Source organism: Mobula birostris, chromosome 7 (assembly GCF_030028105.1).
Source record: "Mobula birostris isolate sMobBir1 chromosome 7, sMobBir1.hap1, whole genome shotgun sequence".
Classification (NCBI taxonomy): domain Eukaryota; kingdom Metazoa; phylum Chordata; class Chondrichthyes; order Myliobatiformes; family Myliobatidae; genus Mobula; species Mobula birostris.
In genome coordinates this window covers 120,270,608-120,414,786 of record NC_092376.1, presented here as the reverse complement: position 1 = coordinate 120,414,786, position 144,179 = coordinate 120,270,608, and the positions used below count along the sequence as shown (strand labels likewise).

At 38.5% G+C, this 144,179-nt stretch overlaps 2 protein-coding genes across 4 annotated transcripts; one reads left to right on the top strand and one right to left on the bottom strand.

Annotated features, from left to right (window-relative positions):
* The first annotated feature begins 22,850 nt into the window (after positions 1–22,850).
* Positions 22,851–141,863, top strand: ctnna1 (catenin (cadherin-associated protein), alpha 1). 3 transcript variants are annotated; one of them, XM_072263675.1, is made up of 18 exons: positions 22,851–23,201; positions 32,457–32,571; positions 33,162–33,357; positions 47,850–48,016; positions 51,054–51,173; positions 51,864–52,133; positions 56,068–56,271; positions 113,605–113,685; positions 117,311–117,463; positions 117,918–118,010; positions 118,554–118,710; positions 119,299–119,499; positions 122,847–122,998; positions 127,260–127,370; positions 129,917–130,098; positions 131,524–131,629; positions 136,629–136,763; positions 140,645–141,863. In XM_072263675.1, exons 2-18 carry the CDS (start codon positions 32,467–32,469, stop codon positions 140,927–140,929), a joined length of 2,718 nt encoding a protein of 905 aa, XP_072119776.1. In that variant the 5' UTR covers positions 22,851–23,201; positions 32,457–32,466; the 3' UTR covers positions 140,930–141,863. The 3 variants fall into 3 exon arrangements, with proteins under 3 accessions (XP_072119776.1, XP_072119777.1, XP_072119778.1); XM_072263676.1 differs by lacking the exon at positions 22,851–23,201 and adding an exon at positions 23,222–24,216; XM_072263677.1 differs by lacking the exon at positions 22,851–23,201 and adding an exon at positions 24,738–24,885.
* lrrtm2 (leucine rich repeat transmembrane neuronal 2) lies at positions 90,783–93,041 on the bottom strand. The gene is made up of 2 exons (XM_072264414.1): positions 92,643–93,041; positions 90,783–92,370 (listed from the first exon to the last, which is right to left on the bottom strand). The coding sequence occupies exons 1-2, from the start codon at positions 92,644–92,646 to the stop codon at positions 90,818–90,820; spliced, it is 1,557 nt and encodes a 518-aa protein (XP_072120515.1). The 5' UTR covers positions 92,647–93,041; the 3' UTR covers positions 90,783–90,817.
* Positions 141,864–144,179: the final 2,316 nt, after the last annotated feature.

Here is a 144,179-nt window from a genome sequence, read left to right as displayed (position 1 = left end):
GAAGGCATTGAGCTTATCAGGAATTCCTGCTGTTGCCTATGTCACTTGATTTAACTTTATAAGAGATGATAGTGTTCAAGCCCTGTACAGCATCCTTGGTTGATTCAAGCAATTATGCAATATCTCAGAAATAAAAAGTGAAATCTGTTTTAACATTTTAGCTGTATAAGTAACTTTTGCTTTATTGAGAGTTTGTGTTCCCAGTAAACCATCTGCATCATGATTTTTTATAATGCAAAACACCATTTTCCATTGAATCCCATATGATAAGTGGAGATGCATTCTTATGTGATGTGTTTCTCTCAGCAGTAATGACAGTAACATAGTTGCTGGTTCACTGCATGGGGTCACATGAGAGACGGCCATATCAGATTCCAAAGCAAATCTCTTAAGTGGCCTGCAGTTACCTTTGAAGACACAAGTGATTGCAGATGTTCCAGGGTTGAGTGAAAATCCAGTGAGGTGGCATGTGCTGTGAACCTGTTGCTTTAGTCAGCAAATTGCAGTGGATTCAAGTCACTTCTCAGGCAGGAGTTAAAATGTTACATCACCAACCTCTCAAAACATTTCACCGTTGTGGATTTAGGTGCTACTGGTCAATAGTCATTGAGGCAGGTCACCGGGTTCTTCTTCACCTCCCAACCTTCAGTATGAATGGAGACATACCTATATTTGACATGTATTCAAAAGTATAAGTTAATTTAATAAGAGGGAAGGAAGAGAAGATGGCAGCACGACGCAGTGCACGCGGCCGTTCCGAATGAATATCGTATGCGTAACTGGGGGGGCAGTGCACAATCCGGATTTGATGGAGACAGCCGTGAGAGTACGGAGGAACACCTGGAGTAACTTCTGAAATGCCTGCTTCGCTGCTGCTGCTACTGCGAGATCAAGAATCTCCGGAGGCGAAGGCCCCAAATCCTCGGCTTTGCCTATTGCTTGTTGCCGGGGCCGGAGTCGGAACGCTCGGCAGAGATGGTGCTCGGTGTCGGAGAGGCAGCCGAAGGCTCGGAGTTTTCGGACGGACTCGGAGTTGGACTGTGGTCGGATGCTTCCAGGACGCTGCCTCGGCAAGTTGGCGGCGCTGGAGGTTTACCGTCTGCGTGAGATGATGGGACTTTCCAGAGACTCTGAGACTTCACCGTGCCATGGTCTGTTCTTATCAAATTACAGTACTGCTTTGCACTGTTGTAACTGTATGTTATAATTATGTTGTTTTTGTTAGTTTTTAAGTCGGCTTGTCATGTGTTTTCGTGATATCATTCTGGAAAAACATTGTATCATTTCTTAATGCATGCATCACTAAATGACAATAAAAAGAGGACTGCGTGTCATCATAATCTAATAATCTAATCTAACTCATAACAAGTAACAATAGTTGTTGCAGTTTACAACTTGCACAAATTTGCTGACCCTAATTTAGATATTATGAGGATAAATAATATGGAAAATTATGAGAGGAAAAAAAGAGAACAACATAGAAAATACATTATCCACACATTATCTACTCCTGTATTAAAAATACACATTGGAAATAAAAATACAAAGCAAAAAAACCATTTTTTTTTGTGTTTATTTTTCTCGACATGAATTCTGTGAGAGCAAGTTTTATTCTGTATCTTGGCTCTTTGGAAGTGATTTTTGAATATCTTAAGGGTAATTTTCCATAATCCAAATACTGTAACCTGTGGTTCACCTGCAGTTGTTGAAGGGAAAATGTTGGTTAGAATACAAGGAGTGTATCTTTCTCTTTATCAGCTAACGCTAAAGGATTTGAACTTCCAGATCAGGTGTATCTAAATGCATAGATTGACCTTAGATCTGGTGTTTAAATATTGTTTCCACTTTTGTCCAAACATGTCTAATAAGATGTTTCCTTATCACTCAGCTAACTCAAAACCTGTGAAAAGGCAAACCATACCTGGTGTTGAATACAGGTTTCCCCCGTCATTCGAAGGTGGAGCGTTCCAATGAAATGGTTCATAAGCTGAAATGCCGTAAAGCGAAGAAGCACTTACCATTTATTTATATGGGAAAATTTTGTGAGCATTCGCAGACCCAGAAATAATCTACCAAATCATGCCAAATAACACATAAAACCGAAAATAACAGTAACATATAGTAAAAGCAGGAATAATATGATAAATACACAGCCTATATAAAGTAGAAATACTTTTCCACAGTCATTGCCGCACTGTTCGCCGAAGCGAAAATCTCACGCAAGCGCTCTCGGCAGAAAATCTCACGCAAGCGCTGTTGGAAGAAACACAGCGCAAGCCCTCTCCAGTAACCTTTAAACTATGAAGCTGCCAAATCATACCAAATAACACGTAAAAATACACAGCCTATATAAAGTAGAAATAATGTATGTACGGTGTAGTATCACTTACGGGAATTGGGAAGACAGCGCAGAGCACACTGATGATGGTGTGTTAGACTGAGTCGTCACAGGTTGGCTGGTGCAGTGGCCCCCACCCTCCAGGCTGCCGATCGATACATTGCCGCGAAACATGCAGGGGTCCAGCGGTAGCCAGAAGGCACCCAGCACATCGTTAAGAAAAAAGTCGAAATAAACATGCTAATTAATTAGGTGCCGCCCGACTTGTAATTGTCGGCCCAGATCAGTGCTGATTGCCGATTGCATCTCCTCTGATCTGGGCCGACATTTACGTGTGGGGTGGCACCTAATTAATTAGCATATTTATTTCGGCTTTTTTCTTAAAGATGTGCTGTGTGCCTCCCGGCTACCGCTGCATTCTCCGCGAATTGGTATCTGTCTGTGGCCCGGGGGTTGGGGTGGTGGGACACTGGGGTGTCATCTCGTCGTCTGTTTACATGACAGTAGGCAGCTCATCTTCTCCTACATCATGAAGACCTCCCACCTCCCACATCATGAAGACCCTGGAGAGACTTGTTCTGGAGCTGCTCTGGCCTAAGGTCAGGCCACACTTAGATCCCCTCCAGTTCGCCTACCAGCCCCGACTAGGAGTTGAGGAGGCCATCGTCTACCTGCTGAACCGTGTCTACGCCCACCTGGACAAGCCAGCGAGCACTGTGAGGGTCATGTTTTTTGACTTCTCCAGTGCGTTCAACACCATCCGCCCTGCTCTGCTGTGGGAGAAGCTGACAGTGATGCAGGTGGATGCTTTCCTGGTATCATGGATCCTTGATTACCTGACTGGCAGACCACAGTACATGTGCTTGCAACACTGTGTGTTCGACAGAGTGATCAGCAGCACTGGGGCTCCACAGGGGACTGTCTTGTCTCCCTTTCTCTTCACCATTTACACCTCGGACTTCAACTACTGCACAGAGTCTTGTCATCTTCAGAAGTTTTCTGATGACTCTGCCATAGTTGGATGCATCAGCAAGGGAGATGAGGCTGAGTACAGAACTACAGTAGGAAACTTTGTCACATGGTGTGAGCAGAATTATCTGCAGCTTAATGTGAAAAAGACTAAGGAGCTGGTGGTAGACCTGAGGAGAGCTAAGGTACCGGTGACCCCTGTTTCCATCCAGGGGGTCAGTGTGGACATGGTGGAGGATTACAGATACCTGGGGATCCGAATTGACAATAAACTGGACTGGTCAAAGAACACTCAGGCTGTCTACAAGAAGGGTCAGAGCCGTCTCATGATCATGTTTGCTGTTGCGTGCTGGGGCAGCAGGCTGATGGTAGCAGACACCAACAGAATCAACAAACTCATCCGTAAGGCCAGTGATGTTATGGGGATGGAACTGGACTCTCTCACAGTGGTGTCTAAAAAGAGGATGCCGTCTAAGTTGCATGCCATCTTGGTCGATGTTTCCCATCCACTACATAATGTGCTGGGTGAGCACAGGAGTACATTCAGCCAGAGACTCATTCCACCGAGGTGCAGCACAGAGTGTCATAGGAAGTCATTCCTGCCTGTGGCCATCAAACTTTACAACTCCTCCCTTGGAGGGTCAGACACCCTGAGCCAATAGGCTGATCCTGGACTAATTTCATAATTTACTGGCATAATTTACATATTACTATTTAACTATTTATGGTTCTATTACTATTTATTATTTATAGTGCAACTGTAATGAAAACCAGTTTCTCCCGGGATCAATAAAATATGACTATGACTATGATTCTCCTGTGACTGCCCGCCTCAATGTTGAAGGTCAAGGTTCGTCATCTGCTGTGACTGATGTGGAAGGCTTGCTTGACTGCTGAGCCTCGTGCGTTTTTCTATCATATAGTTCTTTGTAAGGACTCAAAGCATCTTGCAAATATCCCCTAAACCTACGTACCCTTTCAAAATTAAAGTCGTAATTTATCATTGCAACGAAAATCTTACGCAGTTGCTTCACGTTCATTTCGCTGCTGCATTCGGTTTCGATTGTTATCCTTTCCTCTTCCAATTGCATCAGCTCTTCATCTATCAGTTCTTGGCCATGGGATGCCAAGACCTCTTCAACTTCATCTTCATCAGCTTCCACAAGCCAAACTCACGTTTGTCCTTACTTCGTTCATCACGATTAAAATGCTTAATTATGTCTAGTTTTACGCTGAGTGTAACACCCTTACGAGCTCTTTCAGGCTTTTCCAATATCTCAGAACTTATCTTGCAAACGGCTGCTCACAGGCACATGTTAAAGCAATGCCGTTCCGAATCTGGGGGAGAGCGACTGCTCGGGGCGCGCGCTGCCTTTTATCGCGCGCTGATTTTTTTCGTAACAGTGAAAACACCTTCTGTTAGCGAAAACAGGGTACTAATGTAGATCTTTCGTAACAGTGAGGCTTCGTAAAGCGAACATTCGAAAAGCGGGGGACACCTGTATCTTCCTCTATTTTTATATTTTACCCATCTCCATGCTTAATTTTCAAGTTGTGCAAAACATAAATTGGATAATTTATCAGCAATCTGAATTGAATAAATCGATTAACATAGTAAAACACCTCAAGTACCCAGCTCATTGTACAACATTGGGAAAATATTATGAATTAGAGAGGTTATAAAGTGTTCTTCTCTTGATTCTTTTGTTGCTGAAAAGTATATTGTATACTTTTCACTGGAGAAGTAGCAAATTTATTTGACGCTGCTTAACTGGGATAGATTAATTCCTTTTTTGGTCTTCTGATAAATACTGGGTAGAAATTATATTTATGTGTGCTAAGTATACAATATAGTTGCTCATATTCATTTTATCTCATTTCTGAAATCTCATTCGCTTCAAATTTTGCAACCAGAAGAGAATATATTGTATTTATTCATTTGTCAATGAACACAAATTTAAATCCCTATGTTTTTTGAAGACTTGTGTGAAAATCTTCCCATAAGTATGACAGATACAAGTAGTTTGGCTGTGGAACAGCTGAACAGCTTTATAACAGAAATTATTTTCATACCTATTGAAATAGAGGTTAGAAAGGACGCGTAGCAATTAAAACTATCCTTACTCAGTAAATATTCCTGTTATTCTATACCCATTGTTAATCTCTCTACTAAAAGAATATATTGACAAGCAAACTAGTTCACATGTTCATGCTTACAAACACATCTGTCAATTGCTTATTGAATAATTTAAAGGGGGGGGATTTATGGCGGAAGTTAAAGAAAAATATATTAAATATTAATGGTAACTAGGCTTGGAATGATACAAATCCAATCTAGTCAAAGAATCCAAACACTTACAGAAAAATTCTGTTCATGTCACACAACATACAGGATCAGATTCCAGGAAAGTAAGCACAAAAGTTAACAAGTAGAATAGGAGAAATCATTGATGAATGATAATTAACTGTCATTTGGTGGAGGATAGAGGCTCAATTGCTGCTTCCTAATATGTAAAACTATAGATCACACTTTGAATTGGACGTTGGAAAAGTATGATAATGATATTCAGTAAATATGTTCCCAAAAGTGGACACTATTCTGCTAGTATGAAGGAATCAAATATAGGTGATCTACAGAGATGTTGTCAATTGTGACTGTGGAGTTTACAATGAGGCCACATATAAACATGACTACTCATCATCTGTTATGAATTCTGCAAATACTTTCTGAATTCTAAACTTCAGTTGAGAAAATGTTTTCAAAACACTAATTCCAAAGCCCAATTTCTGTCCAAACATTATACTCTCTTCTCATGTTCCCACAAATAAAAAGACATTATGAAGGTAAATGCTACTCTTGGAGAACATAAGCACTGAGCAAATGATTGACGGAAAATTTGGTAGCCATATGGTGCGTCATTTTATGATGCAATAGACACAGAAAATGGAATCACAACGTAATAACAACAGGTATCTCAGATATTTAGCAGATCCATTAAAATTGATTGCAATGTTATGAAGGCATTGCAAATTGTAACAAAACCAACATCTAATGGTATTCCAAATTGGGAAACACTTGTAAGTAGGCAGATCCACAGTCAAACAGATGTTCATCACACTACTTCCAGACAATATAACAAATGAGCCCTCTTGTTCCAAAAATGCACCTCATGGCATTTTTTAAAACCCAATTCATATGACTGATGATTTAACTTAACTTAATCTACAGTGAGTCATGCCTGTAACCACTTCCTGGTTGAATAACATCAATTGAAATTTGACCAGACATTTTTCTACTAATGGCTCACTTATGTAATTTCATTGCCCTTTCTATATCAGTAATACACAACATCAATTCTCAAGCTTTTCATAGGAATTTGAGTTCTAAATATTTGACTTTGCAATGCCCCATGATAAACTGAGCTTAATCTCACACTGCCAACCCAGTACTAAGTGAAAAACTGATATAAACTGTTGCCCCAACCCCTATGCACCGGCAATTGTGTATAGGGGTGGGAGCAACAATAGGTAGAGCTTCATTCTACTCCTCAACTATCAACTGCAGTGCAATCTCCTAATAACACTTGTCCTGATTCTAATTTCCCCCTTCAAAGGTGCTGGCAGTGTTTTAGATTCACTCTTATCTGTTGTGGTTTGTCTTCCATCTCCAGTATCCAAGGATGTCCTGATACTAGTGCACATATTGCACTCTCAGTCATCCAAATGCAATTTTACTCCAAACAGAGACTGGACAAGGCCTGTAGGGACTGTGGAGAGGAATATTTTCTGGCATGTTTTTGTGTACTTTGGCATAAGTGAATTTTAAGGTCCAGGGACAGCAACCAAAGCAATGCATTAATGCGATTAGAGAGCATTGGAATTCATAGGAATACATATATAAATATTTTAGAATATTATCTTCCAATCTGCCACTATTTCAACCTGAGCAAAATAAGATATCATGAGGAAGTTCCATAATTATCTGACGATAAAGCTCATATGAATGATGAACGCATGAGTAGAGAACTAATTCATAATTCTCAGCAAATATGCATTCATATTGGAAATATGATGTAACTGTCATTAACTAGAAAAGTTAAGGATGGTTTAGATTAAAAGGGTCTCAAAAATTGTCAAAATAATCAGTGAAGGACAACTATGATTGACAAATGGGGAAAACAAAATGAATAATCTGGCATGGAATGTTAAAACTGGGTTTAAGAGTCTGAATAAGAAATAAAAATTGCAAGAGTGCATTTGTACTTTTAAACTGCAAGAATGTAGGCATCACTGGCAATGCTATCAGCTGTTCCCCATCCTCAAGGCCCTTTACGATACAGACTGGAGAAACTATAATGGCGAAATAAAGAAAGGACAGAGATAAATATAATTTATCCGTCTTCACTGTACAAGACAAAGAAAAAAAGCAGAAACAGTGGGAATTAAATGTCCAATGAATATGCAGAATTTAACAGTATTAATAGAGAAAAGTACTGTAGAAATGAATGATACTAAGAGACAACTACAGCTTATCATTTTTAATGATCTGGTAGTAGACATAGTGAATGCTTTCAAACCATAATATTGCTCAGATTTCAGTTCTCATCTTAAGGGATTGGGAGAGTGGTGGGACAGAAGAGAAAGAAAATGTGGAAAAATCAACTACATAGTTTGACATTAATAAGAGGTAAAACAGTACACTCTACTATTAGAAATGCAAGTATAGACACTGAAGATCATAATATTTTGTTCAAGGGTCAATATTACTTGATAATATTGTTTTTGAATAAACTATTAGGAACTTTCTTAAGGATGCAACTAATAGGGAAAATGAAGAATATATTCAATATATATGGAAATTCCAAAGGCGTTTAATACAATTCCACTGATACAGGGTACATAGGATATTGGGTGAAATATTAGCATGGATTGAGGATTGGTCATAAATAGAAGACAGAAGTAAACAGCATTTTTTACACTCAGTGACCACTTAATTAAGTAGAGGAGAGGAACCCAATGTGGTCTTCTGCTGCTGTTTAGGCCACCTACTTCAAGCTTCAACATGCTGTGCCTTCAGAGATGCTCTTATGTACACCATGTTTGTAATATGTGGATGTTTGAGTTAATGTCACCTTCTTGTCAGTTTGAACAGACTGGCCATTCTTCTCTGACCTTCGTCATTAACAAGGCATTTTTGCCCCCAGAAACAGCGCTCACTGCATGTTTTTCTTTTGGTTTTTATACCATTATCTGTAAACTCCAGTGACTATTATGCATGAAAATCCCAAGAGATCGTCGTTTCTGAGATACTCAAACCATACCCCACCCCCCAAATGGCACAACAATCAGTCCATGGTCAAAGTCGTTTTGATCATATTTCTTTCCCATTCTGTTATTTTGTGTAAACAACACCTGAACTTCCTGACTATGTCTGCATGCATTTATACATTGAGTTGCTGCCGCATGATTGGCTGATTAGATATTTGCATTAATGAACAAGTGTACAGGTGTACCTAAAGTGGCTACTGAATGTATTTCAGTGATTTAAAGGTTAGTGTATTGAAGCTTGCTGAAAGTGCAAAGTTAAATGAAATGATAAGCTATGAAGAAGGTTCAGAAATGGTACAAAGGGACAGAGACAGTTTTAGTCGACGTTTCAGGCCAAGACCCTTCGTCAGGACTAAATAAAGAAAGAGTTAGTAAGAGATTTGAAACCTCCTATCCAAGATCCACAAAGCTGCCTGTCCTGGCAGACCTATTGTCTCAGCTTGCTCCTGTCCCACCAAACTTCTTTCTGCATACCTCGACACAGTTTTATCCCCACTTGTTCAATCCATTCCTACTTACGTTCGTGACACTTCTCACGCTCTTAAACTTTTCATGATTTTAAGTTCCCTGGCCCCCACCGCTTTATTTCCACCATGGATGTCCAGTCCCTATATACTTCCATCCCCCATCAGCAAGGTCTCAAAGCTCTCCGCTTCTTTTTCGATTCCAGACCTAATCAGTTCCCCTCTACCACCACTCTGCTCCGTCTAGCGGAGTTAGTCCTTACTCTTAATAATTTCTCCTTTGGCTCCTCCCACTTCCTCCAAACTAAAGGTGTAGCTATGGGCACCCATATGGGTCCTAGCTATGCCTGCCTTTTTGTTGGCTTTGTGGAACAATCCATGTTCTGTGCCTATTCTGGTATCTGTCCTCCACTTTTCCTTTGCTACATCGATGACTGCATTGGCGCTGCTTCCTGCACGCATGCAGAGCTCATTGACTTTATTAACTTTGCCTCCAACTTTCACCCTGCCCTCAAGTTTACCTGGTCCATTTCCGACACCTCCCTCCCCTTTCTAGATCTTTCTGTCTCTGTCTCTGGAGATAGCTTATCCACTGATGTCTACTATAAGCCTACTGACTCTCACAGCTATCTGGACTATACCTCTTCTCACCCTGTCTCTTGCAAAAATGCCATCCCCTTCTTGGAATTCCTCCGTCTCTGCCGCATCTGCTCTCAGGATGAGGCTTTTCATTCTAGGACGAGGGAGATGTCCTCTTTTTTTAAAGAAAGGGGCTTCCCTTCCTCCACCATCAACTCTGCTCTCAAACGCATCTCCCCCATTTCACGCACATTTGCTCTCACTCCATCCTCCCGCCACCCCACTAGGAATAGGGTTCCCCTGGTCCTCACCTACCACCCCACCAGCCTCCGGGTCCAGCATATTATTCTCCATAACTTCCGCCACCTCCAACGGGATCCCACCACTAAGCACATCTTTCCCTCCCCTCTCTCTCTGTTTTCCGCAGGGATCGCCCCCTACGCGACTCCCTTGTCCATTCGTCCCCGTCCCCCCCATACCTCCCCACTGTTCTCCCTCCTGGCAGTTATCCTTGTAAGCGGAACAAGTGCTACACATGCCCTTACACTTCCTCCCTTACCACCATTCAGGGCCCCAGACAGTCCTTCCAGGTGAGGCGACACTTCATCTGTGAGTCGGCTGGAGTGATATACTGCGTCCGGTGCTCCCGATGTGGCCTTCTATATATTGGCAAGACCCGACGCAGACTGGGACACCGTTTTGCTGAACACCTATGCTCTGTCCGCCAGAGAAAGCAGGATCTCCCAGTGGCCACACATTTTAATTCCACATCCCATTCCCATTCTGACATGTCTATCCACGGCCTCCTCTATTGTAAAGATGAAGCCACACTCAGGTTGGAGGAACAACACCTTATATTCCATCTGGGTAGCCTCCAACCTGATGGCATGAACTTTGACTTCTCTAACTTCCGCTAATGCCCCACCTCCCCCCGTACCCCATCCGTTATTTATTTTTATACACACATTCTTTCTCTCACTCTTTTTTTCCCTCTGTCCCTCTGACTATACCCCTTGCCCATCCTCTGGGTTCCCCCCTCCCCCTTTTCCTTCTCCCTGGGCCTCCTATCCCATGATCCTCTCATATCCCCTTTGCCAATCACCTGTCCAGTTCTTGGCTCCATCCCTCCCCTTCCTGTCTTCTCCTATCATTTTGGATCTCCCCCTCCCCCTCCCACTTTCAAATCTCTTACTAACGCTTCCTTCAGTTAGTCCTGACGAAGGGTCTCGGCCTGAAACGTCGGCTGTACCTCTTCCTAGAGATGCTGCCTGGCCTGCTGCGTTCACCAGCAACTTTGATGTGTGTTGCTTGAATTTCCAGCATCTGCAGAATTCCTCGTGACAGTTTTAGTGATCAGGAAAGAAAGTAGCAAATTGAACTTAATGTTGGAGAATAATCTATACTGGTAGGAATAATAGAAAAATGTGATGGATTTTAAAAGGCTGGTGACTAGAAATATTGATTTTGGGCTCATTTTAAATAAGTACAAAAAGGGTAACATGTATATACATGAAGCAATTAGGAGATTAACCTTTATTGCCAGAAGATTGGAGAATAAGAGTAATTGCATAGGAATTTGGTAATAGTACAAACAAAGTGACAAGTATTTGACATGGTACCCTTAATTAAAGGAGCATATAATTGATTTAGAGAGGGTGCAGGGAATATCCAACATATTGACTTTTAGATTGAGAATTTATCAAGAGGAGAGTGAATAGAACAGCAGCAAATATTGAATTTAGGAGAATAAGAAGTCATCACATTAATATGTATACAATTCTCAAACTCTTGATAGTTTTGTTTTACTCATTTACTGAATATGGGTGCTCTTGGCAAGGCCAATGATTTATTATCCAGTGTAATTCCCACTTGAAAATGTAGTGGTGAGCAGCTGCAGTTCATGTGAAATACCCCCAGAGTGTGAAGTGCTATATTTCTAAATCAATGTGATATATTACTCAGAGCTGATGGTGCTTCCATGTGCCTGCATTCCCAGTATTCTTGGAAATAGAGGTCATGGGTCAGGAAAGTATTGTTGACAAAGTGCTGACAAACTGTCAATCCAGCTTGTGATACTACGTTGGGCAGCATTTCAGAATAATGTATGGAGAGTAAATCGCATAGGCATTTGCCCTGGATGGCATCCAGTTTCTTGACAGATGTTGAAGCTTATCCAGGCAATTGGAATGTCTTCGCGTGCCTCGTAAAGGACCAAAAGACTCTGAAATTTCCATGGTGAGTTAGCTGCCACAGAATGCATATTTTAATTTGCTCTTGTTGCTGCAATACAGGCTGTACTGTTAAACCCCGGGCAAATATTGCACTGGGATAATATGGGGCACTAATGCTGATGGTGATGAATTGGAGTATAATGCCATTGAATGTCAAAGGGAAGTGATTAATCTGTTTCTTTAAGGAGAGGATAATTGCTTGGCACCTTTTTGACAACAATATTTTTTACTCTTTATCATCTCAAGCTTTATGTAATCTTGAACTTATAAATGTGGACGTGGGAAAGAAACTCAACACAGCAATCATTTGTAAAGCTCCCACCTTAAGATAGGGTGAAGGTAATCAGATGAAAATTAATTATTTATGAAAGTGCCTTAAATAATTTAAGGCTAACTACTAACTTTGCTTTTCTTCTTTGTTGCATCAAGGTACCACTGACACTGATTGTTTTTCTAGATAACACAAAAGGTACTGGAGGAATTCAGTGAGTCAGGCAGCATTTATGGAGGGAAATGTATTGTTGATGACTGGGTCAAGACCCCTTATCTGTCCAGATGAAGGGTCCTGGCTCAAAATATCAACTGTCCATTTCCCTCTATAGATGCCGCCTGGCCCACTGACTTCTTCTAGAGCATTTTCTGTTCTCTGGATTCCAGAATCTGCAGTCTCTAAATTTCTTTTTTCCCTGATTCCTACTGTTTTCAGTTTTGGCTTGGGCTCTCTAATATAAGTCTTCATGCAATTAAGTCCTTGATAATAAATGTCTTAATGTTCTTGCCTCACCTCTTGAACTCAGCTCCTTTTTTGTTTATCATGCATTAAAGCCTGGAGCACAGTAGTCTACCAAGTACCTAAGCCCAACATCAATGAGCTGGCTCAATGTGTAGGCAATTTTGATAATAACATCTTCCATCACATTGATGATTGAAAAAAGTCTTGTGGATCTTATCAGCTGGATTAGATTTGTTCCATGTTTTTTGTGACTGAAAATTTTATCATAGTCACCATTACAGTTACAAGTAGTTTTATTCTCCATTGCTTTAATTAACTGAGTTGAAATTCCCCAGATGATATGATGGGAATTGCACTTACATGCAATTTGACCTCTTGTCTGCTGTTCATTAGTACAGTAATGTAATCTCTATACATTGCAGTCTCACATTTGCTCTGCGGCAGTTTCTCTTAATTAGAAGGAATGCCTGGACTTTATGGGCTATAGTCACAGAATGAAGGCTTAACAATTTAAGACTAAAATAAGCAAGTGTAAAACATTTTAAGTCTTTGGAATAATCTACTTTAATGGAATTATGGCACTTAGTTGTGAGTATATTTAATGTGATCAATAGATCTGGAGAGATAAATTTGGACCAAGCAGCTGAAGCTGAAGTAAAAAAACAACAATGATGTTATAAAGGCTAAATAAGGTTGATGACATATTCCTACTTCTGTTCTACTATACCAATAGTAACATCTACTTCAGTAGTATCTACATATTTTCTTGATTTCGCCATATTAATTTTTAGCTACATCACAGAAGTATTAGTTTGTGCTCTTGTTCCATTTATTCAATCTGAATTTAGGGCAATGATGGCTTCACCACTGAGTTGCTGAGCTCAGTAACTTGTAGGAAACTATCCTTTTGTCAAAACAACTTGCAGCACAAAATTTGGCAAGTGTACTTGTATAAAATGATAATTGATTTTATTTATAACTTTGATAGTAATTTGTCATAATTAGAAAATAATTTGCTGTATGAGAATGAGATATACTTGGCAAGTAAGCTTGAAAGATTTCAGCAGGAACTTGTGAATGAAATAACCTAAACATATGGAATTTATATAATTCGAAAAAAGATTAAAAGGACATTTAAGAATTTTTTTTAAATCCAGAAGTGGTAGGGTCTTGAGCGGTGGAGGAAGAAAATCACATCAAAAGATAACTTATTTATAGTTTATGGGACTATGGATTGAGAACTGGGGAAGTGGAGTTAGTCTGAACAATGATTTTATTCAATTTGCTTTAACATATGGACTGAATAAATTACTCCCAGGTCAGAAATTTCTGGTTTTAAGAATGAAAGTTTAGTAAGCTTTGCAAAGTTAAAATATTACTTCATATAAATGCAGGAATTAGTCTTTTCTTCATTAATACCGTACTTCAGAATCTGCAAGGGGAGCTGCTAATGTTTCTCTAAAAGCTATATCTCATTTTTCTTAGAACTGAAGTGTGCAGTTTAGTGATAATTGCATACAACACATAATAAAGCACAGATTTCCATGGAGTTGAGCCAAATCAGGCCAACAATGTCAGCAATTGCATGCCATTCATTCCTGTCCTCCCATGAAATCTATCAGTTCAGTATTTTTGTATGTAGCTCCTTCAGCCAAGCAAGTTCATTCACTCTTAACTAATGATACCCTGCAGGATATTCAACAACTAATCTATCAAAGTGCGATTACAATGGGTTACTAACGGTACTACCTTCAGAAGTATAGCTTCTATGTAGCTAATGTTACAGCCAAATAAACTTAACAAGCAAACAGAAGCTAACAGCTGAGAAATCTTGTTTTAAGGATTTCCTGTGTCTTGATTTTGAGAGAATCCAGGAAGTTCACTTTGGGCTTATGTTGAGATCACAGCACTGGAATGAGTTTCAGCTCTAATCTGCATTTGCTTGTTCAATATTTTCCTTAACTTCAGACACTAGGTACTAAGGGAAGTAATCTGAAGACTATTTCATTCCATTTAGGAGAGGAAATTTTTGTGATTTTAGCAGTCTTGTTTTTGAAGCTGTAACCAGCTAGAGGACTGAAACCACCAAAGGTGGTGTCCTCATCAAATCCTTCATATCCCACATCCCTCCCAATTTGTATTGTTATTTACAATCAGCAGATGACATGAGCAAATTTCTTCTATCTGACAAATTTATCTGTACCTCTTTTTCATTTTGGCTCAGGAAGTGTTCTCCAGCTAGGAAGTGGCAAGAGTACACTTGTATAGTTTCACAATCCCAAACTGTTACTGCACATAATTTGGTGGTAGGTTGTAGTCAGTATTTGCAAATGAAATACAAGGTATGTGTAATCTATTTTTAGGGCAGTAGATAAACAGATAATATTGGTAAATTGTTTTAGTAATATCACATGTACCAAGGTACAGTGAAAAACTTTGTTTTGGATCCCATCCATATAGATTATTTCATCACATTTATATATCAAAAAATTGTAAGAGAAAAGCAATAACTGGATGCAGGATGCAGATTGTTCTATTATAGAGGTCAGTATGACTTGAGGCAAGTCATAGTAAAAGGCAGAAATGAAAAAGATTTCAGATATTGTAAATCTAATATAGAAAATTTGGAAATGCCTCAGGCAGTATCTGTAAAGGGAAAAACAGCCAACACTTCATCAGAACTTGGAAAGAGAAAATAATTTAGTTTTTAGTTGCAGAAGGCTGGCTAGACAAGGGGAGCCTCTCTGATACAGTGAGACAAAATGAAGTAAAGTTGGAGAAACCAAATAGACATATTGAGTGACCATTTTGAAGGTCAGTTCATGGAGTGACTCTGAGCTTCTGGCTGCCTGCCACTTTAATTTTCTATCACATACCCATTCTGAACCATCTGTCTGTGGCCACCTGCACTGTTACAACACAGTCTAACACAAGCGAGAAGAACAATACTTCATCTGTCTGGACATATTAGACTCTACTGAGTTCTTCAATTCTAAGTAACTCACTCTTTATTTCTAATTGTATGAGAGCTAGACATTCCTGCCAGCCTTCCATCTGTGATATTGGCTCGTTTCTCTTTCTGATAACATTGCCTGGCCTTCTGCTCTTAGCAACAGATAAAACATGCAAAGAATCATAGTCTTTCTGTAACTGCCATATCAACTCTAGTGGCTGAAAATCAATACTGAAATACGCGTCATTAAGTGTAGGTTCTCGTCCATAGGAATTTGGGTAATGGTATTTTTACCATTGTCTTTCAAATCATGCTATTGATTGTGAGATAATGGACAAAAAGAAAAATTAATTCAAGGAATGACCATGAGTCCCAGGACTGAAACAAAATTCTCTTTCTCTTCAATTGACACTGCCCAGCTTGCTGAGTGTTTCCTGCATTGATGTTTTTATTTCAGATTTTCAGTTGTTGCAGTTTTTTTCATTTTCGTAAAGGTATGGGACAATTTTATGGGTTCAAAAGCTGCATCATATTATACATTGAACTCCAGGCTTAGACTAATAAACCGAAGTTCAAATCTCACAGTAGTTGTTTGTGATTCGATATATCAACTCCGCAATTAAAAAGTAACAGGGGCGATAGTGACAACTGTGAAAATATCTGGTTCATTACTCACGGTTGTTCGTTAGGAAAGGGAATGTGATGTTTTTACCCAACCTGGGCTTTATTCAAAACCCAACCAACCAAATCTGATTCTTAGCTGACTTCCCCTCCATCACTCCTTAATATTGAACCATAGAACACTACAGCACAGAAAACAGGCCATTCGGCCCTTCTAGTCTGTGCCGAAACATTATTCCGCTAGTCCCATTGACCTGCATCCAGCCCATAACCCTCCAGACCTCTCCCATCCATGTACCTATCCAATTTATTCTTAAAACTTAAGAGTGAGCCCACATTTACCACGTCAGATGGCAGCTCGTTTCACGCTCCCACCACTCTCTGAGTGAAGAAGTTCCCCCTAATGTTCCCCTTAAACCTTTCGCCTTTCACCCTAAAGCCATGTCCTCTCGTATTTATCTCTCCTAATCTAAGTGGAAAGAGCCTATTCACATTTACTCTGTCTATACCCCTCATAATTTTGTAAACCTCTATTAAATCTCCCCTCATTCTTCTATGCCCCAATGAATGAAGTCCTAACCTGTTCAATCTTTCCCTGTAACTCAACTCCTGAAGACCCGGAAACATCCTGGTAAATCTTCTCTGCACTCTTTCAACCTTACTGATATCCTTCCTATAGTTAGGTGACCAGAACTGTACACAATACTCCAAATTTGGCCTTACCAATGTCTTATTCAACCTCCCCATAACATTCCAACTCCAATACTCAATACTTTGATTTATGAATGCCAGGATGCCAAAAGCCTTCTTTACAAACCTGTCTACCTGTGATGCCACTTTAAGGGAATTATATATCTGAACTCCCAGATCTCTTTGTTCCTCTGCACTCCTCAGTGCCCTACAATTTACAGTGTATGTCCTACCTTGATTTGTCCTTCCAAAATGCAACACCTCACCCTTGTCTGTATTAAATTCCATCTGCCATTTTCTGGCCCATTTTTCCAGTTGCATAAGCAAAAAATACAGCGCTAGACTGAAAATGGGTCAATTGTTCTATTAGTAAAACTAGAAATGTCCACCATTTTCCTAAAGCCACTTTGAATTTGGAGAGAAATCTGTGTATTATGATAAAATATCAATACTAGTAAATTACAAAACCTTTAATAACTGCTTTAAGTATGCGGTTATTTGTAGATTATGTGTGCAAATTGAAAAATACCATAAAATTAGCACACATTATAAAAATCTGCAAGGAAAGGAAAATTGGAGAAATGTTTAAAATGAACTAGTATGGACAGTGTAGATGGAGAGTCTTCCTTTTACTTTGTATTCTCCTGACCCTAAAAAATATATATGTTGATTTCTTTTAAATAAAATTCCTGATTCTATTGTCTATCCAACAACGAAGGCTGGGAAAGCATTTCTATGAATAAGATGCAGTGTTGTTCACATCATATCCCATTTTTAAATAGTTACTAACCAGAATTATTGTAATTTGAGAATTCCCAGTTATGAGATGTCCTAGACAATGTCTATAGCATATTTAGGACTTATGTTGTTCAGTTTTGATTTATATTAACTGGGGGAAAAGTAAATCATCCATCAATGTCTACCTAGCAAAAATTAAGTTTTTACTTATCCCAATGAAATATTGATTTGACAATAATTTTGTACTGTCAACTAAGTACATTGTTTTAAGAGCATGGCTTTCAAAAACGTGTATTATTGTTAAGCGGTCACAAATCAATCACATGTATTTTTAAATGTAATAGAAACCTATACCCAGTGTTGTTACAAAGGTAACATGGGGGTGAGTGGAGTTGATAGGTGGCATTACAAAGGAACAATCCAGAATACTATACATCAAATGTCCGTGAATCATTTAGAATAAGCAGGTATTTTTATTGCTAATGCAGTTTATTATAGACCTATTCAGTTTATTATAGACCTAGAAAATGGCTGAATTTGCCCAATTTTTTTGTCTCAATATTGCCAAACAATAAGCAAATAAAAAGCACTCATACATGAATAATTCAACCCTCAAAACAGAGATATATCCCAGCATAAGCCAATGTATTCAGGAGTGGGGCAGGAGAGATTGTACAACAGCAAAAAAATGCTCTTCTTACCAATATTGATTGTAAAGACATTAAAGTAGAAGTCAATTATTGATTTGTGGATCAAGCATAAATCTTCGGATATTGCAATACCCATATGCAGTTATTTTCCAGAAATCACTGGTGAAAGACCTGAGAGACATTCCAACTCATGTAAATACTTCACAATTTTGATTAAGGTTAGTCATTTTGACTGAGAACTAAATATTTATGCTTTTCGGGTCTTTATTTAGGGAAGGTGGTAGATGGAGGGTGGGAAAGAGCCAAGTAGAAGCTCTAAATTAAGGCAAATTGTCGTAAATTCGAAAGGAAATATTTTATCCCAATGATTCAGGTTCACAATAGGCAGTATTAAACAACAAAGCCTATGCACATCACATTGAATCTGATTACTTGTGAATCAGAACTACTACTTTGTTTAGAAGCATTGCCTATTATTGGCATGTTTCAAAGAAAATGGAAAAAGCCAAGTAGCAGTATTTGCATGCACTAATTTTAAAGTGAAGTACAGTAATCTCAAAAATATAATTAGATAGTCATGAAATTTATTAGATCTTTGTATATGGTTATCTTACAATAGTGAATGCCTTAATGTTTTTAAATTATCTGTAGTAACTTCACATGTAATACTCTAATACAGTGGTTGGTACCTCTTTAAGAATTGCTTCACGTGACCAGTGCTCAGTACTTTAGAAAGACAATTGACCTTGCTAAAAGTCAGTCTATCTCTAGAGTATGTCACAGTGAGAAAATTTTACCTTGACAAGTTTACACTTGTATTTTATTTAGAAGTACACTTATTGTTGATCAAAAGTAACTAATTTTCTTGGGATTTAATCAGCCAGCATTTCTGAAAAAAAATTTAGAAACCTTGTCTGATTCGCAAAGCAGTATCAAATGCCAGGTATGATAACTCTATGATGAGGCAACATGTGATATGCATCAAGAGACTTGCGGTCAATAATTCAATTAAGAGAGAACATTACTAAAGACAACCAGCTGAGCCACTTGATTTCCTGGAAAGTAATTTGTCTGAAGAATGAGACATTACATGGAAGAGTTCATATTGTAAACTGAGCTGGCCATAGGAGATAAAACTGGAGAAGTTGAAAGTGTTTCATTAGTTACAAGAAGAGGAAATTGTACCATTTAAGCTCTCTTCTGAGACCCAGGAGAATGCATTAGATGCATTGCATTAAAGCACATTACAACTTGCCCAGATACGGATGATCGTTACTGGTTCTTTATACTCAAGAGAGGTACAGGGAAGGTCTTTTAATGCTTCTTAACCAACTTAAGATTATTAGCAGGAAGTTGGAGGTTTGAAGGATTTGTTGATTATACATAGGATCTGGGAATTCATCTTGAATGAAGGCTACATTGCTGGACAGTCAATTTTGTACAAGTATTCAAACATGCAGTTACACAAAGCCAGGCTGAAAATAGACAACAGGAGAAAGTGCATTCAGTGAAAAGGGAGACAAAATGCAACTTTGGAAGTATGCTAATATTGCTCTCATGTATAAAGCAATATGAGTAGCTGCAAAAACATTCCTTGCTTTATACCAACGACCGCGAGGCTAAGTACAGCTCCAATGCTATATTTAAGTTTACTGATAACACCACTGTCGTTGGCCGAATCAAAGGTGGTGATGAATCAGCGTATAGGAGGGAGAGTGACAATCTGGCTGAATGGTGCCACAACATCAACCTCTCCATCAATGTCAGCAAAACCGAAGAGCTGATTATTGACTAAAGGAGGAGGAAACTGGAGGTCCATAAGGCAACTCAACAAAAGGTTAATGGTGGGGAGGGTCAACAACTTTAAATTCTTCGGTGTTATCATTGCAGGGGATCTGGCATGTAATTGCCATTACAAAGAAGGCACAGCAATGCTTCTACTTTCTTAGACGTTTGCAAAAATTCAGAATGTCATCTAAAACTTTGACAAACTTATGTAGATGTGTGGTGGAGAGTATGGATACACCATTGCTCTTGAATGGAAAAGCCTAGTTCAAGCCAATAAAAAGTAGCCCAGTCCATCATGGATAAAGCCCTTCCCACCACTGAGCACATCTACAAGAAGCACTGTTGCAGGAGAACAGCATCCATCATCAAAGAACTCCACCATCCAGGCCATGCTCTTTTCTCGCTGCTGTTATCAGGAAAGAGGTACAGAAGCCTCAGAACCCACACTATCAGGTTCAGTAATTTCTCCCCAATCAGGCTCTTGAATTAGAGGGGATAACTTCCCTCATCTTCACTCACTCCAGTGCTGAACTGATTCCACAACCTATGGGCTCACTTTCAAGAACTCTACAATTCATGTTCTCGATATTTATTGCTTATTTAGTTTTCTTAAATCTCTGATATTTGCAGTTTGTTGTCTTTTGCATATTGGTTGTTTATCTGTCTTTGTTGAGTGTGGTTTTTCATTGACTCTACTATGTTTCTTTGTACTTATCTGAATACTCACAAGAAAATGAATGTCAGGGTAGTATATGGCGACATGTACGCACTTTGATAATAAATTTACTTTGCATATGGGCAAGTCGGGGTGGAAAGGAATGTGTACAATGTGATCTTAAAAATCATTAAAAACAGGGCAGAGCAATGGCAAGATTATTCTGATATTGTAAGTACTGTATAATTGATGACAACATGAGCATCTGATAAAGAAATGTTTGGGTAAAGCATGGAGTGAATGAGATGAGCCATGTAGGGAAGCAGTCATGCTCAGATTCAGAATACCATTTTAAAAACAAAGTAGCTGGCTCCAAAGGTGATAATTCTGAGTAAAGAATCCCAACAGCCATGATGTTGGTGCAAATCAACCAGATTTGGGAGCAGCAAGTGATTCTCCCTAATGTCATCCATACTAAGGTAGTACAATTAAAAAGAGACAAGTGCTCTCAGTGTTTGGGAGATATTTTCTGAAAGAGATGAGCCCAAAGAATTAAGAGATGATATACATGGCAACTGTTCTACCCAAAAGCAAATCAAATTGGAGTGTTGTGGATACAACTCATGTCTATCACAAAAACCTGTTGCCCTTCCATGGACTACCTACACTTTCTGCAACTTTGGGAAAGCAGCCAAAACAATCGAAGGCTCCATCCAACCTGGATATTCTCTGGTTTTCCTCCTTCCATCAGGTAGAAGGCACAAAAGCATGAAAACACACAGTACTAGGCTAAAGGACAGCTTCTATCCTGCTGTTATTAAACTCCTGAATGGTCCTCTTGTAGATTAAAGATGAACTCTTGACATGATATACGTCATTATATTCCTTGTACCTTATTATCTTCCTGCATGTCCTCTTCTCTGTAAATGTACACTACAGTGCTCTCCCTGTAGCTGTAACTCTACATTGTTAGTTTTTTTCCCCTTTGTATTACACTACCTTGATGTAATTATGTTTTGAGATCTCTGGATGGCATGCAAAGTTTTTCACTGTATCTCAGTATGTGACAATAATAAACCAATTACAGCAGAAAGATATCATGCCTACCTTGTAAGTAGTACAGCAGATCAGACTGAAAAGATCACTCAGATTGTTTTGTGAAAAGCAACCACTTAAGTGGCACAATTCTCAGATAGATATGCTGGTGCTTTTCAGCAGGAAAAGCAGAAGTGCAAGTGTAGGTACATGATTGGGAGGTTTTGCCAAAATGGAACACTTTGAGATGGTATGTTTATGTAGGAGTATTTTGTTCATTAAAAAGAGGGCAACAAACATAACCTACTATTTGGTTGATCCCACTTTTATAATTATGTGGCCAACTGCTGTGTGTTTTTGCTGAAATATATAGTGTGAAACTTCCTACAGATCTGTTCATTTCTGTGAAGAAAGCCAGAGTAGGAAAATGGTGTCTTAACAGTATGCTTTTATCTAATAAAAGCTTGAATTACCATGTCACAAAATCTTTGTGATAGGCAATGGTACAGAATATCTGAGCATCTCCCCCCAACATTAATATACAATTTATGAAATTGAGAGCGTTTTAATTACAGAATACAAATTTAAAAACTAACTGTAAAAAGTATACTGTATTTAATAAGTCTTACTAGAAAAACATCCCATTCTCTTCAGTTTCCTTTCAAAAAGAATCCAGTTTAGTTTACAATCCTGCTCCCGTGTTCAGTATTGGGAGTATATCGGAGTTTGCAGCACGGAGAATAGTTTGATTAGTTCTACCAATAATTTTCTCTTCTGTCTCACTCTCTCTCAAATGTAGAAAGTCCAGTTTTGACTGGTCAACGGCCATAGGCCATGAAGCGAGGGAATGAAGGTGCAATTTGCACTTGGTTGTTTATCATAAGCCATGCAGTGTAAAGTCTAGGAATTAAAAAAAGTCAAAACTGAAGTGGAATTTAAGGGTGTGGGGTGGGGGATTGGGCTGTAATAGCCGTGGGTTTTAAGAAGTAACATCTGGCCGTTGACAGGGTGGCGAAACGCTTGGTGTGTGTTCCCTTGCTGCTCTGTGGCCGCGCACACCTGACCTGACTCCATGACATAGCTGCTCTGGGTGTGGCGCTGAGCTCTGCTCCAACTCTTCCTAGTTCTGCGCTGCCCTCCCTGTTGTCGCCGCTGTTCACCCGGCGCCCACCTCACAGTCTGATCAGCGTCTCGCTGCCCGAACTCGGGGAGGAAAAAAAAGGGAGTGGGGTCTGCCCGATTTGCTTGCCTGCTCCGCATTTCCGACCGCCGCCTTTGGTGCGGCCACTTTACTCGGAAGCGCTTGCAACCACCCCCTCCCTCGTCAGCTCACTCGGCTGCTAAACTAGTGTCGGAAGAGGAGGAAATCGGCGGCGAGGAGTTCATCGGAGCACTTGGAAAGGGGCGGGCAGCCTAAAACTTGAACCAAGTAAGTGCTGCTGAGGTGAGGGAGGGGAGTTGGCGCCGCCGGGTCGAGCCGGGCCGGGCCGGGCCGGAGGCTCGCGCGTCGCCGCGACCAACGGAAAGTTCCGTTTGGAACTCTTTGGAAGTTTAAATGGCCGCCCAGCGGCTCGGGACGCCTCGAGCCCCGCTCTTCGGGATTTGGTTTCAATGAGCTGGAGAGTTTCCTTTTTGCGGTCGGGCAGCTGCACAGATTTTAACTTCTCTTCCGCCCGCGGTTTTGCGAGGAACCCGACGACTCCGGGCCCCCCCGGCTGCCAACGTTAGGCCGCGTCTTCCTTGTTATTGTTGTCGGGACACCGGAGACGGAGGGGGTCGGGCCTGTCCCTTTCCTCGGAAGGCAACGCCCGCGATCCGGCTGCTTTCGGCCCCTACGCACGTAATCCGAACACAAATCTAAAGTCTCTTCCACCCTTCCGTTCCAGAACTATTAATTTAAAGTATTTCTGGAATGTCTAAATGGCTAGTTAGCGCAGTGATTAAAAATAGTTTTTCTTCAAAAAAGTTTTGCTGTAGACTTTTGAGCCTCTTTCAGGGGAAAGAAATCAGTTCGAAAACAATCTACTCCGCAAATACGGCTTTATGTCGTGATAACTGAAAGTTGGGAGAAGTATGGTGAACTATTTTCTCATTGTTGTGAACCTGTGGGGTCGCATTGTTTGTACTCAGTTACGTGTGCTACCACCTCATTTACTCCCGGGATTGAAGCTTCCTGAAACTGACGTCCATTGTAAAAAAAAAGTTCATGATGTTTTGGGAAATCAGTTAAATGCCTAATTTATAATTTTGGCAACGTGCGAGAAGAAATATTTTGAAGAATAGCTGTAGAAGGAGATAAATTTACAATTTCACTAGGTTCTATTGGCATTTAAAATCTTAAACATTTTTGAATCTTAAACATTATAACCTGCGTGGATCGTCAAAATTGTACGGCAGACTCCAGTTGCTTGAAAATATAGGAACAAAAGTCATTGTTTGTGCAGGTAATAATCAACCAGTAGAGGTGGATTCTATGCTATTAGCAAACTATAAGGAATGCTTAGCTTGGGGAGTATTTGTGGGTAGTTATATTTCTAAATCTCCCTGTACATTGGTATATTTGTTATTTCAAATGTTTTAATGCTGTTTGGTTTGTCTAAGGGTGGGTGATGAAGTTTCATTCAACAAAATGGACATGACTTGGTAGTAATATAATACCTAGTTGGTGGTCGTTTCGATGTTCACCCCACCCTTTACTGGAGACAGGTGTATTTAGGCTGTCTGGAGGCCTGGAATTTTGTCTGATGAAATTTTTTTTAGCCTCCTCCCCCGCCTCACTCCCTCACTAATCTGGTGATGTAATGGGCCATATGCTACTTTTGAAACAAGCAAGCAGTATGGGTGTGTCCAATCCAAGCACAAAATGTTCAGGGAAACATGATGCATACATGGATCTAAACCTTTATTTACAACTGCTTAAAACGGAGCAAGAGTACAAGAGTTCTGGTCATTGTATGATGGAAATAAAGCATTCAAAAATGCCTTGGAGACTAATGAGATTAAGTAGTTTGAAAGTTTTAATTTTGAGGCATGGGGCCAAAGTTTGATTTGTTGCCCTTTGAAACGAGTTGAGGTGAGATTTAATCAAAACAAGAATATAAGGATTTGGTAAGGTAAGCAAAAAGGTAGATATCAGACAAAAACAATATCAGAAATATTTGAATACATTCAGCAGCTGACTGGGGGGTGCTTGATCTGACTATTGGAAAAGATTTTCTCAAATGCTGCCCTTCAATACATTGCCAGCATTTTGTATTTTATTTCAGATTTCCAGCATCTAATGTTTTTATTATTATTTACGAGATTTAAGATGATTAGTAGAAGGGAGAAAAGGAAAAAATTAATTCATCCAAAAACTAATGGGAGCTCAAAACTTAATACTTGAAAATATGGCAGAGGCAGAAACCTACCACTTGTTCTCAGAAACATTCCAAATCATAAGTGGATGGGGGAGTAGTTGAACTAGATTAGCTTTTCCCAGCATTGAAATACATGGCCTATTCTTGTTCCGTAAGTTTATTTTTGTGGGCTATATTTTATCATTTAATCAATAAAGGGGATAATAAATGTCTACAATTGGTTACTCATTAATGTTTGTGGTATATTCTCTACATATATTGTTCCTTGTGTATTTGGTCAATATCTATATTTCAAGTACTTAATTGTCCTGTAACTTTGAAGGCAGTTATGAAAAGAAATTCTTCTATATTGGTAACACATAAAATTACAGAATATTAATTTCTGTTCAAGATGGCACTGAGCTGCAGTCTCTGTCGCTGCCATGGCTGAGACTTTATTTTTGGGTTCATTGGTATGATTTTGGGGACAGAGGTAGATGTTAGGGGTCAGGGTAAGGATTAGGAACAGATATTTGGGGGGAAGTTAGTGATCAAGGACTCTGGTCCACGGATGAAAGCCACTAAGGATGAGGCCTGTAGGACGACGAGTCAGTGAGCCCAGAATTTGAGGCATGATATTCAGGGTCCCATCGCCAGAGTCCTGGGTCCATACTGAAGATTGAAGAGTAAAGACTGAAGTCTGCTATTTAGGAAGCTAAGGTCCGATGGCAGAAGCCCTGGGTCTGCGGGGTTGCAAATCCAATACTGAAGTTGGTGGTCTGATGTCTGGGAGTCCTGGGGTTAGCAACCTGGCTGTCTGTGGGAGAGAGGAAGGAAGCTTGTTTTACTGTTGCTTGTTCTACTGAACAAGGTGGGCATGTTAAGTTAGCGCCAAATTGTGTGCCGATACTTGTGGGCTACTCCCAGCACATTCTTGAGTTGTATTTGTTGGTAATTCAAAGGACATATTACACTGTATGTTTCAATGTGCATGTGATAAATATATAAATGAATATGAATAAGAGAAGTTATTTCTTTATAAATAAAATATGGCACATTTAGTGATTTAAAAAAAATGTTGGTTTTTTTTTGCATCAAGAGTTTGTTACATTAAATCTTGCCATTTATTGGTGGGTAAATTTGAGAAAGAGCCTGGATGTACAAGTCATAGAGTAGGCCGAGCTGGTCCATGCTGACCAATTTAGTCCCATTTGCCATGAATTTGGCGTACAATTTTCTAAACTTTTTCTTGTACCTGTTGAACTGTCTTAGACCGTAAAACATATGAGCAGAATTGATCCAATTGACCCATCGAGTCTACTCCATTAATTATTATCCCTCTCAACCACAATTTCCCTGCTTTCTCCTCATACCTTTGACTCTCATACTAATCAAGAATCTATCAGCCTCTGCTTTAAATAGACCAGTGACTTGGCTGCCATGGCCATTTGTGGCAATGAATTCCACAGATTCATCATCCTCTGACTAAAAATTCCTCCTCAATTCTGTTATAAAGGAATGTTCTTCTATTCTGAGGCTGTGTCCTATGGTCCTTAACTCACCTTTTACGGGAAACATCCTCTCTACATCGACTCTATTCAAACCTTTCAATATTCAATAGATTTCGATTTCCACTCCTCCCCCCCCCCTTTCTTCTAAACATCAGCAAGTATAGGCCCACAGCCATCAAATGCTCCTCATACATTAACCCCCTCATTCCTGCAATCTCTTCTGGAAGCTCTCTGATGCCAGCATATCCTTTCTTAGATAAGGGGCCCAAAACTGCTCTCAGTACAGTGCAGCCTGATCAATGCCGTATAAAGCCTCAGCATTACATCCTTGTTTTTGTATTCTAGTCTTGAAATTAATGCTAAGATTGTATTTTACTTCCTTACCACTTACTCAATCTGCAACTTAACCCTTAGGGAATCCTGCATGAGGAATTCCAAGTCCCTCAGCACCTGTGATTTTTGAATTTTCTCCCATTTGCAAAATAATCCACACCTTTATTCCTTCTACCAAAGAGCATGACCATGTACCTCCCTACACTATATTATATCTGCTGCTGCTTTGCTCATTCTTCAAATCTGTTTAAGTCCTTCTGCAGACACCATGCATTCTCAACACTACCTGCCCTTTCCCCTACCTTCAGATCATCTGCAAACTTGGCCACAAAGCTATCAATTCCTTTATCCATCATTGACATACAACTTGAAAAGAGGTGGTCCCAACACAGACTCCTGCAGCACACCACTAATCACCGACAGACAACCAGAAAAGGGCCCATTTATTTCCACTCTTTGCCTACTACCAGTCAGCCAAAGTTCTAGTGCCTTTGCCATAATATCATGGGCTCTTATTTTGTTAAGCAGCCTCCAGTAGAACATCTTTTCAAAGGCCTTCTGAAAATTCAAATAAGCAACATCCACTGACTCTCCTTTGTCTATCCTGCCTGTAATATTCTCAAAGAATTCCAACAGTTTTGTCAGGCATGATTTCACCTATAGAAAACCATGCTGACTTTGGCCTATTTTATCAAGTACCCCAAAACTTTGTCAGGTCTCGGCCTGAAACGTCGACTGTACCTCTTCCTAGAGATGCTGCCTGGCCTGCTGCGTTCACCAGCAATTTTGATGTGTGTTGCTTGAATTTCCAGCATCTGCAGAATTCCTCGTGTTTGTGTTAGATTGCACATTGCCTTTGTGCACCGACTCTTCCGATGCCTTTCTGAAGCAGACAGTAGTACGATCGACCAAGTCCAGCTCCTTCAGTTTCTCTGCCAATGAGCAATTTGCTGATGGGGTATACCTGTAGTACTGAACTTAAAGTCCAGCACGGTCTTACGATCACTAAAAATATGTTTAAAAAAAATACAATAGTACATTTTGGTTGGTCCCTGCAACTAAGTGTGCTGCCAAAAAACTACTACCTGACTATTGCTTCTTCAGCATCTTTTTCTAGTGGTTAGATATTCACTCTTGCATCTCTTTTAGTCTTTATATATCTGAGAAAAACTTTCTGTGAACTTGCCTTCATATTTCATCATTTCTCTCCTTGTTGCATTTGCAGTTGCCTGTGTATTAATTTCCATAGATGCTGCTTGACCTGCTGAGTTCCTCCAGCATTTTGTGTGTGTTGCTCTGGGTTTCTAGCATCCTCCCTTTACAATGCCATTCCTTTGGGATGAACTGATCCTTCACCTTCCCATTACTCCCAGAAACTCCAGCCATTGCTGTTCTGCTGTAATCCTTGCTAGTGTCTCCTCCCCTTCAAATTTGGCCAGGTACTCTCTCATGCCTCTAATTCCCTTTACTCCAGTTTAATACTGATACATCTGATTTTAGCTTTTCCCTCTCAAACTGCAGAATGAATTCTATCATATTATGGTGACTGCATCCTCAGGATTTCTTTACTTTAAGCTTGCTCCCTAATCAAATTTGGTTCATTATGACAGCACTCAATCCAGAATAGCCTTTTCCCTAGTGGAGCTCAACCACAGGCTGCTCAAAAAGCCAGCTCGTAGGCATACTTCAAATTCCTTCTCTTGGGATCCAGCATCAATGTGATTTTTTTTCCAATCTACCAGCATACTGAAATCCCCCATGACCATTGTTTTGTTGCCGTTTATACATGCCTTTTATATCTCCCATTATCATTTGTACCCCACATCCTGGCTACTGTTCAGAGGCCTGTTTATAACTCCCATCGGGATCTTTTTTACCTGTGCATTTTCTTCACTCTACCCACAAGGATTATGCATCTTCTGATTCTATGTCACTTTCTAATGATTTGATTTAAATTTTTTGCCAACAGAGCCTCCTATTTACCTTTCTATTACTGACTTTGTTGTTACCTCACTTGACCTCCCATCTTTTTTCCAGTCCTGATGAAGGGTCTTAGCTTGAAACATCAACTGTTTATTCTTATTTTTTGTGGATGCTGCCTGGCTACCTGAGTTGCTGCAGTATTTTGGGTGTGTTGCGTAGGTTAGAATAAATGTTGCTTGGTTGCAGAGTGCATGGGAGAGACATAATCATGGCTTTCAGAAGCTGTTAAGCATTGCCATAAGCCCCTTTTCCTGCCCTTTCAATCTATCATCAATGCAAAGGTTTGGTAGATTATGTTAGTGAAATTGATGCTATCTAATTGGCTGTTGTGCTATTTCTCAACCACTTTGTTCCCACCAAACTGCTGATTTTACAGCATCCCTCTGAGGCACAATAGTAGTTCAGGTTAAAAACAGTTCCCTCTTTTTCCAGGCATTGTAATCAAGTTTGCAAAGTCACAGTTGTCATCTTTGTTGGGAGATTATTGGGAAATTATTCTTAGTCCATTTACCTTGTAAACTACCATTCACATTCGTCTTGTGCTGTTAAACTTGATCCTGTCTTGAATTTGTCCCAGTTTATCCCTTAATCCTATATCTTGATCTCTAATTTTCTATTATATTGAAAGTCATAGTGAATTATATGACACAGTCTCAGACTGTAATGGAATCATATTTTCCAAAATTGACCTCTATTAAACTCTTGGTTGTTACTTTATTATTTTTCATTGCCATTTTTCCTTTTTTAGGTTAATGGAAATGTTGTTGCATAGTTCCACATTACTCATTCAGTCGTAATTGGTATGTTCAATAATAGGTTTACTTTGTGCCCCTGTTTATCTTGTCTTTAAGACATGAAAGATTGCCAACACTATAGTCTGGAGTTCCAGATAAAATAATACTTAGCTCTACCTTCCCACTTACTGGTAATGATGGATTTCTTTTCCAATGTCTAATCTTACGGTTTGTAATTTCCTTTGTTTAAATTGGGGAGCATGCCTTATGAGAATAGGTTGAGTAAAATGGGTCTTTTTTCCTTGGAGCGACGGATGTTGAGAGGTGACCTGATAGGGGTGTACAAGATGATGAAAGGCATTGATTGTGTGGATAGTCAGAGGCTTTTCCCCAGGGCTGAAATGGCTAGCAGGAGAGGGCATAGTTTTAAGGTGCTTGGAAGTAGGTACAGAAGAGATGTCAGGGGTAAGTTTTTTACTCAGAGAGTGGTGAATGTGTGGAATGGGCTGCCGGTGGTGCTGGTGGAGGCGGATACGATAGGGTCTTTTAAGAGACTCCTGGATCGGTACATGGAGCTGAGAAAAATAGAGGGCTATGTAATTTCTAGGTAATTTCTAAGGTAAGGACATGTTCGGCACAGCTTTGTGGGCCGAAGGGCCTGTATTGTGCTGTAGGTTTTCTACGTTTCTTCTATGTTTCTAAATGTTGGTAGAATGGAAAATTTAAGCCTTGTGCTGCAAACACTGCTTAATATTCATTAAGCGTGTTTTTTTTATCTTAGCTACTGTAGATCTTTCACAGCCTCACAGCTGTCTTTCTGTCCATTTTGTAACCGATTTGTCCATTTTCACCTTTATTATATTCTTTTGTTGAACTCTCACCTGTGCTTTTGTCAGTTTTGAAAAGGACAACTCCAGTATTCCCTTGGTTTCCTGACATACCCTTTATCAGGTGTTGAGTTCAATCATCAGCACAGTTTTGCAAACTGTTATTAGGTGGACCTATCCAAAAGCAGTATTGGAAGAAAGGAAGGCTGGAGGTCTCCAGGGGTAGAAATGAGGAAATGGGAAGAAAACCTTTCCCTTTTTGTGTTTGAGTAGGGAAGAGTGAAATTAGTCGATGACAGAGCTTCTTGGCTGGTAATAGAAGACTGGGTTGAAGAAGAATGCTGTGATCAGCATTAATGGCTGCAGATAACAAGAATTATGAAGAGGAATAGCTGTGGTTAGATCTTTGTGGTGTCATAGCTGATATAGAAGCCTTCAAAGGCTTTAATATAGAAGCGACACAGTGACCTTGGTAAAAGACCATTGGAAATGGTTATGTTTGCCATGTAGGTTTGTTGGTACTTTTTTTTTTGGCAATATCTCTAATCAGTTGACCTTACAGTTACATGCATCCATTTGTTCAGCATTTTTTGGCAGGGCTATCGACTTACTTTTTCTTATATTCCATAATTGGGATGTTTTTAAAAAAGGAATTTAAGTGCCGTTATCCAGAATATTTGTTGGTACTTCAGAGAAAAATGCAACTGTAGAATGCTAAAATTAAATATCATAATATTGTGCAACTTCAGATATTTTTAAATATTCATGTGGCTTGTCTAGCCTAGTTATATTTGCTTTACTGCAGATTTGATCATCAGTAAAACTGATGATTTGCTATCTGATTGCTGAGCCATTAGGATTTCTAAACATCTGATTCCTCTTTCCTCCTGCTACCTCTAAACTCATTGGGTTCCCTGAAAAATGTTGTTATACCACTGTCTAACATATAAAAGAAAAGTGAATTAAAAGTTTAGAGGATGCTGGATCATCAGAGTTGCACTGTATTTAGCAAATTGCTAGAGAGTATAAAGTGCATAATTAATCTTAAACTTATATTGCCATCTTTTTGCTCTGTGCTACTCATTTTATATTAGTCTCCAAAAATATTACTGTTTGTTTTTGCACCTTTGCAGTTGTGCCATTGTTCTTGTGGTATGAATACACAGTTAATTTCTAATCGAAAACATTACTTTGTTTCATTATAGCAGAGGTCCCCAACCTTTTTTGGACTGCAGACTGGTTTAATGGGGGGGGGGGGTGCTGTTCAGGTCGGGTTGCCAACTTTCTCACTCCCAAATAAGGGACACAAGTAGCAGTCAAATACAAGACACTTGTGTTTACCCCGAGAAAGACTACCATGACCATGAAGACTTGCGTGGGCACCTGTGTGCGCATGCGTGTACATGCTGGTTTTTTTTCTACAAATCGGTTTTGGCTTAATCTTCCTGATTCTGTTAAGTGAAACTACACTGTACATATATTATTTCTACTTTATATAGGCTGTGTATTTATCATATCATATTCTTGCTTTTACTATATGTTAGTGTTATTTTAGGTTTTATGTGTTATTTGGTATGATTTGGTAGGTTATTTTTTGGGTCTGGGAGCGCTGAAAAATTTTTCCCGTATAAATTAATGGTAATTGCTTCTTCGCCTTACGCCATTTCCGCTTACGAACGGTTTCATAGGAACGCTCTACCTTAACGGGGGAAATACGGGACATATGGGACAAACCAATTTAGCCCAATATACAGGATGTCCCGGCTAATACGGGACTGTTGACAACCCTATGTTCAAGTGTGTGACAGGGAATGAGGAAAGGTGCAGCTGACTCATATCGTTTCATATCACCAAATCATATTGTTTCCTCGCGGCCTGGTGGTTGGGGACCACTGCATTATAGCTTTGACTGATTCCTTCAAGTTTTAAGTTTTACATGTTAACTTTTGATCTGACAGGCAAGGAAGCATGACAACTATAAACACTCAGAATATTAGTTTCAAATGGGATCCGAAAAATCTGGAAATAAGGACACTGGCAGTGGAGCGTTTATTAGAACCATTGGTCACACAGGTAAGTGACTCTGGAAAGGATAAGTAAATCTTTAAATTCGTTATCTAACTGGGTAAGGGGGGAGTTTGGTTATGGAAATTGAAATGGTATGTTAAAATTATGCTAACCATCTGGCATTTGTTACTCTCCATGCCTTGTGGTGCATTGGGTGGCAACCTTACTGTTTCTTTAGCATTTGTCTGTTTATTACGAGGCCCAATTGCTAGCTCGAAGCGCAATCTAGCATGCATGGAAAGCGTGTATTGGAGCCTGTAGGATTTAAACTCGAGACCACTTGCCTCGAAGTCAAGTGCAGCAGTGGTTATTCTAAAGGTTTTGGCTTGTAGATTTTCCTTTGCTGATATCACATAAAGAAGTTGGGAATCTTTCATTTCGTGAATTCATTCAACCCTTTTAAATTTGAATTTGCTGTTCCTATGTGCTGGCTTTTTTGCATGACATCTCTTTGCTGTAGCCATACATTGCCATTTGCTGCTACAACTCAGACTTCTTAAAGATATCATCACCCTTTAGCATCAATTCTATATGAATGTGAGTTCTGTCAAAAGATCTTTCAATATTTGTCAAGGTCTTTTACTTTCACTTTTCAGGTGACTACCTTGGTTAATACAAGCAATAGGGGACCATCTAACAAAAAGAAAGGGCGTTCTAAGAAAGCACATGTTTTGGCTGCCTCTGTGGAACAGGCCACACAGAACTTCCTCGAGAAGGGTGAGAAAATTGCTCATGAGAGCCAATACCTGAAGGAAGAACTGACTGCAGCTGTGGAAGATGTACGCAAGCAAGGTATGTGTAACTAGCTTATACAAGAAAAATGTAGTTTGGGCATATTACCTGGACAGTATGAAACCACCTTAGCCAAGCCTCATTTCTGTAACACTAGCACTGTATTCTTCCAGTTTCTACAATCCTATTAGTACATAGTACTCAGTTGGGTTGAGGAAAAAAATCCACTTAGTACATTGCCTGAACAGCTTAAATTTCTATATTACTATTCTTTACCTCTTATGATCCTTCTCCGAGGATTGTCATCTTGTTGTGGAGGAGAGACTTGTAAGTTCCCGGGCTCCCGAGAGTGATGCCGCCAGGGCATTAGCTTCTGCTAAGATCACCTATTGCAGTAAGTCAATGGGGATGTTCCTGACAAAGAGCAATCCAACCATGACCCCAAAGTTGGAGCTGGTGGGATATCATAACAGCAGTGAAGGCAGAGGAATGCTTCAGCAGTGAATGCTTCTCCAGTCATCCTGCACTTCACGCCACTCGACTCTAACCTTGATCTGCCAAGGCTGCCCATGCATCAGCCTCCCCAATTAAACAAAGTCATGCATAGGTGTTCTCCATTAAGGGAATCCACCCTAACATCTTTGATTAAGTCCTGTGGCGACCAGCAAGTGGCAAAGGGGGCAGAATTGTGAGATCTGGAAGCCCCAAGTTACCAGCTGGGATATTGGGCAATGGGTGTTTGATTCATTTGCTGGGCTCTTACACTGAGGCAGAAAGAGCACTTCAGCAGCTGCACCCACGACTGAGCAGCCTATGTAGGGACCACTCTGTTCACCCTACTCGGGGAAGGGGCTGAAAAAGAAACGTGACCTTTGGAGGCTGGAATGTGCATACTCTGATAGATAGTACAACCAGTGATCAACCAGAGAGGAAAACTGTGATCATTGCCAGAGAACTGAGGGAATGCCAGATTGACCTAACTGTTCATTTTGAAACACATCTGGCAGATGAAGGGCAACTGAGGAGGGAGAAAGATTGGTTACACCTTCTCCTGGAAAATGAAAGGCAGCTGATGAGCCCAGGATCCATGGTGTTGGGTTTGTAATAAAGAACTAGCTTATCAGTCAACTTTCTGAACTGCCCATGGTGATCAGTGAAAGTCTCATGATGATCAGTTTGGTGCTTGCCAATAACCAGATTGTAACTGTTGTGAGTGCTTATACATCAACTCTGGACTCAACGTGAGCATGAAAAAGTGCCCTTCTATGCTTGTCTATACATGACTGTCGAACGTTTGACAAAGGCATTTGATACAGTAGACCAGCAAGTTCTCTGGTGTATACTATCAAAATATGGTTGCCGTGACCTGTACTTAGGAATACAGGGGCTACTGCATGATGGTAGGCCAGCCATAGTACTCAGCAATAGTGGTACTGAATCAGAGTCCTTCACAGTCAAGATGGGAGCCAAACAGGGCTGCATCATTGCACCTACTTTTTTTGCCATCTCTATTGCCGCTGTCCTTCACCACATTGGCCAAGACCTGCCACAGGGAATCCCAGTAGAATGGTCAACAGGCTCTTCAACCTCAACTGATTGAAGGCCAAGAACAAGGTCAGCAACACCACTATCATGGAGCTTCAGTATGTTGATCATAACACCATCATAGCAAACTCTGAAGAAGACCTTCAATATATCCTTTGCCAATGTATATAGAGCCCTCGATCTTGTTTTCAATATAAAAATGACATCGATCCTATTTCAGTCACAACCCAACCAGCCATTTATCCAGCTTTCCATAAATGTTGATGTTATCTCCCTTGAAAATATAGACCACTTTCCCTACATTGGCAGCATTCTCTCCTCAAAAGCAAATACCAAAGGTTTCAAAGGTACATTTAATGTCAGAGAAGTATATAGAATATACATCCTGAAATGCTTTTTCTTCACAACCATCCACAAAAACAGAAGTACCTCAAAGAATGAAGGACAGTTAAATGTTAGAAACCCAATTCTCCCCCCCCCCCCCCAGCTCCCCCTACCGGGTGTCAGCGGTAGCAAGCAACAGTCCCTCCTCCTCCCACCAGCAAAAACAAAAGCATTGACACCCGCCACCGAGTACGCAAGCGTGAGCAAAGCAACAGCAAAGAAACAGACTTGCAGTTACCCCAAAGACTTCGCGTTTCACCCGGTATTCGACATACCACAGGCTCTCTCTCCCCCTAATAAAGAAGAAAGAGGTATCTCTGTTTTCACAGTGAGCAGGGAGGCATAACAAACAACTCACTGGTTTACGATGTTGAAAGTTTGCCATGTTGCTTTTTTCAAGCTCTGTGCCCAAAGATCATGTGATTTTTGGACACACAGCCGGAGATAGCGACTCGAGGATCAACCACTGCCTAGATAGTGCTAGTGGTGCCTATGCAAGATTAATGAAAAGAGTCTTTGAAAATGCGAACTATAGGTCCAAACAAAACTTTTGGTCTATAGAACAATTGTTTTTCCTATATTACCCTGTGGAGCTGAATCATGAACCGCATAGAGTCGTGTCATGAAAGCTCTAGAATAATACCACTAAAGAACCTTACGAAATATTTTGAAGATAGGTGGATGGACAGATGCTCTAACACCATCTTACTGGAGGATGCCAACATGAACAGCATTTTTACTATGATAAAGCAACACCAAGGTCATGTCATTCAGATGCCTAACTCTTGTCTCCCCAAATGGATCCCTTACTCTCAATGCAGGAAGATCAGTAACCCCCTGGTGGGCTAATGAAATGCTTCAAAGATAGCATCAAAATCAGGGAGTGAACAACCAGGGAACCCAATACTAATGACAGCCACCGCTTGTGCATATCCACAGTGCACCAGAATATGTCGATCCAGATCAGCCAATGCAACCACCTGTCAATCCATCATTAGGCAACCCCTTAGGAGAGCATCTTACTTGGTTTGAGTGATCGATACCATATAATTGGTGAGATGGCCAGAATTCCAATCAAAAGTAGGTTGTCTGTGCTTTATTCTGACTTGGTACTGTGGGCTCTTACAGCTCCTGGTTACTTGTTGCTCAGGTTGAATCCGCTTGTAAATAGATTGCCCTGAATTATAGCAAGGTCAAAGTATGATTTATTATCAGAGTGCACACATGTCACCATATGCAACCCTGAGATTCTTTATCTGTGGGCATACTCAGCAAATCTATAGAACAGTAACTGTAAACAGGACCAATGGACAACAAACTATGCAAAATTAGATGTTAGTAAATAGCAATAAATAATGAGCATGAAATAATAAGATAGTCCTTAAAAGAGTATAGTTATCCCCTTTTGTTCAAAAGTCTGATGGCTGAGGGGCAGTAAGTAGAGGTGCTGTCCTGTTTTCTTTGCAATTATATTTTTATGATGGATCCAGGGTAGGTTCTCTGAGATAGTCGCACCTGGCATATTAAATTATTGACGCTCTCCACCCCTGATGATTACTGGCTCATGGACCTCTGGTTTCCATCTCCTGAAGTCTGTAATCAGTTCCTTGGTCATATTGAGTGAGAAATTGTTATTATTACATCACTCAGCCAAATTTTCAATCTCCCTACTGTATACTGATTCATCACCACCTTTGATGTAGCTCAACAGTGGTGTTATCAGCAAATTTGTATATAGTGTTGGAGCTGTACTTAGCCACTCAGTCATAGGGGTAAAGTGAGTAGAGCAGGGGCTAAGTACACATCCCTGTGGTGCTCCTGTGCTGATAGAGATTGTGGAGGAGCTGTTTTTGCCAATCCGGACAGACTGGGGTCCACAGGTGAGGAAATTCAGGATCCAATTGCACAAGGGGATATTGAGGCCCAGGTCTTGGAGTTTACTGGTGAGTTTTGAAGGGATGATGGTGAGGGGGTTTACTGGTAAGTTTTGAGGGGATAATGCTGAGCTGTAATCGATAAAGAGCATCCTGATGTATGCATCTTTGCTGTCTAGATGTTTTGTGAAGAGCCAACGAGATAGTATCTGCTGTAGACCTGTTGCTTCAGTAGGCAAATTAGAGTGGATCCAAGTTGCCATTCAGACAGGAGCTGATATGTTTCAACACCAGCCTCTCAAAACACTTCATCACTGTGGATGTAAGTGCCACTGGGTGGTAGTTATTTAGACAGGTTACCATGCTCTTCTTGGGCACCTGTACTATTGAAGTAGATGGGTACCTCACAGTGCTAGAGCGAGTGGTTGAAGTTGTCTGAATACACCAGTCAACTTGTCAGCACAGGTACTCTGTCCGGACCAGATGCTTTCCCTAGATTCACTCTTGAAGGCAGCCTGCATGTCATCTTTAGGTACTGAGACCAAAGTATCATCGGGAGATATGGGGATGCACATTGGTTCCTCCCTGTGCTGATGACCAAAGGGAGCATGGAAGGCATTGATCTCATATGGAAGTGAAGCTCTGCTGTTCCCTCTGTTGCCAGATTTAACTGTGTGGGATTCAAACCCTGCCACAGCTGTCGAGTATCTCTTGATTCCATTCTAGTCTGGAATCTCCACTTCACCTGTGAGATGGTTTTCCAGAGATCATACCTGCACCTCTTGTAGCATTCTTCATCTCCAGACTTGAATTCCTCTGGTCTGGCTCTCAGTAGGTTCCAGAGTCCATTGCTTATTCAGGGCTTCTTATTGGGGAAACCATGAACGACTTTGTGGGGACGCACTTATCCACAGCTGTTTTGTTAAAGTCTGTAACAGCCCTGGTTTAGTCATTCAGATCCTCAGATGTGTTATTGAACACAGCCCAGTCCACTGACTGAAGACAATCTTCCTCTTAGTTGCCTTGATCTCTGGAGCCTTGCTTTTTAGGTTCTGTCTGTATGCAGGTAGTGGGGGTGCAGTCAAATGTTCCGACTTGCCAAAATGTGGTTTTGGGAAGAAACAATAGGCATTTCTTATCGTCGTGTAGCAGTGGTCTTGTGTGGTGGGACCTCTGGTGCAACAGGTTACATGCTGGTGATAATTGTGTAGGGATTTTTTCAAACAGGCCAGGTTAAAGTGTTGATTATAATTTGAAATGCATTGGTATGGGCTTTTTCTTGTTTACAGACAGCATGGTGCAGTTTTACGAGCGCTTGCTTAGAATTGGCCACTGGTGGTATGTAAACTGATGTCAGGTTCATGGATGAGAACTCCTGAGGCAAATAGAATGGTCTACATCAGTTGCTCTGGGCAGATGGGGTTTGTTAACCACGAATGGTAGCTCCTCTAGGAGAGGGAAACCTCTGATTTCAAACCTCTGCTGCCTTGCGGCTATACCTGCTCACAGGAATGGCTTTGGCAGTAAATCCCAAGGAAAAATCCTAAGTCGGAGTTCCGAAGGCAGCTGACTGCTGTACCCAGCACCGGCACGGCATCTCCTGCAATGCTGCTGGCACCAAACTGTACTGACTTTCGTCTTTCCTTTGGACCTGTCATCAGCATGGAGGGGGGGTCCCACTGCATGGGCAACAGACAGATCTCCATATCAACTCTGCCCTGCCTTGCACCCAGCTTCGACCAGAGGCGCAGTACCCATGGTCAACCACAAGCGACGGAGGACACACACACACACACACACACACACACACACACACACACACACCAGTGATTCCCAAAGGGGATGGTGCTGCCCTCCAAGGGGGTGGTTACATGTCCCAAGGGGGTATTAGGGGAAAAAGAAGTTGGGTGGTGTTCAAGATTTTTTGGGGGAGGGGTAGGGGCTGGCCGTGAGTAGCACCCATTCTTGAGGCACGAGATCTGACTGACCGTGTCTACTCTCTGCTACGATAGGCATTCCACATTTGTTATAATTTTATATTTTAATTTAGCCCCGTTAATGATGTATAAATATGTATGGTACAATCTCTATGAGTCTTAAAGCGGTGAAGCCTTGAATTCTAATCCTGCTAAGAAACAGAAAGTGCGTTACATACCTGGAATGTGGTTTTGTTCTGTTCCCATCAGATCAGCGATGCCCAAGTGTCTTATTTGTAATACTGTACTGTTTAAGGAAGCCTTGAAACCATCAAGATTGCAGGAACACTTCAATAAAAGACATCCTGAAAAGGCCTCTTGTGGTATTTCTCAGTTCCAGAAGATGAAAGAAGCATTTGAAAAGCGATGCACATTTGGGTCATTTTCCGAAAAAGCTAAAAATGCCCTTGATAGTGGTCTCATTGCTTCTTATAACATTTCCAAAATGATAGCAAAGTGTGGAAAATCTCATACAGTTGGTGAAAGATTAACAATGCCTGCTGTATCAGAAGTGTTCACCACTGTTCTCAAAATGGATACCAGTATTTTAAAGTCAGTTCCCCTGAGTAATAACTGCAGCTCATTGTATTGATGAAATGCATGAAAACATTGAGTATCAACTATGCACAGAGCTACAAAAAAACAGAATTTGGTTTACAACTAGATAAGTCAACTGTGCATGACAACAAGGTACTTCTAATGATATATGCATGATTTATCAAAAATTGAAAAGATTATGAAGATACTCTCTTTTGTAAAAAGTTAAAAACAAATAATGGGGAATCAATCTATGACAAGCTGAAAATGAATATTGAGGATAAAAGTATTCCTATTAGGAACATGATTTCCTGTGCAACAATTGGAGCACTATATATAACAGGTTGCCATGTTGGTTTTGCAGCATTTATGAAAAAAGAAATTCCAAGTCTGTTTGCAATCCATTGTGTAATTCATTGTCAACATTGGGCAGCCAAAAAATCCTCAGCCAGTGACTCTTTTCAAGCATGACTCTTGTAATATCTGCTATCAACAAAATTAAAGTTCATCCATTAAATAGAATATTTTGCGAGTTATGCCAAGATAACGATGAAGAGTTTTAATGCTTGCTTCTCACATTGGTTGTCAAAAGGCTGCTGCTTAAAACATTTCTTTGATCTTTTTGACACAATTTTTGCTCAGTTGACGAACTTGGGAAATAAGATTGAATTTCTATGTGGAGTTGCGACACAACTGGCCGATATGTATGACAAAATGAACATTCTAAGTATGAAACTGAAGGGTGAGAATTTCAGTTTAATCCAGGCGAAAAGTGCAATGTCCACTTTTATCAGAAAATTGGAAATATGTAAGAAAACATTGGAAGACGAATGTTCTCACAATTTCCCTGCTGGAAAGTATAACACTCTCTTTTACAGATGATGATTTACAAGAGTACAGTTTATACCTGCAGTAACTGAACAAGGATTTTCAGAATCGATTCGAGGAATTGAACGATCTGGAAATTCTTTACTGGGTAATTAACCCATTTCTTTGCAAGGTGGAAGAACAGGAACACAGTTTACAAGCAGAAATTGTTGAAATTCAGAATGGTGAAGAAGCAAAAATGCTTTTCAAAAATGTTGGCTTTTGTGGTATGTGGCTGCATTGTCATGTGAAGTTTCCTGGTCTTTGGAGAAAAGCCAGACTGCTCTGCATTACATTTCCATCCTCCAATCTTGTTGAAAGAGGCTCAGTGCAGTGAACCACATACTCACATAAACAGCAGCTGTTTGGACATGTTACATGTGGGTCTTAAGGCTTTTGCTGTCCCAACTTAAACCAGGTATTTCAACTCTTGCTGAAAACCATCAAGCTTAAGGATCACATTGATACTGGAGCTGCTGTGCAGCATACAGGTACTGTGTAAGCTAGGTTTGAAGACAAATAAGAATTTAAAGTAGAATTATTTTTTTCATGTTACCATATGGTAGACATGTTTTTATATTGTGGGGGTGCAGGAAAGTATATTGTGCCTAAGAGGGATGTTGGCAAGTATGTAGGTGCTTTAGTGGGGTGTTGGCAAGCATGAAAGTGTTTGGGGGGAGGACATTGAGCTAAAAAAGGTTTGGAAACACTGGTCTACATTTAATGGTTAGTTCTATGTCAGGAGAACAAGAAGCCAACATAACCCTAATGTCTATGCACTGAGGAGAATTGACCAAAAAGCACACAATTTTACCATACCAGAGTTTGTGGTTTGATCTAAACATCAAGTCCTCGTAGCTCTACTGAAAATTGTAAAACCTTCTGATTATACCATGGCATCTGGTGTATCCGCATTTAACCATCGAATGTGAGATCTGAAGATCATTGTTGAGAGGAAATTTACATGCTGCAGATTGCAGCAGAAGTCATTCAAAAGGGGTATATTTAAGAGGAAAACGGGTACAATTTCCTGTAATCTGCTGAGTCGCCGATGTATGCTGGCACCATCTTGACATGTGACAACAAGGATTGGCAATAACAATTGTTCCCATAAAGAAGGGAAGGGGGGAATTGTGGGGCCAGAAACAAGAACAGTGACTAACAAGCAAATTCAGAGTTGCATGGGTACCCAGGAGACCTAGTGTAGGATTCCCTAAAAGTTAACGTACCTGTTGAGTTGGTATTAAGGAAGGCAAATGCAATGTTAATATTCATTTCAAGGGGGCTAGAATATAAAGGCAGGGATGTAATGCTGAGGCTTTGTAAGAAATTAGTCAGACCACACTTGGAATATGGTAAGTAGTTTAGGGTTCCTTTTCTAAGAAAGGATGTGCTGACATTGGAGAGGGCCCAGAGAAGGTTCACAAAAATAATCTTGGGAATGAAGGGGTTCACATATAGCACCTGATGGCTTTAGGCTTGTGCTTGCTAAAGAAAAATGAGGGACGATCTTACTGAAACCTATTTGAATATTGTAAGGCCTAGATAAAGTGGATATGGAAAAGATGATTCTTGTAGTGAGGGAGTCTAGGACCAGAGGGCAAGGACATCACTTTAAAACAGTTGAGTATTTCTTTAGCCAGAGGGTGGTGAAACTGGAATTCATTGTCACAGACTGCTGTGGAGCCCAAATCATTGGATATTTTTAAATTGGATTTTGGTAGGTTCTTCATTAGTACTTAGCAAAGGTTCTTGGGAGAAGGTGGGTGAATGGGGTTGAGGGGGATAATAATCGGCCATGATGGAATGGCAGTGCAGACACGAGAAGCCAAGTGGCCTAATTCTGCTCCTCTTTCTTATGGCTTAAGACAGTTGGACGATATGTGGTGAAGAACATGGCTGTTTCTGAAAGTCACTGGGTTCAAAAACCCTAACTGAAAAAGAATAAGTTGCAAGAGTAATCTTAATTGAAGCATAATGGTATAATGCTCAATTTGCACAATATATAAATGAGTCTAAAGCAATTTCAAGACTAAATATTTTGCCTCGTTACATGAATTATTTAATAAACTCACTAGCAGAGTTTCTGGTCATTGTTAAGGTATTCTAGCCAGGATACAGGGAGAATTTCCTCTTGTTTATGAAACAATTGTTTGCATTCATTAAATTAAACCAGACCCGGATTTAATGTCTGAGTCAAGACTGATTTTGCAAGTCTTTTCTGCTGCATAATAAGCAGATTATTTCAGGTGTACGGTTCCGTGGCAGAAATGGGCATAGGATCATTGTTAAGTTGAGCGAGTCTTTTTGCAGTAGGTTCTAATGTGTAAGTGATGTTATCTTACACCACTGTGAAAAGTGGGTGAGGATGTTTTCTGCTTTCCATAAAAGGCAAGATCAAGCTTGTGGAATTTGCAGCTGAGTCATTTCCTTACTGTGGAATTCTACTGACAAATAACCTTTCAGTGTCATTTTTAAAAACTTATTTTTTAATATTAAAGAACATATTTTGATACCATAATTTTTTCATTGTTTTTAAATATTGTGATTAAGTAGTTTTAAAAAAATATATTCCTTTATTGCACTGTATCCAGAGATATATTTAATAAAAATCATACTTTCTGAGAAAGATATCAGTTTGCATTTGTGTGGAAAGGAAAATATTCTTATTAAATATGGTGGAGTTAAAATATTCTTAATTATAGCCTTTCCTGTGTTTTTATCTTTGTGCTATTTTAACTTCCTCTTTCCACTCCACTCATAGTATGCAATATATGACGTTGAAATGAATTTATCAATGAAGTTGCATCTGAATCAGTGTATAAATATTACAACACAATGCTGGAGGAACTCGGCAAGCCAGCCAGCATTTATGGAGGGGAATAAACAGTCGACATTTCAGGCTGAGACCCTTTATCAGGACTGGGAAGGAAGGGAACAATAGCCAGGAAAAGACAGGAGGAGGGGGAAGCAGTAGAAACTGCTAGTTGATAGATGAGACCAGGTGAGGGAGAAGGTTGGTGTTGGGGGTGTGATGAAGTAAGAAGCTGGAAAGGGATAGATGGAAGAGGTAAAGGGCACAGCTGGTAGAAAATTTTTTCATAGCACTTGGATGAGTCAGCTATTGTATGACTACAGCAGTGATCATTTCCATTCCACTTGTTGCTGGTAGCTTCCTGCTGCATGCTGTGCTGTCTTTGTTTAGTTCCCTGCACTGTGTGATCTCAAAGCTAGTCACTGCTTCTAAATATCAGTAAATTCGATGGAATTAGTTTGTTAGCTAATTTTATAGAATTTAAAGAATTTAGTGCTTTGATTATTGTGCAAAGACTTTTAAAACACCAGGGCATTTATATTTATTTGGTGGGTACCTCCGGTCCAAACCTTAGTAATGTCTGCATATTTTATTACCTCTGGCAAGTTTATGCCTTTGTCCCTTGTGTTTGATAAGTACTTTGTGTGACTAAATGGGGGTAGTGGGGTGAGAGGAAGGAGTGGAGAGGAGAGAGTGAGCAGTTTTAAGTTCCTGGGTGTCAAAATCTCATTGAGAATCTAACCTGGTCCCAACATATCGATGCAGTTATAAAGAAGGCAAGACAGTGACTATACTTCATTAGGAGTTTGAAGAAATTTGGTATGTCAAAAAAGTACACTCAAAAACTGCTGTAGATGTACCACGGAAAGCATTCTGACAGGCTGCATCACTGTCTGGTATTGGTGGGGGGTGGGGAGGGCTACTGCAGAGGGTTGTAAATATAGTCGGCTCCATCTTAGGTACTAGCTTACAAAGTACCCAGGACATCTTCAGGGAGCGGTGTCTCAGAAAGGCAGCGTCCATTATTAAGGACCTCCAGCACCCAGGGCATGCCTTTTTCTCACTGTTACCATCAGGTGGGAGATGCAGAAGCCTGAAGGCACACACTCAGCTATTCAGAAATAGCTTCTTCCCCTCTGCCATCCAATCCCTAAATGGACATTTTTAATGTGTATTTCACTTTTTTAATATATATTTCTGTTTTTTGCACTATCTTAAATCTATTCAATATATGTATATTGTAATTGAGTTACTTTATTTATTATTATTTTGTTTATTTCTTTTATGTTATGTATTGCATTGAACTGCTGCTGCTAAGTTAACAAATTTCATGACAGATGCTGGTGATAATAAACTTTGATTCTGAGTTAGTTGAAGGTTCTGAAGGTGAAGAGTCAGATCATTCAGAGCATCGTAGTCGAAAGTATATAGTAGCAAAGAATTCAGGTCCACAGCAGTAGACTACAATTCAATGTAACTTAACTGTTTCGCCTCTAACGAGCTTTTGTTTAACCATTTTTGAATAAAATTCCTATAATTATACTTGATAAATGTATTTATAAGAACATGGGAGGAAGTAGTCAGTCAGTTCCTTATGCTTGATCCACCACTCAAACGTAATCACAGCTAATGTATCTTAGTTCAACTATCTTACATAAGTTCCTTATCCCTTATCTAAAAAATCTATTGATAACTGTAATAAGCGCAATGGCTGAAGGCTTGGTCTCTTTCCATTATGAATTCTGAAAATTCACCACCTTGTAACTGAAAATATTTCTGAAATTTTGTCCTTTGTTCTGACTATAAATCTTACTACCAGCCAGTGGGGAAAAGAAATGTATGTATCCTGATAAGCACTATAAAAATTTTGTACATTTCATTAACATCACCTGTCGTTCTTGTAAGCTCGATACACAGTACTTAGTGTGTTTGATCTCACCTTATATAACAAACCTGCCTCCTCAAATCAATTTGAACTTTTTGTTGCACTCTCTACACTTTACAAATTGCTGGTTCTTGTGGAATATATGGAATAAAGGTTACTTAATCTACATTCCACATCAAGATATTGCCACCAAAATATTGGCACTTGAATTTTGTTGAATAATGACTTTTATGTTCCATCTCACTAAAGGCCTACTGAAAGTCCAAATTTACCAGTCAGCTGGTTATAGCCTCTGTTGTAACAGAATTGTCAAACATGAGATCCTTTTCAGAAATGGTTTTCATTGTTCTCCTTTATTTTCCAAGTACCTTGTAACAACTTCCTTAAAATACACTCCAGCACTTTTTCTATGACTGATATTAAACTAGTTAGTCTGTAGTTTCCAGTTTTCTGTAAGTAGGCCAGTAACAGTTGATAACTTTGTCTATGGGATTGCAATAAAATCTATAGAGTTTTAGAAGATGGTAGTGCATCCATTTTCTCTTTAACTACCATCTTTGGAACCCAAATATTGCAAGTTATGAGACTAAAACTTAATAAAATTGGTATTAATTTCACCAGTGCTAATTTCTTGGAGCTTATTTCTGCTAAGCCCTTTATCCACCATATTTCTTTAAAGTTTTCAGTGAAAATGGTACAAAATATTTAAAGTTGTCTGTCAGTTCTCTTTTCCCTAATATGACGTCTGCTGCTGTCCATAACGAGAACTGCATTAACTTTTGCTTTTATTTTTTTTTCCTTTTTTCCACATCTATAGACGTTACACTTATCCTCTCCATTATCGATGTCTTGGGCTTTCTTTGCTAAAATAATAACACGTTATTAGAGTTTTATTCAATACAGACCACACATTGCGTACATATGGAGATAATCTTAAAAAAATAGATTAGAGTAAAACAGTCTTCTAACGAAACTATATTCTTTGAGACGATTTATTTTAGCACTTTGAATTCTTTCAGTGCTGGAACCATTTTGCAAATGTGCTGTATGAAGTTCAGATATTTAGACAAGAGTCTGGGCCTAGAAGTTACAGTATAGCATATGATAGCTAGGGAGGAAAATGCAGTGAAAATCAAAAAACAGATTTTGGAAATTTAAAATAAAAATAGAAAATTATGGAACTACTCAGGTGAGGCTGCATCTCTGAGAAGAGAAATGGTTAACATTTTGGCTTTGCCAGAACTGGAAAGGAGACAAAAAGTTTGTTAAGCTAGAATGATTGTGAGATACCTCTGAAAGGTTAAAACTAGGATGTTGATTAGCTGTAAAAAGGGTAGGGAGAGAACATAGAACAGAGACAAAATTTACTTAAAGTATTAGGATTCAATATGGAATCCAGAAGCTGCATGATGCTCAAACAGGAAATGTGTTGTTGTTTGCAAGATTGTGGACTCATAATAGTACAGGAGGACAGGAGGCCACAGACCAATAGGGGAATGAAAGTAGTGGTTAATAGGAGGCTTGGCATCACACCTTTGGACTGAGTACGTGTTCCTCAAAGTGATTACCCAATTTCTATTTGATTTCTCTACTGTAGAGGAAACCACATGTGGAACATTGAATGTGGTATACTAGGTTGGAAGAAGTATGTGAATTGCAGGTGGATGAAAAGCTGATCAAGTTTAATATGGAGAAATAAGAAAATACATTTTTGTTGAAAGATTGACAGTGCATGATTTTTTTTTAAAAGGTCCCAAAGGAGAACAGGTACAGAGGATGAGATATTTATGCATAACTCATTGAAAGTGGCAGGGCAGGTTGAGCAAATGGTTAATAATGCATATGTAGCTTGAGGCGCTGTTAATAAGACATGTAAAATAAAAACAATAAAGATTTGGTGAACTGTTATAAAGGACTGGCCCAGTGCCCAGCCTTAGCTAGAGAATTGTTTTCAGTTCTGGTAGCCAGTGAAGGAATCAGAGTCCTGACATCGTAGAATGGCTCTTGGGATAAGAGGTTACTATTTGAAAGGTAGATTAGAGCAGGTTAGTTTTGTTTTCCTTGGAGAAGACAAGCTTGTGGGGCTCTAGTGGTGCGTAGTGACATGCTGCCCCATAGCTGCTGAGGATAAGAGGTTAGAGATATAAAAGAAAAGAAAATAAAGATGAATGTCAGGCAACATGTTTTAGCAGAGTGTAGTTGGAATTGGGAAGGCTCTGCCTGCAGATTTAGTGCAGGAAAATTCCATTCTGGCTTTCACAAGGGAGCTGGATCAATACCTGCAATGTATGGTCGGGTAAATCTGCAGGTCTCTCGAAAAAGGGTCATTGGATGGAGCTAGAGCACTGTGCTGGTAGAGAACCAGGGGGATGTAATGGACTGAATGGTGGCTAATTAAGCTGTGATTCTAAATTGTTTTGATACATGTGAAAATATCTTGTACTAGATTAGATTTGGAGCTTAAGGTGAATGCTTTGAGTAATTTGCACACAAGATCCCACAAATCCTATTCCTCCTCCTAATCATACTTGGCATAATTGGTTATCAGTTTGAAGCTTGGTTCTGTATTTTTATTTTATGTTTACAAAATGTGGTAGAGTGACTTTTAGCAATATTTGTATTAATAATCCAATTTCCAACTTTTCCCTTTCAACTTAATGAAAATGCAGGTGAAACAATGAGAGGTGCTTCCTCTGAATTTGCGGAGGATCCTTGTTCCGCCATGAAGCGAGGCAACATGGTTCGAGCTGCACGAGCATTGCTGTCTGCAGTTACTCGCCTTCTTATCCTGGCTGACATGGCAGATGTTTACAAACTGCTGGTACAACTGAAAGTTGTAAGTTCTGTGCTGAACTTTTCCTTAATCAGAACTATTGATCTTGATTTAAAATTTGTATTGTTGTTTTCATTGTTTACCTAAAGCGGTAATGTGGCCACTGTTCTGATGTAACTTTTGGTAGTGGAAGAATAATACAGTATGGAACACTTGAGAGATACTAAATTTCAGCTGATCTTCTTCGGCTGTCTATCGATTTTCGATGTTGACTGAGGCAAGGTTGTATGGAAGACCAGCAGTTGCCCATGCTGCAAGTCTCCCCTCTCCACGTTACCGATGTTGTCCAAGGGAAGGGCACTAGGACCCATACAGCTTGGCACCAGTGTCATCGCAGAGCAATGTGTGGTTAAGTGCCTTGCTCAAGGACGCAACACACTGCCTCAGCTGAAGCTCGAACTAGCGACCTTCAGATCACTAGACCGACACCTTAACCACTTGGCCACGTGCCGCACTGTCAGTAGTAAAAGTTTTTCAACAGGTTAGTCTTGAGTAACAGGTTAGCCTAATTCATGAAAATATTTATTTTTGTTCAATTTGCTTTTTACGTTCAAAGCATTGGATGTGTCCTGGGTTCTTACTGACTTTTTGCCATAGACACCAATGCTTATGTCCGATTTGGAGGTTAAAGCTAAAATTTTAATTCTTAGATTCTTCTAAAGTACATAGAATAAAACTGAGCAAACAAGACATCCCCATCTATTTGAAAACTCTTATGAGTAGTTTGCAGATAATCCTATGTTTAGAGTTATGGACTCTTCATTATACGGCACATATCCAGGTCCACGCTGACTAATTCCTTTTGTACCATCCATTTACCTACCAGCTCTTGCTCCTTGGCCTTCTATGTGATGTATTACTGTTGTGTAACTACTTGCCTCCGCTGATCCCTCTGGTTGGAAGAAGTGCTTTTTCAGGCTTTACATTTCTAATCTCTTACTTTAAACCCATGTCCTCGAGTTTTAGACTGCTGTGGGGAAAAGAATCCTATTATCCATCCTTTTCACTATTTAAATTTGAATACTTCTAGTAGGTCCCCCTTATCCTTCCCTGCTCTAAAGAATATAAATCTAGTCTAACCAGTTCCTCCTCAGACAGAAATACTCCATACTATGTAATATGCTGATAAATCTCATTTGCACACTTTCTAGTACAATTGTGTGACATTTGATACTTCAGCTGTGACTAATGCTTGTGTTGCTCCCTCTGCGATTGTATGCCAAAGGTCCTTCTGTTTCTTGATACATTCAGAACTCTTATCATTCTGTATATTCTAACCTTATTAATCCTTCTAAAATAGATCACTTTGCACTTAGGTGTAAATTTAATTTGCCATTCACTCCACATCTTGCCTGTTGATCAATATAATCTAGTAAACCAAGACTATTTTCCTTATTATCAATGCCACCAACAGTTTTCATATCATCTGAGAACCAACTAATATTACTGCATGTATAATAAACATCAAGGTTTCCAGCATTGATCTCTGCGGTACACCACTGATCATAGGCATCCAATCACAAAATTTACTCTCCACCTTCGCTTCCTACCTGATATGACGGAATCAAGTTTGTCAAATTGTTTTAGATTGCACAGGTTCTACCTTTTTGGGCCAATTTCCCATGTGGGACCGAATTAAGGACTGGGCTGAAGTACATGCAAACTGCATCAACTACAGTGTTCTCAGCAATACATTTTATTGGCTGTACAAAAAGAGATTCAATCATATTGGTTAAACAGGATATGTGATTCTTCTAAATTTGCACAGCGGTTAGAGTAACTATTACAGCGTCAGTCACTCCAAATCGAATTCCCCCACTGTCGGTAAGGAGATTGTATGTTCTCTCCATGACTGTGTGGATTCCACTGGGTGCTCCACTTTCCTCCCAAAACTTACAGGTTATTAGCTTAGTTGGTCACATATGTGTAATTGGGGAGGACGGGATTGTTAAGCTGGAAGGGCCTGCTGCTGTGGCATAAATAAAAATAATAAATAAGTTTGACACCTTTTTTTAAAAAACATTAGTGTATTAGGCATTGAAAGGGTTATTGTAGGAACATTAGCCCAACTGTGGGCTGGGTAGTTCTGTACAAGGTAATTTAAATATGCTGATTGTGAAAAATGTTTGACTTCAGTCTTAAATGCCATGTTTCTTTATAGTTTATATTTTTTTGGAGTGGAGAATGATTGGCATATTCAAGTGATTTTTACACAGAACATGAAAATTACAAAATCTTCTTGCATGACCTAGTAATTTGTAGATAATCTAATGCTCCTTGATATGGTTATTTATAAATCTGATTTACATAAGCTAATTTTTTCATTATTCAGACTATTGTAATACTGGACATTGGAAGGGATGGAAAGATTAGGGTATTTTTTTTGGTATTAAGTCGTATGTGGTTCAATTTCCAGTATTCATAAAACATTCATTGCTGTCATATCAATAGAAAGATTCCTTGAGTGTTGTTGTACAAAAGTGTATTCTATGTTTGAATAAACTCTGTTCAGCTTTTGCTGTGTTGTGTTTGTGAAAGAAGTGACTGCAAAAGGAAGTATAAACCTGATACTCTATTGGGTTGGAAGGACAAGTTGAGAGCATATTTAAAGGCACTCAATGAACAAGAGTCGTATGTCAACATTTTATTTCTCCTACGTTAACTTTGTTGCACTAAAATTACTATCAAGATATTTTAAATCAGTAGAAGATGACACCTTACACCCAGCCAGTCTGCAGCTAGTACAGTATCTCCTCTGTACCATCTACCTCCACTGAGGAGAGTTAGTGTGACTTTAATGCATATTGACTCGTCAACTTATTGCTGGGCATCGGGAGAGTTCAGTAACTGAGAATTGAGGAATTATGAGATATGTGGGGCAGACAATCAAGGAAGGATGGTACTCTGTGAATTATATAGTTTGCAGAAGACTCTTGAGCATGATTAATCCAGTGTGTGGAATTTCTTGTCTAGCCACTTTTGTATTGCATTGATTTATTTTGATTTTTAAATGTATAGGTAATGGATTTGGTTTTTCTAGGTTGAAGAAACCCTTGTAAAAGTGCGGAATGCTAACAATGAGCAAGAGCTTGGGATACAGTTTAAGGCACTGAAACCAGAGGTGGACAAACTGAATCTAATGGCAGCTAAAAGACAGCAAGTATGAACCTATATATTTGAGTTTTAGTAATAATTATTTGTATGAATAAGCAATGGAATTAAAGAAAATTTCTTTCCTTCAGCCCAGGTGAGAGGATTGTTTGTAAACCTGGGGTACTAAGTAATTTAGTAATGTAGATGTATGGTTAAGATATTGCAAATGCTCTCTGCTCTCTTTTAATATTTCTATTTGCTTTTTTTTGGGGGGGAAGCTCTTAATTTTGGCTTGATTATCATTTTGAAACGTATGTTTTATTATAGCAATTTTAACAAAGAAAACAAGTTTGTAACCCATTAATATTTTTTTCAGGCAGTTTAATCTGTGACTATCTCAACAATATGCTGTTATGTTTTTGATTAAACTCTGTTATGAAGTTTGCTTGAATGTTCAGTTTATTGATAATTTAGTAGAAAGGTGGCAAAGCCAGCCATCTGAAGCAAGTTTAATGCTGGGTGAGAGCAGCAGAAACGTGTTGTATATCATCATAATCAATACTAATGCCAGCAGAAAACAGCACAGACTATTTTAGCTTTAGATCTATGTGAAATAACAAGAACTTGACTGTCCATAGTAGAAAATAATGAATATTAAAATATACTGTAAATTTAATAACTCATCACAGCCATATTTATTAATACACAAAGCAACCATGGAGCAAGATTAAATAAATATTTGTATGGTATTTTAAAGGAATTGAAGGATATTCATCATAGAGACCAAATGGCTGCTGCACGAGGAGTTCTGCAGAAAAATATCCCTATGCTGTACACTGCTTCACAGGCTTGTCTTCAGCACCCAGATGTGGCTGCTTACAAAGCCAACCGGGATTTAATCTATAAGCAGTTGACACAAGCAGTTACTGGGATTTCAAATGCAGCTCAGGCAACTGCATCAGAGGATGTCAACCTAAGTCAGCAAAGCAGTGCTGGAGAGCTGGCAGATGCTCTGAATCGATTTGATGTAAGTGCATATCTATTTTCTTTAAGTAGATGCTGATCTTTAGAATTAAGCAAGTCCATTATAATAACCCAGTTATGTGAGAGGTCTTTATGGCTTGTGCAGGATCATATGAACTTGTTTGTGCTCATTGGCAGGCAACACTAAGCACAATGAATTGTCCAGCACAATGTTCAGCCAATTCTACAAGATGACTTACAGGCTGATGCTGATAATTTTAAAGTTAGGCTGATCTATTTTTAAACTTGAGTTCAATTTCTGGTTATAATATCCAACTACAAAAAGACCACATAATGGTAGGTAAACTTAGATTAATTAGAACTACTATTCAGACTTGGGGAAAATTCAGTTCTTTGCATCTGGAACATGTTAAGCTGCTGAGTAAAATAACTAAGTTTATTAATTATCAAATTCCTGCTGAATAACACCTCTCTAAACTTGCCAAATTAGCCAGCTGGTGGCATAGTGGCATCAGCACCAGACTTAAGAGCAAAGGCTCCCAAGTTTGAAGGCAGCCGACCTTGCACGCTTTCCATTGGTACTGGGTTGAGCATCGAACTAACAACTCGGCCTCATAAAAATAAGAAAGGCTGCTTAAAAAAAACAGTCACGACGGCATCCAGATGACTCCACTGGGAGTTAAGGGTTGTCGCCTCCCCCTCCCCTCCCCCCCCCATCCTCGTCCTCCCCCTCCCCCCTCCTCCTCCACCCCCCACCCTCCCATAATTCTTACTATCCAAGACTTCAGGAAATCTAAATCCTATTTTGAAAGCTTTGCCATGCTCTGAAGTCTTGGATAGTAAGAATTATGTTAGAGAAGATTTTAAGAAAAGTTTTATTTTTAAAAAGGCCATACTGTCAATTTTACTTTTCATTTATTGGCTGAATAGATCATTTAACATGTCTGTTAAGTCGTTTGGGCTTGTACTGATCTATGCCGTTCCAGATGCCCATCCAAGCTTGTTCCATTTTCCTGTGTTTAACACATATCCCTCTAAACCTTTCCTATCCATGTACCTGTCAAAGTGTGAAGCTAAGTACATACTAATGCCATACGTAAGTTTGCTGACGAAGCCATTGTTGTTGGCTGAATCAAAGATGGTGACAAATCAGCGTATAGGAGGAAGATTGAAAATCTAGTTGAATGGTGCCACAATGGCATCCTCTCAGTCAATATCAGCAAAACCAGAGAGTTGATTATTGACTACTGGAGGAGGAAACCGGAGATTTGTGAGCCAAGTCCTCCTAGGTGATCAGAGGGTCAGTAACTTTAAGCTCCTTGGCATTATGATTTCACGAGTTCTGTCCAGGGTCCAACATGTAAGTGCCGTTACGAAGAAGGCACAGCGGTGGTTCTATAGATTTTGGCCATTTGGCTCATTGAATTTGCTCCGCTACTCCATCATGACTGATTTATTATCCCTGTCAACCCCATTCTTCTGTCTTTCCCCCTTGTAACCTTTGACACCCTGGCTAATCAAGAACTTATTAACCTCTACTTTAAATGTGAGTAATGACTAGGTCTCCACAGCTGTCTATGGCAATGAATTCTACAGATTCACCACTCTCTGTATAAAAATATTTCTCCTCATTTTCTTTTCTAGCTGGATCTCATTCTATTCTGAGGCTGTGCCCTCTGGTCCTAGACTCGCCCACTATAGGAAGCATCCTTTAGTGCTGACTCCCTGCTTCCTCAATACTCCATCCCCCCCCCCCATGTATTTTCGTATTTTCCGCAAACCTGGTCTATCCTGACTGTTTTTCCTCAGTTACAACACATTTGTCAAGCAAGATTTTTCCTTAAAGAAACAATGTTGACTTTGGCCTATTTGCCTCCAAGTATATCAGAACCCCATCCTTAATAATAGACTCCAGCGTCTTCCTAACTAAAGTCAGGCTAACTGGCCTTTCATTTCCTTTCTGCCTTCCTCCCTTCTTAAAGAGTAAGTGACATTTTCAATCCTCTGGAACCATTCCAGTATTGAGTTATTCTTGAAAGAACTTTACTCGTGCCTCCACAATCTATTTAGCTACCGCTTTCAGAACCTTGGAATGTAGTCCATCTGGTTATGGTGATTTATCTACCTTCAGACCTTTCAGCTTCCCAAGCACCTTAACCTTAGTAGTAGCAAGTACACTCTCTTCTGCCTCCTGACACTTGAATTTCTGGCATACTGCTAGTGTCTTCCACAGTAAAGAGTGACACAAACTACTTATTAAGTTTGTAAGCCATTTCATTGACCCTCAATACTACCTCTCCAGCATCACAGCCTGTTACGGAATTATCAATACCCTTGAACAGAAAAGCCTACAAAAAGTAATAGACACAGCCCAGTCTATCACAGGCAAAGCCCTTCCCACCATTGAACACAAACATTGCTGTTGTAGGATATCATCTATCATCAACGACTCCCACCATCCAGGCCATGCTCTCTTCTCACTGTTGCCCTCACGAAGCATGTGCAGGAGTCTATGGTTTCACACCATCAGGTTCATGAACAGTTATTACCCCTCAGTGATCAAGCTCCTGAACCAGAATGGATAACTTCACTTACCCCAACACTTAGATTCCAAGTGATTCTACAATCTATGGACTCATTTTCTGGGAGTCCAGAACTTATGTTCTTAATATTATCTATTATTTAATTATTATTATTATTTTGTTTGCACAATTTGGTGTTATTTGAATATTGGTTGTTTGTCCATGTTTGTGTGTAGTTTTTCATTGATTCTGCTGAACATTCCTAGACTGTTTCAATGACTCTGTGGTTTGATTTATATTCTGCGCTTTTCCCTCATTTTTGCCGTTTGTATGATTTTGGGTTTTTTTTTTGCATCTTGTTTGATATTTTCTTTGAATGGGCTCATTGGGTTTTTGTTTTATGCCTGGAAAGACAAATTTCAGGGTTGTGTACTGCATATATACTTTGATAATAAATGTACTTTAAATCTTGGTTTCTTTGTATTTCTTGTGAATGCCTGCAAGAAAATGCATCTCAGTAATATATGATAATATATGTACTTTGATAATAAATTTAGTTTTAAATTTGAACATTGAATGTTATTAATGTTTCTGCCGCCACAATATCCTCTGGCAGCTCATTTAATGTATGCTGGGTTCTTCATGTGAATGTTGTCCCTCAGGTTTCTAGTAATCTCTTCACTCTCACCTTAAACTAATCCCTCTAATTCTTGATTCCCCAGTTGCAGGGGAAAAAGACTCTCTGTAACATAGTTTGTTGTGATGGCAACATCCTTGTAAATCTTTTCTGCATTCTTTTCAGAATAATAGTATCTTTCCTACAACAGGCCTACCAAAATGCAATACCATACTACATATATGGCCGCACCAATGCTGTGCACAGCTGCAGTGTAAAATCCCGTCATTTGCATGGCTCAATGCCATAAATATTTCAGAGAGGCTTAGAATGTAACCTCCAGGATCTGATAACCTGATCATTCATCATGCCACTTGTGAGACGCATTCTATCATTATTCTGTAAATTTGCAGATGTAGAAAGTGTCATTGCTTGTTAAAAATTGAATTGGTAAATGAAGATTTGTTAATTTAGGTGATTTTGAACATGTGCAAGTTTCTGAACCTATATTTTAATGTGTGTTCCTTGACTTCAAAGATTCATGAGGACGATTCAGCCAAATTGAAGCTTGCAGATGGTGGCATAATATGTTAATAATACTGAGATAAAGGATAAAGAACTGTTTTACAAATGTGTGGTGGTGCTTTTCAAATGGGAATATTGCCTACATGATATGGGATGCATTGTTAGAATTTACTTATTTCTTCCTTCTTTACAATTGTATAATACACTTTTAGTGCAACCATTATAGTGAAACTTGTTGTCTTGTAACTTGTATTTTCTGACATTTTTTCAAAAAAGATTAACTTTAAGTAAATCATTTATCTTTGCTCCTAAAGAAACAAATAATTGTGGATCCATTGAACTTCAGTGAGGAACGCTTCAGGCCATCTCTGGAAGAACGACTTGAGAGTATCATTAGTGGAGCTGCACTGATGGCAGATTCTTCTTGCACACGTGATGATCGACGTGAGCGCATTGTGGCTGAGTGTAATGCTGTACGACAGGCTTTGCAGGATCTACTTTCTGAATATATGGGCAATGTAAGTCAAATGGAATTCCATTTCAATACATTACTGTTTTCAAATTGAGTTCTTATGCTTGCTGCAGCTTTTTCCAAAATGTACAACAGAATATTAGGAGCCTGGGAATCCAGTTATTTCATTGTGCAGAACCCAGCTTGGAAGTTATAGCTGTTAAAGTATGGAGTAGTAATAGGAATAAAATTGTTGGTGGTGTTGAAACTAGCGGTGACACTTTGTCCATAATCAGTGGAGTCATTATTTTGGGTAATGTAGGAGTGATATAATGATCGATGAAACGCAGAATGCAGTGGCTTCTGACAAAGCCATGAACACATATTGAAAATGTAGTCTGATCGTGTTCCCAGTAATTCCCTGCTCCTTTTCAAGATGAGTTGGTGTTTTAAGCCAGCCAATACAGAATTACTGAAGTTCTACTTTTTATATATTATTCTTTATAATAGTAAACTTTAAATATTTTTGACTGAGCTGTAACTGGATTTTAAACTGTCTTCTGAGCAATTTTTACTCTGATCAACCTTCCTCAGAGAAAAACAAAACTTTCTGGACACAACTTCTAATGGAATTGTTTTTTTTAATGCTTGATATCTTACTGATGTTTTTATCCAGTTGTGTGTTTCCTGTGTTTTTTTATTAGTCTCCTAATACTAGTCTGGTTAATACCTCTTGGTTTGCTCCCTGTATGAATTCTTCACTCTGACTACTCAGCTAGTTTTATATCATAAATCTTCCAAAGCAGTTTTCTTGATGGCAGCTTGCATCTGGAAAGAAGAAATTGACATTAGAACTGTTCGTAGCTCTGTGTTTAGTGCTAGCCCTTTGGAATTGACTGGGAAATATCGGCTATAATCAATGGACTCATTTCTGTTAAATAATACAAATGTAGTATGCTTAAATGAAATCTTGTATAATCCCAGGAAACAGTATACAGGTTTCCCCTGCCATCCGAAGGTAGAACATTCCCATGAAACGGTTCGTAAGCCGGAATAATGTAAAGTGAAGAAGCAATCACCATTTATTTATATGGGAAAAATTTGTGAGCGTTCGCAGACCCAAAAAATAACCTACCAAATCATGTCAAATAACACATAAAACATAAAATAACAGTAACATATAGTAAAAGCAGGAATGATATGATAAATACACAGCCTATGTAAAGTAGAAATACTTCTTTACGATCATTGCCGCACTGTTCTCCGTAGCGAAAATCTCATGCAAGTGCTCTCGGCAGTAACACTCTCCAGTAACCTTTAAGCTATGAAGCTGCCAAATCATAGCAAATACTGCATAAAAATACAGAGCCTATATAAAGTAGAAATAATGTATGTCCAGTGTAGTATCACTTACCGAAATCAGGAAGACAGCGAGCACACTGATGATGGTATGTTAGGCTTAGTCGTCGGAGGTTGGGGTGGTGCAGTGGTCACCAACCTCCAGGCAGCGAACCGATACCAGTCTGCAGAGAATGCAGCAGTAGCCAGGACCCACCCAGCACATCTTTAAGAAAAAAGCCGAAATAAACAAGCTAATTAATTAGGTGCCGCCTGGCACTTAAATGTTGGCCCAGATCAGAGGCGACACAATCAGCAATCGCCTCTGATCTGGGCCGACGTTTACATGCCGGGCGGCACCTGATTAATTAGCTTGTTTATTTCAGCTTTTTCCTTAAAGATGTGTTGAGTGCATCCCGGCTACCGCTGCATTCTCCACGGCAGTGTATCGGTTCGCAGCTCGGGGGTTGGGGTGGTAGGACACTGGGGTGTCATCTCATCGTTGTCTGTTTCCATCAGGGCAGGCAGATCATCTTCTATATCTGCCTGCCTCGATGTCAAAGGTCAAGGTTCGTCGTCTGCTGTGGCTGATGTGAAAGGCTTGAAAATCGACAGTGTGCTTGACTGCTGAGCCTCGTGCATTTTTCTATCATACAGTTCTTTGTAAGCACTCAAACCATCCTGCAAATGTGCCCTAAACCTATGTACCCTTTCAAAATTAAAGTCATACTTTTCTGCAATCATTGCAGTGAAAATCTCATGCAGTTGCTTCACATTCAGTTCCTGGACGACTTCACTTTCGGTCCGTTCGCTACTGCATTCGGTTTCCATTGGTATCCTTTCTTCTTCCATTTGCATCAGCTCTTCATCTATCAGTTCTTGGTTATGGGATGCCAGAACCTCTTCAACATCACCTTCATCGACTTCCACAAGCCAAACTCACTTTGTCTTTACTTCGTTCACCACGATCGAAACGCTTAATTATGTTTAGTTTTACGCTAAGTGTAATACCTTTATGAGCTCTTTTAGGCTTTTCCGATACCTTAGAACTCATACTGCTAACAGCTGCTCACAGGCACGTGTTTAAGCAATGCCAGCTAGAATGCAGTTCCGGGGGAGGAGCTTGGCTGCTTGGGGCGCGCTGCCTTTTTTCGTAACAGTGAAAACACCTTCTGTTAGCGAAAACGGGTAACTAATGTAGGTCTTTCGTAACAGCGAGGTTTTGTAAAGCGAACATTCGAAAAGCGGGAGACACCTGTATTGAAATTAAAGGTGGTTGTGTTATGATCTGAAGTATAGTGTAAAACAGCTGGTGTACCTTATAAATGTTACCATGCAGTTATGTTGCTTTGTCTTCACATGCAATTTAACATTAGTATTAACACCAATGTAGTACTAAACTGAAGAACAGAGCGTAACTTCTGTGGCATCCTTCAGTTGTTTGGTGTGGAAGGCAAATTTCTTTAATGCAAGAGCAGGAAACAGTGATGGCCCTTGGTCTCCAAGACAATATTGAATGAGGCAGTAACAACAACAAATGCCAGAAGCACTCGGTGGATCAAATACCATCAGTGGAAAGAGAACCCTGGAAATGTGCAAAAACCTGTTAGCTTTAAGTTGTAGGTAGGTTGGAGGAAGGATGTATAGGACAAAGGGAGTAATTTGAGGCAGGACTATTGAAGTGACTACATTGTTTATGAAGCTGTTGTGTTCATAGATTAGTGAGGGAAGTTAGAAAAACAAAAGAACAAGTAAAAACTAAGAAATGCAGGTCAGGGCTATTCAGGACTGAAACCTAAAGGAAAATCGTAGAAAAGCCCAGCGGATTAGGCAATGTCTGCTGAGCGAAAAACAGTTAATACAGTAGGCGGAAAAACTTGAGCTTTGTTGGAACAGTGCAAGATGTGACAAGTCAAGTTAGGAGTGGGATGGAGAACTAAATTAGTAGTGAAGGGTCCTGATATACCTGTCTATTTTAATTGTTATGTAATCAGCTCCAGAACTCATCAAATTTCAGGCTTGTATACCTCATAATTGTGGAGCTGAAGTTGTACTATGCATACTGTCATTGCGTCCTGTTAGTTTAATTGATAATGAAAAACGTTGCTTCAAAGAAACCTCTTGCTACTTACTATCTGTCCAGTAAACCATGCTGATTGAATTGATGATTAAGAAATCAAAAATAACACTGATTTAAATCTTGCTTTAAGAATTATTCATTAGAAATCTACTGATGAGCATTTATCAATAATCAAAAAGCCAACAGATGAGATTAAGGTAATATTTGTTGTCCTTTTTGCAATGTGTATATATATTAGAAGTGCTAAGATATGAATTTTCCAAGTTAAAGATATCTTTTTATTTTAATTTTGTAATGAATGTACAGTATTTCTTTCCTAATAACCTATAGACGGTATAATGATCAAAAGGTAACATCAGATTTATGCTTAATCCTGTTTTGGGAACAATATAATTATCGATAATCTATAGATTGGGACTTCAGACAATTGAAGCATTGAGGGAAAGTGTAAAAATTAGGAATGTTGCATAGTTTTAACTATGTGGGTGGTAAATGTGGTTAATGCTTTTCATGCCGAACTTAGAAGGAGCAAAACAGAAGAGCTAAGAGACAAGTTCAAGACAGCAAAGAAGTATCTCTTTGCCACCTACGACCGACTGAAGGAAGAGGAACTAGCTGAGAGGATTAGAGAGATAGAAGCTGCTCATGAAGACATGCAGCATGGAGAAGCATGGCGCCTAGTCAATGAGATCAGTAGTCGGAAGAAGTCCCCATTAGGTCAAATAAGTGGTAAAACAGCAGAGGACTGTGTCCTGACGTGGTTTACCCACTTTAAGAACCTGCTGGGAAGCTCTCCAATGATCACGGAAGAAGAAGAGGACGTACCGATGATACTAGTGCAAGTCAAGTTAGAGAGGAGAGACATGTTAACTGTCCCTAATCAATCACTGTCTATCCAAATACTTATATATCCAGTCCCTTAGAATCCCTTCCAGTAAATTTTCCATTATTGGTGTGAGGCTCACCAGCTTATAATTTCCTGGCTTTTTCTTTGAGCCTTTCTTAAACAACGGAATAACATTTGCTGTCCTCCAATCCTCTAGCACCTCAACTGAGGCTAAGGATATATCAAATATCTCTGTCTATACCTGATATGCACCCCTTTCTTAACCAGGGCCTCAATATCTCTCAATTACCAAGGTTCCATAAGCCAGTTAACCCAGCCATTTATTCTGATAGGAACATACAAACTCTGTACTCTGAAAATTTCACTTTTTAAGGCCTCCCATTTACCAAGTACACCTTTGCCAGAAAACAACCTGTTCCAGTCCACACTTTCCAGATCCTTTCTGATACATAAAACTGACATCCCAAGTACCATCTTGATGGTATCTCTCATCTGCTGCACTCAATTTCTGTAGCTGACCACTGCGTTTCTCGTCCTCAACCTTGCCTGTTTCTTTGTGCTTGTTCAGAACTTGGACAGCACATCTTGAAAACAAGTAAGTTCTGCTTAAGAGAGATCTTGCTGATGCAGGATGACTATCTTTTGTCTGGTTGCTATGCTCACTCTTGCCATGGTGTAAGAGCTGATTTGAAGGTTAACTGTCACATCTGCCACACCCTCACCTTTTAGTTTGGTTGTCCTTCGCCCAATTTGATTCCTTCTACACCCGTTTCTGTTTCAATTAATCAGTTTAGTTTATTTAATTCATTACATCATTGATCATTAGCATCCTGTTTGTTATTTTTGTTTATTTATGCACTGGGCTATATACTTACAAAGTTATCAAGTTTTTATTTGAAAAGTGATCTATTAATATATCACTTTCTATAATGAAAAACAAAAAAATCCCTGTAACATTTAAGTTTTTGGTAAAATGAATGTTTGGAAATCTAAAATTTGCTCTTCTACTGACACATTAATGCAGAAGGCAAAAAATAAATAAAATGAAATTCGTATAAAAATATCTCTTTAATACTATATAATCCCATTAACGTGGTCATATCTTCCTTTTTTCTACCCATACAGACTCACTGGATGAGCCTCCCAGTCTGTCCTGTGTGAGCACTGCTGAGACATTTGCCCTGACTAGTAATGCCACCCTTCTGCTCTATCATGGCTAAAACAACAGAACCCCAGAACACTGGGCTGCCCTCCTGCAACCAAGTCTCACTAATGGCTACAGTGTCATAATTCCAGGTGCTGATCCATGCTAAGCTCATCTGACTTTCCTATGGTACTCCTTGCATTGAAATATACACAGCTCAGAACGTTAGTCCCACCATGATCAACCTTTTCATTCCTGATGTATGTAGGCTTCACAATATCTTTCTCCACAACTACTTAACTATCTGTTCTGGCTGCTTGGTTCCCATTCCCCTGCCTTCCATTCTTTGCTTTCACTGCAGCTGTGACCAGGCTAAGCACGTTGGACTTCAATTAAGTTGCAATGAAGAACAAATAACCAAAACAAAAAAAGTGCACAGATGACCCAATGTACTTGGCAGATTAATAAGGTGATTTATAGACCTGGTGTTTTTTGTACATTATAAGTTAAATTCTCATGTCTGGCCTTTTATTCAGAATTAAAAGGTATGGTTTTCTTTAAGCAGTTTTAGAATTGCTCTGTTGAACTTTTTAATTGGAAATGATATAAAGGTTAAAAACCAAGGATTTTCTTAATAGGCAACAGTGATGCACATATGTGATGCCAATTGTAGCCATTTTGGCTTTTCCTGCTAAAGCTGCATTTTTCAGGGCCTGATCGGTTCAAGGGTACCTTCAGTTAAAGTTGTCAATTAGTCATTGAGGAAATGACTGCTCAATAACTGGTGACTTGAAAATAGTTGATTTAAACCCCTATATTAGCACCAAATAATACTTGGATTTTTTTTCCCATGTAATCCGGTTTCCCAGATGACATTTTTTTGTAAACAATCTTCTAATACTGTTAAAGTACATTGAATTTTGATTTGAAGACCCTAAGATAGAATATGCATAGAACAGTGCAGCACTGGGCATGCCAACTGATAAGACCTTATCATTTTTATTCTGTTCATTGATTGTTGCTAAAGTTGAAAAAAATAGTTGAAAACATTAACACTGAGATCGTTTTATAAGTAAAAGGTAACATTCAACATCAATAATTATTTTCCACACTTCAACACTTAGATATTGGCATAAATTTGTGTGTTTCTAAGGGGAGTGGGTTTCAAAAAAAAAGTTATTAACTTCTGTTTGGATTTGTTCAGTGGAGCTTTGCAGGTTACAATAGCAAATTCACTTAGGATTGTAATGAACTGCAAGTTAGAAAAATGTGTTTTTCTCCCTTTCTAAACATAGATATTTTAGAAACTATTGGAATTAATTATTGGGTATTGATCAATTTTCATGTTAAACTGATTCTTATTGAAGATGGGAATATTTTTAATACTGTTCTTGGTGGTTTGCATTTGCACAGCCTGAAATTATCTGAATATTTATACCTTTAAATTTAGAGCAATGCTAAATTTTAATGAAGCATAGGACATATTTAAACTATTTACTGGATAAATAATTGAATGTTTGATTGAGCATGGATCTCATGGACGATTGTGAAAAAGGAAGAGAAAACTTCTTTAAATGCATTATTGAAGAATTAGAAGCTTAAATGGCCAAATGGAAGGCCTTCATTGGTGTGGATAATGGAGAATTTCAGGTTGAATGTAAGATCTCTATTGGAGAGAGAGGGTGTTGATCACTGGTGCTTGTTATGGAGTGGAATCAGACAGCTGAGTTTTAGGTGACCTGAATCTTTTATTAATTCTTTATCATTATGGATATCACTGAAAAAGATAGAATTTATCTCCCGAACCCAGTTGATATTAAGATTATTGAGCTGCTTAGGATCATTATATTCTGAAAGTGTTATCATAGTATTTGCAGAACGCTGTAACCTTGCAATTCAGTATCTCTTTGAATTTGGCGTTTTCTTGGTGACGATGATGAAACAGTAATATACCTTATGTTTAAATGTGTTTGCTGCTCTTGTAGTTCTGGATTCCAAAGAGTTATTGGTGACTTGTTGCACTACATCCTGTAGCTCCTGTAACATAGCTGTGGTGATCTATGACAGAGGTAAATTCAAGATGTAAATTGAGACACTACCTGAAAAATATTATTTGCACTTATCTATTTCAAAGTCATGAATGTGTGTATTTGAGTGTATTAGTAGCTTCTGGAAACAAATTATATTCTATATAGAGAGAAAAGACTCAGTTTTGATGAGAAGGTTGACTTGGAAACTCTCTAGGGTGCATTTAGATATCAAGGCTCTGAAACTTGATTCAAAGTGGCATTGCCACAGGAGGTGAACAGAATTTCAACTGTAGAAGTCTTCTTGGAAAAACAGCTAATACCAAATGACCTAATAATTAGTTTGTGTGGTACAGTTGAAAATAATTTGATCTTGTATAAGTTTCATGAATTTTCACATTGCATTGATTGTATGCAAGATCAGGGTTGGTTATTAAGGAGAAATAACATAAGACATTGCTATTTGAAAGTAATGTCACTCCTCACATTTAATTTGGCACTGGTAAAATTCCATTTGTCATTTTCTGCTGCCCAAGGTGGTGGGATTGATTTGGTTCAGTCATTATTCACTGCACTGGTTATGGTCAGCTTCATTTGTTATTTCCAAATACAGTACAAATTGAGTTTTGAGGATGAATGGTTGACAAGTGAAAGATTTTAGGGTTGCACAACAAAGTGCCATATCTGTACAGTGAAGCTCTCTGCAGGAGGATTGGTTGACTGGTCAAGTTCCATTTTAAATACGACCAAATACTTGAAAATAATGTTTCAACATGCTAAGATTGATTGCACTGTCTGTGTGCTTTTGGACGCTGGAAATTCTTCTCATTCTATTGTTAAGAATTGCTAAATATGTTTGGTAGTAAAAAAAGATATTTTGCTGATGGGGAATGGGTTTAAGTTCTTCCTAGTAAGTATTTTCTTTATTTATTGATTAATGGTAATGAATGCTAATGTACTGATGCTGCTGCCTTAATCCTCTTGTCTCCTTGGACTTTCTAAACCAATGATAGACTCTTGCTACAGTGAACAGAAATTATTGTTCACTCAAGTGGTGCTATTTTTGTTTAAGGTAAATTAGCAACTCATTTTTTGAAGTTATTAATTTCAGGCTCAAAAAAGATCTTTAGCACTCTTCAAAATCTGCTAAAGATTTCTATGGGAAATTGAATATAGTGACAATATCAAGTTGCAACTGTATAGTGCTCACTCTGATTAGTACACTTTGGTCTCTTAATTCAATATAAAGTACATTGTTTCTTTTGAGGAATTTTGGCCTTTAACAGAATTTGTATTTAATGGTATTTAAACATGGTCCAAGATTCATCAGATAAAAACTTGCATCAGGCTAAATTAAATGAAAGATTGTTAAAATGTTTCAGTTGCCTTTCAAAGAGGCTTTAAATGGAAAGGGGCAAAATGTTTCCTGACAGTCACTGGTGTCAGAAGTCAAAAGAGAAAGTATGGAATTCTGATTTTTAAAAAGGTAACTGATTTATTCCCATTTGTTAATCTGTTTGTCCCACTCCCATCATGGAGAAGGCTACGTAGCATCTACACCAGGACCACCAGACTCAAAAGCAATTACTTTCGCCAAGCAACAAGGCTGATCAACACCACCCTCTAACCCACCCTTTCACCACCACTACTTCATCATTTCCTGTCAGAGTCACCCTTATATGCCTAGTGTCACTTTATATACACATACATTGATTGAAAATGTAAGTTAATTATGTATTTATATTTATTGTGTTTTTATTATTATTGTGTTCTTTACCTTGTGTTCTGTTTGTGCTGCATTGGATCCAGTGTAACAATTATTTCACATGTGCACTGGAAGTCACTTTAAACAATCTTTTGTCTTGAATCTTGAAATTTTATAAATCTCTAGCACTTATAAGTTCTTTAATATTTCAAGTTATTTCAATAGCTTTTAATTTGGATTATAGATATGTAAATATAGGGAGCGTTAAAAAAGCCAGTGTTCTAGGGTGGTGCCTTGGGATCTGCCACTTTACAAATGGCCATTTACAACTTGCTGTAACTTGTGGGACAACAGTGGCATCTCTTTCAGTACTGCACAGATTGTCAAAGTTTTTTCTGCCTGTTGGATGAGCAGAAAACCATGCAGTAAGTCAGTCTTGCTGTTTGGTTAAAGTTGTCTTGGTTCAGGGAGATTTTCAAAGTTATTGACTAATCATAAATGACTTGCTGCTATTAGTGAAATTCCACTGTGTTGAACCGAGCCTGATTTTTTTTTTTTGGATGAGGAGGATGAAAATTCAAGTTAACATTTTGCTACATAACTTATCAAACTTTATCAAAATCTATCTTTGTGCATTCTGCTTTCTTCAACCTGGTATTCTTTGTACCCCATATTATCTGCTTTGATTTCTTAACCACCAGTACACTTTATGATTATAAGAGTTGTTTTTGTATAATGAATTGATTTAAGACAAAAACGTGATAAGAACAGAACATTTTAAAAAAACAGAATCAAATACAGGTCATTGAGGCTCTCAAAGCCCACTCTGCTATTTAGTAAGATTATGGCTGATTCATTCATGGCTTAACCTTGTTTTCCTATGCTCTCCCCATATTCTTTCACTACTGCCCTTGCAGTGAATACATACAAAGCTATGCAGCAAGTTAAACACCTCAAAAATCACCTGAGACGGAAGCTTTCTTCATTGTTTTTAAAGAGATCTTTCTTGTGAAAAGTTATTACTGCTTCAAGGGCAAATAAAGAGAGGATGGAGATGGATGTCTGTCCACTGGGTGCTTCAAATTGAATCCTAATTAATCCACACAGTAAATGATACAAAAAGCAGCTTATGTACAGGAAGTGATGTTCATACAAAATGAACTGTGCCTGTAGAGGCCAGAACACTCCCCACCTGGCACCTATGGGATGTCAGGCTTATCTACTGAAACTAAAAATCAAATGATCTTTTCACTATGTCTTTGGTAAAAGAAGGATAATCTCGGAGACTGGCCTTGAAAACAGTCTTACTGTGCAGTTCTGGCTTCAAAAATTTTGGCCTTGATGATGATCCTGGTGGGAATCAGCAATAGGTGCTGGGCCAGTTTACCATGAGGAGAGGGCGAACTGATTAGCTTGAATCCCTCTTGTGGCATGATCAGCCAGGTTGAGATCAGTAGGAACATGGTTCCACTGGCTCCTCTGTGTTGATCGGCTGATAGGTTGGAACTGTAATATACATAAACATAGAATCTAGTTGTTTCATTGAATATATAACCAAGCACAACTTTGCTGTTGGTAAAGAACTTGATATCATCCTGTTCTGTGTCTAGCTTTTTGGTTACCATCTCTTGGTATTGTGAGATCTGGTTTGGGACCGAGCCTTGCCTTGTCCAGGATGAATTCAGCTTCACTATATCCAGCAGCCTTGGCGTAAATACACGTGGACAGCTCCTCATGGTAAAACCAGGAACCAGATTGATTATATACTCACCAACAAGAGATGGAAATCAAATATTCTGAAATGCAGGACATATCTTGCACTGCATTGTCTGTTCCATCTGGAAGACTGGCAAATGACCAACAGACTGGTGCAAATCTGTCTACATTCCAATTCCCAAGAAAAGGGACCTCTTGCAGTGCAGTAATTACAGAACATTTGCATTGATATCACACACCAGCAAGGTTCTATTCATAATCATCTCTGAGAGACTAAAGAACTACGTAGATAGAGAAATGGCACTTGGAACAGGCTGGCTTCAGGAGTGGCCAAGGTACCAGGGACCAGCTCTTCAACATGCACCTAATAATGGAGAAAATGAGAGAGATCAATACTCCCCTGTACATCTGCTTCATAGACTACTCAAAGGCGTTTGGCTGTGTCCAGTACACAAAACTGTGGACGACAATGGTTCAGCTGGGCGTGGCACCACACCTAGTGGCTCTTCTAGAACCACTGTATGCTACACAATCCTCCAGCCTTCGGACCACATCTGGTGAGATTGAATCATTCTGCAGTGGGAAAGGAGTCCATCAAGGCTGCATCCTTTCTCCACACCTTTTTAACATCTACACTGAGATGATCATAAGACTGGCAATTCCAGACAACACTGGCATTAAAATAGGAGGAAGAACCATCAGTAACTTGAGATATGCAGATGACACAGCCCTGCTAGCCACAACAGAAGAAGACCTACAAGCACTACTCAATAGTGTTGCGCAAGTCTGCTGAATTTGGATTGCTGATAGATGGCAAAAAGACCAAAGTTATGGTGATAAGCAGCACTGCAATTCAAGCTGACAGCTACATCGGAAGCGACAAGCTGGAACAAGTGTCCCCTTTATATACCTTTGTGCAGAACTAAATGACACAAATGAATGCAGCAAGGAAACACAGCGAAGGCTAGCAATGGCACGCACAAACACTACCAAACTCTGGAACATCTGGAGAGATAGATCTGTGAGCACTGACACCAAGATGCGCCTCCTCAAGAGTCTCATCTGGCCAGTAATCCTATGGCTGTGAAACATGGACCCTAAAAGCAGCTGATGAAAAGAAGTTGACAGCATTTGAGATGTGGACATATAGACAGATCCTCAGGGTATCATACATTGAAAGGAGATCCAACAATTTCATCCTAGAAGAGATTGGCAGGAAACCAATACTTCTGGAAACCATTATCCAAAGGAAACTTCGCTATTTTGGATACATCTCAAGAACTGATGACACACTGGAACACACTGTGTTTGAAGGCAGAGTAGAAGGAAGCCACTTCCAAGGCAGACAGAGGACAACCTCGATCGACAACATCAAGAAGTGGACCGGCCTCACTGCCAGAGGTGCAAGAGGTTTGACTGCCGACAGTTCGCAGTGGAAGAAAGTGGTCACCGAGTCTCTGGCAGAGTATGGCACATGATGATGATATCCAGCAGCATCTGTGACTATCAGGTATGCAACAGCAGCAATACCTTTAGCTGACGCATCATAAAAAAGGCAAGACCTCTTTCTTTTGAGCTGAAAAAAGTGAATTGTGTAGGTTCTCAGAATCTTCAAACCTTTAAGATCCTGAAGGGAAGAACGCCATGGATGCCACTGTTCATGTTTCTCGTCAGGGAGTGGGAGATGCCATCCACAAGTGTCGGAGATTAACTCTCTTAACATGAAGCGTCACTGGATACTGATTGGAACAGCACATTTAAGAGCATCAAATAGGCTGTTGGTAATCCATAGCACGCCATAAAGGGTCTTTGGGTACAGCGGCATGCAAAAGTTTGCGTACCCCTGGTCAAAATTTCTGTCTCTGTGGATAGCTAAGTGAGTAAAAGATGAACTGATTTCCAAAAGGCATAAAGTTAAAGATGACAGATTTCTTTAATATTTTAAGCAAGAAAACATTTTTATTTCCATCTTTTACAGTTTCAAAATTACAAAAAAGGAAAAGGGTCCGAAGCAAACTTTGGGCACCCTATATGGCAGTACTTAGTAACATCCCCTTTGGCAAGTATCACAGCTTGTAAACGCTTTCTGAAGCCAGCTAAGAGTCTTTCAATTCTTGTTTGGGGGATTGTCACCCATTCTTCCTTGCAAAAGGCTTCTAGTTCTGTATAATTCTTGGGCTGTCTTGCATGCACTGCTCTTTTGAGGTCTATCCACAGATTCTCGATGATGTTTAGGTCAGAGGACTGTGAGGGTCATGGCAAAACCTTCAGCTTGCGCCTCTTGAAGTAGCCCATTGTGGAGGTGTGTTTAGGATCATTATCCTGTTCTAGAAGCCTTTCTCTTTTCATCTTCGACTTTTTTACAGACAGTGTGATGTTTCCTTCCAGAATTTGCTGGTATTTAATTGAATTCATTCTTCCCTCTACCAGTAAATGTTCCCCGTGCGACTGGCTGCAACACGAGCCCAAAGCATGATCGATCCACCCCCGTGCTTAACAGCTGGAGAGGGGTTTTCTTGCCTAAAATATTAAAGAAATGTGTCATCTTTAACTTTATGCCTTTTGGAAATCAGTTCATCTTTTACTCGCACAGTAACAGAAATTTTGACCAGAGGCGCCCAAACTTTTGCATGCCACTGTATCTGCGATCTTGAAAAAGGTGTTGGTGTCGGTAGCTTCCGCGTGAGAAAATGACTTAAGACCATCATCCATATAGAAATGCCAAATACGTAAACTCTCATGTGATAGTCCAGAAACTTGTCCAGCTAGTGAACTTGAAACCACAAGAATCTGAGGTCGTCTTGATGATCCTCTTTCACTAGGAAGCTTTGAACCACTTCTTTGATGTCAGCCATTATTGCCGCAGACTCGGTTCTGAAGTGCATGAGGACCTAGAGCAGACTATTATTGAGATCTGGAGCCCACAAGAGCACATCTTTCAGTGATATGCCTTTGAACTGCACACTTGAATCAAAATCAATTCATATTTGGGCAGCACTTTGGTGGTGGTAAACACTGACGTTGGGCAAATACCAGTTTTCTTTGTTGAGATCTAGTGGAAGCATTAACTCAGCATGATTGGTCCTGAAGAGTCTCTCCATGAACTCTGTGTAATGATCTTTTAAAATGATATTGCTGTTTTAAGGGCAATTAAAGAGAGGGTGGAGATGGATGTCTTTCCACCGTGCACTTCAAATCGAATCCAATTTAACCCATGTGGGAAATGGAAGAAGTGAATTTGATACAAAATGAACTGTGCCTGTAGAGGCCAGAACATTGATTTTCTTTTAGTCTAAATGTGTCTCAAGCACAGTCCTAAAAATATTAAATGATACCTGGGCTAGAGAATTCCAAGGTTTCTCTGTCTCGTAAGAGAGAAAAAAATCCTTCCATTTGTCTGTAAGGGTAAGCTTTATTCTGAAGCAGCTGTTTGAGAGTGGTGATAAATATATCCATTGTCTAATATGTGTTTCATTGAACTGGTGCCTCCAGATGGCATGACCTGTGGTTCACACTGGTGTGTTTACTATTTCGAATTTACTGTCTTGTTGCTAACCCATTAGTTTCTTGCCCCTCTCCCCCTTCAAAATAAAAGATGCTGGAGGTCTGTGTCACTGCCTTGATAAACAGTTAATTAATCTCACACTCTACCATGGAACACGTAAATAATATAGGAATGGGGAAGTTTGCTGGAATACTCTTAATAATTTAATCTCAAAAATTGGCCCATGTTTTTCTGAGGTAGCCTTGACTTTACTGGAATGTGCACTGGAATCTGTTTCATTATACTTTTTGTAGCCATGGAGCAATTGTAATGGCAAAATAATTTATTTGGATTTCATTTAAATACATAAACTTCATGCTTTTGAAATTTGCATCCAGATTTAAAAATGCTGTTTTACATGCCCTGTTAATATGTTGATAATCTACATTTTTTTAAAAAGGTGTAACTTTGCAGCACTAATTTGAAATGTACTTCTCACTAAGAGTTTGTGTTGCACTGTAAACTTTGGAAAATCTTGTTGCTGTCTGGGATATGAGATCAGAGATTTGTATTAAATATTATGAATTAATGTTGCAAAGATAGTATGTATTGTCTTGTATAAATACAAAACTCTCAACTACAAACTAATTTAAAAACACATTTTAGGAGCTTACAGGAGCTTTGTAACAGTAAATTTTCATATTGCAAGTATTGAAACAGAATTTTACAGCATAAACAGTACAAACTTGTGGATTTTACTAATGCTTGTTACAAAACAGTGGGGCATATTGGTACTTTCTGCATCATAGCTTATAATCAATCTCCATAAAAATCCCTCAGATGTATCATCTCATCAGCTAGGAAGTGGCTTGGGTTTAGGAAAGCCAATCAATTTTCCCTGAAGAATTTCCCCCGCCAGGATTCTTTTTCCCATTGCTTCAGCTGCTTCTTAAATGAACACCCTTCCACCAAAAAGACTTGGGGGGGATGTTTTCCACATAAGTGATGGTGGTTTTATGGGAGCAAACTGCCAGAGGAAGTGGTGAAATCAGATACAATTATAATATTTAAAAGACAATTGGACAGTAATTCAGAAATACCTTAAATAAGTAATTCAGAGATACCTTAAATAACTATAAAACTTATATTGCGGATTGGGAACCACAGGCCCCTGTGCTATTGATCATTAACACACTGTTTCATGCAATGTAAATGTGTATTTAATGGCATCCTAAATTGTAATAATTTCATAGCAATGTCTCTGACTTTAAAGCAAATGATTGTCTTATAACTTAGAACCAAAATAGTATGGCCTTGCATTTGGGAGATTGAGAACCAGACTTGCCCATAAAATAAGGTATAATAATTACAGCCACAGAGCTATACTCATCAATCTTTAGACGTCTTTGATGTTTCAAAGCATTTGGATATTAAGCAATAAAACTTAAATCACTTTGAATACTTTAATAATCAACTTAAATCAAGCACTATTGTTTTAAAACAAAACCTGCCCTTGTACCTGTTTACCATTCTTTTCCGTTGACCGATGGGCAGAGGGGGTGGGGTGGCTCTGTTGATGAGGAATGATATTCAGTCCCTTGCGAGGGGGGGACATAGAATCAGGAGACGTAGAGTTAGTATGGATAGAACTGAGAAATTCTAAGGGTAGAAAGACCCTAATGGGAGTCATCTACAGGCCCCCAAACAGTAGGCTGGATGTAGGGTGTAAGTTTATTCAAGAGTTAAAATTGGCATGTCGCAAAGGTAATGCTACAGGAACACTCACAATGCGCTGGAGGAACTCAGCAGGTCAGTCAGCATCAGTTGAAAAGATTAGTCGACGTTTCAGGCCGAAACACTTCGTCTAATCTTTTCAACTGATGCTGACTGACCTGCTGAGTTCCTGCAGTGCATTGTGAGTGTTCCTTTGACAGCGGCATCTGCAGATTATTTTGCGTTTAAGGTAATGCTACAGTTGTTATGGGGGACTTCAACATGCAGGTAGACTGGAGGAATCAGGTTGGTACTGGACCCCAAGAAAGGGAGTTTGTGGAGTCCCTCCGAGATGGATTCTTAGAACAGCTTGTACTGGAGCCTAACAGAGAGAACGCAATTCTATATTTAGTGTTGTGCAATGAACCAGATTCGATCAGGGACCTCGAGGTAAAGGAGCCATTAGGAGGTAGTGACCATAATATGATAAGTTTTAATCTACAATTTGAGAGGGAGAAGGGAAGTGTCAGTGTTACAGTTGAACAAAGGGAACTATGGTGCTATGAGGGAGGAGCTGGCCAAAGTTCAATGGAACAATACCCTAGCAGGGATGACAGTGGAACAGCAATGACAAGTGTTTCTGGGAATAACGCGGAAGGTGCAGGATCAGTTCATTCCAAAGAGGAAGAAAGATCCTAAGGGGAGTAAGGGAAGGCCGTGGCCGACGAGAGAAGTAATGGACAGTATAAAAATAAAAGAGAAGAAGTATAACATAGCAAAGACGAGTGAGAAGCTGGAGGATTGGGAAACTTTTAAAGAGCAACAGAAGGTAACTAAAGAGGCAATACGCAGAGAAAAAATGAGGTACAAAGGTAAACTAGCCAAGAATATAAAGGAGGATAGTAAAAGCTTCTTTAGGTATGTGAAAAGGAAAAAAATAATTAAGACCAAAATTGGGCCCTTGAAGTCTGAAGGGAGTGAATTTATTATAGAGAACAAGGAAATGGCAGACAAGTTGAACAGGTACTTTGGATCTGGCTTCACTAGGGAAGACACAAACAATCTCCCAGATATAATAGTGGCCAAACGACCTAGGGTAATGGATGAACTGAAGGAAATTTATATTCGGCAGGAAATGGTGTTGGATAGGCTGTTGGGTCTGAAGGCTGATAAGTCCCTGGGACCTGATGGTCTGCATCCCAGGGTACTTAAGTAGGTGGCTTTAGAAATCGTGGACACATTGGTAATTATTTTCCAATGTTCTATAGATTCAGGATCAGTTCCTGTGGATTGGAGGGTGGCTAATGTTGTCCTTCTCTTCAAGAAGGGAGGAAGAGAGAAAACAGGGAATTATAGACCGGTTAGCCTGACGTCAGTGGTGGGAAAGATACTGGAGTCAATTATAAAAGATGAAATTATGACACATCTGGATAGCAGTAACAGGATCGGTCCGAGTCAGCATGGATTTACGAAGGGGAAATCGTGCTTGACAAATCTTCTGGAATTTTTTGAGGATGTAACTATGAAAATGGACAAGGGAGAGCCAGTAGATGTAGTGTACCTGGACTTTCAGAAAGCCTTTGATAAAGTCCCACATAGGAGATTAGTGGGCAAAATTAGGGCACATAGTATTGGGGACAGAGTACTGACATGGATTGAAAATTGGCTGGCTGACAAAAAACAAAGAGTAGCGATTAATGGGTCCCTTTCGGAATGGCAGGCGGTGACCAGTGGGGTACCGCAGGGTTCAGTGCTGGGACCGCAGTTGTTTACAATATAAATGATTTAGATGAGGGAATTAAAAGTAACAATAGCAAATTTTCTGATGACACAAAGCTGGGTGGCAGTGTGAAATGTGAGGAGGATGTTAGAATGCAGGGTGACTTAGACAGGCTGGGTGAGTGGGCAGATGCATGGCAGATGCAGTTTAATGTGGATAAATGTGAAGTTATCCATTTTGGTGGTAAGAACAGGAAGTCAGATTATTACCTAAACGGAGTCAAGTTAGGAAAAGGGGAAGTACAACAAGATCTAGGTGTTCTTGCACATCAGTCACTGAAAGCAAGCATGCAAGTACAGCAGGCAGTGAAGAAAGCTAATGGCATGCTGGCCGTCATAACAAGGGGAATTGAGTATAAGAGCAAAGAGGTCCTTCTGCAGCTGTACAGGGCCTTGGTGAAACCACACCTGGAGTACTGTGTGCAGTTTTGGTCTCCAAATTTGAGGAAGGACATTCTTGCTATTGAGGGAGTGCAGCGTAGGTTCACAGGGTTCATTCTCGGGATGGTGGGGCTGTCATATGTCGAAAGATTGGAGCGACTGGACTTGTATACTCTGGAATTTAGAAGGCTGAGAGGGGATCTTATTGAAACATATAAGATTATTAAGGGATTGGACACGCTGGAGGCAGGAAGTATGTTCCCGCTGATGGGTGAGTCCAGAACCATAGGCCACAGTTTAAGAATAAGGGGTAGGCCATTTAGAACGGGGTTGAGGAAAAACTTTTTCACCCAGAGAGTGGTGGATGTATGGAATGCTGTGCCCCAAGCAGGCTGTGGCCAAATCTCTGGATGCTTTCAAGAAAGAGATGGATAGAGCTCTTAAAGATAGTGGAATCAAAGGTTATGGGGATAAGGCAGGAACTGGATACTGATAGTGGATGATCAGCCATGACCAATGACATAGGCAGAAAAAGAGAGGAGGTCCTGAAGAGAGATTACTGGGAGCTAGGAAGAAAATTGAAAAGCCGGACCTCCAGAGTAATAATATCAGGAATGCTGCCTGAGCTGCGCGCTAATGATGGTAAGAATAGCAGAATTAAGCAGATGAATGTGTGGCTAAGTAACTCGTGCAGGGGGCAGGGCTTCAAATTCTTGAATCATTGGGATCTTTTTTGGGGAAGGTATGACTTATACAAAAAAGATGGATTACACCTGAACCCGAAAGGTACTAATATCCTGGCGGGATTGTTTAATATAGCTGTTAGGGAGGGTTTAAACTAAGTTGGCAAGGGGAAGGAAACCAAGGTGTTAGGGTCGAGGAAGAGGAAAATAGAAATAAGTCAAAAATACTGTGCGGCAAAGATCGCAAGAAGGACAGGCTGGTGAATATATGTGATAATTTGCTGCAAAATAGAAATATAGCAAAATCGACAACAGATACTGATCTAAATGTACTGTATTTAAATGCACGCAGCATTAGAAATAAAGTGGATGACCTTGCTGCACAGCTGTCACCGAGTCATGGCTAAATGATGGATGTGATTGGGAGCTGAATATCCAAGGATACACAGTGTATAGGAAAGATAGGAAGGTTGGTAAAGGTAGCGGCGTGGCCCTGATGGTAAGTAATGATATCAAATCAATAGAAAGAAGGGGCATAGGATCAGAAGAGGTAGAATCCTTATGGGTAGAATTAAGAAATGGCAAGGGTAAAAAGACACTAATAGCAGTTATATACAGGTCTCCAAACAGCAGCCGGGGTGTGGACTACAAGTTGCAGCTGGAAATAGAAAAAGCATGTCAGAAGGAAAATGTCAAGATAATTATGGGGGATTTTAATATGAAAGTGGATTGGGAAAGTCAGGAAGGTAATGGATCTCAGGAGAGGGAGTTTGTAGAATGCCTACAGGATGGCTTTTTGGAGCAGCTTGTCCAGAAGCCCACCAGGGGACTGGCTGTTTTGGATTGGGTGCTGTGTAACAAACCTGAGGCAATTAGGGAGCTGGAGGTAAAGGAACCCCTTGGAAGTAGTGATCATAATATGATTGAGTTCATTTTCAAATTTGAAAAGGAGAAGCTGGTATCAGGTGTATCGATATTTCAGTGGAACAGGGGAAATTACAGCGGTATGAGAGAGGAACTGGCCCAAGTCGAATGGAAAAGTAAGCTAAATGGAGGGACGGCAGAGCAGAATTGGATGAAATTCCTACAAGAAATAAGGAAAATACAAGAAAAATATATTCCAAGAAAAGAGAAAATCATGAATGGAAAAATGGCACAAATGTGGCTCACGAGAGAGGTTAAGGCAAAAATAAAAACAAAAGGGACGGTGTACAAGGAAGCAAAAATTAGTGGGAAAAATGAGGACTGGAGGACTTTTAAAACTTACAGAAGGAAACTAAGAAAGTCATTAGGAAAGAAAAGATGAATTATGAAAGGAAGTTGGCGATTAACATAAAAAAGGATACTAAGAGTTTTTTTAAATATATGAAGAGTAAAAGAGTGACAAGGGTAGATACGGGACCGATTGAAAATGATGCTGGAGAAATTATAATGGATGACAAAGAGATGGTGGAGGAACTGAATGAGTATTTTGCATTAGTCTTCACAGTGGAAGACATGAGCAATATACCTGATAGCCAGAGGTATCAGGGAATAGAATTAGTTACGCTCAAGATTACTAGAGAGAAAATGCTTGGGAAGCTAAGTGGACTAAGAATAGATAGGTCTCCCGGTCCGGATGAGGTGCACCCAAGGGTTCTGAAGGAGATGGCCTTGGAGATTGTGGAAGCATTGGAAATGATCTTCCAGGAATCAATAGATTCTGGCATGGTTCCGGAGGACTGGAAGGTCGCAAATGTAGTTCTATTATTTATGAAAGGAAGGAGGCAGCAAAAAGAAAATTACAGACCTATTAGTCTGACATCGGTAGTTGGAAAGATATTGGAGTCAATCCTCAAGGACGAGGTTATGAAATACCTCGAGGTGCATGGCAAGATAGGCCGAAGCCAATGTGGTTTCATGAAGGGAAGATCCTGTCTCACCAACCTATTGGAATTTTTTGAGGTAATCTTGAAAAAGGTTGACAAGGGAGAGGCTGTGGACGTTGTGTATTTGGATTTTCAAAAGGCCTTCGATAAGGTGCCGCATATAAGGCTACTTAATAAGATGAGAGCCCATGGAATTACAGGAAAGGTATTGAAATGGGTGGAGCATTGGCTGATAGGCAGAAAGCAAAGGGTGAGAATAAAGGGATCCTATTCTGATTGGTTGCAGGTTACTAGTGGTGTTCCGCAGGGGTCGGTGTTGGGGCCGCTTCTTTTTACGATGTATATCGATGGTTTGCATTATGGATTAAATGGTTTGGTGGCTAAGTTTGTGGATGACACCAAGATAGGTGGAAGAGCAGGAAATGTTGAAGAAGTGGAAAGGTTGCAGAGAGACTTAGTCAGTTTAGGAGAGTGGGCAAAGAAATGACAGATGAGATATAACGTTGACAAATGTACGGTTGTACATTTCGGAAGAAGAAATAGTCGGGCAGATAATTCAAAAATTGGAAGTGCAAAGGGACTTGGGGGTCCTCGTGCAGGATACCCTAAAGGTTAACCACCAAGTTGGATCGCTGGTAAGGAAAGCGAATGCTATGTTGGCATTCGTTTCAAGAGGAATAGTGTATAAAAGTAAGGAGGTGTTGATGAGGCTCTATGGGGCATTAGTGAGACCTCATTTGGAATACTGTGTGCAGTTTTGGGCCCCCTATCTTAGAAAGGACATACTGATGTCGGAGAGAGTTCAGAGAAGATTTACGAGAATGATTCCTGGAATGCAGGGGCTAACGTATGAGGGACGTCTGTCGGCTCTTGGATTGTATTCATTAGAGTATAGATGAATGAGAGGGGATCTCAAAGAAACATTTCAAATGTTGAAAGGGTTGGACAGAGTAGATGTGGAAAGGTTGTTTCCCTTGGTGGGTGAGTCCAGGACATGAGGCCATAGTCTTAGATTTAGAGGGTACCCAGTTAAAACAGCTGAGGAGAAATTTTTTTAGCCAGAGGGTCATAGATTTGTGGAATTCGTTGCCACATACAGCTGTGGAGGCCAGATCGTTGAGGGTGTTTAAGGAGGAGATTGACAGGTATCTAATTAGTAAGGGTATCAAGGGATATGGGGAAAAAGCCGGAAATTGGAACTAGATGGGTGAATAGTTTAGCTCATGGGGGAGCTGCAGAGCAGACTTGGTGGGCCGAATGGCCTACTTCTCCTTTGTCTTGTGATCACAGTGAATGGCGGTGCTGGCTTGAAGGGCCGAATAGCCTACTCCTGCACCTATTGACTAAATTGGGACAGGCTCAATGCACAACTTCCTCAGCATGTGTCCAGGGAGATAACTGCTTTGTGTTCCACCATTAATGCAGGTTTCAGGTAGGAAATTGTCAGCCAGTGGGGATGACTTTGCTGGTGTGAAAGTCCAGAATGTGTTTGCACAGAAATGTAATGTAGGGTAGTTTTTTTAAATTTTAAAAAGCAATCATTTTTCATGGAAGATGGCATTATTTCCATTTTATGTAGTCTAAATTGTAAGGAAAAATGAGTGGTGACCTTATTCAGACACATATGTTTCTAAGAGAGCTTCACATGGTCAAAGTTGAAATGTTTTCATGAGTGGGAGAATCATAAATTAGGGAATATGGCTGCAGAATGAGGTGGTGGCTATTTAAAACATTGATACACAAAAATGTCTTCCGAGATGGCGACTCTCTGGAACTTTGTCCCCAAGGATGGTGAGGACATTAGATGTGTTTAAGATGGAGATAGGTGAATTTTTGAAAAATTGAGAAATTAGGGGTTACGGAGAGCTTGGTCAGAAGAGTATTTAACGCCAGCTTAAATCAGCCATTGTCATACTGAGTGGTGGGACAGATTTGAGGGGTTTGGTTATGTACTCCTATTCTGAATGTTAATAAGTTCCTCTAAAATTCTAAAATACTTATTTCTTAAATAATCCTATTTCATTAGGTTTATCATTTGAGTGACTTCAATCTTGTTTAGAAATGTTTTTTTTATTTCCTGTCTGGTAATTTTGCCAGAAAATTCTGTCCCTTCCACTCCAACCCAAAAATTAAACTGAGATATAGTGCAGAAACGTTGAGTAGCTCAGACATTAGATGTGAAGTCCATGTTCATGTGTAGTTTTCATCAGAATTAGTAGATTACCTCTGGGCACAGAGTCTCAGTGCATGGAGCTACGGCAAAAGTTGGCATGGTAAGTTGCTGTGCTAAATTTCATAGTCCGAGTTAGTGCAGATTTGAATCCACCATTGAAACTGGGAAGCTACAAAGAATTAAAGTAAACCTAAAGCCACAAACTCGTATCTGTAATGACATCCATGAAGCTGTCACATTGCTGCAAAACTTATCTGATCCATTGATCAGGAAAATGAAATCTTATTGTCTTTTTATTTTATTTTAATATATCCCCATAGAAATCTGTTTCTCAAATGCCCTCAGAAAAGACATAGCATAACAGTTAGAGGGTGACAGTGCTGGCCAAGTCAGTCATGCTCATACCCCATTAACAAATGGAAGCTTAAAAGGATGTCCAAAGTACCACTGAGCAGCTGTAGCAGTTTGTGAAGGTGATGCACTATGCCCACCTTGAGGCAAGTTGGGGATAAATTATAGGACGGTTAGTCTGATTTCGGTGTTCCATTATTAAGGATGAAGTTTTAGGGTACTTGGAGGTACAAGATAAAATAGGCCAAAGTCAGAAAGGTTTCATTAAGGGGAAATCTTGCCTGACAAATTTGTTGGAATTCTTTGAGGAGCAGCAGGCAAGACAGTGGATGTTGTTTATTTGGATTTTTGGAATTCCTTTGACAAGATGCCACACATGAGTTGCTAAACAAGATAAGAGCCCATGGTATTACAGGAAAGATATTAGCATGGACAGAAGATTGGCTGATTGGCAGGAAGAAAAGAAGGAGAATAAAGAGGGCCTTTTCTGTTTGGCTGCCGGTAACTACTGGTGTTCCGCAAGCGTACGTGTTTGGACCACTTCTTTTCACATTATATGTCAATGATTTGGATTCTGGAATTGATGGCTTTGTGACCAAATTTGCAGATGATATGAAGATAGGTGGAGGGGCAGGTATTGTTGAGGAAGCAGGGTGTCTGCAGAAAGAATTGGATAAATTAGGAGAATGGGCAAAGATGTGGCAGATGGAATATAGAATAGGGAAGTAATGGTCATGCACTTTGGCAGAAGCAATTAAAGTGTAAACTGTTTTCTAAATGGGGAGAACATTCAGAGATCAGAGGTGTAAAGGGGCTTGGGAGTCATTGTCCTGGATTCACTAGAGGTTAATTTGCAGGTTGAGCTGGTGAGATGGAAGGCAAATGCAATGTTAGCATTCATTTCAAGAGGACTAGAGTATAAAAGCAAGGATGGAATGCTGAGGCTGTGAGGCATTGGTGAGACCACATTTGAGTATTGTGAGCAGTTTTGGACCCCCTTTTTAAGAAAGGGTGTGCTGACATTGGGGATGGTACAGAGGAAGCTCATGAGAATGATCCTGGGAATGAAGGGGTTAACATATGAGGAGCATTTGATACCTTTGGGCCAGTGCTCGCTGGAGTCAGAAGAATGAGGGATCTCATTAAAACCTCTCAAATATTGAATGGCCTAGATAGAGTAACAAAGAGAGGCTGTTTCCTGTCATGAAGGAGTTTAGGACAAGAATTCACAGTCTCAGAGTACAAGGATGTCCCTTTTGAGCAAAGATGAGGAATTTCTTTATCTGTGAAATTCATTGCCACAGACACCTTTATAGGCCCAATCATTGGGTATATTTAAAATGGAGGTTGATAGGTTCTTGATTTGTCAGGGCATCAAAGGTTACAGGGAGAAGGCAGGAGAATAGGGGTGAGAGTCATTAAATCAGCCATGGTAGAATGATGAGCAGACTCAGTGGGCCAAAAGGCCTAATTCTGCTACTATGTCTTACAGTCTTAAGATCTTAAATATTAAATGATAACTTTAACAGTAACACCTGCCATCAAGATTTATTTCTGTGTATTTCATTTTCCAGGGGTAATTACATTCATCCATATGCTTGCACTATTCATTATGGATTCTTCTGTAGCACAGTCATGGGATGGTATATTTTGCCTTGTATTGCATGTTTTATTTAATTAAATCAAAGTTTATTTTAATTTCAACTGCGTTAACCTTAGTATTAATTTCTGCTATGCTTACTCTATTTATGGTGCTCAAATTCTACCACCAGAGGATGCTAATGAGTTTTATAGCTCTTTTAAATGTGTTGTTCAAACCAGTAATTTTGTGAATTTGCTTAGGAATGAGCAATAACTAAGAGCAGAAACTAAGTGAAGGTCTGTAATTTTGAAGTATTGCAGGATGTTTACTATTGCCATTTCATTAAAATTGTGAAAAGGAATAAATAAAACTTACTGATACAAATGTGTAAAGAGATATGGGCCTATTAAATGGATGAATAAAAATATAAGGGTCAGAATCCTTGAATGTATTGGTGTGTCAATTGTTGGAATAAAAGGCTACATTACAAGCATGAGAAGGGTAAGTTCTTTTTCACAAATGTGTGGGATAAATTGAGGGATGCAGGGGGAAAAATTGTCATTTAAGTAGTAACCACATTGGCCATTGGACATCGATAAATGCTTAACAGCTAAAGTTGAAGTAAAATTTATGTTTCCATATTCCACCTTAAGATTCATTTTGTTGCAGCTATTTACAGGAAAATAAAGGAATAAAAGGGAATTTATGAAAAGCTGTACATAAAGAAAGACAAGCAATGTGCAAAAGAAGACAAATTGCAAATAAAAAAAAACAAAAATTACAGGGAATGTAAGTTGTTAGTCTGTCGGTTGTAGAATCAGTTCAGTGTTGTGAGTAAAGTTATCCATGCAAGTTCAAAAGTATGATGGTTGTAGGGTAATAACTGTTCCTGAAACTGGTGGTGTGGGACCTACCTCCTGCCCAGTGGTGGTTGTGAGAAGAGTATTTGGCCTATAGTGCATGTTTAGTTGCTATTTTATTGAATTAGGTCATGTCAGATGAACCAAGAGTAAAATGAGAACACTGCATTCAGTATAATGATTTAGAATTCACTGTTAGGTTGGTGAAGAAAGATTAGTAAAGACAAATGAATAATCTTGAGGGGAAATAATTTGCAATGCAGCATCAAAATAAATGCTATTTGAAAAACACCACGCAAGTACAGTGGTCTGAGTGGTTTGTCTTGAACCATGAATTAATTGGTGTAAAATATCTCATGGGTGATCAGATATATTTCTAGGCCCCACGCCAAGATTTTGGTTCATTTGAAATGATTTTTGCATTCTTTTATGAATAGCTGATCTTGTGGAAAGCACTCAAAATTTCAGGAATAGCTAGCAGAAGTGAGCTAATTAATTATTTAGCCAATAGGAGAGACATTTTCAAGAATGCAGAACTTGGATATCTGGTCATTTTATGTGAACGTAAGTAAAATGGATTTTATGCAAAGCTTAGTAAAGCTCTTCCATTTTGAACTGTTCCTGTCCAGTTTCTAAGTTGTAGTTTATGATACTTTTACAATTAAAAGTATTAAAACTCACCAGTGAAACTGAAGGATCAAAACGAATAGATGCACACCGACAATAATCTTGAATGGAATTGTTTCAGCCCATCATGTTGGTACCAATTTTGAGTGCTGTTCACTGTTGATGCATCATGCTCTTTTATTTGTTATCATCTTGTTTGTATTTTGTCAACGAGCAAAAATACTCCAGCTGAGGCTTAACAAGTCCTTTGCAATTCTTTCCCATGATTTCCTTGGTTTTGTATTCAATTATGTAATTTATTAAATAATGTGTTTTGTGCGCTTTTCTGTTTGCCGGTTTCAATGATTAAAGTGCAGCCATGAGTCTTTATTGTGCATTGACTTGTAATAGGCTTAGAATATAGTTTCAGTAATTGCATTGGTATCCAATATGATGTTAATTAGATGCTTCTGTATTAAATTAGTTATTTAAAATAATTTATTATTTCCCATCAGTACTTTTATTATTTCCTGTCGGTCGTCTTATGTACAGCCTAGCATCACTTTATGGACTTAAAGTCAATCTTATGTATTTATATTTATTGTGTGTGTGTTTTATTATTTTTATTTCATTCTTCATCTTTTGTGTTTTTGTGTTACATCAGATCTGGAGTAGCAATTATTTTGTTCTCCTTGTGTACAGGAAATGACATGAAACAGTCTGAATCCTGAAGTTTGAACTGCTACACTGACTATGACCCTGCACCACCACTCTCTCTATCTAGGTGGCACTCATGGATAAACTTCGAAAGATGTGGTTAGGGATGGTCACAAAGTTAGATGCTTATTTCTCCATTATAAATTTAAAGTACTATTTTCAGTACCACTTTTATCTTAGAGGGCAAATCTGCATATTTTCTTTCAGTCACACTTCTCGATGATAGTGCTAAATCTTTGCTGCTGACTACTTAACCGAGGTTCTAAGTAATAATTTTGGATTGGTAATTAGAGATTAGAAGGCAACAAACATCCCAATTTAACTAATTTAAAATAATCTCTATCACTGGGTCAGTGGGGGAAATGGTGTCCAGCCCTTGCTCCTATTTCCCATGTCCAATAGATCTTAAAGGAAAATTGCTACAGCCATGGTGAATGTGTCTGTTGTCATCTACTAACATTATCTTGATACTGAAGAGAACCAAACTGCAAATATAACACTACTTTTCAAGGAAGGAGGGAGATAGATGGCAGGAAACTATAGGCCATTTAATCCTAATATTTGCCATTCGGAAATTACAGGAGGCCATTAAAAATGCTAAAGCAAGAAATTTGGAAAACCATAAATCAGCATGGTTTTGTGAAAGGGTTATCTGTTAAAATTCTGACTCTTAACAAGTAGTATGGATATGGGATAGACATATAATGTTTGGGTTTTCAGAAAGCAATTGATATCATGCTACAAAAGTTACATGCATAAGATAAAAGGATTTGGAGTAATAGATTAGATTGCAATGGCTATGTAACAGAAAACAGAATAAGTATAAGTTGGTGATTATGTTTGGATTGTTAATTAGTAGCTATTGGGGATTCATAGGGGTTAAGGACTAAGTCCTTAGCTATTTACATATAAATCTATGCTGATGAAGGGACTAAATACTGTAGACAGAGTTGCTGTTTGATACAAAGATAAGTAGGCTGGTGAGATGAGGTCAAGGATACAAAAACAAAGTGAAATGAAAAGTCCCGTTCTTTAAAGAATGGCCACAAAATGTTGTGGTACAAAGAAACCTGGAAATCTCACCACATATCACAAGGTTAGCATGCAGATACAATGAGTTATTAGAAAGTGTAGTGGAATGTTAACCTTTATTGCAAGGGGTATGGAGTATAAAAGTAGGGACCTTTTGATGCAACTTTATAATGACCCAGTGAGGCTGCACCTGGATTAATGCATACTTTGGTTTCCATGCTCAAGGATGTGTTTCCGTTGGAGTTAGTGCAGAAAAGATACATTTGACTGATTCTTGTGGTGAAGGGTTGAGTAGGTTGGGTCTGTGGACTGCAGATGCTGGAATCTGGAGCAACAGTTTGCTGGAGGAACTCCGTAGGTTGAACAGCATCTGTAGGATGAAAGGAATTGTCTCTGTTTTGGATTAAACCCTGCATCAGGACTTTGGAATTCTGTCTTGGAAGTGTGGATCTAATACAGTTAATATTTTTGTGGGAATTGGCATGTATTTATAATTTTTGTGTTAGATGAGTGGCAATGCATCATTTGATTTTTGTCATTGTTGCACGTGCAAGAAAGTTCAGTGAATATACTGCTATAACTCATTATAGTACCTGGAGCTCCAACACGTTCAGTATCCCTAGAAGTCTTGAATTTTCGTCTTTGAGCTTCATGCTTGGGACTAGAAATTCTTACTTAATAATGCTGTCAGACCAGCTTCACGTAATTTGCAACTGTTTCAGGAAGGCTTTCTTTAAGCATTTGTGAATTAAGTCATAATTTCAGAATTCCCTTGGAACTGCTAATTTACTTAAATGATGTAACTAGATTATTGATGAATATGTTCTACTAATATCACCAATGAGGAATTAAAGTTACGAAGAAGGATCAAAGACGCTTGAATTAGCCTCCCTCTGACAAAGGTGGTTGAAGGACAGCATTAATTGTGGCATTCAAAATTGATGCATTATATTGGTGGATGGAAAAGAAGATTTCTACCGGTAGGGGGCTCAATAACACTAAGGCAAAGATTAGAAAAAAATAGTTTTTGCTACAAAGCTGTTAATAATATGTAGTATGTATTACGGTAGCTTTCCTCAACTTATGGTTGGAAATATACAATGCACTTAGGTACAAATTATTTTTAGAGTTTGGTGTTTTTCAAAATTCACTTGCCAATTGAACATCAATGTTTTAATTTGATAGGATACCTCTAACTGATGAAGTAGTCATCAATTATTGCTTTTTTGTGCGATAATTTTAGCCAGTATTATAAAATCGTATTTTGGAATTGAGATTATAGTTGTGTTAAAGTATTTCAGTGGCTTTGTCAACATGGATTAAAGAGACTGTCTAGTATTCAACTGAAAGCATGTTCCAGCATTATTGAAATTTCTATCAAATTCCTTGGCCAGCTTCTGTAGGAAAGCTGCCCGTGTAAACTTGTTACAATTACTATACTTATCTGCCACTGAGATGCTATAGAATAGAAAACTAGTAGGAGCTTGTAATTACAAGCAGCTCCCATTATAAATACAGAAATGTGAATTTATTATGGAAAACCTGACACTGTGCAAATGTGTATGTTAAATTTTGCAACACGAGTAAATAGTATACTTCAATAAAATGTTCTACAAAGAAATATTTTAAATACAGTTTCTGGGGGAAATAGCCATGGTATTGTGATCCTTCCCAGGAAAGGTTTTTAAAGTTTTAATTTTTTGTCAGTCTGTTATTTGCTGCTTTTGTACTATGCAACTCAACAGTTATGCTCCCATCATTAATATTTCCTATTTGTACAGCTGTACAGAATTACCAATAATTTGATTTTTAAATATTCTAATCAGGTATAGCTTTGTACAAATCAATAATGACAAATGAGCTTGCCTACTTGGCTGGGCTGGAATTTCAGAACGTACTTGCTTTAGATTAGAATGATGGATATGGCATGCCTGTGTGCTGCAAGGAGAAGCCATTCAATTTTCCTCATGACATCCAAGCAAATCTTTTGACCCAAAAGAACTTCATTTAGTCTAGTAACAAACATGGTATTTGCACCATGATATTGACTCCAACATAATTAGATCAACAGTAAGATGTAAGTGGGTCACCAACTGGGAAGCTTTAGGATGGTCCCAGCAGTTTCCCATGTGTTTTTTCCTAACCAGCCATTTCAGAAAGCTTGTGACAAAATTGAGCTGACAGAATTACCTAAGTTGGAAGATAGTAAATTTTCAGTTCTGTTCCTGCTTGAAACTGTATTTTGTGCTTCCAGATACTGTGGATGCCAGTTAATTGGGCCATTGGTTCATCGGGGCAGATATTTATTTGGGACAACTCTTAACAAAAACTAGCCGTGATTTCCTTTGTTATATTTGGGACACGATGGCACTTAATTGGGGCAGGAGACTGTTGCCAAACAGTTTCTAACTAGTGTTAGTACTGTGCACTTGCATGATTATTATACTTTGCTTAGAGTGAACAGTATTTAAATAGCATATATGTTTGCTTTCAAAAAGCAATGATTTTTGTCACTGTTGATGAGAAATAAGCGTAAGACAATTGCAGATTTGGACATGCCAGAAATAGCCGAGAGTGAAAATGAAACAATTTCACTATTTCAGTAAGTTAGGAACTACAAAGAATTTGAAGGTATTTACAATATCTTGAATGTTACAATAAAAGTGAAAATTTTGAGTATGCAGTCGTTGAAAGCATTTTATGAAGGCAGTTCATGTTCTGCACTAGGATCATTTACAGTCAATCAAAAGGAACACAGCAGCATACAGTGGATGAATTCCTCCGATAACTATTAGGAACTAATAGAGTTTTATAGTACTGTAGTTTTCTAATTTGTTCTGTTTCATTTAAATACATAATTTGTCACTTAGTTTGTCTTTTTTTTGTACCTTTTTAACTATTTCCATGAAACCTCAGCTAATTGGGGCAGTTGCTTAGTTGGGCCAAAATGTACTGGTCCCAAGTAACCGGAATCCACTGTATATAATTGGTCCTTACTCAGTGGTTAAAAGCATTTAAAATATGATTTTTAATTTGTAATACACTATTTGATTAATTCTTGATAAATCAAGGATATTTAATTTATCAATTTGCTTAAAAAGTTCACACTCAAAAAAAAATTTCCAAAGTAATTTTAATGAACTCCATGTTTTGTTTTTAGCTGAACGAATTGCATTTTTCTTGAATACACATTAATTTTGTCTGATTTATGTCCTCTTGAAGCCCCTCTACATCCTTACACAACTTACACTGGCATACTATGAAGAATGAATTTCTGCCCCCACCACCTCGGATGGTATATTAATGTGTTTACCCTCTGTCCATTTGTCTGATGTAGTTGGACTTTAATGATTCAAACAGTGAATTATTTTGTTTTAAAAGTAGGCATTGGCAACCTCATCATTTTCTCTAACCTTTTCCTAAACCCTTTTTCTTTATGTTCATTAAAATAGTCGTTTGCATATTGTTAGGTTGATCCTATTAGTGATGTGCGTGTACAGATGGCTTGGGTCTCTACAAGCTCTCTTCATTCATTGCCATATAGAAGCTTCCAGCAGAGGTCACTGAACAGCAGTGAGGCTGTGGAATACCAACCATTTTTTGCCCAGTTCTAGCTCGAGGCTACATGAATCAGTCCATAGTGCACCAGTTCCCCTGACGAGATTAACTATCTCAAGGCAGACCAGTAATTAACTCCTGCTTTTGTTTTGGTTTATTTTGTTTTAGTTCACTGGTCAAGAGATCTAATACTGTTTTCTTTAAATTTTAAAATACAAGCTCAAAAGCTTGAGAAAGGGTTTTAATTTATTTCTTACAAATTTTACTACAGCATCTAAGGAATCATTGAGTATAGTTTTTATTGATGTATTTTAACCTTTGAGTATGATCAGCAAAGTGTAAGATTGATAGCTATTTATCTAGTTTCTTTTGAACATTGCTATCATGTTAGCTGGGCAGATATTTTATTTCTCCAGAAGAATTAAAAAGAGATACAGTGCTCCTTCCACCACCTGCAGTTTTTAAGCTTTCTGGATTTTAAATTGTGCTGCATTTCAATCAACATATTTAATGTATTAAGAAAATTGCAGCCTAACTTAAGAGCGTGAGTAAGAACTAAAATAAAATTAGTATTTTTAGGTATGCAATTTAGTGCCACATCCTCCAAATTCGCATGCAATTTCTCAGTATTGATTTTGATTTGTAAACATAATACAAAATTTGCTCATTTTAAGTTTTTTAAGATTAACTGAGATTATTTTTCTGCAAATGTTCTTTAATATTCTTAAGGGTAATGTTCCCTAGAAGCATAGATTATAGGTTTGTATATCAAACCCTTGTTGCTGGCCAGTGACATGTTCTTTTCTCATGAGAATGATCTTTTGTGTTATAATTTAGTACAGTATCTGGTTTTGTGCTAACATGCAAGTACATATGTAGTGCATTTTAAATATCTGTCCAGACTAATTTGGGTTAATTTCAATATTTTCAATATGTGGATATTTGTGTTGGTGAGGAAGCATTCAGGTAGTTGTGGGAGAACTTTGGCTAACCAAAGCTGTATTCTTGAAGAACCAATTTAATTTCCAATCCATGTTCCTGTGCCAGCATTCCCAAATCTTTGCTGGTGCCAACTAATCTTGTGTTCTACCGGTCTCTCTAAATTATTGGCTCATAATTTGAAGGCGTCCCTTCGAGCTCTTATTCTTCTGAGTTCATGTGCTAGAATGATAGCACTTGAGTGATGGGAGGACAATAGTTAAAAAAAAGAGTGGACCGAAGAACCGAGCAACTGGAAATGTGAGGAAATACAGATTTTAACTGATTAGTAAATTGGTTTGGTCTAATACAGATATTCATGTTTGGCTGTTCTGTTGTACAATGATTTTAATTAGGAACCTTGTCTGTTGTGAAATTAATTTCAAAAGCTGGATGTTGATACGGTCCTGAGTGTCGGAGTCTGTCCGTCTTTGCTGTATTCTCGTGTGCTGATCTGCAGTACTTTTGCTTTAAATGGCTTGTAAATTACACACATTCACCCAAAGTACACTAGTTTGGATTTTATCATTTCAAATAAGTGTGTATTTTCACAGAATATTTTCAAGCTATTCAGTAAAGGGGGCAGTATAGCATTATTAAAATCAATGTTACTTTAAATTGTGAAATCTCCAGTTATTCACTTGTAGGTCTGTATTACAATTTATATTTCAATGCTGCCTTAGCATCTTTCATATTTTCTGGTGCCTATTGATTCCTGCATTCTGTCTCTATAAATTGTTTGACTGCCTATATTTTATCTTTTGCTTTCTCATTCAGGTGGATAGTGACTACTTTGAGTGAAATAGGTAACAAAATGTGAGCGACTAAGATGGTGGATAGAAGCAGGCATGTAGAAAATAGAACAACATTTATACCCCTTCGTTTATATTTGCAGAGTTCAACCTTGTTTCATTTTTCTGCATTTTCCTAATTACTTTACAATGGTACTTCACAGCTTCCCTCCCATATCACAATTAGAAATTTCAGGTGATTGCCACATGCTGCAATTGCTCTTTGGATGTATGGTATTTGAAGTTAATATCTTTTATAGCAATTGAAAAATAGGTAATACATCAGATGGGTCACAATTGCATTTCACTACTGTCTGGTTTATTAAGAGTCTCAGTTGTGGATTATCTCTTGAACCTAATCATTAGAGCTTTGCTGTATGCATTTATATAATGTAGCATTCCAAGTATATACTCTAGCCGTTTACTAAACTGCAGATAGATGTTTTACAAAGTCATGAAACTAATAAAACTTATTAAACATGTTTCAAGGGTATCGAGGGTATCAAGTGCAGATTAACTGTGATATCCTGTGAACCTTTGATCATGGTATTTAAACTTTCTGGGTCATTTTATTCAAGACTGAGGAAAATGATCATGCAATTGAGAGTATTTTGCAAACAATTTTATGGAAGTATTTGTTCAGCCAGCAAAAGCCTCACTTCAATCAGAAAGACAACCTGTGCTTTTCAATATTAAAATCAAGAAAACTTGCCATTTATAATCTCTTACATAACAGTTTGAGCATACATCAATTTTGAGCCCAATATTTAACATGTACCGGCTGGTTATCTAAAGGTCTTGTCATTTCTTTGAAGAGAGATTCCAATGAGGATAAAGGAAGACAAATAGTATGTATATATTTTTAAATACTTGTCTAGTTTAGAATGGTCTAGGAATTTTCTTTTAAATGTTCTTTTAAGATGCCATAATTATCTGTGTGAAAGCTTTGTAATTTCTGCTACAATCAGATAAAATAACTAGAATGGCCAGTTCTAAATCCAAATTGAAATATTTAAGCTGAATTTCATTTGAAGCATTAGGTACAGTTTAGAGAAAGAGAACCAATGCCAGAATTTTGGTAACTTTATTCTGGAAATAAAAAATATTAAAGTTCAGTTCTGTAGTTAAAAGTTGAAAGCATTTTACTCACAGATTTCCCATTTCTTAAACTGTGTATGTTGGTTACATGAGCTCATTAATTTATACTTCACATTCTTTATAAGGCAGCTGCTGACATTTACATTGTCCATAACCATTTATGATGACCAATGCGCCTTCCTCATGGGTGGGTTCATATTCATTATAGGGTACTTGTGTTGATAAATCTGCCATAGGCTGCCTGGCTTGGTGGCGAATTTGCCGTCGGTGTTGCATCATGGAGCAGTGCCTTATACGTCTCAGGGTAGGAGGGCAGCATTTCCGTGAAATGTACACCACAAGGATAATGAGGAAAAAGGAGAACAATAGAGCCATTGTTCCAGTTATTATCCTGTGTGTAAAGAGGGTATTATCAGGTTCAAGGAAGTCTTCAGCAGTTGTTTCTGTTGTTGGATTTTCAGTATCCTCTGTAGTGGAGTCTATGGGTGTTAATTTTGTTATATACTCAGTAGCTTCTGGCTGTTGTGTAGGATCCGTATAGCCAGTGGTTATCTGTGTGGTGGCTGCTGAAAGATTGCTGCAGATTTGAAATCCATGAACAGCATCTAGGATGTCCTCACCTTGTGTGTGCTCTGGGCTAGCACAGACCATCGAGTTCTCCCATCGGCCTTGGAAATTGCTTAGCCAGGAGGCAAGGGCACAAATACTTTTGTTACAGATCCACATGTTGCCAGAGAGACCGATGTGCGTTAGAGATTTCCATGAGTTAACAATCTGAGCATCCAGGGTAGTTAGCTTGTTCGAATCCATCAGGAGTATCTTGAGGTTTGGCATTGTAAGGAAAACTAAAGGATCAATTGTTCTAATTTCATTTCCTGTCACATCAAGTTTTTCCAATGTGTCCCAGGTCCATTCCATTCCACATAACAAGATACTTATTTTGTTCCACTGCAAAAATAGTGTTTGGAGGCTGATTAGCCGCGGGAAATGAGCAAAATTAATCTTTGTCAGCTGGTTGTGCTCTAGGTGAAGCTCCTTGAGTTTGATTAATCCTGCAAAGCCATTACGAGCCAGACTTCGTAAACGATTGTTGCTTATATCCAAAAACTCCAGGCTTCGGCAGTCCCAGAAAACCCTTATGGGGATGGTCCTTAGTGAATTGGAACGTAGATGTAGTGTCTGAAGTTTCCGTAAGCTGTGGAATTGCTCTGGTTGTAGAGAAGTAATTTGATTAAATGACAGGTCCAGGTTCTGCAAGTTAATCAGCTGACTGAATGTGGTATTTGCCAGACGCACAATCCTATTGTAGCTGAGGATTAATTCTTTGAGTTTATATAGTCCTTGGAAGGCATCCTCTTGAATAACAGAGATCTGGTTGTGATCTAAATAGAGCCATGTAAGTTGGCTAAAGCTTGTAAACTGATCGTTTTGCAGTTGAAAAAAACTATTGTGCCTGAGTGACAAGCCGATAGACCCGTGGGAGACATTATCGGGTACTCCTTGAAAACCTTGAGAATCGCAGTAAAAGAGCAGCTCCTCGCATCTGCATTTCTGTGGGCATGCTGCGCCTGAGGCAGGCAGCATTTTCAACAACATGCTCATCACACACAATGCCACCGTTGTTGGCCCCCCCAATGGCCACTTCGAATGCAAACCTGTAGGTGGCAATCAAATGAAATTCATTTAGGTTTTCAGCCAAAACAGCCCATCATATATGTTGATTTAGGTATTTTATTCCCCTCCCCCACAAAAGCTATTTGGAGTGATAGACGATGGTAGAATTGTAAGACTTAATTTTCTTTTCAAAAGACAAACATTCTATTTGTTTCCAGCAAGACAAGTAATTGCTCCTTCCCCCCTTCATCCTCTGCATCACTTCCCTTTCTTTCTAGGTTTTGAAAATCTCATTTGAAAAGAAAACACTTACCCATTCTCTTCTGCACATTGGAGACTGCATTCAACTATCCTTCTGTTGAGACGACTTGAGCAGTGAGCTGGAAAGAAGTTCCAGTGGAAGAGGCAGCTTTTGAAAAGACACGATACAAAAGGATTGCTATTTGCTTTCACATAAGACAATGGCGAGTACTCCAGTTAGAAGCAAAAAGAAAAAATGCCATAGTAATTTTTCACCTATCTCTGCCGTAATGTTTCCTCCCAAAGCTTTGCCCTTGCCCTCCTTTGATTTCCACTGGTTTAGGACTATAGTGATTTTTCTCGCGAGTGAATGAAAACAAACATTTCCTTCTCTTGTCCATTCAATTGGTTAATTGAAGCCCAAACCTTCGGCTGCACAGCTGGTGGTCCTGTCCTTAACTTGTTGATGGTAATGAAGTACTTGTGCAGAGACTAGCTAGCGGTGCGAACACATTGACTGAAAGCCTCTTTGGAACGGAATGCTGTGCTGGTGCTGCAAGAACGCAGACTTGCAGATTGGTGGCAGGCTGGCGTAAGCTTGTGACGTGCAATGTTTTCAGGCTTTTCAGTAGCATGATGATGAGCTTCATGCTGCATGCAGTCTGCAAATTGGATGAACAGACATTGAAGCATCGAAAATGACTAATAAATAAAATGGGGAAGTATTGTAAATAATTTGTCTAGTTCTGTGCTTACCAGTAAAATTATAACTTATTCTTAATGCTACAGTGAATGCCTTGTACCAAAAAATCTCTTAAAAAAACAATTAGCTTACCTTCAGAAAAAGGTAATATAGCTGTCATTAAAACGTTTTGAAGTACAAGTTGCTTGATTCAAATCAAAAATTGAATATTTTAACACAATCTGTAATATGATGTCTCTATTTTTAATTACTGTGTTTGCTATCAGACAAAGATGCTGATAAATGAAAGGATCTGTAAAAATGATTGAATGAAGGAACCTAAATTGCTTTGCTTGGATTTTCACTGCATTTCATGAGTGATAGTTCTGTCTGTAACCTTAATATGGCATTAGGTTTAAACATTAAGGCAGAACAGCTATAAAATGCCTCTTCCACACACACAGGATTTTAATTCATACTTAAATCTGTATTGAAATGCAGTGTTAATTGGAGTAATACTTTAATGTAATCCTTAGCATGTTTAGGTATGCTTTCAATTAATTGCATATTGTGGTTTAATATTTTCAAATGCAAAACTGATAAAACACTTTCTCTTTCATCACTCATTTCATTTCTGCTTTTCTACTGTAAAATTCTGCAGATACGTTGCCCTGTAGTACCTTCTGAAGTGATCATATCTGTATGGAGAAGGAACAGTAAACAACTATGCTGCTGAACCTAATCTTGCCCCACCCTAATGTCTGCAAGTTCACTTTCAACAAAGGTCACTCTTGAAACCAAAGGGAACAATGTATAAGGCTTTATATTTAATGCCAAAAGGAAAGGTGGCAGATTGAAATTTTTCTGCTCTCTTACTGATGGATACCACGTTTAATGAAACCATGAGTTTTGTTCTCAGAATACATGTCCATTGCCTTCCATGTGTTCATTAGTCAATTTCAGATATGGCTATGTATAACCAAAACCCATCAGAATTAATAGTCTGTTTTTTATTTTCCAATGAAAAGGCTGTGGTGTTAATACTAATATCCCTACCAATAGATTTCAATGTTATGGATTCAAGTTACATTCCATTCACTTGTAGACATAATCTTACATCACAGCTGAGTACTGCTGCATCCATACTTAGTTTCTTTTGTGTAGGCTTGATTGAAACTGGATGTACTTCCAGAGGGATATAGGTGAATATTTGTGGGGGAGATATAACATGAATTTGGGCAGCCCAATAAAAAAATATACACATAGGCATAAACTCAATTTTGGGAAAAAAAATTCAGTTGTGAAGCTTTGTGAGTAATATTTCCCATTCTGTTTCTCAAATTATTGGCCTTCAAGATTAGTATGAAATTACAACTGTGGCATAGAATATGTCTTCAATAGCATGTATTAAACTAATAAAGGATCTTAGACTTGTATTTTTCTGGTATTCCATTTCATTGATTATGGTACAATACTTCTATATATTGGATTTTTAGTATATTTAATCATGGATGAATTTCTACTAAGTGATTTGGGAAATGAAAGGCCTATAAATATTTTTTAAAAGTTCAGATGCAGAGTTCCAGTTAAAAATGTCATTCTTTGCAGTGTTAGCAATGCTGTGCTGCAATAAATATCTAGTACAGTACTCACCAAAAGTTACCTTGGGAGAGAATGCGCAAAAAGAAAGATTAAGAAGAAATATGAAAGATGGCATTTGCAACATTTAATGCCAACTGCGCTGACAGATGGTTGGGTAAGCAGTTAACTTTATGAATGCTGCATTGAGAATGCCACTGCATCTTGCAGCTCCAGTTAAAAGTAGTAATTGATTATAGAGTAATTATGTTTAGAAGTCTAAGACAGAACATTTTGCAGTTTATCTTTGCACCCATGTGTTTGTGATTTCACATCTAGGATATGCACATACTCTTGAAAAGTAGGTGCCTTCTGTTTTCTGGCACAAGTGCACAGTGGTGTCTGGGCGCAGTTTTATTTAAATCGATTAGGGACTCCTATCTAATCCTGAGTTAAGGGATCAATCAAGATAACTGAATCACAAGTGACATGACCTGAAATTGTCATCTTTGTTGAAATATTCAGTCTTAGCCATTTACAAACATTTGGTCAAGTAGAGAATGAAATCTAGCTATCCTTGCTGGTTTACATTTATATTTTCTATTCCGTACTATCCCATTAAGTCTATGCTGGTTTTCAATGTTCCCATCAGTCCCATTCCAACACTTCTCTGTAACTTAATCTCTTCCATATACTCTTCAATTCCCAATTCGCTTTGCATCAGTAAACTAGAGGAAATTATCAGCAGCTACTTAACTTACTAGAATATATTTGGCAATTGAAGAAGCCAGAGCACCTGGAGAAACTCACAGTCGCAAATCGTTTATAGCCAAGATCAGAATCAAATCTAGGTCACTGGAGCTGAATGGCAGCAGTGCCACCACATCCATTTGTAACTTATTTTTAATACAACTTTTAAGACACATTCAAGTAAAATGTTTTGGGACTTTCCATCCAGTGCCACAGCTTGGTCACTTTGTTCAAATGGTGCATCTCACAGCAAATATATGATTAAGGCAGTCTGCCAAAGAAAGCAATGCTGATTCAGACCCAAATTTCTTTGCCAATTTGCCTGATGTTCCTTAAAATATTTTATACCATCAGCCACAAAAGGTTTTGCATCCAGTTCATAAGAATATAAAGAAGGGCAGGAGTAGGCCGTACTTTTCAGCTTGCTGCCAATCCACTTTCACGAATAATAACTCAAACCAGAGATTTGCTTGCAGTCCAAAAATCTGAGTGTGATCCTACAAAATGAAAATGGGGATTTTCAGCAGGTCAGTCAGTTTCTATGGAGAGCAAACTTATGCTAACATTTTATTTCACTGTCCTCTCATCAGAGCTGGGAATTGTTAAAGATCAGAAGTTTTAAATTGCAGGGATAAAGGGAGGAAACAGGGAAGGAAGGTCAGTGATGGGGTAATGGATATGAGGTTAAATGACGTGGTGATGGAACTACTGTTAGGGATGGTAAAGGTGACTTACAGAAGGACACCTAGCAGCAATGTAGTAAGAAGAAAGAAATCTGTAACAACCGGATATGAAGAGTAGGGATGGAAGATGATTCCTTAAAATGTGGGTACGAATCTGGAATAGCTGATTTGTTCAATTAAGTGTTGAAAGAAGTTTGTATTGCTTCCAGTGTCATTGTGAACCTCAGCTTGTGCTGAACTTTATTGGAAAAGTGGAGGAGGCTGTAGGTAAGAGGTGGAAGTGGAATGGAGAATTACAGTGACAGCAATTGAGAACTTGGTCATTCATGTGCTACAATAATAGATTGTGAGCCCTTAATGTGATATGCTAAACTGAAATAAAAGTGAATCGTTGTTTTACTTGGAAGGGTATTTATGACCAGAAATGTAGGAGGAAAGTAGTAACTGCAAATGTTGCATCATCGGTGGTTGCACAGGAAGGGGTTATGAGAAAAAGAATGGGTATTGAAGGAAAAGAGAGTGAACCAGTGTGTTCTGTTGACCTTATGGGGGTGGGTGCCAGAACTTACAGAGCAGGATCTATTTAATAAGGAGTCTAGTGGAATAGAAAGTGAGAGCAAGGGTAACCATGACTTCCTTGTTAGACGGTAAATCTGTTGTCCATTTTCTGTTCTTCGAACCTAATGGCCATACATTGGTAGCAGTGTAAGTGTGCTGGAGATCTGAACTAAGAAAATGTTGGCAATATGTAGCTGATTAGACAACACTGTGGAAAGAGAATAATGTTTCAATTCTGTGATCCTCCTTCAGATTTGGGAAGGAGAAAGCAACCTAGTTTTCAGTGGTAAGAAGGTGGGAGAAAGGTAGGTAGAGCAAAAGCATTTCACTGATGGGTCAAGACCATATAACTTAATATGCAGTAAAATAGCAGATTATGCTGCTTTGCTAGTATACTGCTGATGGAAGGGCCATGGGACATGCACAGCAGATCATACTATAAAAATAGAAAAACTGAAGAAAAAATAATAAATAGAAATGGTCAGTTTGATACGTAAAGGGTGAGTTATGTGAAGGTGTAGAACTTTATGAAGGTTGCAATGGAAGTTGAGGTGTTTGTCCTCAGGCTTGCAGTGACCATTCTAACAGTGAAGTGACTATTGATGGAAAGGACACAGTGAAGTATAATGGTGAAGTAGATTATGGCAACCGGAAGCACTGTAGCACACCTGCACACTGAATGTGGGTGCTTTCCAAAGTGAATACAATCTCTGTTTTAGTTTCTTAATTGTACACACACTGAGTGCAACACTGTAGATTGGAAGAAGTGCAAATGGAATGCTGCAGCCACCTCTTTGGGGTCCTTGGATAGTGGGAACCGAAGAGATGAAACAGTAAGTGATGCATCTTCTTCTGTGGCATGGAAAGCTGCATAAGGCAGGGAGTAGTTAGCAAGGTCAGAAGAGCAGACCAAGAAGTGAGAGAGATAGAGATCCCTTTGAAATGCTGAGGGCACTGGAATGAGTTTAATTGTGAAATCTTATTGGGAGTTGGTACAAATTGTAAATGAACTGTTGAATCCAGTGATGATTGTGGGGAAAGAAAGGACTGAAGTCAGTTCTCACCTGTCTAGGAGAGAGAGTTGAGGATAGAAAATAGATGTTCCACAATGGTAGGAGGAAGGTACGATTTAAGAAGAATATTAGTATGCTGATTAGTTTGACTTGAAATCTGGAGGACTGAAATAATGATGCAGAGATTTTTGTTCATCTATCTCCTTGGCAGCAGAGAAGTTTAAATTCAATTATTAGATTGGATTTTCATTCAAAATTATTTATGTAGCTATGTCATGCATGGTCATTCAGTTCACTGATTTTCACAAACCTCCATATTCTGAGCTCTGGTCTCTGGTGTCTCATCTGGGAAAGATGGTTTGCAAATCAAAAAAAAAACCTGACAAGTCATACTCACAGAATCATGACTTCTGCTTAGTAATACAGTCTCCTCCATCTTGATTGTTGGCGAGTCTTGCACCACTGGAACAGACAAGGTGGCAACAGCTGGGACTAAATGGACACAAAATTCTCTTCACACCGAATGAAATCACATGACATTAGTTCAAAAGCAGTGAAGGAAGCCTGTGGTCTTTCTGCAATTGTCCTTCATGTTAAGCACCGCCTAAAAGAGGCAAGTAGCATAGGCACAGGAATATATTGGGAGGGGGATTTTGGTGCTCATCAGCTTGGAAGAACAATAATTGATCAAGCTTGTAAAGTTCTGGATGATGTACTAGGTACACTGGGCCTGTAGCAGATGGCAAGGGAAATGATAAGGATAGGGATATGAGACTTCGCCACCAATCACTCTTGGTGTCAACTACATATATAATTTTTGTGGAGACAAAATTCTGGTTTCTCACTGAAGGCACATTAGGGTTAATATCATTTATGCTAAATTCAGAACAGCTCTTGCCACTTAAGTGGGTATCTGAGGTGCTGCGTGCCATCATGAGCAGAATAGTTTTCCTGAACAATCTGAAACATCCTGGGCCAACATATTTCCCCACTTGCCCAGTACCATGAAGCCAGAGCTCAACCTAGGTTTAATGAGGGCACAAAAGGGAATGTCAAAAGCCATATCATGCCTAAAAATAGTGCCAGCTTGAGCATCATAAAGCTATATATTTGTTAAACAATGAATGTAGTATATAGTCAGCAACTTGGATCAAAGTTCTGCTTACTGGGTAAATAAATTGGAGCATATCCTAATCTTCAATGGCAGAACCCAGCATATGAATGACAAAGGTTGGGTTAAAATAGTTGCAGCTAATTTTGACTAGAAAGGCTAAGAGAGTGGTCTATCCCTCCTTATTAAGGCTCCCACCATCAACTAATATCATTCCAACAAGGTTTATTGTTCTGAAGTTGTACACTTAATGCCAGAGGAATAGTGCCTGTTCATATCTTGTTCATATACTCGAATAACCTAATAACCACGGGTCAAAACAACAAGACGGGTCTGGGTTACTCCAGTTAAAAATGGTGCCTGACAAAAATCTGTTTTTCATTGATGTTTTCTTAAAGCTATGCACTATTAAATACCTGTGAAACTCTTCAGCATGTCTTGTAGAAATAGTCTACTGTATTATGTGTATAATGAAGAAAAATGTCTCTGAGCTTACCAATAATACTTTGGAGGCTGATTATTGTGGCTAATGTTTTTAATAGTTACGAAAACTAAAATTAAGTAGGGTAAGTTACTGCATGATTCATCTTTTAGGTCATTTTATAAAGTGGAATTCTATAGTTGTCACTTCTTGAACATAAATGTTACCTGAGGCTTTCTCAACATCTATTGAATTACTGCCCAATATCTTGTCCTTCTTTTGCTGTGCTCATCTTTCGGTATAGTGTTAAGGAATTTTAAACAATTTATAATGGCTTTAGCACTTGGAGAATATTATGTCCCCTGATTTGACATCATCACAGTGACCACATCATGACCACAGTGGTGCTGGTGTAAAGCTCTGTGCAGTTTAATCAATATCAAAGCTAGTTACATAGTAGAACTTGAGAATGTTTATTACATTAAAAAAGGGACAAACTACTTGATTTCTGTTGTATCTTAAGAAATTTGATTTTTCAGAACCCCCATTTGGGGGGGAGGGGAGAAATTGGGCGGCATAAAATTTGTCCAAAGCTCATTAATATTATTATTTGCTAAAGGAAGAAGGTTTGTCTTTTATATATTTATCTGAATCTATTTTTACCAGAGGAAACAGTCACAAAATAGACATTTCACCTTATTTACTTGTTTTGGCTTTTGCGGAAAACTATTTCAGTAATATCATCAAAAGAGTAAATCCACGCTTTAGAGATGCGTAATATGAATCTCAACTTTGGACTGGGTCAGAGTTATCTTGTGCAATTCAATGCTTTCTCCAAACCCTGCCTGCGAATCATAGTTAAAATTGTTCGCACTACTGTCCAACAATTTTGAAGGTTACACCTTTGTTTTATTTTCTTGGTATTTGGCTTCTGATTTAAGAGTTACATATTGCTAAGTAGTAGAGGATTCTCGTTCAGCCAGCATATGTAATGTTCATAACATTTTTAGATGATGAAAGTTTTGGGTTGTTTTATAAGGCTTTTTTAATGTTGCATGTTACTGAGCAAGACAACGTGGCATCTTTTTTATATAACACCTTGTGTCGTTTTACTTCAGTAACAGCAGGATGGTTATATGTTAACCAAATCAAATTCATAATTGTAATAATTAGTATTGTATCAAACATTAAAACCCTAATGTGTATACAGAAAATCTGAATTGTGCCTTAATCAAAATAGTTCCAACATGTGTGTCAATCTAAGAATCTGAATCTAGTTAATTATCACTGATTATTTGACATAAAATTGCAAAATAGTGCAAAAAAAAGGAATAATTAAGTTGTGTTTATGGATTTGTGAACCTTTTTTTATCTGTAATAAACATTGCTAAGCTGCTAGTTACTGTTTGTGATGTGAGGATAGGTGGAGAGGATTATGAACAGGACAATGAGAACTAAGTAAAATAGAAATAAAGCAGTTGGGATGTTGAGGGAAGTTAGAATAAAATGAACTCTGCTCACTTTTAAGTCACAAGATCATTTCAACCTTCTGAATGTTTAGAGGATTTCCAGTTTTCACTTAGATTTCATAGCATTGGTGAAAATGAGTGGTTTGAAAGTTACAGTCATTATTTTTAATCTTTGTTCATGGCTTTGCTGCATTACTTAGGGAAGATCAATATTAGTGAGATCACTTACCCATGAGAAGCCGCTGTGTCGTGAGAACAAGTGATGGCTTGGGGTATGAAGCAAGCTACTTGGGGATATCCTATGCTATGGGGCAGTTGCATAGTGCCAATACTAATTTAATTTTTGTATTGCAATGGGAATAACTAAAAAGGCCATGGATACAAATCACTCAAACGAGCTGAGTATAAGTGAAAAAGTGAAATAACACCAGTAGCTAAAAGGTGATTATGTTTTCAGTTGAAACCACCCTTTTCAAACTACTCATTAATTTTCTAATGATTCTGGATCTGGTATCTAATTCATAATGTCCACTTGTCATTTATCAAACACAAAAACTACAGTAAACATACCATGACGTTCTTATACATACATTAAAATGTGCCAAATGTCTAGTTATATATTTTAACTGATGCTGTATATTTTCAATCTGTTGGACAGTTTTCTGATTCCTCCTGAGCGGTTAAAAAAAGTCTCACTGAACTCCACAAAACCCAATGGATTAAAAGTTTCAGCTTCCTAAATTATAATGCTGAACTTTTTTTTAGTCTACTTTTTCCTTGTGCATTTATGAAAACTTTATCCATGGTATTCCCTCTTTTTAATCAAAATTTTTGACTCAGTTTATTACCTTTGAGATGAACATTCCTGAAATAACTTGAACATTATTAACAATATTTATGAGTTTAACCAGACATCTAGTATTGTTCAGTTTGGTTTCTGGAATATCTCGCTGCACTGAAATTCTATCAGAACTTTTAGAACTAAGTTCTAAACGTAGACATTTTTAACAAAAGATTTCTTGCCTTTATGGAAAAAACTGATCTTTATATTTAATAAGGTGTTGATTTACAATTTTTAGTTAATTATTTGAAGACCTGACCTGCTGAGTTCCTCCACCATTTTGTGTGTGTTACAGTAACTTGAACTGTTTATTTGAATGACAATATTTTACATGTTGGTTTATAACAATTATGTATGTGTTGTCTTTACTGTAACCACTTCTCATAAAGTGTGTCAGAAGAGGAAGTAAAGGAATTGCACTATTTTTTCTGATCTAGATACCATAAAACATTTTTTAGTGAACAATTTATTCCATGCATTGGGGCCATGGAGCACTAATTCTTATTTTTCCAGCTTAAGAATAGTACTTATTGCTAGATTTACCTTGGTAACTGTGGGATTTTTTTTATTGGATCTGGATTTAGAAGGAAGACTGATTAGAAGTTCCTTTTGTGATATTGAGCCATAGATAGATTACTGTGCAGATTACACATTAGAACTGAAATTATAAGTTTTACTGCTTTTCTGGCCAAATACCTCATTGTTAGTTTTAAACCATCTTTAGAATTCATAATCCCTAGAATTCATAAATCATTCTTGTCTGTGAAATAAGTACTGAATATCTTAGTAACCAAATAGTTTACTCGGTTACAAGAATGAGAGAGCTTATGAAGTAACAAAATAAAAATTGTGATGACTTCTGGTAATCGTTACCTTAACTGCTTAAGTTTTTTAATGGAAGTTTGGATTATTTTGTCACAAATGTATTTTATGATAAAGGGGAGGAGAGAAACTGGAATGAAATCTATTTAATTGAAAGTGGTTAATATTCTTAATTAGTACCCAATGTAGAAATATCGGCTTACAGGAATTGGTCTAGACAGCAAACAATATTTTTGTTGCTCTTTCATTTAAAGCTCCAAGTGAAACCACTTTGATACTCCTGCAGACCAATAGATTTGAAATGAGCACCTGAAAATAGTCATCTTCAGATAAATGAACTGGGAAGTGTGAAGTGAAATTGGCCTGTAGACCTGGGTGGCACAGACATAGAAGACAGAAAATTCTGATTTCTTTGTCCTACGATACTTAAAATAATTAAATTTTTTTTGTTCTACAATTAGAAGTAAAATTTTAACTGTCTTATGTTTGGTATTTATTTAATGTTGTGCTTTATTCTGTAAACTGGCAACAATTTATCTCTGAAATCTATTTTGTAGAAATTATATAATATATGTATGTCATTATTCTTTTATTTGCATTGGTTGTCAGTAAAAATGTGAAGTTTGAATTCAGCTTGCACAAAGTGTTCAGTGTGTGCATGGTTCTTTCTGTCATGTGGCATGAAACACATAAGAGGCCTATTGAGTTCATGTCAGTTCCCAGCTGAGCAGTCCTTTGCCCCCTTTCTTTTGCAGATTTGTGTCTCACATGCACACTAACTTCTCTTTGATTCTTTTGTCCCTTAATTAAATTAAAAGGCAATTTACAGTATCCTTTTAATCTACCAGAGCATCGCTACCAGAGGTGGAAAGAAACTGCACACCTGGCAGAAACCCTCAATCATACAGAGAATATGCAGCTTCCACAACGACAGTACCCAAAGTTAGAATCGATTTCGTGTCCTTGGAGTTGTGACACTACTGTATTTAACCCTGTGATTTTAACTAGGTATTCTCACTGTTGAGCATAGCATGCATTTTATGGACTGTGACCAGAATTTTAGTTCCATTGCACTGCTGGATACAAAAGTGTCACCTGTATGTCTATAGCTGTTTTGACACCTTACTGGCTTGATTAAAAATAGCAAAAATATGAGTTTGATAGCCAGATTGGATTAGAAATGAGACTGGTCTCGCCCTTTCCTGGGGGAATCTGACCAGCAGGTCACTTGCCCTTAATTTGGAATGCTTTTTACAAAGTTGTCATATTAGTAACTAATGTCAGTAGCTTTATTTTTCATGATGATTTCTGGCAACACAGTAGGTATCTGTAGTTATATCAATGCTATATAGTGTCTGGAGAAGGGTGGTGACAGGTTTATGCATATGCTGAGATTGTAATTGGGCATGTTGGTTATCTGGCTGTAACTGAAGGTGGTGATATACATACAGTATGTTTGTTTTTAAGGCAGATAATCAAATTTCTCCTTTCAGCATAGCACTTTTAGTCATGACTTTGAGCCAGCAAAAGACCATTCCAAAAGAGATTCTTGGGGATCATTGCAAAGTTGGAGCAGTTTTCCTAGCTGCATATTCATGCTTCAATCACAGTCTGTCTAGAATATACAGGCTTTTACTGAATTTCATTGGTGCCATTTTTGCTTGGTAGTCCAGATCTGGCAGCTCAGTTGGTGAAATATGCTGGTGCTGACAACAGGCACATTGAAGTTGAGTTCTGCTTTGATTTGTCAACAACGATTCCTTTGGACTAGGCAAGATTGCTAAATTTACGTATCTGACAGCTTTTCATTTTCTTGGATGGGTTGATTCCATTCTGTTATTACTTTCCTTTCTAAGTCTATATTGCTACTGCTGTTGACTTTCAAAAATGTATGAAATGCCTTGTAAAATTCACTGAACCAATTGGTACTAGTTTTACTTTAAACTACTGGAAATGTAATTGTTTCTGGTGTAGGCTTAAATATTTTCTTGCGAATTATAATGGTGTCTTTATATATCAGGTGCTGGCATACACCAATATTTGCTTTAACGTGGTATTAACTGGCCACATCAGTCTTTGTGTGGCGATAGTTTCTTGAATTTTTATTAGCTAAGCCTTATTCTTGGTTTAGGTATGTTTTAAAAACCTATTGATTTAAAATATCAATAAGTAGCTTCCAGCAGTTACATTTATATTGCTGGTGGATTATGAGCTCAGAAATGCAGTGCTAACTACTGAGGGCCTCTGATTTCAGACTACCTTGAAGTTTACCATAATTACAAACGTTTGTAGCTCATTTGGCCACTCTATCAACACAGAAGCCTACAGCACCTTCAACTCAGTCAGTTCTGATCACAGAGTAGTGTCAATGCAAGTGAGACTGAGCCTGCGGCAACCCAAAGCCACAGGTCCCAAGGAGAAGATAGACTGGAAGGCGTTCTCCTCACAACCTGTTCTTCAAGCCCAGTACGCAGTGGAGGTGAGAAATTGCTTGGGCCCACTGGAAAGAGGGGAGGAAGAAACTGCCACCGACCGCTATCAAAGACTCATAGACACACACACAGATGCAACAAAGAGTTTGCCTACTGTGAAGCGAATCAAGAAGAGTCAGATTTCGAAACATCCTGACGTCGTCTCAGCAAGCAGTATGGTCAATGCTTGTCATGCCAAACTTAGAAGGAGTGAAACAGAAGAGCTAAGGGACAAGTTCAAGACAGCAAAGAAGAATCTCTTTGCCACCTACGTCCGACTGATGGAAGAGGAACTAGCTGAGAGGATTAGAGAGATAGAAGCTGCTCATGAAGACATGCAGCATGGAGAAGCGTGGCGCATAGTCAATAAGATCAGTAGATGGAAGAAGTCCCCATTAGGTCAAGTAAGTGGTAAAACACCAGAGGACTGTGTCCTGACATGGTTTACCCACTTTAAGAACCTGCTGGGAAGCTCTCCAAAGATCACGGAAGAAGAACAGGACATACCCACGATACTAATCCAAGTCGATATCGATGACGACCCATTCACCATTGAGCAACTGAAGAAGGCCAAATATGCACTCAAACAGGGCAGGAGCGCTGGACCAGATGGGATACCACCAGATGTCCTGAAGAACTGCGACCTGGATGACATCTTGCTGGACATATGTAATACGGCACTGATGAAAGGCGACAAACCAGAACAGTGGTCACTCTCAAACATTATCCCAGTCCCCAAGTCTGGATCCCTTACAAAGACAGATAACTACCACGGTATCAGCTTGACCTGCATCTTAGCAAAGTTATACAATCAGATGATCTTGAAAAGGATTCGCACCGCCATTGACCCTAAGCTAAGATTCAATCAGAATGGTTTTCGACAGAAGCGCACAACAGTAATGCAAATACTTGCTCTCCATAGGGTCATCGAGGAAGTCAAGAAGAACAACCTACCAGCCATGCTTACCTACATCGATTTTTGCAAAGCTTTTGACTCCATTCACCGAGGTAAAATGCTGAAGACCCTGAAAGCTTACGAAGTGCCAGACCATCTACTGAGAGCAATAGAGTCCAGCTATACCAAAACCGTGGCGAAAGTTGTATCACCAGACGGAGAAGCAGCAGTGTTCGAGCTCCTAGCTGGTGTGCTGCAAGGAGACACTCTGGCACCCTACATCTTTATAATCGTCCTTGATTACGCTCTGCGTCAAGCTACCAAAGATCATGACAAGCTTGGTTTTACCATAAAACCGGGGCGAACCAAAAGGGTCAGACCAGTTACACTCACCAATCTCGATTTTGCAGACATAGCAGAGATGACATAGTCCTGCTCTCTGACCAGATGGAGGAAGCACAGCAGCTACTGACAAAAGTGGAAATAGAATGCAATAAAGTTGGACTTCACCTAAATGCTAAAGAGACAGAGTACATGGCGTTTAACCACGATGAAGGTACTCTCAAGACTGTAGAGAATGATACCATTAAGAAAGTCTTTGACTACAAGTACCTCGGGTCAAGAATGATGAGTTCAGAGAAGGACATAAAGATACGGAAGGCGCTGGTGTGGAGGGCTATGAACGACATGAAGGAAATCTGGAAGTTGAACCTGTCCAGAAGGCTTAAAAAGAGGATCTTCATAGTAGTCATAGAGTCCATTCTCCCGTACGGATGCGAGACGTGGACACTCTCCAAGTCGATGCAAAAGTCTCTAGATGGTTGCTATACACGAATGCTCCCGATGGCTCTTAATGTGAGTTGACAACAGCACATGATGAACATTGAGCTCTATAACAACCTACCAATGCTCTCCACTAAAATCGAGGCGAGAAGACTGCAACTAGCGGGGCACCGTCTATGCCACCTGAGCTACCTGCCAGCCTAGTCATCATATGGGAGACCAAGCACGGGAGGATGAACCTTGGGTGCCCTCCCAAGACTATGGTCAACACGCTCCTAGAAGACAGTGGCGTGGCTAATGTAGATAAATTGAACACTCTGAGGGAGAGGGAGAAGTGGGGAGTCCGTCATCATGCCCGATGCCAGCCCCCTGGGCCTGAGTCGACGTAGTAGTAGTATCAGTACTGGTTTGATAGTATTAAACAACTAGTGAGTTGGAAATACAAGATGTTCTTTGGGTAGAAGCTTGCTGTTTAACAAGACACATGTGGATTCTTCAAGACCAACTACAGTCTGACATCTAAGGCCCAATGTGCTAAGAACTGTGAATGGGGAATACCTTACCAAAATCAGAGGTGATTAATGTCTGCTCAACGAAGCACTTTGAACAAATCCTGAGCAGTGGTTCTTTACTTGATCTGAGCAATCTTGAATCTATTCCACAGCAAACTATCTAGTGCAACTTATTCTCCATCCTTAATTGACATGAATTTGAAAAGGATTATTGGCCAGTGAAGAGCAAAACACCTAAGGATAGATAGATATACTTTATTGATCCCGAGGGAAATTGAGTTTCGTTACAGCTGCACCAACCAAGAATAGAGCATGCATACAACAATACAGAAACCATAAATGATCAAACAACAATATGCAAACTATGCCAGATGGAAATAAGTCCAGGACCAGCCTATTGGCTCACCGTGTCTGACCCTCCACGGGAGGAGCTGCAAAGTTCAATGGCCACAGGCAGGAACAACCTCCCGTGACACCCAGTGTTGTATCTCGGTGGAATATGGCCTGAGTCCAACAGCAAAAGGTTCAATATCCAGTCTACAAACACGTTCCTCGGTCATAATATGACCAGGCTTGCACCATCCGTTGTTAACCAGAACAGCAAGCCCCGCAACTCCTTTACGCTTACCGCTCTCAGTGCCGAATGGTCTGGAAGCCCTCCATGGAAAAGTTTTGGTCGGGTATGTCATGCAGCCCCGTTTCAGTAAAACACATAACTCTGCACTCCTGAAATGTTCTCTGACTCCTGGCTAGCGCCGTCAACTCGTCCATTTTATTACCCACTGAACTCCTCTTCTCCATAAGTCTCTGTTGTCTCGATCCGGTCCTCTTTCCTCGCCTTTGTGATCCCCCTCTGCATCCTCTGTGTGTTTTCCTCCAGATTTCAGCAGGGGTGTCCGCCACTCTGTTCGCTAAACCAGCCGGCATAAGGGCAATCAGCTGGTCCCTGGAATAAACAATGTGACCATACTGCTGCCCCGCTAATGAGTCGAATCAGAATGTAACTATTTCCAGCGCTAAAAACCCAAATAAAACACTCTCCACCAGCATGTTAGAGAGGGCGCAGCTTTAACATGTTACCGTGGGAAAAAAAATACAACAAATAACGTAAGTTAACAAAGTAAGAAGAAAAAAGTAAGAAAACTAGTCGGAACGGCTGTAACAGGCTGCATGCATGGTCGGCGCATGCACAATAAGGAACAGACAGTATTGCTGCTGAAGTTCTAAAACTTTATAAAAATTTCAGCCATGAATTCTTTGTCGTCTTTACTATATCTAGGAATGTGGTAATCATCCTCAGACAATGTAATTGTAGCCATCTTCAAGAAAGAAGGAAGATGCGATTGTTGTAACTCTGGAAGAGTTTCTGTTCTATCTGCAGCACATAAATTCATCGTTAGTCATCCACCATTTCTTTCCCAATAGACGAAGATTGCATGTCAAATTGCAATGTGAATTCTATCCATCTAGAAATACAATCGATACAATTTACACCCTCAATTCTCCCTAGAGAGATGCAGGGTACAGCATTATCACAATGGGGTTGAATAATTGGATGAATAGTGTAAACTTGCAAATTAAAAATGATTGTGGAGCATCCTTCTCAAATTTGGCTGTTTATGAAAATTAGTCTCCATTTTGCTTCTCCCTCAAAATGGCATGTAAGCCATGATTTTAGGAGACCCAATCAGTGCAGATGGATATCAAGAAAGGCTGCATCACTACCCCAGCTCGCTTCTGTCTCTTTCTTACTGCATTGCTGTACTTTACTAAGAAGGCTGTCTCTAGAGAGGGAGGATTACTTGCTTCCATTCCAATTTGGTGGGTTTTGAGGTGACATGTGATATAGAGTTAGGCGACAGGGTTATGGATAGTTTGATGTGCAGTGTTCCTTCTGCTATTTGAATTCAATTTGCTTGTGCTGGACAATGAGTACTGTTCAACCCACATTGCCTCCCGCCTCTACAAACAACTGTAATTATTGAGCTGCAGTATGCAGACAGCACTTGCAAACGTAGTTGTTCAGATGACAAAATCCAAGCTATCATTTATAATTTGCACCTTGCACTCCTCCAGAGCAAAGGTTATCTACCAAAGGTCCTTGCTGTGTAACTACACAATGAGGGAAGGGCCATGATGAAATCTTGGAAGATGCAGACTGCAAGGTCTGATAGTTTATGAAGGCAGACTTTGATGGTAATAGTTCACAATAGCTATCCATCTGAGGTATATTAGATTAGATTAGATTATGACACTCAGTCCTCGTTTATTGTCATTTAGAAATGCATGCATTAAGAAATGATACAATGTTCCTCCAGTATGATATCACAGAAACACAAGACAGACCAAGACTGAAACTGACAAAAACCACATAACTATAACATATAGTTACAACAGTGCGAAGCAGTATAAAGAGCAGACCATGGGCACGGTAAAATAAAATGGGGTAGAAAAGCCACAGCCTTGGTCATTGAAAGGAAAGTGAAGAATAAGGCCTGTAATACAGGACTAAGCACAATGTCTGCAGGTCATTAGTCCTGGTCTCTTTTATGCTTCTAATAGGTGGACTGTCTAAAACAGGTGGTCCTGTATCTTTAGCAGGGACCACTATTTCTGCAAAATTTTCCCAAATGAATTGGCAGGATGAGTGACCTAACATCAGGTGAGTCTCCCCAACACTAACCTTCCAAATCAGACATAATATATTGCATTGTGTTCATCATAGCAAGACATAGAAAAAAAAACTCAACAATGCTCTCAAAACTTTCCTGGAAAATATAACATCCCCATTGATTTTTGGTGAATACTTGCCCAATAGTTGCTTGAAATCTGTATTTGGAATGTCATTGAGAACAAATCCATTAATTCGGAGTAGAAGAGAGCACGCAGAAGGCCTGATAAAGATAAGAAGTGGCATGCCACCTCCCAAACTACCCAGCTGCCTGCCCAAACAAAAATCTCTTGCTGTAATTGCGGAATCACAGACCCACATTGGCCTCAGCATCTACATCAAAATCCACAGACTTAGAATAGAAACAAGTTGCTCTTGAACCCAAGGGACTGCTTAAGAAGATGAATACTATTATGCTGAACTTCATTCACAACATTTTCACGTTTTGTGTAACTAGCTCATTGAAGCCCTACTTTGAATATACATGAGTATCCTTTATGTCGTTCCCAGTGGATGCAGTTCACAATGAGCAACTTTTGTGAGTCATGTTTTTAGTAGTTAGCCAAACTTTTTGTCCTGTGAAGTATCACATTGGCTGAGTTTCATGAATAAAATTCAACATGCCACCCTCAGCACATGCAAAATCATAAATTCTAATAACCCTCATTATTTCATGTGGAAAGGTACATGGAATAATAAACATGGAGTTATTTTTAGAAGTTTTTTGCTTGATTATGAATGTTTATTTATGACTTAAAACAACTATTTCCCCCTCCTTTTAACTCCTTCAAGCTTTTCTCAAGCCACTGATTTTTAAGTACAGTAGATTCCAGTTCAGGACAGCCGCTTATTTGGAGCAACTCTTAAAGATCAAAAACTAATTGAGAAAATAGCCAGGTTTCCTTTTGTTTATTTGGGACAGTGCCGCTTAATTCAGGTCGTTAGATGTTACACCGTTCTTAGAGCGAACAGTTTTTAAATAGCTTGGTTGTATGTGTTTGTTTTCAAAGAGTAGTAATTTTTATCATTGATAGTTGGTGAGAAATGACTAGTAAGATAATTCTGAGCTGTTTTGCTCACTGCGGTTTCAAGCATTCAGGCGTAGAAATGCCAGAAACAGCCAGGAGTGAAAATGAAATGATTTCACCACTTCCATAAGTTAGGAACTATGAGGAATTTAAAGATATTGACAATTATCTTGAATGTTTCAATGAAAATGAAGATTTGAAGGATGCAATCGTTGATATCTTATATGCAGGCATTTTATTACCTGCACTAGATTTCTGTATTGATTTTGTTCATCACATGCACTGGTTGAATTCCTCTGTTGGTAACTATTAGGAACTGATTCAGTTTTATAGTATTGTAGGTCTATTGGTAGAGTTCTAATTTGTTCTTTATTTCATTTAAATACATAATTTGTCAGTTTGTCTTTTTTAAACCTTAACTGTTTCCATGAAATTTTGACTAATAGGGGCAGCTGCTTAATTGGGTCAAAATGTGTTGGTCCCAATGTGTTCCAATTAACCCGCATCCTCTGTATTCCTGTCTTAAAAGACAAAGTCTATATATTCCAATGCTGCTGCCACTAGGAGGAGCACAAGAATGCCTAAGAAAGCTTGTACAAGATTTTCCCTTGTTACGTTTGGAGAATTCTTTTCCCTGTAGCATATTTATAACTTGGAAACTGTTGACAGGAATTCTATTCCAAATTTCTATTAAACACATAAACTGCTACAATAATACACCATCTACCTCAGCGAATTTCTGTTGTAAATGTGCTTGTTTTCCTTCAGTGAAATTGTATTGTACTAGATAGGTTACAACTAATGAAGTATTTAAAAAATTTTAAATGGTGCACCTTAAAAGGCTGCTACGCAAAGTTGATTGTGTCCATTCATTAATACAGAACAAGGTGCATTTTTAAGCACATCGCACAATTCTGGACTAAGTAAATTGGAGAGAAAAGGACACTTAACTTCATTGGGTTTTATTATCTTAATCTTGTGTTCATTTTTTTCATTTCTGATGGATTGATTCCTGGAATAAGGCGAGAATTGCCTGTGTTCTCATGAATAAAAGAATGAGATGTGATTTCAGTGAAATGTGCAAAAATGTTGCTGAAACGGATGAAGGATTGATGTTTACCCAGCCTGGCTGCAGTGTCTAGAACTGTCAGCAACTCATGATTTCCACATTCACAGGGTCGGGAAATCTAAAATCCTTTACCCAAGCAGGCTTTGTAAGCCCATTCTGTGAGTACATTCAAGTCAGGAATTAATGTGTACATTTTTTGGACAAATAAAGTAAATTAAAGAAAATGGAATTCCTGCAGAAAATTGCAGTGAGATTTAAAAAAATACTGTAATCTTATTAACAGCCAGTCCGGGCTAAGGGGTCGTCAGTTTTTTTTATTAGTGTTATCTGTAAGTACACATAGTTGTATAGTAAAGTTTTCAGATGTTTTTTTTCAGTTTCAATTTAGGCACAATGTCAATCAAGACACTATTAATGCGCTTTTGGAATTGTTGGGAGTATGAAATCCCAGCATCTTGTTTCGTGTTGTCATGTCCTTGTCCTATCTTTGCTTGAATATAATAATACAGTTTATGTCAAAAAACAGTTCAAAATTTAGGGGGGGGAAAGCTGGTGTTTAAATTCTGTATTATACAGACTAATTAATGAATTTTTTTTGACATTGTAATACTTTTGCAAGAATATTTTGATTTGGAACATGACCTTTGGTTTAAAGGCTTCTCTCTCTCTTCCTCCCCCCCCCACCGAAACTGATTGGACTGTAAAATCTTTCTGGCACAACTTTGCTTTGGCATATTTGGAATTTTATTGAAGCTTTTACTGTTGATTATAATTTTATATAGTTTATGCTGATTAAATTGTCAAACAATGCTCAAAACTAGTGAGATTTTTAAAAAAAACTGCATTTCTCAATTCTAAATTTTAAACTTGATTACATTTTTCGGTTGAGTTAATGAGTACCAATGCAATTTCCTCAAGTGGTGCATTAATATTAGATGATCTGTGGTGCAATTTGTGTTCTGTTTGTACAGATATATTTTTAATGAAACTGAGGCTAGTTTTTACCTTCTCTGTATGGGAATGGGTTACAATGAAAATGTGAGCAGATTTCCAAACAGGCAAGCAAGTGCTTTCCTCAGCTGGATAACCTCAGAGTAATTGCATAAGTTCAATAGGCATATTGATTAATACATGCGTATAAAGCAGTAAGTAATGCTAAGGTGCATAGAAGAAAAAAAAATGTTGTTCAGTATATTTGTTAATTATAACTGTAAAGGTTTGGATACTGTCAGATGAAAGTGCCAGGAAGAGGGTGGCTGATCTTTTGCTTAGTACATCATAACCACACTAATGAGATTATAGAGGTTTTTTTTCTGAATGGCTGAATACTCTGATTATTTAAGGGCATGTTCAGTTGTTATTAAAACTTAATTTATTGCAAGGGTGCAAGTGTGGAGGATGAAGTTAAAGGCTTTCCGTGGAAATTTATGTCATTTGAAAAAAGATTATTTGCAGAGTTTTATCTAATTTTTTAATGTTCAAAATGTACTATTTTAACTGCATTCATTATTTATTAGCAGCTTAAGAAACCAATTCTGGATTATCTTTTTTCAAGATGTTTACAAGTATAAAAGTACTGATCAGTTACTGCTTGTGTTATTTATAGTTGCAAATGCTTTTTTACAAGCAAGTACTTTTTCCTATGAATTTGCTGCATTAAACTTCATTTTCATTTCAGGCTGGTCGAAAAGAAAGGGGTGATGCACTCAATGCTGCAATTGACAAAATGACCAAAAAGACAAGGGACTTGCGTAGACAGGTATGGTAAATTTGGGAAGTAGCCATTAAAAAGGACTTTCCTAGCATTCAAATATGTATAACATAGTTTTTTTTTCAAATAAAGCCTTAAAAGTAAGCTCATTGCACACAAAGTGAATCTAGCTGAAGTTTCATTAAATTAGTTTGCAGTAGCATGATTAATCAATGTTAAACAGATAACCTATGGATTCTGTAGTTATTGAACTCTATTGTGGACATTGTAAATGAGCTATGTGTCTAAGTACCCATGGGCAAGTTTCTATCCCCTTAAGGACAATTTTATTCTGGTCAACTCCTGAATTTGAGCACCCTCATTATCCAATACAAATAGAGGACTTGTGACCAAGGCAGGGTCCAAATTATTTTGTGTCGACTAGAATGGTAATGCACTGAAACATTTTAAAAAATATCTCAGATAGATCATAGTTCATTTTTGTACAGATATCAAGTAAAACTGTTGAAGCTTTCTTTCTTGGGGCCAAAACCAAAAGTTGGCAGTTGAAAATTTATTTAAAAGCTGTATTTAAAATGTTAAAGACTTCCAAAGTTTCTGTATTTGAATACACTTAAGATTTGTAATTTAGTGAATATCCAAAATAGAAAATAGTTACGTCAGTTTAAATGCCTTGCTTATGTATTTTAGTTTTTAATTTAAGGTCTTAAAAATACAGGCTGTCCCCAGGTAATGAACATCCATAAATCAATTTTGTCCATAAGTCAGAATACAGAAAAACAATCACTCAATATGGTAAATATACTTATAAAGTATTGCAGTGAATAGTATCAAAAGCACAAGACTTAGACTGAATATATGTCTATATTCCAAACATTTGAATTTAATAATATGAGAGCTAATTCATATGTAGGAATGTCTGTAAGTTGGGTGTTCTTAACCTGGGAACTGCCTCTGAATATGAAATTCAATATGTTTATTTATTGGGATAGATCGCAGAATAGGCCCTTAGGCCTTTGAACCACACTGCAGGGCAACCCCCAATTTAACCCTAGTTTAATCACAGGACAATTTACATTGACTAATTAACTTACTAACCAGTACGTCTTTGGACTATGGGAGGAAACTGGAGCACCCAGATTCCAAAGGGAGGACATGCAGGTGATATCAGAATTGAACTCCAAGCTCTGAAGTTCTGATCTATTATAGCATCGTGTTAACCATAGCACCCCAAACTATTTGTCAACTTGCTTTTCTTGCCATTATTTTTCGAAATCTGGAGTGATGGTGATATTTTCTTGAAAAACCAAAACGTTTCTAAATTGTTATTTAATACAAAAAACAATACTTCAATTAATAGTAAACGAAAAAAAGACTATATCAATATGTAATTGCAGACACTAAGTGATGCCCCTTATGGATGTTCCTTTAATAATTTCTATTACATGATTCTGAATTTAAGCTCAATTATAGAGTAATTATGCTTTCATTACTTGTCAATTCAATATCTTGTTAATTGAATTGAAAATTTTGCCTGCCTATTAAATAAGTAGTGGCGGAACCTCAGATCTTACAAAGATTAAATTGTTAAGTTAAAAGAGCATTTTGTTTGTTTCGAAGAACCTCATTTTAATCTTTTGCTAGAACTTGCTGCTCACCAATATTGGAAAAAGAATGACACAGTCTGAGAATTAGTAAAAATGCCTTGTTATTTTTTAAAATGTTCTTTATGCCCTCAATAAAAGTTTAATCCCTCAGCTGTGTGGTTGACTTGGGTCTTCTGTGGGAATCTAGCAAAATATTCAGTAGTATCAAAACCAGCATGTTAAAGTGAGTTTTAATAAAACAAAGTTCTTAGCTAGCATGAAGCTGGATACAGCCAAGTTGTTCCCAAGTCATTTGTCCCTGAAAAGCCCAGTAAACTAATTTCACTTGGGCAAATTAAGCAACAGTCCGGGATATCCTACTGATAGAATCATACATTTAGGTCGCTTTGTAGTCTAATTTTCATAACGTTGTATGTGTACCTCTTGGGGGAACCCTGCTAATCCACTTAAGATATCATTTAAAACTTGCCAGAAATGCTGATTAAGCATTCTTTTATTATTTCCTCATTGTTAAATCTTCCATTATGTGATTTTACATCCTTGACTGTGCTTTGACTTCTGTCATAAGAACATAAGAAATAGGAGCAGGAGTAGGCCATCTGGCCCATCGAGCCTGCTCCACCATTCAATAAGATCATGGCTGATCTGTCCGTAAATTCAGCTCCATTTACCTGCCTTTCCTCCATAACCCTTAATTCCCTTACTATATAAAAAAAACTATCTAACTGTTTCTTAAATATATTTAGTGAAGAAGCCTCAACTGTTTCCCTGGGCAGAGAATTCCACAGATTCGCCACTCTCTGGGAAAAACAGTTTTTCCTCATCTCTGTCCTAAATCTTCTCCCCTGAATCTTGAGGCAATGTCACCTGGTTCTAGTCTCACCTACCAATGGAAACAACTTTCCTACTTTCCTACTTCTATCTTATCTATCGAGTACTTATAAAAGATACTGTTGTGTGCCATTTTTTTTTGCTATTACCTTTTGTTCATTTTTGTATAGCTTCTAACTCTCAATTTTGTTACACGTTCCTTTCTGGACATGACTTTTGATTTATTTGTCCCTTGACGTTGGTCCTTTATCTTTTTGTCAAGTCCCAAGGAATTAGTATGCATGTAATTTAAGAACTTATCATTGATATTGGCATTTTTTTGAACTGTTATTTCTACAAATAAATCCTGAGATCTTTTTATACTGTTTATAATATCCATCTAATATATTAACTTTATTTCTTATATTCTCCCAGTTCCCTGACTATATCTGTTATACGATATTTTGAGCTGTACACTGCAACTTCCAGTTTAAATGACGTTACCGTATAAAACAATTCCATATAGATCCACATTGAGCACATTTGGCTTGTATTCAGAATCAACCACATAGTGTACAATTACTATTTTAAAAATTGGAGGTAACTGCTATAAAGCCAAGTAAACTTGTTGATTTTAGTGGGGAAAAAGAATCAGATGTGTTTGCTTAGTCTTCCATGTCACTACAGTGATTATTTTCCTTGATTGTTGCTGATGTGTACTGCGGAAGGTCTATGAGTATAGTGAGTTTGCTTTTTGTTTTCCGCTGAATTGTGGCAGGAAGTCATTGAATTCTTACTCATTTAGGATACATAATGGATGCTCTGTGACAGGAATAAAGGCCATCTTAACTGGATTAAATTTCTGGCCAAAACTGATGAGGAAATTTTGCTGATCGTCTATGATCATAGAGAGCATCTTTTTAACACTGCTCGAAAAAGCTCAAGCAGTAAAACATTGGGAGCAGAGGAAGCTGATACTGGAAAGCCATTCTGGCACACATTGTATTTTCTAATGCATTTTTTATAGTTCTTTGCAAGGAAGAAACAAAATTAAACAAGTAACTCTTTATCGACATAGTTTGATGTTGACGGCTGGAAGGTATAAATGCAATATCCAACCTGCTTATAAATATAAGGATTTAACTGCACAAACCTGATATATCTTTAGTTAATTAAACTTGAATGTAATGCATGCTTACTAAAAGGCAAGCACTGCTGCCGTATTTGCATTGTTTGATTTCAATTATCTTTAACAGCTCAGGAAAGCTGTCATGGATCATGTATCAGACTCTTTCTTGGAGACCAACGTACCTCTTCTAGTTTTGATTGAAGCAGCCAAGAATGGCAATGAGAAAGAAGTGAAAGAATATGCTCAAGTATTCCGTGACCATGCCAGCAAACTAGTTGAGGTAAGTGCAGTTTTCATCATTGCTTAATCAAGCATAACAACATTCTGATTGCTAATATTTTGGTGTTCCATTATTCCATGCAAATAACACCTGTCTGGTGGGTTGAGGGAGGCAAGAAATGTTGCCCCTTTTAAACAGAGTTACATGACTATGTTTCCTTATCAATGAAATATCAGAACTGGATCATATTACTTTATTGAAGCTCAGTGACCGTAAGCACCTATTTCCTTTTCTATGTGTCGGAACTGACAAGTATTTTCAACATTGCTGTTTTAATTTTACATTTCCAGAAGCCGTTGTTTATTACTTTTGCTGGGCCAGGTTCTAGATTCTGTTCACCAAATCTTGATTTCTCAGTTAAGATTTGCCTTATCTTAGTAGAGAGTTAATAAGGACTGGGACTTGTTGCTTGTTTCTGAAGCCATGAAATACTGTTAATATTTTTTAATTGTAGGTTGCCAACCTTGCATGCTCTATTTCCAACAATGAAGAAGGTGTGAAACTAGTTCGGATGGCAGCTACTCAGCTTGAAGGCCTTTGCCCACAGGTTTGGCAAAATACTTTACTCATTCTAAAATGTAATCAGAATTGTTTTTCTTTGTTTCTAAAGTACTTTGCCTTTGAAATTAAATGATAAATTCTACAATTTGCTGGAGGAATTCAATCTGTCATGCAACATCTGTGGGAGGAAGGAAATCGTCGACGTTTGGGGCTGAAACCCTGTTTCCAGTATCTGCAGTCTCTTTAAGTTTCCATAATAAATTCTACTTTTTCTTTAAAATAATCTGCTTTAAAGGAAGCTTTTAATAATTTGGCGGGTCTGAACGTGGTCTCTTATCGTTATTTAATTTTCAGTCATAGTCACTGTTGACACATTTCACCAACTGGCAAGTAACACTGTCCGTGGCTTTGTTAACTAGTCACTGCTAAATCATTAATGTTGGTTTTGAGGTTTATGTAAGTAACAACTTCAAGATTTTTGTAAGATATGAGCTTGCAAATAAATAACTATTATCAATGTAGGCAACTTAATGTTTTAAACTAATACATCGTACTGGTAATGCTAATTAATTTGTTGTGCTCTTTTTAGGTTATAAATGCTGCCTTGGCTCTGGCAGCTAAACCTCAGAGTAAGGTAGCCCAGGACAATATGGATCTTTTCAAAGAATTATGGGAGAAACAAGTGCGTGTGCTGACAGATGCTGTGGATGATATTACTTCCATTGATGACTTCTTGTGTGTTTCAGGTATTTATGTCAGTGCTTCTTTAGAATACCTGTCATACTGACTCCAAAAAAAGGATAAACAATTATTCACTACTTAAAACAAATGGGTGCACATTAAACATGTTTGTATTTTACTTCAATTAAGTTGGATGCACCAGGTATATTTTTAAGAGACGTAATCATGGTTAAAGTATATCCCATAGACTAAAAACAATTTGTCATTATTCTGTTTGTTTTGTATTTTTTATATTTCAAATTCTTAATCATTGTAATGATATAGCAACAAAAATGAAAATGGTCAAGTTAAGACTCCCATCATGTTCGAATACTACAAAATATCCTAACAGACAGATGAAGCTCTGTAAAAGGAAATCTTCAATGAAATATTCCTGTAATATTCTAGCAAGTAGTGCATTCTGAAGAATTGAACTTGAGTGCACTATTATATTATTTATTCCAAACTATGAGCCTGAATTTGGGGGGTGAAAACAACATTGGGTTAGAGGGAGAATTGAATTGAGTCCTGAATTAAAAGGAAACTAATTTAAAAAGAACTGAATTTATTTGAGACACTTTTCTATTAATTCAAATATGCTTTCCTTTAAACAGAGAATCATATCCTCGAAGATGTAAATAAATGTGTTATCGCACTCCAAGAGAAGGATGTAGATGGGCTGGACCGTACAGCTGGTGCAATTCGGGGACGTGCTGCAAGAGTTGTACATGTTGTCACTTCAGAGATGGATAACTATGAACCTGGAGTCTACACTGAAAAAGTTCTGGAAGCAACCAAGATGTTGTCTAACACTGGTAATCTACTCTGGCTATTCAATCCCTATACAAACATAGCTTCACCTAATATCATATTGAATTTTTTTAAAGTGCCAAATATTCACGTCTCTTTCTGTCACATCACATATCACAACAGGTCATATAGCACTGCATCATTTTGCTTCTCTCAAGACTGCTGGCCATGTTGTCTTAGAAATTTAAGATACAGTGTCTGATTTCTGGACAATATCAACTGAGATTGAGCATTGGTACAGATGGGGCACATTGTTGAAGTTTGCATCTCCAGATATAGTGTTTTGTGTCAAATCTTGTTATGCAAACTCCCAAAAACACTTCTGCATGCGGCAATTTACTAGGACTTTAGTCATTTATCTCTGGATGTACAGATGCAAGAAAAAGTGTGAATCCTTTGCAGTTACCTGGTTTTTTGTGTTAATTACTCATAAAATGTGGTCTGATCTTCGTCTAAGTCACAATAATAGACAAACACAATCTGCCTAAACTAATAACACACAAGCAATTGTACTCTTAATGTCTTTATTGATCACATTGTTTAATCATTCACAGTTCAGGCTGGAAAAAGTATGTGAACCCTTGTCTTTAATGACTGGCAGGACCTACTTTAACAGCAATAACCTCCACCAAATGCTCCTATAGCTGCTGATCAGACTTGTACAACAGCAAGGAGGAATTTTAGACCATTCCGCCATACAAAACTGTTTCAGTTCATCAATATTTCTGGGATACCTTGCATGAACAGCCTTCTTCAGGTCATGCCACAGCATCTCAATTGGTTAAGATCTACACTCTGACTTGGCCATTCCAAAACATGAATCTTCTTGTTTTTAAACCATTCTGTTGTTGATTTACACTTGTGTTTCAGATCGTTGTCCTGTTGCATCATCCAACTTCTATTAAGTTTCAGATGATGGATTGCTACCCTGACGTTCTCTTGTAAAATGTCTTGATACAATTTTGTGTTCATTGTTCTCTCAGTGATAGTGAGCTGTCCAGGTCCTGAGGCAGCAAAGCAGCCCAAACCATGAAGCTCATGCCACCATGCTTCATAGTTTGGATAGGTTTAGGAGTTGGTATGCAGTGCCCTTTGTCCTCCAAACATAGCGGTGTGCATTTCTGCCAAAAGGTTCAACTTTTGTCTCATCTGTCCACAGAACATTGTCCCAGAAACGTTATGGAACATCCGAGTGGTCTTTTGCAAACTCCAAGCGTGTTTTTTGGAGAGCAGTGGTTTCCTCCATGGTGTCCTTCCATGGATACTATTCTTGTTCAGTGTTTTTCTTATAGTGGACACATGAACAGAAACTTTAGCAAGTTCTGGAGATCTCTGCAGGTCTTCTGCTGTTATCCTTGGTTTCTTTTTCACTTCCTTCAGCATTGCATGCTGTGCTCTTGTAACCTTTACAGGATATCCACTCCTAGGGCAAGTAGCACAGTACTGAATTTCCTTCATATGTAAACAATTCCTCTTTCTGTGGACTGATGAGCACTCAGGTCTTTAGAAATGCTTTTGTTGCCTTTTCCAGCTTCATGCATCTCTACAATTCTTCTTCTAAGGTCGTCTGAAAGTTGTTTTGATCAAAGCATGGTGCACATAAAAGATCTTTCTTGAGAAGAGCAGGCTCCGTCAGTAAACTGACTTTGTGTGCCTTTTTTTATAGGGCAGGGTACCTCTACAACCCACACCTCCAATGTCATCTCATTGATTGGAACACCTAACTCCGAATACCTTTTGTAGAAAGCATTACCCGAGAGGTTCACACACTTTTTTTGAACTTAGACTGTGATTATTTAAATGGTGTATTCAGTATTGACAAGAAGAAGTACAATTGTTTGCATGTCATTAGTTTAGGCAGGTTGTGTCTGTCTATTATTGTGACTTAGATGAAGATCAGACCCCATTTTATGAGTAATTAATGCAGAAAACCAGGTAATTGCAAAGGATTCACAAACTTTTCTTGCATCCGTAAATTGCATTACCAACAAATTCCCGTAGTTTGAGCTTTCAAGATCGGTGGCATATGGGGCAACTCTTGTATTATCTTTTTATCTGAAATGTGCCATTGAAATCCATTGTACAGTCCATGAACCTGGAATATTAGGGACCTAATCCAAATAAATGACAGCTTGCTAACAAATTTCCTTCTAAGTGCAGAAACAGAAGATTTACTGCCTCGTCCATTAATTAGGATTCCTTTAGCAACCATTGTTTCTTCAGCATCAAGAAGAATGATAGCCTGATGGTGTTACTGGAAAATTGCCCAGAATTCTGGATCATTGATCCAAGATACTGGTTCCAGTCCTTTTTGGTTGCTGTGGAAATTTAAGTTCAAATAAAAAAGTCTGGAAATAAAGCTAATCTCTGTTACAAGAATTGTTAATCTACCAGATTCAATCAGATAGTTTTTCTCTTACACTAATGTGTTTCAGGGAAAGAACTCTACCTTTTCTTGTCTAGTCTTCCTGAGCACAAACCCTCCAGTATGGTTTTATATTACTTGGGATTTTAGAAGAATCCGCCCAAATAGCATAGTGACATTATTTAAACATCTAATGTCCTATGGGAGCTTGACAGAATAAATGCTGAATTGTTTTTACTAGGTGGGAAATCATAAACAAGGAGACGTTACTAGAAAATAGGGGGGTCAAATCATTTAAAACTGAGGTGTTTAGAAATTTCTTATCTTGGAAAATTGTGAATGTATGGAATTCTCTACTTTGAGTGTGTTGGGGTTAAATTGAAGATGAATATAGATAGATGTTTGAAATATCAAGGCATTGAGGGCTAAAGAGCACAGAAAAGTAGTTGAAACCATCATAGATGAGCTGTGACCATCTTTATTGGTGAAGCAGCTTTGAGGAATCTGATGGCATTTTCTTCTGTTCTTATAATTTTTAAAAAACTACTAAAACCAAGCAAAGCAATATTGCTGCCCTTGAGACTAATTGAGGATCATGAAAGAGCTTTTCTTTCAAATGTCCTCTGGTAATTGGTAAATTTACCTTGGTTATTTTGTGCACATAGTTCATGCGATGAAGCAGAGGGTTTCCTGTGGCTGCTATTGACAACCTTGCATTTATAATAATTTGAAGAATCCTACTCTGTAGAATGAAAACCAGAAAAGAATTTAAATAATGGAGCATGTCCTGTTTGACAATAGCTGATTGCTGACAGTTCTTCTAAAAACTATCATTAAATAGTGGTATCAAATGGTAATCAATATTTTTCTAAGGTGGCTCGGTGACTCTGAATGTAGTATATGCTTGGATAAAAACTGAAAAATAAACTTAGTGTGTATATAACTAGTGTATGAAATTAATGCAGTTCATTTATTTTCCATATCCAGTTATGCCACGATTTACAGAGCAAGTGGAAGCTGCTGTGGAAGCACTTAGTGCCAATTCTGCTCAGCAAGTAGATGAGAATGAGTTCATTGATGCTTCACGCCTGGTCTATGATGGTATTCGTGATATAAGGAAAGCTGTATTGATGATTAGAGTGAGTATACTTTGCCATTCAGACCACTGGTAACATTGTTAAAATTATGCTGTTTTAATTAAATATTATATAATTGGTTAGCAATTCAAGGCTACCAGAAAAGTTGTTACTTGAAATACTGTTAGCTGTTGTTTTCGACGACCACAGTAGCTGAGATTGTTAAAGAGCAACAACTATATCTACAGCATTCCTGGCCTTTTGGAGTCTTGGCCAGTATTGGTAATCCTGCTGGTTATACATTACTGTTACTGGTAGGCACCTCTGTTTTCATGTGGGCTAAAGAGTCGTTTCTGTCCTTTGTCATTTTATAATATTAAAATACATCTAATTGAGTGTTCTTAATTTTATTTCAAAATTAGCGCTATAAAAATCAATTAATCTGGGTTTTTCAAATAATTTTTATTTTTGTATTTTAAACCATAATTTATTTTCTCAAACCAGCAAATGATGTTTGTCAGTACCAATTGGAGCTTTTACCCTCATCAGCAGAGTACGGTCAGCCAAAATAAATGAAACTATTTTGTCAAGATTGCCAGTATATAATTGCAATTGAGATATTGGGCATATGAATTGTTGTACTGGGTTATAATTACCACAGAGGTGAAGTGGTTAGCTAACTCAGGCTAAGGTAGCTGAAGTGTTCAATGCGCCAATAAATATAATTCATGGAACTGATATGTTTTAGTATTTTTGCTGCAGAATTACCCCTTCTCCAGCAAAATTGTATAATACAACAAGATGTAATCATATACAGGACTCGTGCTTAAAATTAATATGCCACCCTTAATTACAATAGACAATAAATGCAGGAGTAGACCATTCGGCCCTTTGAGCCAGCACCACCATTCACTGTGATCATGGTTGACCATCCACAATCAGTATCCAGTTCCTGCCTTATCCCCATAACCTTTGATTCCGCTATCTTTAGGAGCTCTATCCATCTCTTTCTTGAAAGCATCCAGAGACTTGGCCTCCACAGCCTTCTGGGGCAGAGCATTCCATATATCCCCCACTCTCTGGGTGAAAAAGTTTTTCCTCAACTCCGTTCTAAATGGTCTACCCCTTATTCTTAAACTGTGGCCTCTGGTTCTGGACTCACCCATCAGCGGGAACATGCTTCCTGCCTCCAGCGTGTCCAATCCTTTAATCTTATATGTTTCAATAAGATCCCCTCTCAGCCTTCTAAATTCCAGAGTATACAAGCCTAGTGTCATAGTCGTAGTCATACTTTATTAATCCTGGGGGAAATTGGTTTTCATTACAGTTGCGCCATCAATAATAAATAGTAATAGAACCATAAATAGTTAAATAGTAATATGTAAATTATGCCAGTAAATTATGAAATAAGTCCAGGACCAGCCTATTGGCTCAGGATGTCTGACCCTCCAAGGGAGGAGTTGTAAAGTTTGATGGCCACAGTCAGGAATGACTTCCTATGACGCTCAGTGCTGCATCTCGGCGGGATGAGTCTCTAGCTGAATGTACTCCTGTGCCCACCCAGTACATTATGTAGTGAATGGGAGACATTGACCAAGATGGCATGCAACTTAGATAGCATCCACTTTTCAGACACCACCGTGAGAGAGTCCGGTTCCATCCCCACATCATCACTGCTCCAATCTTTCAACATATGACAGTCTCGCCATCCCAGGAATTAACCTTGTGAACCTACGCTGCACTCCCTCAATAGCAAGAATGTCCTTCCTCAAATTTGGAGACCAAAACTGCACACAGTACTCCAGGTGTGGTCTCACCAGGGCCCTGTACAGCTGCAGAAGGACCTCTTTGCTCTTTTACTCAATTCCCCTTGTTATGAAGGCCAGCATGCCATTAGCTTTCTTCACTGCCTGCTGTACTTGCATGCTTGCTTTCAGTGACTGATGTACAAGCACACCTAGATCTCGTTGTACTTCCTTTTTTCCTAACTTGACTCCATTTAGATAATAATCTGCCTTCCTGTTCTTATCACCAAAGTGGATAACCTCACATTTATCCTCATGAAACTGCATCTGCCATGCATCTGCCCACTCACCCAGCCTGTCCAAGTCACCCTGCATTCTCATAACAACCTCCTCACATTTCACACAGCCACCCAGCTTTGTGTCATCAAAAAATTTGCTAATGTTACTTTGAATTCCCTCATCTAAATCATTAATATATATTGTAAACAGTTGCCGTCCCAGCACTGAACCCTGCAGTACTCCACTGGTCACCGCCTGCCATTCCGAAAGGTACCCATTAATCGCTACTCTTTGTTTTCTGTCAGCCAGCCAATTTTCAGTTCATGTCAGTACTCTGCCCCCAATACCATGTGCCCTAATTTTGCCCACTAATCTCCTATGTGGGACTTTATCAAAGGCTTTCTGAAAGTCCAGGTACATTACATCCACTGGCTCTCCCTTGTCCATTTTCATAGTTACATCCTCAAAATATTCCAGAAGATTAGTCGAGCACGATTTCCCCTTCATAAATCCATGCTGACTTGGACCGATCCTGTTACTGCTATCCAGATGTGTCATAGTTTCATCTTTTGTAATTGACTCCAGCATCTTTCCCACCACTGACGTCAGGCTAACCGGTCTATAATTCCCTGTTTTCTCTCTTCCTCCCTTCTTGAAGAGAGAGACAACATCAGCCACCCTCCAATCCACAGGAACTGATCCTGAATCTATAGAACATTGGAAAATGATTACCAATGTGTCCACGATTTCTAAAGCCATCTCCTTAAGTAACCTGGGATGCAGACCATCATGTCCCGGGGACTTATCAGCCTTCAGACCCAACGGTCTATCCAAGACCATTTCCTGCCTAATATAAATTTCCTTCAGTTCATCCATTACCCTAGGTCGTTTGGCCACTATTATATCTGGGAGATTGTTTGTGTCTTCCCTAGTGAAGACAGATCCAAAGTACCTGTTCAACTCGTCTGCCATTTTCTTGTTCCCCATAATAAATTCAACCGTTTCTGTCTTCAAGGGCCCAATTTTGGTCTTAACTATTTTTTTCCTTTTCACATATCTAAAGAAGCTTTATATTCTTGGCTAGTTTACCTTTGTACCTCATTTTTTCTCCGTGCATTGCCTTTTTGGTTACCTTCTGTTGCTCTTTAAAAGTTTCCCAATCCTCTGGCTTCCCACTCGTCTTTGTTATGTTACCCTTCTTCTCTTTTATTTTTATACTGTCCATTACTTCCCTTGTCGGCCACGGCCTGCCCTTACTCCCCTTAGGATCTTTCTTCCTCTTTGGAATGAACTGATCCTGCACCTTCCGCATTATTCCCAGAAACACTTGCAGTTGCTGTTCCACTGTCATCCCTGCTAGGGTATTGTTCCATTGAACTTTGGCCAGCCCCTCCCTCATAGCACCATAGTTCCCTCTGTTCAACTGTAATACAGACACTTCCGAGTTCCCCTTCTCCCTCTCAAATTGTAGATTAAAATTAAGGATGACATTTCATAGTCAATAATTAGTCAATAATGATGAGAGAAAAGCAGTACAGAATCCCTGTTTCAAGTGAAATTTGATTAAGATAAAACTACATCTGTTTAGAAGTGAGTTGGTTTCTGTATTCAATGTTGTCAGTGTGTCAATATTTATAAAAGTACTTTAAAAATACAGTTATAATTGAGTGCCATTCAATTAATGCAGTTGAAAATGTATTTACCTCAAAGTATGAGGATCTCTAACTACTATGTGTAGTGTTCTTTTTAAAATAAAGAAAAATAAACTTTTTTCAAGTTTAAGGTACAATAATAAATTCCCTTATTCTGAAAATCTTTCAAAATCATTCTGTTTATGTCCTTGAGGTTAGAAAATTTGTTTTAACCTGCATAAGCTTCTGAATAACTGCTAATGAGTCCAATTAGTGATTAGTTCATTTTGGAGAATGGCTTACATAAAGTAAGGTTTTAGATAATATTTTCCTGTATACTAATGATATGTGTCCAGCAATTTGGATACCATATTCAGAATAGACAATCTAAGGTCTTTCATTTGTTTACCTGTCATCTACAAATTATAAAATTAGTGAATACATAATTACACTTGCAATGAACGTACTGTAGGTGTTAAATAGTAGCATATATTCTTGAGCTTGTGACCATCCTTAATATTGAAAAGTTCCATTGCAATACAATATTGCAACTTTAAAATTTTCAAATAAACATCGATTTAGATATCAAAACAACAATCATATTCTGTTTTCCCAATGTCAGTGTATTAATACAGCTTTTACTGCTCCTCCCCCTCCCCCTCCCATCAGACACCTGAAGAACTGGATGACTCAGACTTTGAAACTGAAGACTTTGACGTTCAAAGCAGAACTAGTGTTCAGACACAGGAAGACCAGCTTATTAATGGCCAAAGTGCAAGGGTAAGATGTGTTTATTAACTCCAGTTGCTTAATAGGATGTGTATTGTCCAATGTCTTTATGTTTTTAAATACCAAAACCTTGGCCATTGAGTATTACACACTTTCTGGGGAACAACTGACAGCTGTGATCCTGAAATTGGTAAATAAAGTTGCTGCAGAACTAATTATGGAGAAAATCAGCAAGTCATGTTATGAAGTAAATAAGTAGTAATTTCGTAATTTTATCTTATTGCAGTAGGATTATTATAAAATATTTTATTTGAACTGTTTTTGGGAAAGAGTTGCTTGTATGATTTTGTTTAAAATAGCTGTGCAGAGTATACGACCAGAGAATATTGTGCTCTATCAATGTAGATGACAGCTGTTAGGATCTGAAGAATGAGGTAGGGCAGTTCCCAATGGACAGTTCCACAGCGCTCAGCTGCTCTGATTTTTTTTTTGGCACTGTTTATCTCTTGGAAAATGGGTGTTTTGAAGTCAATGGGAAAGGGAAGTGAAAATGTTATGCGCTGTATTTCTGAAGCTGGGATTAAGGCATCTTCTCCAAATAAGGGAAGCACTGTAAAGCATCAGCAAAACCAATGTTTTGTAGTACAGAGCTGATTTGAAAAGTAGTTCTGTTCATTTGTGGATTTCCTGTGTGTACTGTTTATTGTGTTGCCTCTACAAATAAAGCTTAACGTGTTCAATTTTTACATCAGTATTTCACAGCAGTTCTCTGCAGAAAATTTACTCATTTGGTGAAATTAAAGTGTCAATAAAAAGCACATATAGCAATTCTCTATATGAATTTGCAAGGGCATGTACTTGCATGTTCAGCATCAGGAAGAATTCAGGTTCACAACTTTTGGGTCTTGCAAAATTGAGCTACTTACAGATGGTATTGGAAGCCAAACAACATATTTAATTTTTATTTGCTGCTGTATTTAGCAGCAAGTAAGCTAGAAAGCCAGTCAGTGTTAGCAGAATCATAGATTGCCTGGAATATGCAGAGATAATCATGGCTCTGTGTACTACATCCAGATTGCAATACATAAGATTAAGAAAGGTAAAGATGGGCTAGCTAGAATGTTTCACCCATAGTAGGTGTATCAAAAACAAGAGGGTGTACATTTAAGATGAAGGAAGGAACTTTAATAGAGATTTGAGGCTTTTTTTTAGTGGTGATTATTTGAAATATTCTGCTAGAGGAGGCAACAGGCAGAAGAATCTAAAGCAATTACAACAATCAAGCATTTAGAGAAATGCTTACATTGGTAAGGTGTAGAAGAATGTGGCCGTAATACAGGTAAATAGGGTTAGTATAGATGGACTGGATGTGATGGGCCAAAGGGCCTGTATCTGTGCTGTACAACTTTTACTCTCTGAAAACTGATGCAAAAACTGCATGGTCAAGTTAATAAGCAGAAAATGGCTCAAAATGTAATGAGTTAAGCCTTTCCAAAAATATTTTTTTAATTTTTGAAAACTATCATGAAATTGAATTCTAAACTTAAAATTGTTCAATCATTACCTTAGAAAAAAACATGAGGTATTGAATAGCCAAGTACAGGTTGATTACCCCTTATCCAAAATTCCAAAATCTGAAAACTTCCGAAATCCAAAATTTTATTTTGAGTGCTGATGTGACGTCACAAATGGAAAATTCCACAAGGCCCTGGGAAGGATCCTAGGCAATGTGCAGATCTCTGCACACAACAGGCAGTTCTGAGAAGTGACCTCACATATGTAATGAACAGAAGTTAATGAAAAATAGAAAAATACTGCATAAAGTGAAAAATGATCACAATCATATATTAAAAGATTGGATTCATCAGTGTTGGAGCGAACATATGTCACTTAATAGTATGAAACAAGCAAAGGTCTATCACAAAACTGAAAATTGCAGGTAATTGTGAATATTCAGCAGGCTGGTTGCAGAAGTTTAAGAAAAGGCATGGCTTTAATTTTTTTTTAAATTTGTGGTGATAAAGCTTCTGCTGATCACAAAGCAGTAGAGAAATTCATTGAACTTGCCAAGATTGGCACTGATGAAAACCTAACACACTGAACAGCTGCATCAATACATTTGTGTGATGAACAAGTGTAAGACAAAGACTGCTTACCGGTAGTCTGCTTACCAAAGACTGCATAAATTAAGTTGGAATGATGGCAATTCCAAGCTATCCCATTATATATTCCAAAATCTGAAATATTTCCAGCCCGAAGTATTTCAGGTATGTGGTACTCAACCTATATACTGATCAATGCGTACCCTTACTATAGGTGTGTTGATCTCAATCCTTAAAGGAAAAGTTCCTGTTACATCAGATGTCCACGATATCAGAGCGGGTATTCTATTTTATTCATATTTTCTGTGAAGTTTGCAAGTTTTTTTTTGCTCTAACAGATTAATAGTACTATATAAAATTAAGTAACTAGAGGTTTTCCATTTAAAAAACAAGATTCAGCTGTCAGCCTCGTCTTTGTTTATTAATTCACATTTGAACAGATTTTTATTTTATCTTTTTAGGCCTGATCTCTACCTGTGATGTTTTGTTTTCCAGGCCATTATGGCACAGCTTCCACAGGAGCAGAAAGCAAAGATTGCTGAGCAGGTAGCCAGCTTTGAGGAGGAGAAAATCAAGCTGGATGCTGAAGTTTCTAAGTGGGATGACAGTGGAAATGATATTATTGTCTTGGCCAAGCAGATGTGCATGATTATGATGGAGATGACAGACTTCACAAGGTGTGCTATTCATTGTTGAATTGTAGCTCATAGTTCAATGATATAATTTTAGTTGCTAAGTATCTAAGTTTTGAAATTGCCTCCTTAAACCCCTCTGCCTGCCCCTTTGAAACTACTACAGTAAAACTGATTATCTGGCACTCTTGGGACTTAGTTGTGCCAGAGCTTCAAATTTCCTGAAATAATGGATATTACTCCTAGTAATATCCCAACAGAATCTGAATTCCCCCTTTTTATATATGTTATACAGTGATATAATGTACTTTCAATTGAACCTAATGAGCTTAAAGGCAGCTTGAATAATGGCAAACAACAGGAATTCTGCAGATGCAGAATAATGGCAGTAGGAAAACAGGGCTCTTTGAAGTGAGCATAGAAAACGGAGCCACACTGGGTTCAAAAAGTTGTAGAGGAAACAAAGCCACCTGATCCACACATCGAATTGTAAAGATTTCTAAACAGTGGGATAACGCAGTATCAGAGGACTCTACATGCCATGTTACTAGTACTATATTTGTGTATTTATTTTTTACTATTATTTTTTTTTGTATTTGCATGGCTTGTACTTTGCACATTGTTTCTCAGTGTCTGTACATATGTTTGTAGCTTTTCATTGATTTATTTCTATTTCGTTGTTCTACTGTGAGTGCCTGCAAGAAAATGAATCTCTGGGTGGTATATGGTGACATAAGCATATTTTGATAATAAATTTACTTTAAACTTTAAGTGTTATTGTACTTTGGCCAAGCTTTTGCTCAGCAGCTCTACTAGCTCCTTAGTGTCAAGTTTTGTTGTAAAATACTTGGGGCATTCTGTAAATATAAGTTGTTTAGTATTTTAATTCCACATCCCATTCCCATTCTGACATGTCTATCCATGGCCGCCTCTACTGTAAAGATGAAGCCACACTCAGGTTGGAGGAACAACGCCTTATATTCCGTCTGGGTAGCCTCCAACCTGATGGCATGAACATCGACTTCTCTAACTTCCGCTAAGGCCCCACCTCCCCCTCGTACCCCATCTGTTACTTATTTTTATGCACACATTCTTTCTCTCACTCTCCTTTTTCTCCCTCTGTCCCTCTGAATATACCCCTTGCCCATCCTCTGGGTCCCCCCCCCCTTGTCTTTCTTCCCGGACCTCCTGTCCCATGATCCTCTCGTATCCCCTTTTGTCTATCACCTGTCCAGCTCTTGGCTCTATCCCTCCCCCTCCTGTCTTCTCCTATCATTTTGGATCTCCCCCTCCCCCTCCAACTTTCAAATCCCTTACTCACTCTTCCTTCAGTTAGTTCTGACGAAGGGTCTCGGCCTGAAACGTCGACTGTACCTCTTCCTACAGATGCTGCTTGGCCTGCTGCGTTCACCAGCGACTTTGATGTGTGTTGCTTGTTTAATATTTGCTTTTTTTTGTTCTATTTTATAGAGGGAAAGGTCCACTGAAAAATACGTCTGATGTAATCAGTGCGGCCAAGAAAATTGCTGAAGCAGGTTCAAGAATGGATAAGCTTGGACGTACTATTGCTGATCACGTGAGCATTGCCTTCCTCCCCCACCCTAACTGGTTTCTGGCCCTTGCTCTCATTCTCTCTCCTCTCCACCTCCGAATACCCCCCCCCCCCACCCCGATGCTAGGTGACATTAGTCAATAAAAATTGAGGTGGAATAATCTGGGATTTTATCAGAAATACTAAGATCTCCATGTAGCACACCTGAACCTATTTCTTTGCACAAGGGTGGCTGTGAAGCATTATGGTATAGTGGATTCTTGAATTGGGCTTCTAAATATGACAAACAACAGGATATCAAAATAGACACATTTTTGTGCTTTCAAGTTTCTACACTGAGTTACCAGCAATCTGTTTCATTGACTATCCATTTAAGTTCTTTTTGCCACAGGAAACTGAAACATAATTAACAATTTAATATGATTTTTGTCATTTTAAAATACAGCATTTTAACTACAGTACTAGATCTTGTAGAAAATAGAGAATAACATGCAGCCAATAAATTATAAATTCTAGTGCATAATTGCTGTAATTTTCACGATTCACAATTAAAATGTGTAATTGGATAAATAACATGAGAGCAAGTAGGTGCGGACATCTAAACTTGCTCACTGCTTGTTTCACTCAGTATTGTGGTAATACTCATCTGTTTGGTACAAGGTGACTACAGACCTTTTTATATCAATGGTGTCTTTGCAGATGTCTCAGTTACAGGTTCCTACAGATGTTAAGTCTGAATAAACAGTACTTATAACAAGCAGTAACTTAATCCACTTGATTGACTCAATCCACTTCTGGTTTAACATAATTGAGGTGCTAAAATCCATTTGTTTTAAGACTTGGATTATACTGTAGGATTTCAGTATATAATGTTTTTAATTTCAGACATTTAGTTAGAAAAGCTGATCAGGTTAATCATACTGCCTGCAGAATAAAACTGGAAAATTATTCTATTTGTCTCTTTGCACAGGGATGTATTTTTTTTCTGTTAAGATGAACTGGAAATATTCGATCTTTCTTTCCTTCATAACTTAAAGCAGCTTTTCTTTTTTCAAAATCTGACATTACCTTTGAAAAATCTCCTTTCACCTTTGCGTATTTGAGTCAACATTAGTTTATATAGATGTAATTTAAAATTTTAAATTATTACATGATAAATGATAACTAGTTTTTTGTAATTTTGCAGTTAAGGGTATTTTTACTCGGCTCAGTTATGTTTATGATGTATTACCAGAAATATATACAGCCTAAATTGTTCATGAACATTTTAGTCCTGAGTTGAGTGAATGGTTACCTAGTTACTTGCAGGTTAATTACCCAGTTAGCTCACATGTATTCATCTTTTAACAAAAAAGCATACGGTACTGTGCAGAAGTCTTAGGCACATGTACAGTGCCTATAAAAAGTATTGCCCCCCCCCCCCAGAGGTTTTCATGTTCTATTGTTTTACAACATTGAATCACGGTGGAGTTAATATGGCTTTTTGATACTGATCAACAGAAAAAGACTCAATTATGTCAAAGAGAAAACAGATCTCTAAAAAGTGATGTAAGTTAATTACAAATATAATTTACAAAATAATTGATTGCAAGTATTCACCCTTAATATGGTTAATAAGGTACACCAAATCATCACTGGTTTCTGATTGGTTTCAGAAGTCACATAATTAATTAAATGGAGATCACCTGTTTGCACTCAAGGTGTTTCAATTAATTGTAGTAAAAAAAATACACTTGTATCTGGGAGGTCGAGCTGCAGTGAGTCAGTATTCTAACAAAAACTAACCCGTGAAGACAAAGGAAAACTCCCAAGCAATTCCACAATAAAGTTATTGTCAATCATCAAGAACTGGAAAGAATATTGCACAGCTGTAAATCTGCCTAGACAGGCTGTCCTCAAAACTGAGTGACCGTGCAAGAAGGAGACCAGTGAGGGAGGCCACCAAGAGACCTATGACAATACTAGAGGAGTTACAAGCTTCAGTGGCTGAGATGGGAGAGGCTATGCATCAGCTGTTGCCTTGGGTGCTTCACCAGTCACAGCTTTACTCAGGAGAGGGATATGGGAGACTCTTGAGTCAGCTGGAAGAAGGTTCTATGGTCTGATGAAACCAAAATTGAGCTTTTTGGTCATCAGACTAAATTCTATGTTTGGTGTAAGCTAAACACTGCGCATCAAAAATGACACCATCCCTACTGTGAGGCATGGTGGTGGCTGCATTGTGCAGTGGGGATGCTTCACTGCAGCAGGCTCTGGAAGGCTTGTAGAGGGTAAAATGAATGCAACAAAATACAGGGGAAATCCTGGTGGAAAACCTGATGCAGTCTGCAAGAGAACTGTGACTTGGGAAAAGATTTGTTTTCCAGCAGGACAGTGACCCCAAGCATAAAGCCAAAGCTACACAGGAATAGTTCAAAAACAACAAAGTTAATATCCTGGAGTAGCCAAGTCAGAGTCCAGACCTCAATCCAATTGAGAATTTGTGGCTGGACTTGAGAAGGGCTGTTCACTCACGGTCCCCATGCGATCTGGCAGAGCTTGAGCAGTTTTGTAAAGAGAATGGGGAAAAAGCTACAGTGTTCAGATGTGCAAAGCTGATAAGAGACCTATCCACACAGACTCAAGGCTGTAATTGCTGCCAAAAGTGCATCTGCTAAATATTGACTTGAAGGGGGTAAATACTTAATGCAATCAACACACATCAAAGTTGCTGGTGAACGCAGCAGGCCAGGCAGCATCACTAGGAAGAGGTACAGTCAACGTTTTGGGCCGAGACCCTTCATCAGGACTAACTGAAAGAAGAGCTAGTAAGAATGCAATCAATTATTTTGTGTTTTATATTTGTAATTAATTTAGATCACTTTGTAGAAATCTGTTTTCGCTTTGACACTAAAATGTCAAAAAAGCTAAATTAAATCCACTGTGATTCAAATGTCATAAAACAATAAAACATGAAAGCTTCCAAGTTGAGGTGAATTCTTTTTATAAGCACTGTATATAATTAGGGTGCCTAAGACTTTTGCACAGTACTGTATTTGTCAATGTGCAATGGAGAGCAAGTTTATAAATGTGGCGGGAGCAAAGGATGTTGGGAATGGCAAAGGTGGAGCACCATAGGTGGGGGCAGGACAGGTGGCAGAAAAAGAGTGCCAGGGATGGGGGAGGAGGATGTAGACACGCTCAGCCTGAGACACCAGTCACGGTCATTTGATTCCAAATAATTGGTTTATTGATCATTATATAATTTCTCTCTGGTACTTCCTGCTCCTTCCCCCGCCCCCCCCCCCCGCTTTCTCCAACCATGATTTCTCTCTCCCTGCCCCTTTCCCACTCTCAGTTCACAATGGAGATCTGTATCAGAATCAAGGTTATCATCTCTCACATATGTCATTGTATTTTTTTGCGGCAGCAGTACAGTGCAATATATAAATTTCTACAGTGGTATGTAAAAGTCTTAGGCACCCTAGCTATACATATATGCCTAAGACTTCTGCACAGTACTACACAAACTGACTGTTTAAAATTTAAAACCAGCAATATTAGTAGCCTATGTATATAAACATTAAAGTTGTGAAGAAAGCATTGAGCACAGATTGAAATGTGGGGGATTCATTCACAGAGTTAAAATATTTCTCAGGTAGATAATTTTTTTGTTTCAGGACAAAGTATCAAAGGCTCTGGACAAAGATACTAAAATCTCTGGCAATATTTTTTTGACCCTTTTATCACAGCTTTCTTCCATGTACTTAGCTTTTTGTTCATAGAGAAGCCAGGCGTCACTCTAGCATAAGTAAATGGTAAAATATTGTGTTGAACCGATTAACTCATGCAGGGAAACACTTAAATCAGTTTCAGAATGACAAACCATTGCAACATTGGTACCTCCCAACCAAAAGTTCCTTTGAATGTCAAGCATGCTGACAAAAGTTGAAGACTACATTCAGACTGGTTACTAATGAAGGGATTTGTCTCCTAAGAGACAATCAAGAACGGGGTCTTTACTATTTAAGGTTTAAACTGAAATATGATTGGACAGGGATGTTCTGATCTGTCAATTATTTGTCTGTGAAGACTGGCCAGCAGCATGAGTATTTCTATCCTTTTTACCTTGTTAGCACTGAATCCTTTTCCAGAATGCTGGAGGCTAAGTAATGCACACAAGCTCCTTTGGTATTAATTTCAGATAAACGTCTGCAATTTCTGTTGGATTCCTTTTACAAATTCTGAATTTAATTTGATTGATTTTGCTGACAGGATAATGCAGATAAGTCGTAGAAAATTGTACAGGTCATTTCTATTTTCAGGTTATCCATGTTAGTCGAACTTAGTTCTGCAGGCCATGTTTATTGGTATAGATCCAGCAGATTCTGCTCTTTAACTGAACTTGTCAGTCCACCTCTGCACCATTTTTCAAATGAACTCTGTATCCCTAAATTTGCTTGATATCTGATACTTAGAAATCATTTCCTTGACTAAGCCTCTGCAGCCCTTCGTATGATGAATTCTAAAGGTTCACCAGCTACTGGATGAAAAAAAAAACTTCTTACCTCTGTCCTTCCTGGCCAGCTCTGTTTTGTGTCTGAGTCCTAATTCTGTCTGTTCCAGATAACAGAAACATTAACTGTTTTGAAAAAAACCTCCTTTCAAGCTCCTTAAGAAGTGCATACATTTCAATGAAATTGCCTTATTTTTCTGTACTCTAGAAGAGTAAAAGCATAGTACATTTCCTTGTACAACAAATCTGTCATCTAAGAATCAGTCTGGTAATTTGCAGCAGTCGTTCTATTGCATTTTTTTCCCCATGGGCAGCAAGAGCAGGCCTGTATACTATTCCAAATGGAGCATCACCAAAGCTCTATTTATTTAAAAGTTGCAGACATCACTATTCTTTTACTCAAATCTTGCAGTATAGAACATAATATGAAGTTAAGCCATGAGTTTGAAAAAAACTGATGTTTTTTCACTCAGAATTTGAAACATTCATAGGAATTGTGAATTTTTTAACTAGTGTTTTCTTTTGTAGTGCCCAGATTCCAGCTGCAAGCAAGATTTATTGGCTTATCTGCAGCGCATTGCTTTGTATTGCCATCAGTTGAATATCTGCAGCAAAGTAAAGGCAGAAGTTCAAAACCTGGGTGGAGAACTCATTGTGTCTGGAGTAAGTATTCTGTAATTAATGAAAATACAGATGGCTATTTTGAGATGTAACAGATATTGGCTTTTTATGCCATCTTTCTGAGCCAGCAGTAGGGTAGTTCATTTGCCTGGTGGTATGTGTGTGCCTGACTTGCACCACACAAAATGTGGGTCTGGCTGGTTGGGGTAATATTGACCAAGAGAGAATTACTTTAAGTTTTCTACTCTTGTTTTATTTCTTGGGGTCTGGCAATCTAATTATTTGGTATTTCAGTGCAAAGCAATAGCCTATATGCAGTCCTGTATGGTGGACCCCATAGCTTCATGACTGGAGGCAGTTGACTGTAATTTGCTTGTTACTTTAGCTTCCAGAACATTTCAGGATGCTGAGTTTTCCAGAGGTACACTAAGTTGTTTCTATTTGTAGTCATTCATTTGCAATGCTTATGTCATTTTCTTTGCAAGAGTTGGGAAAATGTCCCAGCCCTATTGAAACCAGCCTGTAAATCTGAGGCACAATCAGTTATTGGCCTCTTTCAACTAGGTTCTGTTGGTATATCAGATGGAATCCCAAAGAGCTCTCATAGAATTTCTATGTTGTCTACTTATATTTAAAATTAACTTGTCCAATCTACCTAAGTTTTTGCCAATCTTCAAATGCATTGTTGTAGACTAAAAACATTAATCAAGAACTAGAGTAATGAGTTAGTGACATGCAGAATATTCTTAACATTAGTGTCATCAATTTGTTAGTCGAATCAACTATATGAGTTAGCAAGTTAAATATCTATGTTGTTAAAAATAAATTACAATGTTTTAAATTGACAACTCTTTTCCCTAACTTACTTAGCATAGTAGAACACTGCACCTCAAAGCCCTCTATTTTTCTATTATCCATGTTCCTAAGAGTAACTTAAATGTCCCTAATGTATCTGCTTTACTACCACTCATGGCATGGTGTTCCATGCTCTCACCACTCGATGTTTAAAAAAAATCTTATCTCTGACATTCTCCCTTTGTTCACTCTTTGTTCCAATCACCTTAAAATTATGCCCCTCACATTCGTCATTTCTGCCCTGGGAAAAGTCTCTGGTTATCCACTTGATGTGTGCCTCTTGTCTTCTTGCACACCTCCGTTCCTTCATACAGCTAAGAGTCCTGCCTTTAATCCTGCATTCTGCATTGAAATTTGACCTTCCAACAAGAATCACTTCATACCTTTCCAGGTTGAACTCTATCTGCTACTTCTCTGCCTCGCTCTATATCTTGTTACTATTCTGTTTAGCCTATGACAACCTCCTTTTCTCCAAAAAGAAAAGCCCTGGCTCACTCAGCCTATCTTCACAAGACATGCCCTCTAATCCGAACAGCATCTTGGTAAGTTTCCTCTGTACCCTCTCTACAGCTTCGCTACCTACTTGTGCAGCAACTTTGAGAGATCTATGGATGTGGATCCCAAGAACCCTCTATTCCTCCACACTGCTGAACTCCAGGCAGAATACTGTTTATCTATTACCACTCTCTGCCTTCTATGGGCAAACTAATTCTGAACCCACACGGCCAAGTTTCCCTATATCCCATGTATCCTGATTGAATGAGCCTACCATGGGGAACTATATCAAATGGCTTACTAGAATGCGTATACACCAAATCCACTGTTCTACCTTTATCAGTGTGCTTTGTTGCATCCTCAAAAATTTATTCAGGTACATGCGGTGTGATCTACCCTCACAAAGCCACATCAGACTATGCTTTTCCAAATGCTCATAAATCCTGTCTTCAATAATTTGCTCACGACTAACCTAAGACCCACTAGTCTATAATTCCCACGGTTATCTCTATTCCCTTTTTTAAAACGAAATAACATTTGTTACATTGTAGTCATCTGTACTACTGTGACTGGTGAGGACAAAAAGATCATCGCCAGAGGCATAGCAGTCTCTTCCCATAGTAACCTGGCGTATATCCTGTCTGACATTGGGAACTATCCTAATGTTTTTCAAAAGTTCCAGCACATCATCTTTCTTAACGTCAACATTTACTAGCATTTCAGCCTGCTTTACATTGTTCTCACAAATGTCAAGGTCCGTCTCACGGATGAATACTGAAGGAAAGTTTTCATGAAGGACCTCCCCTACCTTCTCCAACTCCAGGCAACTGTTTCCTCTTTCATACCTGATCGTTCTACCCTCATCTTAGTCATTCTCCTGTTCTTCATATATGTGTAGAATGCCTTGAGGATTTCCTTAATTATATTTTCCAAGGATTTCTCATGCCCCCTTTTATCTTTCCTAAGTCTAATCCTCAGCTCCTTCCTGGCTACCTTGTAACTCTGTAGAACCCTGTCTGACCCTTGCTTTCTAAGCCTTAAGTAAGCCTTTTTTTTTCTCTTGACTAGATATTCCACATCCTCTGTGCTTCCTTCATACCATCCTTTCCCTGCCTCAATACAAAACAACCTCCACATTTCCATTTTGCATTTCCTGAGTACATCTATCCCCATTTCTGCTCCCAGTTTCCTACCTAGTAGTATCATAATTTCATCTCAATTAAATAATTGCCCATATCGTCTGTGCTTATCTCTCTCCAAAGCTATGGTAAAGGTCAATAAGTTGTGGTCACTCTCCAAAATTCTCTCTCACTGAGAAATCTGACACCTGACCAGGTTCATTGCCTAGCCTCAGATCCAGTATGACCTCTCCTCTGGTTGGCCCGCCTACATACTGCATTAGGAGTTCTTCCTGGACACAGTTAAATAACAGCAGATTGTGCCACTGAGTTAAATCCTTAATGCTATTTACTGAAAATAACATTAAATTTATCTGTGCAACTTTCTCCTGACCGGTTAAAGCAACAACTTTAGCTTTGCAATGTACTGAACATACTAATTTTAGTACTGGACCAAGTAAATCTTGCTAGGGAGAGAAAGATCCTATATATTATATAACTGAAAACTCTGGTTAGACTAAAGAAATTCTAGGCACATGTCTTCACTTTTATTGGATTAATTGAGAAAGATGAAGCAGTACAAATGCATTTCATTCAAGAGCAATCCTATGTTTAGATTAAGTTTATTTCAGAGTGCAATTTGCTCATTTAATAGAGGTCTACTTTTTCTTGCTATATGATTTTATTTTTATAGTTTTAGCTATTTGCTAAAGAATTGAAGCACAAACCAATGTTATTGTAACAGAATATGATTTAAGTTGAAAAATTTCTATATGGGATGTTTAAACATGATTCATTACTATGTTGACGTAAGAGATGGATTATCTGCTGGTCATTAGGCCTCCTGCTGTGCATAGCCATTCAGAAAAAAAAACATTTGGAAAGCTGTCAGTCATTTGTAGTTGACTAATATAACAATACTTGCTGCGAAAGCTCACTTGGAAAGATCACCCATTTTCTATGATATTGGACAGCTATCAAAAGCAATGAGGCTGTATTTCAAGCCAGTAGTTTCAGGGGAGGAATGGGAAAAACTTGGAGGTAACTTGGTGTGTAATCGGCAATTTTAGACGAGCCATGAAAATGTATTAACACTATGGTTTGGCAAAGGACTTTGTGCACTGTAATTTAAGGCAAAATTTTGCATTAAATCAATTCGTTCACAGAAATTTTGATAACTTAATTATCTACAGTATTGCCAACAAAAAAGGAGTACAAGTTTTGGTGTACAATTTAACACTATAATATAAAGACTGAAAACTTAAGGTTTCTTACATCTTATACATTTGCATGATACCTCACAGATGGTATTGACAAAATAACATGTATAGTTTTAGCAGCATGTGCTGTTAGTAAACAGAATTACTGCATATAATCTTGAGTTTATGTTAAAATTGCCACTTAATTGTAGTTAATGGATAATTTTCAGACATTTATCTTGTGTCTCATTTACAGGTGGATAGTGCAATGTCTTTGATCCAAGCTGCAAAGAACTTGATGAATGCTGTGGTACAAACAGTTAAAGCTTCCTATGTGGCATCCACTAAATACCAGAAGTCTCTTGGCATGGCATCGCTGAACATGCCTGCTGTTTCGTGGAAGATGAGGGCTCCTGAGAAGAAACCCTTGGTTAAGAGGGAGAAAAATGACGATATTCACAAAGTTAAAAGATCATCTCAGAAAAAGCATGTCTCACCAGTACAGGCTCTCAGTGAGTTCAAGGCTATGGATAGCATTTAGAATAAAAAAAAACATTCCTATAATATATCACTCATTGAAAAAAAGTACAGTTGAATGGGTTTCAGGAACTCTCTATAATTTGCTTTAAATTTTTATTATAAGAAAGCTAGGCATTTAAGATACATAAATGTGAATCATAGCAAGTTACTCATTCTTCCTTAAAGTTAAATAAAATTAGGCTCCATTCCGTAACTGGGAGGGAAGTTGAAAAAGATCTACACATTAGGTCAAATTTAAGCTTTGTCTGACTCTCTGTAACAAGCTGGTAATAACTAATATAATTAAGAAACTAACTTTTTAAGAGATGTGCAGTTCGAATACTGAATTTTAAAGCCCACAAGTTCTTACAATCAAGTGAGACGGCAATAATCTGTTTTTAAATTCATTTCAATGATCAATCACACTTGTACAGTAATGAAAGACTTTAAAGCATTGCATTTATGTAGAGGTTTTGATTGATTTAATTGCCTTAGCTGGTTTGTGGGGTGGTTTGTAATTTTGAATTTAAGGGTTTTCTACTAGTTTTCTTTCCCTTCCTGCTACACCTCTTCCCCCCCACCCCCAATTCTCCCCACCTTCTCCTGCAGTCAAACCAAAAGGGAATTTCTATCTTTTTTTTGTTACCCTTTTCAAAAAAGGGGCAAGTTCTTTACATATTCTTCAGCATTAATATGATCTTTGGTTGTGGTTGATAGAGCAATAGAACTTTAATAGCCAAAATATTATTGTGCTACGCAATCTTATATATATCAAGGTAAAAAGTAATGGTATGATAATCATTGAAGACAATCCTAAATTAGTAACTAGAGTTGTAATGTACCATACCTAAGGACATTTTTAAAAGAAATCTTTTTCATGATTTAAATGCTTTTTGAACTATAAATTTACCTCTGTACTGGCTATAATTCTCAAATAAAGTTACTGTTTTGACAAACCTTTTAGCTTCTGGCATTCTGAAATTTTAGCTATCCGTTTGCAGTTAACTGAAATATATCACGGTTTTTGTTCTACATACGTGTATAACAAAGCTCTAAGAACACCTACTCCAGCCTTGGATAAAAAGTTGCAAGTTACAGTTATAGATTTGGCTATATTTGGGTAGTAGTTGTTCTGATCATGGAGTTTATTTGTGTTAAAGTGTATTACACATTTTAATATATTTAGAAAAGGGTGCATTTCCAACAGTATTTTGTAACTTGAATGATACAGATATGGGCATTGTGGGCAAGGGAAAGTGATTTTGGCTTAAGTATTTTAGTTCTGTAGGTTGCAAATTAATTAGTTCAAAAGCATGGATATTTAAAGTTTAGCTAAAAAAGTTTTCTTGGAGTAGTAATATCTTTACTCTCTTTTGGATGCAAAGGTGTTTCACTGATTATTAGGCATTCTAAATCAAAGGTGTCAACTTTGGCATATTTTGAAGATCATGCAGCCTTTAGGGATGTATCACATATGTTTACCTTGATGCTATGTCGGTTTACCAATGACCAGTTTACCGTGACAAATCAAAGTTGTCACAGTCACTCAGTCAACATCTTTGAATGTACAATAATGAAGGGCGGAAGAATTCTGTCGAAGAACCTTTCCCCTGAAAAGGTTACTACTCTCTTTCCACAAATGTTGCCTGATGAGTTTCTGCAGATTTTTTTTTTAAATTTCACATTTCCAGCCTTTAGGTTTTTTTTTGTGGGGGCGTTTTCCTTCTATCCATTGCATGCAGCTTTGAAATGTTCCTGAGAGGCAGGAAAACCGATATCTTGAGGAGAAAAATCTGGGAGTTGGCTCTGTAATCATAAGATATCAAACAAATCTAGTATTGTTACTGGTGGATGCCACAACCTGTAAATCCCCACCTACTTTCTAAGGTGCTGGGGATTTTGATGCCCACACGGAAGCTGCCCATTACTCTTTTGAAAGTTTACATCAAGTCTGCGCTCATTGTATGAGTCAGAAACTTTTCTTGCAGTGATAAATGTGTTTAGCAATTTGTATTAGTGTCTTAGGCTACGTCCACACTAGACCGGATAAATCCGTAACCGAAGCTTTTTCTCTTTGTTTTGACCCTCCGTCCACACTGAAACGGCATTTTCCTCCCCCGAAAACAGAGCTTTTCAAAAACGCTCTCCAAAGTGAATAAATCTGAAAACACCTAATGGCCGGTGTAGTGTGTACGGGGTAACCGGCTCTTTTTAAAAACACTGTCATAACGTGCCGGAACAGGTGGTGGCAGCAGCACGGCATTTCATTGTTTTCTTGAACGCAACCTCCAACATCACAACAACAATGGCGGACGGCTTTGTGCGTGTGTTGTTTACTTTATTGTCTATGTTAATTTCAACCCCCCCCCCCACACAACCTAACAATTTCAGAACAGATGGCGAGACTGAAGCCAGAAGTTAGAAACACCAAATACTTTGACCCATAACTTAATGACTACTGAATAAATACAAACGTTTGTAAGTATACTCACTTTGCCCTGTTTTCTGTCCTTGCTTGTATGAAAGTGGTTTACCTATTTATGCAAGTACTTCTCTGACAATAGATGTGTAACAGCCTAATGTCACATTGTGTGGAAATACAAGATAACACTGATGCAGACATGTTTTATACATTTAACAAGGTACTTTATTAATGTATTGCTTGTGCAAACATTCAATAGATGCAATTGTCACTACTTCCAAAATGTCATTTTTAAGTAGTAGCTTATGTTTGGCATAGATGTGAAAATGTTAAGGCCAAAAAAGGAAAATTGTAAATTTCACTTTTACTCGGGTAAAAATAAAATCACTTTTGCCCAGTAACTCGTTCTATTGCACGTTAAATACAGCAAAATAATACAGAAAGACATGGCAAAAGTAAAGGCAAACAAATGAGTTAACAGCAAATTTCATTTTTGCCCAGTTTTATTGCATTTAGTTGTAGCTGTCGTCCCTTTCATTGGTGAAGAGTCTATGGCTGTAGGAAATGTTTCCAGGGTGATCCCTCTGTGGGAGTGGGGAAGATGTTAGTGGAGCCACCTGGAGGTCTGTGTGTCCGTATGTGTAGCTACTGTGGTGGCTGTGAGGCTGGTATTGTGGAAAAGTACTCCTCATCATTGCAAATCCCTCTGCAACAGAGTTGGTCAGTTTTTCAATGTTTCAAAAACGCCTGCTGTGGACGCCTATCGTTTTTACGTGAAACCAGCGTTTTCAAAATTATCCGGTCTAGTGTGGACATAGCCTTAATTGGTTCCCTAACCTACTCAAATTGC

Coding starts and splice junctions, on each gene's coding strand:
- ctnna1 (XM_072263675.1), top strand. CDS start 32,467: ATGACAACTATAAACACTCAGAATATTAGTTTCAAATGGGATCCGAAA. Junction 113,686..117,310: donor CAAGGGACTTGCGTAGACAG/GTATGGTAAATT, acceptor TATCTTTAACAG/CTCAGGAAAGCTGTCATGGA. Junction 136,764..140,644: donor GAGAACTCATTGTGTCTGGA/GTAAGTATTCTG, acceptor TCTCATTTACAG/GTGGATAGTGCAATGTCTTT.